Source organism: Apium graveolens, chromosome 6, assembly GCF_009905375.1.
Source record: "Apium graveolens cultivar Ventura chromosome 6, ASM990537v1, whole genome shotgun sequence".
NCBI classification, from domain to species: domain Eukaryota; kingdom Viridiplantae; phylum Streptophyta; class Magnoliopsida; order Apiales; family Apiaceae; genus Apium; species Apium graveolens.
This window is the reverse complement of record NC_133652.1, coordinates 4535217-4679395: the sequence shown is the minus strand read 5'-3', so window position 1 is coordinate 4679395 and position 144179 is coordinate 4535217. Positions and strand designations below refer to the sequence as shown.

Below are 144179 nucleotides of genomic sequence, written 5' to 3'. Positions count from 1 at the left end.
CGCAGTTCATACCTACACCGAATAAATTAACATAATTAAAACAAAAAACAAACAACATTCAACATTCTCTAATATGGCTGTAAGTCATCTTTAAATACTCGATCACCTTCAATTGCTCTTCAAATTCCTCCATCGTGATCCCACACTTGTCCATCTCATAAATTAGTTGATTTTCGATCTTCTTCTCCTACATCTTTTGTTCAAGCTTCGATAAGTTTTCCTTCGCTTCGGTGAGTTACCAGACGACTTCCCTGTAGAAACGATCTTTCGCATCCATGCCTACATTTATAAAAAATACAAACAAAATATGTTAGATCATATATATACTCCATATTCATACATAAAGACATGCGCGCATAAACACACACACTTATAACCATCATCAATATATATGTGTGTGTATGTAATATACCTCAAGATTAACTTATAAATTTTGAAAAAAAAATCAAAAGATGATATAAACTATAAGTAAATAGATCATATGCATGTATATATAACCATAATCGGTCAAAAAACATAAATATTTCATTTTCTCATAACTGCAGAGAAAATTAGAGATCATCTTTTTCACCGGAGAAAAACCGACCAACACCCGATTGGTATACTGGTCGAAGTTAGCTGATGTGTAGATCAATTTAACGGTTATTCAACAAGGTTTGACTTTTACATTTATCGACCGAACAACATTCAATTTACTTGATCAGAATTTTGTTTGATCTAGACACCACACGAGCAAGAGTAAAAATATTTGACAATCTTTGACCGTGGTCAGAATAAGCGGTCGGTAATACACATATACTGATCGCCGATATTTCTGCACGGTCATTTCTTGTCATTATTTTGAGTTGGTCGAAATAAGCTGGTCAAAAAAAGCCATATTTCTTGTATTGTGTGTTTCTTGTAGTGTGATATCTTCCCTAACTAGTACATATCACTTACTTTTTACTTTTTGATAGCTTCATTTCTCTCTCTCCCAATTCATAAGTAAATTTGATTATTAAAAAATAAGTTAGGACGTAGGAAACGAGATATTGCTTGGAATGAGACAAGTTTTGTATCTTAGAGGACTATATATATATATATTTATATAAAGTTTTAGAAATTTGTTGAAGTTGCTCTTTATTATAATAAAATTTGATTAGTAATTTTCTTGGAAGTTATAGGCAGGTGCTACACCAATGGACTATGAAAACTACATGAACACTTACCATTGTTAGACTGTAATATAAATTCATTTTTATTAGGCCTTCTAATTTTAACACTTTATAGTTTTAAAATGAGTTCTTTACTTAATATGGTATCAAACTTATAAAGGAGCTCACAAAGTTTGATTCAGTGTCAAATTTATCACTTATTTAATACAATATGAAACATGTTAAGTACTTTTGTGAGTAAACTTGCCCCTGTGCATAAAACTGATCTTCAAAAATTTGTGATTTTATGTGTCAAATGAACAAGAATATATATATAAATATATAAACTTGCAAGAGGAAGGAACATAATTCTATGTTTGGAGAAAAAAATTTATAGAAGTTGATTAGAATGTGAGATTTAGGGGTTAGAGAATAAAATTAGAATTTTTCTAAAAAATAATTTCTTGTTGTTTCTTCATGGTTGTGAAAAAGGAAACTGTGGATTAGCTCCCGGATGTAGGTTACATGTGTGTAATGCTGGAGAGGTTGTGGCACTTTCTTAATGCTTTATATGTGACTTATACAATACCGTGGTTTCAAAATATATGTAATCTCTTAATTTAGTTGTTACAAATTTATTCTATTCATTGCGGAAACTAAAATTTGTAGCTATTATAAGTCATTAATCTGAAACTACATATCAACAACTACATGTATTATAAGTCATTTAGCCTTACTAAAATATAACAAATAACAAATATGAAGAATGAGTACATTGGTAAAAAAATGTTCATTCCTAGGATGCCTCCTAAATAAAATGTTGTGTATCATATCCATTATCTTGTCCATTATAATCGAAACAAAGTCGTTCTCCCTTTTTTATATTACGAAGAGCGACAAGATAAACATGACATTTACCACGAACATTGTACCTCACAGATTTGAGGTTTTTCTTCTTTCTTCCCTCCTGTATTTTTACAGCACTAGTCAATATTTTGGTATGGGTATCCATATTTTTTAGACAACGAAAAATATAGAATTAAAGGGTATGAACCACATAAATACTTACGCAGAATGGTTGTAATGCCACTGATGAAGCGAGCTATATTTCCCCGCTTGTCCGGGCAAATAAAGAGACCATCTTCTTCTTCTGAGTCTCTGTAAGTAAGGAGGGTCATAAAGCTATCAAAATTCTCATCATCTCTCCGATTCCTGACAAAATCTACATCTCCTGTATACTCAGCAAGAAAAGTCATGGCTTTGATTGGACCATCTGCTTCAACTTTGTACCTGGAAATGCAAAAATGCATAATTAATATACATTCTATCTGTATAATTAATAACAAAACCCAATTAATCTATCAAATATGTTTTATACCCTTCCACTTCATCAAAAACAACTTTAAGAGGAGGACATTTTCCTCCTTTCATCATTGCTTTACATTTCTTTATTGTTATGTAATCTTCGGTAGATAGTTCCTAACCAAATAAGAAATATAACATTAAATACAATGTGCATTCAATTAAGATAAATTCGAAAAGAAAAGAACATTACTTAACAAAGGAAACGAGTTGTGCTCCTATAATTAAAATTTAAAATGTATATACCTGGATGTCATCTGCCTCATACTTGGATTGATTAGCAGATTTAGGAGCCATGTCATGTGAGTATGTCAGTTTATCACTAAATGCTACGTTCTTACTCTGCAGAGCAAAACGTAGAGAATCCATTTGTCTGTTCCTACTCTCAACATCATTTGCTGGAACGTACGGAAGAAATTTTGTAGATTTTTTTGGCAAACGTTTACGCCTTTTTTGAGGAACTAAAATATCAACAATATATAAGATAGCTATCAAAATATGAGGTCATGACAATAATTCATAATACAACTAAGTAATTTATAATACAACTATAAGTAGAAAAAATATTATGAATCATGTTTATATTTTTAAATAAAGCTCAAGTAAGATAAATGTCAATTATTTACATTTGTAAAAAAACAATTTTTTTTAATGTATATGTGAAAAATTAGCACATCTTTAGTTGTACCTAGTTAGTTTAAATGATGTACACAACTTTGAGAAATAGGCCCCTACCTGCTACAAAGAAGTTAGGGGGATTTATGGTCTGTTTTTGCTTTTGACAATATTAGTACTAATAAAACAATATGCTATTGATAAAATGCAAAATTATGTCACATAATATGGAAATTAGCAAAATTAAAATTAAAATTAAAACACTTCATGTACTAAATAACAATAAAAATAGATTAACAACATATATATATATATATGTACACAATTCCAAAAATGATCAATAACTTGATTTAAAAATAATAAAATCTTACCTTCGGGTGAAATGTATTTAGCTATAATCCCAAAATACCTCTTCCTTGATTTACTAGATCCATCTCTGGTTGATTCTGCAATATAATCAAATCAAATTTAAAAAGAAATCCAAATTGTAAAATTAAATAAAAAAAATTTCAGGACCACATTTTTCCTATTTACCTTACTTTGATTTTTAAAGTTACACAAGTTCTACAACCAGTGGATTATTAACAATTGTAACATTGTAATCTCAAATCAACACTTAGGTCACAACAATTATTACTAACTTGTATTTCAGATCCGTGCCACTAAAACTTAGATATTAATTTTATTAGGACGCGCACAAACATACAATGTAAAGTAGAGTGACATACCTGTACTGAACTAATAGATACAGACGATGTAGAGTGACAGATACCTTCTGGGTGCTTACTGCGGCAACCATCACAATACCAGTTTTCAGGGGGAATTTCAAGAACAGCCGGTCTCAGACACTTCATATGAAACCCATTATCACAATCATCACATATCAATATTTGGTCCTCTTTGTCCCCAAATCCACATATCTTACATGTGAGCTCATTATAATAAATATGTGGAGCCACAACAACTATGGTTGCCTTCAGGAGATCTTCTATATATTTCTCTTTTGGGTGGACTGGGGGGCCGGAGATGTTGGGAAGATGGGGCCGAGAATCGACTGGTAATTAACTTGTTTTGTGGCCTGATATAAATCGGCCAGTGACCTAAACTTGTGCACACGCGGGACCTTCTTAGGTGGAAACTGTGGGAGGTGGTTGGGTTGAGAATGTGGGGGGTAGTTGGGTTGGGAAGCTATAGGTGTGTTGAATGAAGACATCTTCAGATCTGTTGTAAAATGTCTGAGCTTGTGTTTTGTAATTGGGGATTTTTGTAATTGAAGATGTTGATCGGAGAGGGCTTGTGAAAAGGGATTTATAGATACAATACAGGGCAGAGTTTTCTAGGGGCTCTAGGGGCTGAGTTTTCTAGGAGCGGAGTTTTCTAGGGTTTAGCGGTTATCAATATAGCCGTTACCAATATAGCCGTTATCAATATATATTTCAGTAATATATACATTATTTTTTTTTCAACATATCATTGTAGTTTTAATAATAATTCTACAATATTTTGTAATACTTGATAATATTAAATATATTTTGTCAATTATTATTTAATTGAATTGTTATTCCAAAAAATGATATGTGTGAAGCAAATTTATCATTTATTCTATCATTTTTATTTCTTCCTTAAAGATCAAATTTAGCAATCTCAATACACAATATGCACACCCTCTATATATCATCATAAATTTACGTGTTTCAAAAAATTAACTATTTTCAAGTAAATAATATTTAATTTAGTAGGTTAAGGTACGAGTTTTTTTCTCAAAAAGTCTTTTTTTTCAAGAGAGAAATGATGTAAAATTTAAACTCCAATTCACATTTAAATTACAAGATTACCAATAATAAAACAAAGTCAACAATTTCATTATTGAAAAATCAAAGGTAAATATTTAATTAAGTTATCAAAAGAATAAAATTATGAAAGTGAGCTTATTTACCAACTTCAATCCCCCAAATAAAAAGTGGTCACTGTATTTTTTGAATTTTTTTGGATTGTTTTAAGATATGTAAGTTCTTTATTCAAAAGTCTTAGAATTCTTAATTCCTTCATTTCATTGACAACTTGCATGCAATTTTTTTAGAAATACTTCATTGATCCATTGAGAAAACATTAAACTAAAATCAAATTCCGCTAAAAAAAAGTAAAATCGAGCTAGTAAGTGAGTTAAAGAAAAGCAAAAAAATTGGCCTATAAAAGTAGCATGAAAGAAATGTTGTTTGATCATAATATTGCAAGTAGCAATTAAACATGAATTTCTCCGTGGCACATTGTCCACTATTCCAGTGTACCTGTTACATTTCCTACACCACTTACCCCCATCATAGGAATGTGCTTTATAAGATGTATCTTTAATGATAATCTCATCCCATCATCTCCCCTTTATGATATTGTACAAGATCCATAAAAATTGCTATGAATCAATATACTACAAGAAAAATGTCCATAGACATCGATTTTCGGCGATATCTATGTTGTTTTGCAACAGATATTGATGTCGGTGATGTCTATTGTAGACATCGGCCATACACCGATGTCTTTCAGCCCATTAGACATATATTTCCTTCAAAACAGTGATGTCTATCAATTTTTAGACTTCGATTTCAACACAGAGAAACTAATGTATATTGTACTTTTTGACATCATTTTTAACACAACAAAAGTGATGTATATTTTATTCTTTTATATAAGCTTTTTCACAGTAAAAATGATGTATATTGAATTATTAGACATCCATTTTGTTATAAGAAAATTGATGCATTAACAAAATTAAAAACCTTGGAGTCATAAAATATATGTCCATTGCACAATTTAGAAATACATTCAACTAATTATCATTCAACCAATACATCTATCATCATCAGTACACTCTAGCGTAGGACATATGATACAAGTTGTAAGAAAACTAAGAATCCAAATTTTTAAGCTGGTACGTCGTTTGGGACGAAACATGTGTAGCAGCTATGCAATGTCCTCTGCCTTGTGTAGGAAGGATCCCAGTTCTGATAATAATTCAAAAAATCAACCAGCATCTCTATATTTGGTATCCCAACTTAAACCGTGGCCAGCGTCTATAAATGAAAACCACAAAACTTGGTACTATGTAACACCACATCAAAGGCATTTAAGATGTACATATTTTACACAATAGAATGACACAATATCCAAGTTTTAAAGAATATCTAAAAGCTTGTACCTGATATACTACAACAAATCTGGCCATTTACGACGGTTTTTTTGAACTGAAATCGTCATAATTGAGCCATTTATAAAGGAAAAAATCGTCGTTTTTGGTCGAGTAGTAAGTTCGTTTTTTCGTCACAAGATAAAATCGCGTCGCAAGTTAGGAAGTAGGGGCCCACATAATCAATACGACGAAAAATAATGTCGTAAGTTATGTACTTACGACGGAAAAAATGTCGGATATTACTTTATGGAACCCACTTTTAATAAGATAAAACATAATTTTATGACAGAAAAATGCGTCATAAGTTAGAAATTTCTGACAGAAAAAACGTCATATTTTAGGAATTAGGGCCTATTTACGACGAAATATGTGATGAACAACCGTCGTAAGTTTGTTTTCCAGGTTTAAAAAAATCTAGCCGGATTTCGGGCACTTTCCGGCAACCCCAATTCAACAATTTGATAGATTTCTTCAACATCTAATTTTATTAATAGATAGATTTCTTCAAAAGGTGGACTAACGACTAGAGACTATGTTTACTTTCCATTATTTCCTTCAATAGTAGTAGGTAAAAATCAACTAGTATAAATGACATGAAAAGTAACAAGCCAGATTATATAGATACGACCATGATATTAATATATATCTCTGGTGGAAAAGTTCAATCCACCATAAAGTTTTGAAAGACTTGTATTTAATTACTTTGTGTTTTGATTTCATCCATACTTTCATTCCGCACCATAGCCAAATCAAACACATTTATATATTCACAGTAAAACTGTTCTTAAAATTGAAAAAGTAGCCAGAATTACATTCAACCCCCCTTTCTCTAATTCTTTGCTAGATTGTTAGGGAATAACAATTGGTATCAAAGTAAGCTCTTGAAGAACAAAGAGTTTAAAGATCACAACAACTAACAAGATGAGCAGAAAGGATGTTGGAGTAAAAATTCTATTTCTGGATAAAGACACCTATCACCATTAGAAGGTGAAGATGCATCTGCATCTACTCTCTCAAGATTAAGAATATGTGGACTGCATTGAGAAAGGCCCACATGTCCCTATGATAGCTACTATAGTAAGCCATCCATCCCAAAGCCTAGAGCAGAATGGTCTCATCCAGATATTAAACAAGTTCATAAGGATAAGAAAGTCATGAATATTTTGTTTAATGGTGTTGATGGTGACATGTTTGACAACATCATAAACTACAAAACTGCTACAGAGGTCTCGGATACTATTCAGGTCATATGTGATAGAACTGAGCAAGTAAGGAAAAATAAAATGCAACTGTTAATTTAGCAATATGAGCATTTTCATAGTGAAGAAAGTGAGTCACTCACTAACATTTTCAGTAGATTTCAAAAACTGCTGAATGCTCTAAAGTTGCATGGAAGAGTCCATTAAACAAAGGACTCAAACTCAAATTCCTCAGATCTGTACCAAAGAAATGGAAATGTATGTCAATCTTACTAAGAACTCTCAAGATTACAAGGAATTCACCTTGGATAGACTGTATGGGATTCTAAAAAGTTTAACAAATAAAATTTGGAAAAAAAATAATTTTAAATTTAATTTTACTTTAAAATAATTTTTGATAAGTGTGATTTTATTATGATTCCTACTGTAAAATTACTCTAAACTCTTTAATTAAAGTTCAATGATTTTTTAAATTAAAAAATTGTGCAACTTTGATTTAATTTTGGTAATTAAAATTTGTAATTAAATATAATAAAAATAAAATAAATCTATTTCTGGTTGATATTTGATTGGAAATTAAAAAATTAATCTTTGATAATTTTAAAACTACTCCTCCCAGTGATCAAAATTTAATCGATTTAACTACACAATCTTGTATGAATTTTATAAATTAATCAACGAGATTGGGAATATTTAAAATATTTTTTAAAAAAAAAAGAAAAGAGAGCTTCTTTATGATTTTTTTTATTTAATAAAATAAATTAAATATAATTACTTGAATTTCGTTAATATAATGGATTCATAATTATATTTCATCTATGTCTACAATATATATGATATTTAAAATAAAAATAATAAATAATAATCATTTTAACAAACAAGAATTGTACTAGTTATAGGGTAGTAAAGTATAACGAGTGCATCTATCTTTTAATATGTGATTAAAAATGCTTTAAAATATAAAAACAGTTGACTAGTGACGGAATATTGTTAAATTATGAGTCACTTATAGAGTAAAGTTGCATGGAGTTCACCTTATAAAGTCCATCTATGTTCTGCAAATAAAATATTATCTAAAATCTGTTATCTTGCAAAACATGTTTCACAAATATCATTACTTCAATAAAATCATTCAAATCTCATATATTTACAAGTACAATATGTATATTGTGGAACATGAACATTTATTTTGTGCAAAGTAAACATGTTTTGTAGAATAATATTTTGCTACGTTAGACTTGTAAAATATGTGCAATCTGCAAGATTTTCAATAAAATTGTGATATTTGTAGAATATCATTGGAAAAATGATATGTTTTGCAACAATTTAAGCTACATTTTAGTTGCACAAGGACTCCACGAACTCCAATGAAACACTGGACTCCATAGAACCTAATATATTATTTATTTTAATCAAGGCCGACTTAAGAAAAAATTAACATCTGTTATCCCGAATCAAGGCACATAATATTTAAATGTACTTGTGATTCTAATTGCACACAATGCAATTGCAACATTAAGTACGAAAAAGAAGATGAAGCCAACATGAAGGAAAAAGACAACGAAGAAGAAGCCAAAGACAACACTTGTACTTGCAATTGCCACTAGTCTTGCCATTTTCACTGTATTAGAAAGAATTATAATCCGTGGATAGTGTACATTTATGCTGTTGGTGCAATGGTAGCAATGGTTGTTGATGCCTGGGACGATGATGCGCCACCTGTCCACACTATAGGAACTTTGTTCTGTTGTTTCCAGGTCAAATGCAAATCTAGTTTGAACATTTTTTTTAGTAAGCACGTGGGTGTCCCAGGGACACTAGTTCTAGTTTACGGGCATCTTGACTAATCTTGGAGAGAGATAGTTTGTAAAATATTTAATAATTATGTATGCTTGCTTTTCTATGTGCTTTGCTGATAAAATAATAATTATGATTGCTTTTAATCCTGGAGAGGGATAGCTTATAAATATTTGATAATGATATGTATGCTTGTTTTTCTATGTGCTTTGCTGATCAGGTTGGAGTTTCAGACAAAGAACGAGTATTGCAAAGGAAGCTTAACCATATAGCTGAAGTTGCAGATACAACCTCCTTAAACGGTCTTAACTACGTATTACAAGGTGCACATGCTCTTTGTAGCGTTGATGAAAGTTAAGAGGTCTGTGAATCGGCTGTATAAAATTATGCTGGAAGAGTCACCAGGTGCCTGCTTATTTACACAGAATACAAAGATGGAAGAAGAGTCATGGCTATGGCACTGTCGCCTAGGCCACGTCAATTTTAATGCAATGTCCATCATGAAGGAAAATGATATGGTTGTAGGTTTACCCAGATTGCTTCAACCTACTGAAGTATGCAAGGGATGTCTCATGGCGAAGCAAACACGGACTCCGTTTCCCTCTCAGTCAAGCTATGCATCTAGCAAAGGGTTAGAGCTGGTCCACGGTGACTTATGCGGACCAATCTCTCCACCGACCCCATCTAGAAAGAGGTACTTCTTACTTTTAGTTGATGATTTCAGTCGTATGATGTGGGTTTTCTTTTTGTCAACAAAAGATGAAGCTTTTTCCCAGATCCTTCATGTGAAATGACTTTGACAACAGAGCTTTGAGAGAGTTGATTTCCTCATTGGAATTTCCAGAAATGAGTAGATTGTCTACATATACTAGCACAAGGGTGATTTTTAATTCCTTCCTGTTTGTGAAGAGACTGTAATCAGTCTTTGATTGCAAGTAACCTAGCGTGATCAGATTTTGTGAGAGTTCATTGAACCAGAGTAGGGGACTTTGCTTCAAACCGTACAAAGATTTTACAAGCTTGAACACCAGTTTTTATGGTGTAGAAGCTTGATGTATAGGACATTTCATATACACATTCTCAAGAAGGTCACCGTGTAGAAAAGCATTTGTGACGTCCATCTGAATAGCAATCCAGTCGTTCATTGCAGCCATATCTAGTAATGTTCTAACTGTAGTAAGCTTAATTGAATGTTCATCGAGCTCTATGCCTCTCAACTGTCCCGTCTGGATTAAATTTAGTTTTGAACAACCATTTGCACCCAATGGCTTTCTTGTTTGGTGGTAGTGTAGTGACTTCCCACGTTCCATTGTCCTCCTGAGCTGACAACTCTCTGTTCATAGCGTCTACCTAATGTGCTTCTTGCACTGCTTAATTGAATGTTACAGGATCATTGTTGTTGGATAGAGATGCCAAGAAATAATTGAATTGAGGATTGACAACTTGATCAGCAACATACGATATGTTGGCATTTGGTAGTGATGTATGAACAAAGTTTTCCAACCAAGCAGGTGTTTTTGTGACTCTCGTAGATCTTCTTAACACTGGGGAGTCCTGAGATGTTTCCTCATTGTCAGACATATCTGGTGCTTCATCTGTCTCAGTGACAAATATGTCATCATTACTAGTATCTTTCAATTTAGGCAGTTGTGGCATTATACAAGGAACAGGGTGAACATATGTTTGGGGTGAGGTAGGATTTAAGGGAAACACAGTCTCGTGAAATATGGCATCTCGAGTAACAAACATTGCATATTTGTCAAGTTCAGTAATTTGTAGCCTTTCGGGTTAGGAGGGTATCCAATTATCACACAAGGTACTGATCTCGGTTCAAATTTATCATGAGTTTGGCTTGGGTTAGACGCAAGTATCAAACAACCAAAGGCTCTCAAATTATTAAATGACGTAGGCTCTTGTGAAGTATTTCATATGGGATTTTGTTATTTAAGGCTTGTGTGGGTAGTCTGTTTATTAGGTAAGTGGCAGTCATCACAAACTCTCCCCAGTAGGACAAAGAAAGTCCACATTGAAATTTCAAACATCTTGCACTCTAGAATTTGCATGTGCTTTCTCTCAACCTTGGCATTTTGCTAGGGTCGATTTACACAAGATTTTTGATGAATAATTCCATAAGTTTTGTAAAATTGAGTGCAAGTAACATCTGCAAATTCAGGTGCATTATCTGAACGAATAGAGTTAATAGCAGCAGCAAATTGAGTACGAACATACTTGTAAAAGCTATTATAATAATGAAACTATTCAATAATAGTATTAGTATATATGTTAATATGTATGTATTAATGTATGTACACATTCATATATACACAATCACTATATGATAATGATAATGAGCTATAGATAAGCATGTTAAATACATACCAAATAATAAATTCTTATAAATGAGTTATAAGATGAAATAAATATGACATAGATAATAATGTAAGTATTAATAAATATTAATGAAATTAACAATGATTTAATTATATTATATAATAATATGTTATAAATTAGTGATCAGATGAAATAAATATGACATAGATAATAATGTAAGTATTAATAAATATTAATAAAATTATAAATGAGTAAATTATGTTATATAATAATGAGGTAGATATAAATATAATTATTAAATGAAGTAATAAATGATTATTAATAATTGAAATAAATATTTTATAAATATATATTAGAGTATTCATAATTAAATTTGTTCGTTGAACTCCAATATTATTATTTAATATAAATAATAGATGAACACAAATTGATCTTTAAATAGAAGCTGGTGTGTAGAATTCTTAATACTTTATCACTTTAGTGTCAATCCCTACCCTCTTTTACAATAACACCACCAGTCTTCTATAGTTTTTTTAAAAATTTAAATTTGATTATAAGCTCATTTTGTAAATATAAATTGTGTTATTAATGAATTTTAAATTATATTTTCTTTTATGCTATAATATTTTCAAGCTAATAACTATTAAATTTGTAAACATATTAAAATTAGGTAGAAATTTTTTTAAAAAAAACATGAACCAAAACGGTTAACCGAACCAAAAACATTATTTCGGAAAAATGAGCACAAACCGACATGCACACTCGTACTTTTCACTTTTTATTATCCTAACATGTTTTAACCCGGAAATCCAGCATATCTAAACGAGGCATAAACGCAAACGCGTCGTCAGATTTTTCAACTTAATCTAGTAATCTACTTGGCCTATAAATATTTTAGGGGAGTAACCACAATAACAATATTTTAAAATTTAATTAGAAAATGGAGTCATTTTTAAACATTTTCCAAAAATACCTTATTTTAAGTATAATTATTTTTAAAATATAATTTTCAGCCTTTAACATCCAGTTTTATCGACATTTTATTTTATATTTTTTTGTTAAATAAATTTGATTTATGTTGTATAGGTTGATTTTATATTTGAAATCCAATTCAAATCTAAATTAACTTTGAAGAAAATAAAATTGAAGTTGCAAATTTACATTGCAAAACTTATAAATCATTTTTTGAAAATGAAATTTTTAAAAATTATGTTTTTGAAAATTATTTTATTCATATTTTTGGAAAAACTATTGTCTAAAAGTTGTATTTTTTAGAAAACCTTTCGGTTTTTTCTTTCAATTATATTCGAACAACTTTGAATGACATTGTAACTTTTAAGAATTATAATCAAAATTTACACGATCAATTAAAAAAAGTTAATATATAATACCGAATTTTGTATACAGAATTGAGAATTCAACCGTAAATATCGTGATACTAGAGATCACTCTCAAATCGGGTTAATAATCTAGTGAGTCACTAAGTAGGGCTAGTATATCATTTATCATGTTGGTCACCGAACTCCAAGCGGTTTCAAACTGATCACTTAATTTATGACCAGAAAAATGAAATTTTAAAATTTTCGCATGCGCTATCTATCTCAAAAGGTAAAGACTAACTCAACGATGTAACAGTTTTTCTCTGAAATAATATGTATAAACTCTTATTGCGTAATTAATATCACATTAATTGTATTAACATTGGCTTGACATTAGCACATTAGAGGAGGCCCAAGACCCTTGATAGGGGCCAAAAATAGCCTAGGAATATAATTGGTGTTAAAATTAATTAGACCAGATACGGTCCAATAACGAAGCCCAATTAGAAAGGGCCCAAAACCCTGAATATTAATTAATTATAAAATTAATTAATAAGGGATAAATCAGTGTCAAGATGAGTCCCAATGAGGATATAAATCCTTGAAAATTAGCCCCCAAGGGACCTGATAGGATATGGAATCAGTTTCCTACTTTCTAAAACTCCAAAGTCCATTCTAATTCTGAGACTTGCCCACCAAGTCTCCTAACCCAAGTCTAATTCAAGGACTCCCAACATCTATATAAGGGGCCTCACCCCAAAAATCAGAACTACGTTTTTTTGATTTGATCTTTGGCAATCAGTAAGGTACTAAGGCAGATTGAGTCACGAAACACAAGAGCAGTCAAATCGAGCCTCGAAGCTCACGTTTCTTAGTAATAAATACAGCAATTATTATACTTTAGTTTTTGATCCATAATATTTGGCGCCGTCTGTGGGACAGCACAACAACAACCATTGCGAGAACACGGATAACAAGCAGCGTCCTTGAAGGAGGAACACCCACGGGGACAACCCAAACGATTTCGTCAACCGTGGAGGTACCTCCGCATTCAAGCTCCGCATTCAAATAAGAGATTGAACGTGCTCTGGTTGAGTTTGAACTAGGAAGTTAAATGTATATAATGATATCTCATAGATTCAATTGACTTGACAAATATGAGTTGCCTTGTAAATCAATTGTGAAAATAATTTTTATTAAGCTGAGTGTGAGCCTGTAAAGAAGATCATTTTATTAAACCTATTTTTCTTCTTTTGAATTTTGTAACAATCTTCGCCACAAATATCACAAACGAGTGTTGATACATTATTCCCGTAGTATAACATAAAATCATTTTTAAATGTATCAATTTTTTCATACCCCAAACTTAGCTTCTTCATCAATGTCCTTGTACTATAGTATGTAAGAGGCAATGTATTATGCTTAGAAAGAACATCGAAAAGCAATGCAATAATTCACAGCATTTTGCCATATTCACAGCATTTTGCCATATTTTTGAAATGTAATAATTTACTAATAAGTGTCATCTTCACATACTTTTTTATTACCGGGATAAATAGGAGCTCCAACATCAATAAAATCCTTGTAGACTTGAGAAGAACTTGAGTTTAGCGTTTCTTCATCAACATACTACTACCTTTTATTTTTCCATCCTTATTATTTGGCCCACTAATATCTCATAATAATGTATGTATATCAAAAGTTTTTTCAGTTTTCATAGTCCAATGACGCTTCCTCCTTTGACTTCCTAATTTTTTTCATCATGTACCTCCCACACTTTATAAGTTTCCAAAAAACCATCCATAAGGAAATGATTTCTCACTCCATCAAACTTGAAAAAATTACCATTTTCACATGTATTACATGGGCGCCTTATTTTTTCTCCCTTAATTCAATGTACACTAGCAAATTCAATAAATGCATCGACACATTTCCTATATTCATCATTTGATGATATAAATCGATTTTCTGAACATCGAGAAATCCAATCCCAATTAAGCATGGACGACATCTACATATACATATTTTTTGGTCTAATCAATTCACAAACATAAGATTATTACTCGTACAAAATTTTAGTACACGTAAAAAATTTATTATACATACAAATATACTCATCGTCAACCAATTTCACAGACACATTCATTACACACACAATTATAATACACACAAATACAAATATACTCATCAACTAATTACACGTAAACATTTATTACACAAACATACATAAGTTTATTACACACACAAATTTATTACACCTACACATAAATATATTACACATAAATACAAAGAAATTTACAATTACATGGACAAAATAAACTTACAATTCCAAATCTTCAGGTTCGTCAACAAATTTGATAATTCATAAAATACAAGATCTACATACACACAAATATATATATATAAAAAATATATATGTCTGTGTGTGTGTAAATAGCTTAAAATTATACAAAAAATGACGTCAAGAAGTACTATGAGCAAAAATAACTGAAAAACCTCCAAAGCAACCCCATTGGTCACTTTCCGAACTTTCATGTGATTAAAATATTATATCTCACACCAATCAATCAAATAGGTTGGTTGAAAAATTTAATATGTCTAATTGCAATCATGTTTGGTCCTAAAGTTGGTCGCAATAGATAAATACCGACTGTTGCCTCAGTCGGTAAATTTGTCTGTGTAATTACCGACGAATGTGGTTGGTATAGAGTCAGATGATAAGTTAGATTAAAAAATAGAAATGACTGGCTGATATCGGCGTATTGTATGAGTTCGATCGATATATGATGAATATGGTCATTGTTCGCATAAATCCCAAGAAAAGCCACAATCGGTCATGATTAAGTAGATCAGTCGTAATAGTTGGTCGGTATTGGTTATATCATGTCTTAAAAATTTGCCCGATAGTTTTAAAGCTATCAGAAATTTTTTTAATTTCAAATAAAAAATCAATAATTAAATCCACTGTTCATCATTTACAATCCAAAAAAATTTAAATCGCAGTTCATACCTACACCGAATAAATTAACATAATTAAAACAAAAACAAACAACATTCAACATTCTCTAATATGGCTGTAAGTCATCTTTAAATACTCGATCACCTTCAATTGCTCTTCAAATTCCTCCATCGTGATCCCACACTTGTCCATCTCATAAATTAGTTGATTTTCGATCTTCTTCTCCTACATCTTTTGTTCAAGCTTCGATAAGTTTTCCTTCGCTTCGGTGAGTTACCGACGACTTCCCTGTAGAAACGATCTTTCGCATCCATGCCTACATTTATAAAAAATACAAACAAAATATGTTAGATCATATATACTCCATATTCATACATAAAGACATGCGCGCATAAACACACACACTTATAACCATCATCAATATATATATATGTGTGTGTATGTAATATACCTCAAGATTAACTTATAAATTTTGAAAAAAAAATCAAAAGATGATATAAACTATAAGTAAATAGATCATATGCATGTATATATAACCATAATCGGTCAAAAAACATAAATATTTCATTTTCTCATAACTGCAGAGAAAATTAGAGATCATCTTTTTCACCGAGAAAAACCGACCAACACCCGATTGGTATACTGGTCGAAGTTAGCTGATGTGTAGATCAATTTAACGGTTATTCAACAAGGTTTGACTTTTACATTTATCGACCGAACAACATTCAATTTACTTGATCAGAATTTTGTTTGATCTAGACACCACACGAGCAAGAGTAAAAATATTTGACAATCTTTGACCGTGGTCAGAATAAGCGGTCGGTAATACACATATACTGATCGCCGATATTTCTGCACGGTCATTTCTTGTCATTATTTTGAGTTGGTCGAAATAAGCTGGTCAAAAAAAGCCATATTTCTTGTATTGTGTGTTTCTTGTAGTGTGATATCTTCCCTAACTAGTACATATCACTTACTTTTTACTTTTTGATAGCTTCATTTCTCTCTCTCCCAATTCATAAGTAAATTTGATTATTAAAAAATAAGTTAGGACGTAGGAAACGAGATATTGCTTGGAATGAGACAAGTTTTGTATCTTAGAGGACTATATATATATATTTTTTTATAAAGTTTTAGAAATTTGTTGAAGTTGCTCTTTATTATAATAAAATTTGATTAGTAATTTTCTTGGAAGTTATAGGCAGGTGCTACACCAATGGACTATGAAAACTACATGAACACTTACCATTGTTAGACTGTAATATAAATTCATTTTTATTAGGCCTTCTAATTTTAACACTTTATAGTTTTAAAATGAGTTCTTTACTTAATATGGTATCAAACTTATAAAGGAGCTCACAAAGTTTGAGTGTCAAATTTATCACTTATTTAATACAATATGAAATGTTAAGTACTTTTGTGAGTAAACTTGCCCCTGTGCATAAAACTGATCTTCAAAAATTTGTGATTTTTGTGTCAAATGAACAAGATATATATATAAATATATAAACTTGCAAGAGGAAGGAACATAATTCTATGTTTGGAGAAAACAAATTTATAGAAGTTGATTAGAATGTGAGATTTAGGGGTTAGAGAATAAAATTAGAATTTTTCTAAAAAATAATTTCTTGTTGTTTCTTCATGGTTGTGAAAAAGGAAACTGTGGATTAGCTCCCGGATGTAGGTTACATGTGTGTAATGCTGGAGAGGTTGTGGCACTTTCTTAATGCTTTATATGTGACTTATACAATACCGTGGTTTCAAAATATATTATGTAATCTCTTAATTTAGTTGTTACAAATTTATTCTATTCATTGCGGAAACTAAAATTTGTAGCTATTATAAGTCATTAATCTGAAACTACATATCAACAACTACATGTATTATAAGTCATTTAGCCTTACTAAAATATATAACAAAATAACAAATATGAAGAATGAGTACATTGGTAAAAAAATGTTCATTCCTAGGATGCCTCCTAAATAAAATGTTGTGTATCATATCCATTATCTTGTCCATTATAATCGAAACAAAGTCGTTCTCCCTTTTTTATATTACGAAGAGCGACAAGATAAACATGACATTTACCACGAACATTGTACCTCACAGATTTGAGGTTTTTCTTCTTTCTTCCCTCCCTGTATTTTTACAGCACTAGTCAATATTTTGGTATGGGTATCCATATTTTTTAGACAACGAAAAATATAGAATTAAAGGGTATGAACCACATAAATACTTACGCAGAATGGTTGTTAATGCCACTGATGAAGCGAGCTATATTTCCCCGCTTGTCCGGGCAAATAAAGAGACCATCTTCTTCTTCTGAGTCTCTGTAAGTAAGGAGGGTCATAAAGCTATCAAAATTCTCATCTCATCTCTCCGATTCTGACAAAATCTACATCTCCTGTATACTCAGCAAGAAAAGTCATGGCTTTGATTGGACCATCTGCTTCAACTTTGTACCTGGAAATGCAAAAATGCATAATTAATATACATTCTATCTGTATAATTAATAACAAAACCCAATTAATCTATCAAATATGTTTTATACCCTTCCACTTCATCAAAAACAACTTTAAGAGGAGGACATTTTCCTCCTTTCATCATTGCTTTACATTTCTTTATTGTTATGTAATCTTCGGTAGATAGTTCCTAACCAAATAAGAATATAACATTAAATACAATGTGCATTCAATTAAGATAAATTCGAAAAGAAAAGAACATTACTTAACAAAGGAAACGAGTTGTGCTCCTATAATTAAAATTTAAAATGTATATACCTGGATGTCATCTGCCTCATACTGGATTGATTAGCAGATTTAGGAGCCATGTCATGTGAGTATGTCAGTTTATCACTAAATGCTACGTTCTTACTCTGCAGAGCAAAACCTAGAGAATCCATTTGTCTGTTCCTACTCTCACATCATTTGCTGGAACGTACGGAAGAAATTTTGTAGATTTTTTTTGGCAAACGTTTACGCCTGTTTTGAGGAACTAAAATATCAACATATATAAGATAGCTATCAAAATATGAGGTCATGACAATAATTCATAATACAACTAAGTAATTTATAATACAACTATAAGTAGAAAAAATATTATGAATCATGTTTATATTTTTAAATACATTTTAAATAAAGCTCAAGTAAGATAAATGTCAATTATTTACATTTATAAAAAAAACAATTTTTTTTAATGTATATGTGAAAAATTAGCACATCTTTAGTTGTACCTAGTTAGTTTAAATGATGTACACAACTTTGAGAAATAGGCCCCTACCTGCTACAAAGAAGTTAGGGGGATTTATGGTCTGTTTTTTGCTTTTGACAATATTAGTACTAATAAAACAATATGCTATTGATAAAATGCAAAATTATGTCACATAATATGGAAATTAGCAAAATTAAAATTAAAATTAAAACACTTCATGTACTAAATAATAATAAAAATAGATTAACAACATATATATATGTACACAATTCCAAAAATGATCAATAACTTGATTTAAAAATAATAAAATCTTACCTTCGGGTGAAATGTATTTAGCTATAATCCCAAAATACCTCTTCCTTGATTCTGCAATATAATCAAATCAAATTTAAAAAGAAATCCAAATTGTAAAATTAATTAAAAAAAATTTCAGGACCACATTTTTCCTATTTACCTTACTTTGATTTTTAAAGTTACACAAGTTCTACAACCAGTGGATTATTAACAATTGTAACAATTGTAATCTCAAATCAACACTTAGGTCACAACAATTATTACTAACCTGTATTTCAGATCGGTGCCACTAAAACTTAGATATTAATTTTATTAGGACGCGCACAAACATACAATGTAATGAAGTAGAGTGACAGATACCTTCTGGGGTGCTTACTACCAGTTTTCAGGGGGAATTTCAAGAACAGCCGGTCTCAGACACTTCATATGAAACCCATTATCACAATCATCACATATCAATATTTGGTCCTCTTTGTCCCCAAATCCACATATCTTACATGTGAGCTCATTATAATAAATATGTGGAGCCACAACAACTATGGTTGCCTTCAGGAGATCTTCTATATATTTCTCTTTTGGGTGGACTGGGGGGGCCGGAGATGTGGGAAGATGGGGCCGAGAATCGACTGGTATATTAACTTGTTTTGTGGCCTGATATAAATCGGCCAGTGACCTAAACTTGTGCACACGCGGGACCTTCTTAGGTGGAAACTGTGGGAGGTGGTTGGGTTGAGAATGTGGGGGGTAGTTGGGTTGGGAAGCTATAGGTGTGTTTGAATGAAGACATCTTCAGATCTGTTGTAAATGTCTGAGCTTGTGTTTGTAATTGGGGATTTTTGTAATTGAAGATGTTGATCGGGAGAGGGCTTGTGAAAAGGGATTTATAGATACAATACAAGGGCTGAGTTTTTCTAGGGGCTCTAGGGGCTGAGTTTTCTAGGAGCGGAGGTTTCTAGGATTTAGCGGTTATCAATATAGCCGTTACCAATATAGCCGTTATCAATATATATTTCAGTAATATATACATTATTTTTTGTTTCACATATATCATTGTAGTTTTAATAATAATTCTACAATATTTTGTAATACTTGATAATATAATATATTTTGGTCAATTATTATTTTAATTGAATGTTATTCCAAAAAATGATATGTGTGAAGCAAAATTTATCATTTATTCTATCATTTTTATTTCTTCTTAAAGATCAAATTTAGCAATCTCATACACAATATGCACACCCTCTATATATCATCATAAATTTACGTGTTTCAAAAATTAACTATTTTCAAGTAAATAATATTTAATTTAGCAGGTGAAGGTACGAGTTTTTTTTTCTCAAAAGTCTTTTTTCCAAGAGAGAAATGATGTAAAATTTAAACTCCAATTCACATTTAAATTACAAGATTACCAATAATAAACAAAGTCAACAATTTCATTATTGAAAATCAAAGGTAAATATTTAATTAAGTTATCAAAAGAATAAAATTATGAAAGTGAGCTTATTTACCACCTTCAATCCCCCAAAATAAAAGTGGTCACTGTGTTTTTTAAATTTTTTTGGATTGTTTTAAGATATGTAAGTTCTTTATTTCAAAAGTCTTAGAATTCTTAATTCCTTCATTTCATTGACAACTTGCATGCAATTTTTTTAGAAATACTTCATTGATCCATTGAGAAAACATTAAACTAAAATCAAATTCCCTAAAAAAAATAAAATCGAGCTAGTAGGTGAGTTAAAGAAAAGCAAAAAAATTGGCCTATAAAAGTAGCATGAAAGAAATGTTGTTTGATCATAATATTGCAAGTAGCAATTAAACATGAATTTCTCCGTGGCACATTGTCCACTATTCCAGTGTACCTGTTACATTTCCTACACCACTTACCCCCATCATAGGAATGTGCTTTATAAGATGTATCTTTAATGATAATCTCATCCCATCATCTCCCCTTTATGATATAATGTACAAGATCCATAAAAATTGCTATGAATCAATATACTACAAGAAAAATGTCCATAGACATCGATTTTCAGCGATGCTATGTTGTTTTACAACAGATATTGATGTGGGTGATGTCTATTGTAGACATCGGCCATACCACCGATGTCTTTCAGCCCATTTAGACATATATTTCCTTCAAAACAGTGATGTCTATCAATTTTTAGACTTCGATTTCAACACAGAGAAACTAATGTATATTGTACTTTTTGACATCATTTTTAACACAACAAAAGTGATGTATATTTTATTCTTTTATATAAGCTTTTTCACAGTAAAAATGATGTATATTGAATTATTAGACATCCATTTTGTTACAAGAAAATTGATGCATTAACAAAATTAAAAACCTTGGAGTCATAAAATATGTCCATTGCACAATTTAGAAAATACATTCAACTAATTATCATTCAACCAATACATCTATCATCAGTACACTCTAGCGTAGGACATATAATACAAGTTGTAAGAAAACTAAGAATCCAAATTTTTAAGCTGGTACGTCGTTTGGGACGAAACATGTGTAGCAGCTATGCAATATCCTCTGCCTTGTGTAGGAAGGATCCCAGTTCTGATAATAATTCAAAAAATCAACCAGCATCTCTATATTTGGTGTATCCCAACTTAAACCGTGGCCAGCGTCTATAAATGAAAACCACAAAACTTGGTACTATGTAACACCACATCAAAGGCATTTAAGATGTACATATTTTACACAATAGAATGACACAATATCCAAGTTTTAAAGAATATCTAAAAGCTTGTACCTGATACACTACAAAAATCTGGCCATTTACGACGGTTTTTTTGAACTGAAATCGTCATAATTGAGCCATTTATAAAGGAAAAAATCGTCATTTTGGTCGAGTAGTAAGTTCGTTTTTTCGTCACAAGATAAAATCGCGTCGCAAGTTAGGAAGTAGGGGCCCACATAATCAATACGACGAAAAATAACGTCGTAAGTTATGTACTTACGACGGAAAAATCGGATATTACTTTATGGAACCCACTTTTAATAAGATAAAACATAATTTTATGACAGAAAAATGCGTCGTAAGTTAGAAATTTCTGAAGAAAAAACGTCATATTTTAGGAATTAGGGCCTATTTACGACGAAATATGTGATGAACAACCGTCGTAAGTTTGTATTTCCAGGTTTAAAAAAATCTAGCCGGATTCCGGGCACTTTCCGGCAACCCCAATTCAACAATTTGATAGATTTCTTCAACATCTAATTTTATTAATAGATAGATTTCTTCAAAAGGTGGACTAACGACTAGAGACTATGTTTAGTTTCCATTATTTCCTTCAATAGTAGTAGGTAAAATCAACTAGTATAAATGACATGAAAAGTAACAAGCCAGATTATATAGATACGACCATGATATTAAAAATAAAAATAACCAATTAACCAATATAAGAATGAATATGCATATTGAATATATACCACAAAGCGTACTGGAATATTCTTTTATCTTGAATTACGGACTGTAATAAAATAATTGCTTCATCTAGCATCGTACATCACCATAATGCAACTTTGTTAATAGACTTGTGTGTTTCCTTTCTCCTCAGATTTCCTTATAATTGGGACAGCCTGCCTCTTCCTGATTTAAACATTCCAATCTATGTCAAACCAAGAAAGACAAAGAAAAGAGCAGTCAAGATGGTCAAGTCTGTCAAACTTCAATTCAAGTCAGTGACCAAACCCAAACCCATTGTCAACAAGGGAGATCAACTCTTCATTTGTGACATTAAAGAATTCTCAGACATAAATTTTTATCTGGATGAGCTAGAAAAAGTTAGAGTTATTGATGCTTACAAACATCTTCCAGAAAGATTAGTCTTTAGGTACAAGGGTGGAAGAGTGATGACTTGGCCACTTCACAGAATTCTCAATGAAGGTTATTCTGTTTTGGTGAAGATTTTCTCCTCAGTAAAGAAGAATTTTAGATTTAACATTGTTGCCAAGAAAATGGTATTGAACAAAATTGAGGAGATAATGAACAACAGAAGAAATCCAAATGCACTACAAAGAGTATTAACCATTCCTTTTACCGGAGATAGGGTGCATTTGAGGCCATATTGGATAATGGAGTTCAAGGATGAAAAATACATCAGAAGATTCTTCAAATTTAAAGATCAACTAAAACATTCTAGCAATGAAACTCTCAAGGAGATACAAGAAAAGTTGGATCAGTCAAATGAGGATGAATTTGAATTCTACAGGCAACTCCAACACCAGATTGAAGAAAATAATGTGAAATTGAGAAAGAAGTTCAGACAATCAAGGAAATAAGCTAAATTTGCTAAATCTAGAGGAGCACCTTGAAAATGACCTGTGAGATTTTCTACAAACCTTCCTCTCCGTGTTTATCAAAAAATTGCAGCACTTGTTAATTTTATCTACTAGAAATATGTCTGTATTCATAGGGTGTTTTGTTATTATCAAGTTTCTCTTAATTTATGGCTATAATTCCAGTAGACATAAATTGGGGGAGATTGTTAGAAATATGTAGTGCACTTGATGATATGTTGAACAAAACACTTAGTAGATTTAATTCAGTGAATTTGTAGCCTTCATCGGATGATCACTTTAACATCCGTTGAAAGGGTAACTTATGTTACAATCAGATTAGTAGCACATTTATGCAGCCTATTTACAGGATTTAGAGAATAAAGAAGCATTTCCATTTTCATGCTAAACTGATGTTATTCAAAGATGTTGGATGGAGAAATAAAGTAGCATGAAATTAGACTAGGGACATTTTGTCTTATTTTTTTATCTTTTTGTCATATATCTTAGTGATATATAAACCAAGTGTAGCAAGTTGAATTGTATCCAAGTTATTAAGCAATTACCAGAGAAATAGATAAAGCTACATCTGTAAAGAATTTCTCTGTTCTTTGTAAGTTCAACTTGTAAGCAGCTGTGTGTAAACATTGCATCACAGAGTTCTCATATTAATATATATCTCTGGTGGAAAAGTTCAATCCACCAGAAAGTTTTGAAAGACTTGTATTTAATTACTTTGTGTTTTGATTTCATCCATACTTTCATTCCGCACCATAGCCAAATCAAACACATTTATATATTCACAGTAAAATTGTTCTTAAAATTGAAAAAGTAACCAGAATTACATTCAACCCCCCATTCTCTAATTCTTTGCTAGATTGTTAGGGAATAACAATTAGTATCAGAGTAAGCTCTTGAAGAACAAAGAGTTTAAAGATCACAACAACTAACAAGATGAGCAGAAAGGATGTTGGAGTAAAAATTCCATTTCTGGATAAAGACACCTATCACCATTAGAAGGTGAAGATGCATCTGCATCTACTCTCTCAAGATTAAGAATATGTGGACTGCATTGAGAAAGGCCCACATGTCCCTATGATAGCTACTATAGTAAATAAGCCATCCATCCCAAAGCCTAGAGCAGAATGGTCTGATCCAGATATTAAACAAGTTCATAAGGATAAGAAGGTCATGAATATTTTGTTTAATGGTGTTGATGGTGACATGTTTGACAACATCATAAACTGCAAAACTGCTACAGAGGTCTCGGATACTATTCAGGTCATATGTGATAGAATAAGGAAAAATAAAATGTAACTGTTAATTCAGCAATATGAGCATTTTCATAGTGAAGACAGTGAGTCACTCACTAACATTTTCAGTAGATTTCAAAAACTGCTGAATGCTCTAAAGTTGCATGGAAGAGTCCATTAAACAAAGGACTCAAACTCAAATTCCTCAGATCTGTACCAAAGAAATGGAAATGTATGTCAATCTTACTAAGAAACTCTCAAGATTACAAGGAATTCACCTTGGATAGACTGTATGGGATTCTAAAAAGTTTAACAATTAAAATTTGGAAAAAAAAAATTAAAATTTAATTTTACTTTAAAATAATTTTTGATAAGTGTGATTTTATTATGATTCCTACTGTAAAATTACTCTAAACTCTTTAATTAAAGTTCAATGATTTTTTAAATTAAAAAATTGTGCAACTTTGATTTAATTTTGGTAATTAAAATTTGTAATTATATATAATAAAAATAAAATAAATCTATTTCTGGTTGATTTTTGATTGGAAATTAAAAAATTAATCTTTGATAATTTTAAAACTACTATCCTCCCAGAGATCAAAATTTAATCGATTTAACTACACAATCTTGTATGAATTTTATAAATTAATCAACGAGATTGGGAATATTTAAAATATTTATTTTAAAAAAAGAAGAAGAAAAGAGAGCTTCTTTATGATTTTTTTTTATTTAATAAAATAAATTAAATATAATTACTTGAATTTCGTTAATATAATGGATTCATATAATTATATTTCATCTATGTCTAGAATATATATGATATTTAAAATAAAAATAATAAAATAATAATCATTTTAACAAACAAGAATTGTACTAGTTATAGGGTAGTAAAGTATAACGAGTGCATCTATCTTTTAATATGTGATTAAAAATGCTTTAAAATATAAAAACAGTTGACTAGTGACCGAATATTGTTAAATTATGAGTCACTTATAGAGTAAAGTTGCATGGAGTTCACCTTATAAAGTCCATGTATGTTCTGCAAATAAAATATTATCTAAAACCTGTTATCTTGCAAAACATGTTTCACAAATATCATTACTTCAATAAAATCATGCAAATCTCATATATTTACAAGTACAATATGTATGCTTGTTTTTCTATGTGCTTTGCTGATCAGGTTGGAGTTTCAGACAAAGAACGAGTATTGCAAAGGAAGCTTAACCATATAGCTGAAGTTGCAGATACATCCTCCTTAAACGGTCTTAACTACGTATTACAAGGTGCACATGCTCTTTGTAACTTTTAATTTTTTGATCCTCGGGTTACATGCGTATTGTCAATGAGGATGCATATAACATATTCATGGAAAATTGATACTATTAGAAAAAAATAGAATATATGAATAGAAAATGTTTCTAATGACTTATGGTTAGTTGCATCTATCTATATATTAGAAAGAACTTGTGTTACTATCTAAGGCGCTTGCAATTTAATCTGTTATGACTAATAGAAAATATTTTCTTGCCCCCCCTGCTTAGGGTATTGATAAGATTTTAAATTGACATATCTCAAGCAGACTGTTAAAGGAACAGGTACATACCAATTTTGATGCAGAACTCTGTATCTAGTATTTCTATACCAAACTAATGTCTGCAAATCAGTTCTTGCAAGGCTAACCTCATCTGTTTTTATCACAATAGCAGCAAAACAAGATCCCTTGCTGAATATTAGAAGCAGAATACTGGCTAGAGATTGTAAAATTCTAGATAATAAAACTACTACTTGTTATTCAGAAAACCATTGCCGAGATCTTACTTATATTCTTATAAGGTTTCTGTAGTTTGGGTAAAAGATCAGCGTAATTATTCATTAAAGGGTTTAAGGTGACCTAGAGGAAAAAACATGTAAACCTCATCAAGTAAATCACCATCAAGAAATGCATTTGTTGAACACACTTTAGGTGTAGCTATAGAAGATCTTTCCTTAATCATGATGAACACCTATCCTTATTAGGTAGTGCATTTGATAATGTTCTTATATATCCATTTTTGCCATTAACTGCCTTATTGTGTGGAAGCTCCATTAGATTTTAAAGCATCTTGTTGCCTATCCATGACCTCTACCCCCTTACTGCGTATAATTTTCCCTAATAATCTAAGCTTCGAGTCAGTTGGAAACCTAGCATAAAAAGAAGTCTAGAGATAGCAGATATCTGAGGAAGTGACACGCACAATATTTTTTATTAAAGATGAATCAGCTGAAGAAGAACTATGAATCAGAGTTTAAATCAGAAGCTTGAAAATCAGCATCGGCAATATAGGTGATCATGAGAATGTTTGTAAAAACAACACAAATACAGCAGGAAATTATTAAGAAGAAACAATAGTTGAGCTTGCTGTTATAGTGCTGGTAAATATTATTAAAGAATTATGATCTTCAAGTTCATGTACTTAAGATTCACATTAATAATTAAACAAAATGTACTATACTGAGAAGTAAGAGGATTATTAGTAGTTAGTAGTAGAAAATCAAGAACATAATAGTCTTGTCAACCAAATTTATTAGTTGACTAACTCTGCGTACAAATGCCTAAAACTAAGTCTAATGTTTCATTATTTGAATGTTATTCTCTAGAAAGGTTCATCTCCAGGAGACTGCGATCAGGCTTACCTCTTTCGAAACCTACAGTTCTACCTTTCTGATCATTCTTTTAATTTTTCTTTGAAACTTACTTTTTCGTTTTTGTATATCATATTCATATATGTATTGGATCATCCTCACATACTCAACTTGTCCTGCCAATTTAATTTGTGATTTTTCAATTTATCGCAGAGGTGATTAAAGCTCTTATTCAGCAGAATGCATCCTCTTTCCAATTTTCCAGTCTATCTGTAAGTCAATTTGTATCTTCTTATCAATATATATAGTTTGTCAGTCGTTACACCTGGTATGCCGGCATAAACAAAATAATAACAATAAAACTTTGTATTAAACATAACAATAACTATTTGTTGGTTTTAATTTAAATTTGGTTTTCGTATTTTGAAGTTTGTATTTAAATAAATCAGCTGTTAAGTCACGACTGCAGCTAAGGCTTAGTTAGGTGTTTGTTTCGTGTTTTATAGGATCGTGGAGTAGTAGATGAGGAGTAGGAATGTAGTCGCTATTTTCTAGGAACCAGCAACTCTTGTTTCTATTTAAGTACTTCTTGTAATCTCTTTGGCTGAATAAGAAGCTAAGTATCGTATTAAGCTCTTCAGATTTATCTACTTGTGTTAAAGAGTTCAAATATATAGTTCTGTTTTTACATTTGGTATCAGAGCTCATATATTCAGAGTACTCTCGAGACAGCACTGTAAGATGGATAACGGGAAAAACAAAGGTGGATCTTTGGGCTAACTTATCCAATGTTGGCCAAGGGAAATTACACGGTGTGGGAATTAAAAATGAGAGTGTTTATGCGGGCCCAGGGAGTATGGAATGCAATAGAAGCGCCTGACCCCAAAGATGAGAAGAGTGACAAGATTGCCTTGGCCATGATTTATCAGGGCATACCTGAAGACATGTTATTATCCATCGCTGAAAAGAAAACAGCCAAAGAGGGGTGGGAAGCCATTAAAGTCATGTGCCAGGGAGCTGATCGTGTAAAGAAGGCCAGAGTGCAGACACTTAAGGCGGAGTTCGAGACTTTACGGATGAATGATGGTGAGCAACTTGATGACTTTTATATGAAGCTCAATGGTCTGGTGTCTACCATTCGAGCTTTAGGAGAGGAAATGCACGAATCATATGTTGTTAAGAAATTGCTTCGAGCGGTTCCGTCCAGATTTCTCCAAATAGCTTCAACAATCGAGCAGTTTGGAGATTTAGAGAAAATGACAGTTGAAGAGACCGTTGGTTCGCTTCAAGCTCATGAGGAAAGATTGAAAGGGCAGAATGAGACAGCAGGGAGTAAGTTGTTGTTGACAGAGGAGGAGTGGTCCAGGCGTGAGAAAAATGACACTAAACTTTTACTCACACGGGAGGACTGGCTAAAACGTACAAGCAACACTGATGGGACTAACAATTGGCGAGGTGGTCGTGGTTTCAAAGGCATGAGTCGAGACAAAAGCACTGTGACGTGTTTCAATTGTAATATGCTGGGGCATTATGCTGCAGATTGCAGGAGGCCTCGTCGAGAAAGAAATCAAAAGTCTGAAGCAAATCTGGTGGAAATCAAAGATGACGAGCCTGCATTATTGCTGTCTGAGCTAGATGAAAGTAAGACACAAATGGTGTTGCTGAACGAGGAGAAAATAATCCCGAGATTGGAGACAAACCCAATAGCGAAGAGAACGTCACAAGTATGGTACTTGGACAATGGAGCTAGTAATCATATGACCGGAGATAAAACAAAATTCTCGACGTTGGATGAAGGAATAACAGGTGAGGTAAAGTTTTGAGACGGGTCAACCGTGAATATAAAAGGGAAAGGGTCAATCATTTTAAGTGTAAAAATGGAGAAGAAATAATATTTGCTAATGTATTCTATATTCCATGCCTGTGCAACAATATTATAAGTCTTGGACAGATGTCGGAAGAAGGTAACAAGGTGGTAATGCATGGTGATCTATTGTGGGTTTATGAGAAAGATGGGAGGGCGTTGATGAAAGTTAAGAGGTCTGTGAATCGGCTGTATAAAATTATGCTGGAAGAGTCACCAGGTGCCTGCTTATTTACACAGAATATAAAGATGGAAGAAGAGTCATGGCTATGGCACTGTCGCCTAGGCCACGTCAATTTTAACGCAATGTCCAGCATGAAGGAAAATGATATGGTTGTAGGTTTACCCAGATTGCTTCAACCTACTGAAGTATGCAAGGGATGTCTCATGGCGAAGCAAACACGGACTTTGTTTCCCTCTCAGTCAAGCTATGCATCTAGCAAAGGGTTAGAGCTGGTCCACGGTGACTTATGCGGACCAATCTCTCCACCGACCCCATGTGGAAAGAGGTACTTCTTACTTTTAGTCGATGATTTTAGTCGTATGATGTGGCTTTTCTTTTTGTCAACAAAAGATGAAGCTTTTTCCCAGATCCTTCATGTGAAATGACTTTGACAACAGAGTTTTGAGAGAGTTGATTTCCTCATTGGAATTTCCAGAAATGAGTAGATTGTCTACATATACTAGCACAACGGTGATTTTTAATTCCTTCCTGTTTGTGAAGAGACTGTAATCAGTCTTTGATTGTAAGTAACCTAGCGTGATCAGATTTTGTGAGAATTTATTGAACCAGAGTAGGGGACTTTGCTTCAAACCGTACAAAGATTTTACAAGCTTGCACACCAGTTTTTATGGTGTAGAAGCTTGATGTATAGGACATTTCATATACACAGTCTCAAGAAGGTCACCGTGTAGAAAAACATTTGTGACGTCCATCTGAATAGCAATCCAGTCATTCATTGCAGCCATATCTAGTAATGTTCTAACTGTAGTAAGCTTAATTGAATGTTCATCGAGCTCTATGCCTCTCAACTGTCCCGTCTGGATTAAATTTAGTTTTGAACAACCATTTGCACCCAATGGCTTTCTTGTTTGGTGGTAGTGTAGTGACTTCCCACGTTCCATTGTCCTCCTGAGCTGACAACTCTCTGTTCATAGCGTCTACCTAATGTGCTTCTTGCACTGCTTAATTGAATGTTACAGGATCATTGTTGTTGGATAGAGATGCCAAGAAATAATTGAATTGAGGATTGACAACTTGATCAGCAACATACGATATGTTGGCATTTGGTAGTGTTGTATGAACAAAGTTTTCCAACCAAGCAGGTGTTTTTGTGACTCTCGTAGATCTTCTTAATACTGGGGAGTCCTGAGATGTTTCCTCATTGTCAGTCATATCTGGTGCTTCATCTGTCTCAGTGATAAATATGTCATCATCACTAGTATCTTTCAATTTAGGCAGTTGTGGCATTATACAAGGAACAGGGTGAACATATGTTTGGGGTGAGGTAGGATTTAAGGGAAACACAGTCTCGTGAAATATGGCATCTCGAGTAACAAACATCTGCATATTTGTCAAGTTCAGTAATTTGTAGCCTTTCGGGTTAGGATGGTATCCAATTATCACACAAGGTACTGATCTCGGTTCAAATTTATCATGAGTTTGGCTTGGGTTAGACGCAAGTATCAAACAACCAAAGGCTCTCAAATTGTTACATGACGTAGGCTCTTTGTGAAGTATTTCATATGGGATTTTGTTATTTAAGGCTTGTGTGGGTAGTCTGTTTATTAGTAAGTGGCAGTCATCACAAACTCTCCCCAGTAGGACAAAGAAAGTCCACATTGAAATTTCAAACATCTTGCAATCTCTAGAATTTGCATGTGCTTTCTCTCAACCTTGGCATTTTGCTAGGGTCGATTTACACAAGATTTTTGATGAATAATTCCATAAGTTTTGTAAAATTGAGTGCAAGTAACATCTGCAAATTCAGGTGCATTATCTGAACGAATAGAGTTAATAGCAGCAGCAAATTGAGTACGAACATACTTGTAAAAGCTATTATAATAATGAAACTATTCAATAAAATAGTATTAGTATATATGTTAATATGTATGTATTAATGTATGTACACATGCATATATACACAATCACTATATGATAATGATAATGAGCTATAGATAAATATGCATGTTAAATACATACCAAATAATAAATTCTTATAAATGAGTTATAAGATGAAATAAATATGACATAGATAATAATGTAAGTATTAATAAATATTAATGAAATTAACAATGATTTAATTATATTATATAATAATATGTTATAAATTAGTGATCAGATGAAATAAATATGACATAGATAATAATGTAAGTATTAATAAATATTAATAAAATTATAAATGAGTAAATTATGTTATATAATGATGAGGTAGATATAAATATAATTATTAATTATGAAGTAATAAATGATTATTAATAATTGAAATAAATATTTTATAAATATATATTAGAGTATTCATAATTAAATTTGTTCGTTGAACTGCAATATTATTATTTAATATAAATAATAGATGAACACAAATTGATTTTTAAATAGAAGCTCGTGTGTAGAATTCTTAATACTTTATCACTTTAGTGTCAATCCCTACCCTCTTTTACAGTAACACCACCAGTCTTCTATAGTTTTTTTAAAAATTTAAATTTGATTATAAGCTCATTTTGTAAATATAAATTGTGTTATTATAATGAATTTTAAATTATATTTTCTTTTATGCTATAATATTTTCAAGCTAATAACTATTAAATTTGTAAACATATTAAAATTAGGTAGAAAATTTTTTTAAAAAAAATATGAACCAACAAACGGTTAACCGAACCAAAAACATTATTTCGGAAAAATGAGCACAAACCGACATGCACACTCGTACTTTTCACTTTTTATTATCCTAACATGTTTTTAACCCGGAAATCCAGCATATCTAAACGAGGCATAAACGCAAACGCGTGGTCAGATTTTTCAACTTAATTTAGTAATCTACTTGGCCTATAAATATTTTAGGGGAGTAACCACAATAACAATATTTTAAAATTTAATTAGAAAATGGAGTCATTTTTAAACATTTTCCAAAAATACCTTATTTTAAGTATAATTATTTTTAAAATATAATTTTCAGCCTTTAACATCCAGTTTTATCGACATTTTATTTTATATTTTTTTGTTAAATAAATTTGATTTATGTTGTATAGGTTGATTTTATATTTGAAATCCAATTCAAATCTAAAATTAACTTTGAAGAAAATAAAATTGAAGTTGCAAATTTACATTGCAAAACTTATAAATCATATTTTTAAAAATGAAATTTTTAAAAATTATGTTTTTGAAAATTATTTTATTCATATTTTTGGAAAAACTATTGTCTAAAAGTTGTATTTTTTAGAAATCCTTTCGGTTTTTTCTTTCAATTATATTCGAACAACTTTGAATGACATTGTAACTTTTAAGAATTATAATCAAAATTTACACGAACATCAATTAAAAAAAGTTAATATATAATACCGAATTTTGTATACAGAATTGAGAATTCAACCGTAAATATCGTGATACTAGAGATCACTCTCAAATCGGGTTAATAATCTAGTGAGTCACTAAGTAGGGCTAGTATATCATTTATCATGTTGGTCACCGAACTCCAAGCGGTTTCAAACTGATCACTTAATTTTATGACCAGAAAAATGAAATTTTAAAATTTATCGCATGCGCTATCTATCTCAAAAGGTAAAGACTAACTCAACGATGTAACAGTTTTGTCTCTGAAATAATATGTATATTGATAGGGAATAAAATAAACTCTTATTACGTAATTAATATCACATTAATTGTATTAACATTGGCTTGACAGTTAAGCACATTAGAGGAGGCCCAAGACCCTTGATAGGGGCCAAAAATAGCCTAGGAATATAATTGGTGTTAAAATTAATTAGACCAGATACGGTCCAATAACGAAGCCCAATTAGAAAGGGTCCAAAACCCTGAATATTAATTAATTATAAAATTAATTAATAAGGGATAAATCACCTGTCAAGATGAGTCCCAATGAGGATATAAATCCTTGAAAATTAGCCCCCAAGGGACCTGATAGGATATGGAATCAGTTTCCTACTTTCTAAAACTCCAAAGTCCATTCTAATTCTGAGACTTGCCCACCAAGTCTCCTAACCCAAGTCTAATTCAAGGACTCCCAACATCTATATAAGGGGCCTCACCCCAAAAATCAGAACTACGTTTTTTTGATTTGATTTGGCAATCAGTAAGGTACTAAGGCAGATTGAGTCATGAAACACAAGAGCAGTCAAATCGAGCCTCGAAGCTCACGTTCCTTAGTAATAAATACAGCAATTATTATACTTTAGTTTTTGATCCATAATATTTGGCGCCGTCTGTGGGACAGCACAACAACAACCATTGCGAGAACACGGATAACAAGCAGCGTCCTTGAAGGAGGAACACCCACGGGGACAACCCAAACGATTTCGTCAACCGTGGAGGTACCTCCGCATTCAAGCTCCGCATTCAAATAAGAGATTGAACGTGCTCTACTGGTTGAGTTTGAACTAGGAAGTTAAATGTATATAATGATATCTCATAGATTCAATTGACATAACAAATATGAGTTGCCTTGTAAATTAATTGTGAAAATAATTTTTATTAAGCTGAGTGTGAGCCTGTAAAGAAGATCATTTTATTAAACCTATTTTTCTTCTTTTGAATTTTGTAACAATCTTCGCCACAAATATCACAAACGAGTGTTGATACATTATTCCCGTAGTATAACATAAAATCATTTTTAAATGTATCAATTTTTTCATACCCCAAACTTAGCTTCTTCATCAATGTCCTTGTACTATAGTATGTAAGAGGCAATGTATTATGCTTAGAAAGAACATCGAAAAGCAATGCAATAATTCACAGCATTTTGCCATATTCACAGCATTTTGCCATATTTTTGAAATATAATAATTTACTAATAAGTGTCATCTTCACATACTTTTTTATATTACCGGGATAAATAGGAGCTCCAACATCAATAAAATTCTTGTAGACTTGAGAAGAACTTGAGTTTAGCGTTTCTTCATCAACATACTACTACCTTTTATTTTTCCATCCTTATTATTTGGCCCACTAATATCTCATAATAATGTATGTATATCAAAAGTTTTTTCAGTTTTCATAGTCCAATGACGCTTCCTCCTTTGACTTCCTAATTTTTTTCATCATGTACCTCCCACACTTTATAAGTTTCCAAAAAACCATCCATAAGGAAATGATTTCTCACTCCATCAAACTTGAAAAAATTACCATTTTCACATGTATTACATGGGCGCCTTATTTTTTCTCCCTTAATTCAATGTACACTAGCAAATTCAATAAATGCATCGACACATTTCCTATATTCATCATTTGATGATATAAATCAATTTTCTGAACATCGAGAAATCCAATCCCAATTAAGCATGGATGACATCTACATATACATATTTTTTGGTCTAATCAATTCACAAACATAAGATTATTACTCGTACAAAATTTTAGTACACGTAAAAAATTTATTATACATACAAATATACTCATCGTCAACCAATTTCACAGACACATTCATTACACACACAATTATAATACACACAAATACAAATATACTCATCAACTAATTACACGTAAACATTTATTACACAAACATACATAAGTTTATTACACACACAAATTTATTACACATACACATAAATATATTACACATAAATACAAAGAAATTTACAATTACATGGACAAAATAAACTTACAATTCCAAATCTTCAGGTTCGTCAACAAATTTGATAATTCATAAAATACAAGATCTACATACACACAAATATATATATATAACAAATATATATATGTTTGTGTGTGTGTAAATAGCTTAAAATTATACAAAAAATGACGTCAAGAAGTACTATGAGCAAAAATAACTGAAAAACCTCCAAAGCAACCCCATTGGTCACTTTCCGAACTTTCATGTGATTAAAATATTATATCTCACACCAATCAATCAAATAGGTTGGTTGAAAACTTTAATATGTCTAATTGCAATCATGTTTGGTCCTAAAGTTGGTCGCAATAGATAAATATTACCGACTGTTGCCTCAGTCGGTAAATTTGTCTGTGTAATTACCGACGAATGTGGTTGGTATAGAGTCAGATGATAAGTTAGATTAAAAAATAGAAATGACTGGCTGATATCGGGCGTATTGTATGAGTTCGATCGATATATGATGAATATGGTCATTGTTCGCATAAATCCCAAGAAAAGCCATAATCGGTCATGATTAAGTAGATCAGTCGTAATAGTTGGTCGGTATTGGTTATATCATGTCTTAAAAATTTGCCCGATAGTTTTAAAGCTATCATGAAATTTTTTTAATTTCAAATAAAAAATCAATAATTAAATCCACTGTTCATCATTTACAATCCAAAAAAATTTAAATCGCAGTTCATACCTACACCGAATAAATTAACATAATTAAAACAAAAAACAAACAACATTCAACATTCTCTAATATGGCTGTAAGTCATCTTTAAATACTCGATCACCTTCAATTGCTCTTCAAATTCCTCCATCGTGATCCCACACTTGTGCATCTCATAAATTGGTTGATTTTCGATCTTCTTCTCCTACATCTTTTGTTCAAGCTTCGATAAGTTTTCCTTCGCTTCGGTGAGTTACCAAACGACTTTCCTGTAGAAACGATCTTTCGCATCCATGCCTACATTTATAAAAAATACAAACAAAATATGTTAGATCATATATATACTCCATATTCATACATAAAGACATGCGCGCATAAACACACACACTTATAACCATCATCAATATATATATGTGTGTGTATGTAATATACCTCAAGATTAACTTATAAATTTTGAAAAAAAAATCAAAAGATGATATAAACTATAAGTAAATAGATCATATGCATGTATATATAACCATAATCGGTCAAAAAACATAAATATTTCATTTTCTCATAACTGCAGAGAAAATTAGAGATCATCTTTTTCACCGGAGAAAAACCGACCAACACCCGATTGGTATACTGGTCGAAGTTAGCTGATGTGTAGATCAATTTAACGGTTATTCAACAAGGTTTGACTTTTACATTTATCGACCGAACAACATTCAATTTACTTGATCAGAATTTTGTTTGATCTAGACACCACACGAGCAAGAGTAAAAAATATTTGACAATCTTTGACCGTGGTCAGAATAAGCGGTCGGTAATACACATATACTGATCGCCGATATTTCTGCACGGTCATTTCTTGTCATTATTTTGAGTTGGTCGAAATAAGCTGGTCAAAAAAAGCCATATTTCTTGTATTGTGTGTTTATTGTAGTGTGATATCTTCCCTAACTAGTACATATCACTTACTTTTTACTTTTTGATAGCTTCATTTCTCTCTCTCCCAATTCATAAGTAAATTTGATTATTAAAAAATAAGTTAGGACGTAGGAAACGAGATATTGCTTGGAATGAGACAAGTTTTGTATCTTAGAGGACTATATATATATATATATTTTATATAAAGTTTTAGAAATTTGTTGAAGTTGCTCTTTATTATAATAAAATTTGATTAGTAATTTTCTTGGAAGTTATAGGCAGGTGCTACACCAATGGACTATGAAAACTACATGAACACTTACCATTGTTAGACTGTAATATAAATTCATTTTTATTAGGCCTTCTAATTTTAACACTTTATAGTTTTAAAATGAGTTCTTTACTTAATATGGTATCAAACTTATAAAGGAGCTCACAAAGTTTGATTCAGTGTCAAATTTATCACTTATTTAATACAATATGAAACATGTTAAGTACTTTTGTGAGTAAACTTGCCCCTGTGCATAAAACTGATCTTCAAAAATTTGTGATTTTATGTGTCAAATGAACAAGAATATATATATAAATATATAAACTTGCAAGAGGAAGGAACATAATTCTATGTTTGGAGAAAACAAATTTATAGAAGTTGATTAGAATGTGAGATTTAGGGGTTAGAGAATAAAATTAGAATTTTTCTAAAAAATAATTTCTTGTTGTTTCTTCATGGTTGTGAAAAAGGAAACTGTGGATTAGCTCCCGGATGTAGGTTACATGTGTGTAATGCTGGAGAGGTTGTGGCACTTTCTTAATGCTTTATATGTGACTTATACAATACCGTGGTTTCAAAATATATTATGTAATCTCTTAATTTAGTTGTTACAAATTTATTCTATTCATTGCGGAAACTAAAATTTGTAGCTATTATAAGTCATTAATCTGAAACTACATATCAACAACTACATGTATTATAAGTCATTTAGCCTTACTAAAATATATAACAAAATAACAAATATGAAGAATGAGTACATTGGTAAAAAAATGTTCATTCCTAGGATGCCTCCTAAATAAAATGTTGTGTATCATATCCACTATCTTGTCTATTATAATCGAAACAAAGTCGTTCTCCCTTTTTTATATTACGAAGAGCGACAAGATAAACATGACATTTACCACGAACATTGTACCTCACAGATTTGAGGTTTTTCTTCTTTCTTCCCTCCCTGTATTTTTACAGCACTAGTCAATATTTTGGTATGGGTATCCATATTTTTTAGACAACGAAAAATATAGAATTAAAGGGTATGAACCACATAAATACTTACGCAGAATGGTTGTTAATGCCACTGATGAAGCGAGCTATATTTCCCCGCTTGTCCGGGCAAATAAAGAGACCATCTTCTTCTTCTGAGTCTCTGTAAGTAAGGAGGGTCATAAAGCTATCAAAATTCTCATCATCTCTCCGATTCCTGACAAAATCTACATCTCCTGTATACTCAGCAAGAAAAGTCATGGCTTTGATTGGACCATCTGCTTCAACTTTGTACCTGGAAATGCAAAAATGCATAATTAATATACATTGTATCTGTATAATTAATAACAAAACCCAATTAATCTATCAAATATGTTTTATACCCTTCCACTTCATCAAAAACAACTTTAAGAGGAGGACATTTTCCTCCTTTCATCATTGCTTTACATTTCTTTATTGTTATGTAATCTTCGGTAGATAGTTCCTAACCAAATAAGAAATATAACATTAAATACAATGTGCATTCAATTAAGATAAATTCGAAAAGAAAAGAACATTACTTAACAAAGGAAACGAGTTGTGCTCCTATAATTAAAATTTAAAATATATATACCTGGATGTCATCTGCCTCATACTTGGATTGATTAGCAGATTTAGGAGCCATGTCATGTGAGTATGTCAGTTTATCACTAAATGCTACGTTCTTACTCTGCAGAGCAAAACGTAGAGAATCCATTTGTCTGTTCCTACTCTCAACATCATTTGCTGGAACGTACGGAAGAAATTTTGTAGATTTTTTTGGCAAACGTTTACGCCTTTTTTGAGGAACTAAAATATCAACAATATATAAGATAGCTATCAAAATATGAGGTCATGACAATAATTCATAATACAACTAAGTAATTTATAATACAACTATAAGTAGAAAAAATATTATGAATCATGTTTATATTTTTAAATACATTTTAAATAAAGCTCAAGTAAGATAAATGTCAATTATTTACATTTGTAAAAAAACAATTTTTTTTAATGTATATGTGAAAAATTAGCACATCTTTAGTTGTACCTACTTAGTTTAAATAATGTACACAACTTTGAGAAATAGGCCCCTACCTGCTACAAAGAAGTTAGGGGGATTTATGGTCTGTTTTTGCTTTTGACAATATTAGTACTAATAAAACAATATGCTATTGATAAAATGCAAAATTATGTCACATAATATGGAAATTAGCAAAATTAAAATTAAAATTAAAACACTTCATGTACTAAATAACAATAAAAATAGATTAACAACATATATACATATATGTACACAATTCCAAAAATGATCAATAACTTGATTTAAAAATAATAAAATCTTACCTTCGGGTGAAATGTAGTTAGCTATAATCCCAAAATACATCTTCCTTGATTTACTAGATCCATCTCTGGTTGATTCTCCAATATAATCAAATCAAATTTAAAAAGAAATCCAAATTGTAAAATTAAATAAAAAAAATTTCAGGACCACATTTTTCCTATTTACCTTACTTTGATTTTTAAAGTTACACAAGTTCTACAACCAGTGGATTATTAACAATTGTAACAATTGTAATCTCAAATCAACACTTAGGTCACAACAATTATTACTAACTTGTATTTCAGATCCGTGCCACTAAAACTTAGATATTAATTTTATTAGGACGCCCACAAACATACAATGTAATGAAGTAGAGTGACAGATACCTTCTGGGTGCTTACTGCGGCAACCATCACAATACCAGTTTTCAGGGGGAATTTCAAGAACAGCCGGTCTCAGACACTTCATATGAAACCCATTATCACAATCATCACATATCAATATTTGGTCCTCTTTGTCCCCAAATCCACATATCTTACATGTGAGCTCATTATAATAAATATGTGGAGCCACAACAACTATGGTTGCCCTTCAGGAGATCTTCTATATATTTCTCTTTTGGGTGGACTGGGGGGCCGGAGATGTTGGGAAGATGGGGCCGAGAATCGACTGGTATATTAACTTGTTTTGTGGCCTGATATAAATGGGCCAGTGACCTAAACTTGTGCACACGCGGGACCTTCTTAGGTGGAAACTGTGGGAGGTGGTTGGGTTGAGAATGTGGGGGGTAGTTGGGTTGGGAAGCTATAGGTGTGTTGAATGAAGACATCTTCAGATCTGTTGTAAAATGTGTGAGCTTGTGTTTTGTAATTGGGGATTTTTGTAATGGAAGATGTTGATCGGGAGAGGGCTTGTGAAAAGGGATTTATAGATACAATACAGGGCAGAGTTTTCTAGGGGCTCTAGGGGCTGAGTTTTCTAGGAGCTAGGGTTTAGCGGTTATCAATATAGCCGTTACCAATATAGCCGTTATCAATATATATTTCAGTAATATATACATTATTTTTTTTTTCAACATATATCATTGTAGTTTTAATAATAATTCTACAATATTTTGTAATACTTGATAATATTAAATATATTTTGTCAATTATTATTTTAATTGAATTGTTATTCCAAAAAATGATATGTGTGAAGCAAATTTATCATTTATTCTATCATTTTTATTTCTTCCTTAAAGATCAAATTTAGCAATCTCAATACACAATATGCACACCCTCTATATATCATCATAAATTTACGTGTTTCAAAAAATTAACTATTTTCAAGTAAATAATATTTAATTTAGTAGGTGAAGGTACGAGTTTTTTTTCTCAAAAAGTCTTTTTTTTCAAAATGATGTAAAATTTAAACTCCAATTCACATTTAAATTACAAGATTACCAATAATAAAACAAAGTCAACAATTTCATTATTGAAAAATCAAAGGTAAGTATTTAATTAAGTTATCAAAAGAATAAAATTATGAAAGTGAGCTTATTTACCAACTTCAATCCCCCAAATAAAAAGTGGTCACTGTATTTTTTGAATTTTTTTGGATTGTTTTAAGATATGTAAGTTCTTTATTCAAAAGTCTTAGAATTCTTAATTCCTTCATTTCATTGACAACTTGCATGCAATTTTTTTAGAAATACTTCATTGATCCATTGAGAAAACATTAAACTAAAATCAAATTCCGCTAAAAAAAGTAAAATCGAGCTAGTAAGTGAGTTAAAGAAAAGCAAAAAAATTGGCCTATAAAAGTAGCATGAAAGAAATGTTGTTTGATCATAATATTGCAAGTAGCAATTAAACATGAATTTCTCCGTGGCACATTGTCCACTATTCCAGTGTACCTGTTACATTTCCTACACCACTTACCCCCATCATAGGAATGTGCTTTATAAGATGTATCTTTAATGATAATCTCATCCCATCATCTCCCCTATATAAATTAAATGAACAAGATCCATAAAAATTGCTATGAATCAATATACTACAAGAAAAATGTCCATAGACATCGATTTTCGGCGATGTCTATGTTGTTTTGCAACAGATATTGATGTCGGTGATGTCTATTGTAGACATCGGCCATACATCGATGTCTTTCAGCCCATTAGACATATATTTCCTTCAAAACAGTGATGTCTATCAATTTTTAGACTTCGATTTCAACACAGAGAAACTAATGTATATTGTACTTTTTGACATCATTTTTAACACAACAAAAGTGATGTATATTTTATTCTTTTATATAAGCTTTTTCACAGTAAAAATGATGTATATTGAATTATTAGACATCCATTTTGTTATAAGAAAATTGATGCATTAACAAAATTAAAAACCTTGGAGTCATAAAATATATGTCCATTGCACAATTTAGAAAATACATTCAACTAATTATCATTCAACCGATACATCTATCATCATCAGTACACTCTAGCGTAGGACATATGATACAAGTTGTAAGAAAACTAAGAATCCAAATTTTTAAGCTGGTACGTCGTTTGGGACGAAACATGTGTAGCAGCTATGCAATGTCCTCTGCCTTGTGTAGGAAGGATCCCAGTTTTGATAATAATTCAAAAAATCAACCAGCATCTCTATATTTGGTGTATCCCAACTTAAACCGTGGCCGGCGTCTATAAATGAAAACCACAAAACTTGGTACTATGTAACACCACATCAAAGGCATTTAAGATGTACATATTTTACACAATAGAATGACACAATATCCAAGTTTTAAAGAATATCTAAAAGCTTGTACCTGATATACTACAACAAATCTGGCCATTTACTACAGTTTTTTTGAACTGAAATCGTCATAATTGAGCCATTTATAAAGGAAAAAATCATCGTTTTTGGTCGAGTAGTAAGTTCGTTTTTTCGTCACAAGATAAAATCGCGTCGCAAGTTAGGAAGTAGGGGCCCACATAATCAATACGACGAAAAATAACGTCGTAAGTTATGTACTTACGACGGAAAAAATGTCGGATATTACTTTATGGAACTCACTTTTAATAAGATAAAACATAATTTTATGACAGAAAAATGCGTCATAAGTTAGAAATTTCTGACAGAAAAAATGTCATATTTTAGGAATTAGGGCCTATTTACGACGAAATATGTGATGAACAACCGTCGTAAGTTTGTATTTCCAGGTTTAAAAAAATCTAGCCGGATTTCGGGCACTTTCCGGCAACCCCAATTCAACAATTTGATAGATTTCTTCAACATCTAATTTTATTAATAGATAGATTTCTTCAAAAGGTGGACTAACGACTAGAGACTATGTTTAGTTTCCATTATTTCCTTCAATAGTTGTAGGTAAAAATCAACTAGTATAAATGACATGAAAAGTAACAAGCCAGATTATATAGATACGACCATGATATTAATATATATCTCTGATGGAAAAGTTCAATCCACCAGAAAGTTTTGAAAGACTTGTATTTAATTACTTTGTGTTTTGATTTCATCCATACTTTCATTCCGCACCATAGCCAAATCAAACACATTTATATATTCACAGTAAAACTGTTCTTAAAATTGAAAAAGTAGCCAGAATTACATTCAACCCCCCTTTCTCTAATTCTTTGCTAGATTGTTAGGGAATAACAATTGGTATCAGAGTAAGCTCTTGAAGAACAAAGAGTTTAAAGATCACAATAACTAACAAGAGGATGTAGGAGTAAAAATTCCATTTCTGGATAAAGACACCTATCACCATTAGAAGGTGAAGATGCATCTGCATCTACTCTCTCAAGATTAAGAATATGTGGACTGCATTGAGAAAGGCCCACATGTCCCTATGATAGCTACTATAGTAAATAAGCCATCCATCCCAAAGCCTAGAGCAGAATGGTCTGATCCAGATATTAAACAAGTTCATAAGGATAAGAAGGTCATGAATATTTTGTTTAATGGTGTTGATGGTGACATGTTTGACAACATCATAAACTATAAAACTGCTACAGTGGTCTCGGATACTATTCAGGTCATATGTGATAGAACTGAGCAAGTAAGGAAAAATAAAATGCAACTGTTAATTCAGCAATATGAGCATTTTCATAGTGAAGAAAGTGAGTCACTCACTAACATTTTCAGTAGATTTCAAAAACTGCTGAATACTCTAAAGTTGCATGGAAGAGTCCATTAAACAAAGGACTCAAACTCAAATTCCTCAGATCTGTACCAAAGAAATGGAAATATATGTCAATCTTACTAAGAAACTCTCAAGATTACAAGGAATGCACCTTGGATAGACTGTATGGGATTCTAAAAAGTTTAACAATTAAAATTTGGAAAAAAAATAATTTTAAATTTAATTTTACTTTAAAATAATTTTTGATAAGTGTGATTTTATTATGATTCCTACTGTAAAATTACTCTAAACTCTTTAATTAAAGTTCAATGATTTTTTAAATTAAAAAATTGTGCAACTTTGATTTAATTTTGGTAATTAAAATTTGTAATTATATATAATAAAAATAAAATAAATCTATTTCTGGTTGATTTTTGATTGGAAATTAAAAAATTAATCTTTGATAATTTTAAAACTACTATCGTCCCAGTGATCAAAATTTAATCGATTTAACTACACAATCTTGTATGAATTTTATAAATTAATCAATGAGATTGGGAATATTTAAAATATTTTTTTTAAAAAAAAAAGAAGAAAAGAGAGCTTCATTATGATTTTTTTTTATTTAATAAAATAAATTATATATAATTACTTGAATTTCATTAATATAATGGATTCATATAATTATATTTCATCTATGTCTACAATATATATGATATTTAAAATAAAAATAATAAAATAATAATCATTTTAACAAACAAGAATTGTACTAGTTATAGGGTAGTAAAGTATAACGAGTGCATCTATCTTTTAATATGTGATTAAAAATGCTTTAAAATATAAAAACAGTTGACTAGTGACGGAATATTGTTAAATTATGAGTCACTTATAGAGTAAAGTTGCATGGAGTTCACCTTATAAAGTCCATCTATGTTCTGCAAATAAAATATTATCTAAAACCTGTTATCTTGCAAAACATGTTTCACAAATATCATTACTTTTTATTTTGTGCAAAGTAAACATGTTTTGTAGAATAATATATTTTGCTACGTTAGACTTGTAAAATATGTGCAATCTGCAAGATTTTCAATAAAATTGTGATATTTGTAGAATATCATTGGAAAAATGATATGTTTTGCAATAATTTAAGCTACATTTTAGTTGCACAAGGACTCCACGGACTCCAATGAAACACTGGACTCCATAGAACCTAATATATTATTTATTTTAATCAAGGCCGACTTAAGAAAAAATTAACATCTGTTATCCCGAATCAAGGCACATAATATTTAAATGTACTTGTGATTCTAATTGCACACAATGCAATTGCAACATTAAGTACGAAAAAGAAGATGAAGCCAACATGAAGGAAAAAGACAACGAAGAAGAAGCCAAAGACAACACTTGTACTTGCAATTGCCACTAGTCTTGCCATTTTCACTGTATTAGAAAGAATTATAATCCGTGGATAGTGTACATTTATGCTGTTGGTGCAATGGTAGCAATGGTTGTTGATGCCTGGGACGATGATGCGCCACCTGTCCACACTATAGGAACTTTGTTCTGTTGTTTCCAGGTCAAATGCAAATCTAGTTTGAACATTTTTTTTAGTAAGCAGGTGGGTGTCCCAGGGACACTAGTTCTAGTTTACGCGCACCTTGACTAATCTTGGAGAGAGATAGTTTGTAAAATATTTAATAATTATGTATGCTTGCTTTTCTATGTGCTTTGCTGATAAAATAATAATTATGATTGCTTTTAATCCTGGAGAGGGATAGCTTGTAAAATATTTGATAATGATATGTATGCTTGTTTTTCTAACTGCTTTGCTGATCAGGTTGGAGTTTCAGACAAAGAACGAGTATTGCAAAGGAAGCTTAACCATATAGCTGAAGTTGCAGATACATCCTCCTTAAACGGTCTTAACTACGTATTACAAGGTGCACATGCTCTTTGTAACTTTTAATTTTTTGATCCTCGGGTTACTTGCGTATTGTCAATGAGGATGCATATAACATATTCATGGAAAATTGATACTATTAGAAAAAAATAGAATATATGAATAGAAAATGTTTCTAATGACTTATGGTTAGTCGCATCTATCTATATATTCGAAAGAACTTGTGTTACTATCTAAGGCGCTTGCAATTTAATCTGCTACGACTAATAGAAAATATTTTCTTGCCCCCCCTGCTTAGGGTATTGATAAGATTTTAAATTGACATATCTCAAGCAGACTGTTAAAGGAACAGGTACATACCAATTTTGATGCAGAACTCTGTATCTAGTATTTCTATACCAAACTAATGTCTGCAAATCAGTTCTTGCAAGGATAACCTCATCTGTTTTTATCACAATAGCAGCAAAACAAGATCCCTTGCTGAATATTAGAAGCAGAATACTGGCTAGAGATTGTAAAATTCTAGATAATAAAACTACTACTTGTTATTCAGAAAACCATTGCCGAGCTCTTACTTATATTCTTATAAGGTTTCTGTAGTTTGGGTAAAAGATCAGCGTAATTATTCATTAAAGGGTTTAACGTGACCTAGAGGAAAAAACTGTTGGGGATATTATCTAAACATGTTTCATCTGTTTATCTGTTTTTATTATGTTTGAATAAATCAACTAAGCGTTGTAGTAGGAGTAGTAGATTAAGGTTGTTGCGTTTCAGTAGGCTTCGTGGAAAGAGTTTGCGTTTCAGCTGGTCTCTTTAAATAAGCTGTGTACTCTTCTTCATTATTAATCCCAATTGTAGTATTTTATTCAGAGTATCATTTACTTGTTATCTCAGATTATTATTTAGTACTTACATCTGGTATCAGAGCTATTTTATCCCAATTAGTACCCTGTGTCAAACGGAATGGCAGAGTCAAGTAAGAGTAAAGAAGGGCAGGGGCAGCTAGGTCTGAGTTATCCTATGTTAACAAAGACTAACTATACTGCGTGGGCGATGAAAATGAGAGTTTTCATGCAAGCACATAACGTGTGGGAAGCAATTGACCCTAAAGACCCAAAGGCCAATGTGGACGACAAGGTAGACAAACGAGCTTTGGCCATGATTTATCAAGGTATTTCAGAAGATTTGCTGTTGACACTCGCAGAACGGAAAACCGCAAAAGAAGCATGGGAGGCGATTAAGACGGTTTCGTTGGGTGCTGAGAAGGTTAAGAAAGCTAAAGCTCAAACTCTTAAATCTGAGTTTGAGTCTTTAAATATGAAAGATTCTGAGAATTTAGATGATTTCTGCATGAAATTAAATGGTCTGGTAGCGAATATCAGGGCACTTGGAGAGACAATTGGAGAAGAGTATGTTGTAAAGAAATTGCTAAGGGCAGTGCCATCGAAATTTCTGCAAATTGCTTCAGCTATCGAACAATTTGGAGATCTCGAGAAAATGTCAGTTGAAGAGGTAATCGGTTCTCTAAAAGCACATGAGGAACGAATATCTGGTCAAGTGGATAGCAAGGAGGGACAACAACTCTTATTGACTGAGGAGGAATGGTCGAAACGTGAGAGTGACAGTGGAGGAAAGCTCTTGCTCACACATGAAGAATGGTTGAAAAAATCCAGTCGAAGCGGTCAGCAGTTTGGAAATGATCATAGAGAAAGGGACAATCAAGGTGGTCGTGGCAGGTTTGACAGGAGTAAAGTAAAGTACTTTAATTGTGGTGGCTATGGACATTTCGCAGCTGAATGTAGAAAATCAAGGAGAAACAGATTGCAACGGGGTGAAGCAAATTTAACCCAGACACATGACGATGAACCTGCACTCTTGATGGTTAAATATGAGGAGAGTGTAGATGGAGTGATACTTCTATCTGAAGGTGCTGACTCAACCAGAACTGTGACAGGGGATACTTGGTATTTAGATAACGGAGCAAGCAATCACATGACCGGGAGACGTGAAAAATTTGAGAGTTTGGACAAGACAATGAAAGGCAGGGTGAAGTTTGGAGATGGATCTTTTGTTAATATTGAAGGAAAAGGCACAATCAGGATTGCCTGCAAGAATGGTGAAACTAGAGTCTTACATGGAGTATATTATATACCAACGTTGCAAAGTAATATTATAAGTCTGGGTCAACTCTCTGAAGAAGGAAACAGGGTGGTACTGAACGGGGACAGTTTGTATGTCTATGATAGCTGTGGAAGACTTCTTATGCACGTGAGACGTTCTGCAAATCGTCTCTACAAGATCCATATTGAAGATATTAAAGAAACGTGTTTGCTGACAAAAGGAGAAGAAAATACGTGGCTGTGGCATTCACGTCTCGGACATGTTAACTTCAAGGCGATGCAACTAATGTCAAACAATCATATGGTGTGTGGGCTGCCTTCACTCAATCAACCAAAAGAACTTTGCAGCGGGTGCCTCATGTCTAAACAATCACGTAAGCCATTCCCTGTTCATTCAAATTTTATTGCTAAAGGTGCATTAGAATTGATACATGGAGACCTTTGCGGACCTATCTCACCCCCTACCCCTGCTGGTAATCGTTTTTTCTTGTTATTAGTCGACGATTACTCTCGTATGATGTGGACATATATGCTTAAGTCTAAAACTGACGCACTGGCTTGTTTCAAGAAATTTAAAAATCTTGTTGAAAATGCAACAAAGGAGAAGATACAGGTGTTCCGTACTGATCGTGGAGGGGAATTTTGCTCTAAAGATTTTACGTCCTTTTGTGAAGAAGCGGGTATTTTGAGACACTATACCGCGCCCTACACACCACAACAAAATGGTGTTGTAGAGCGCCGTAATCGTACCGTTGTTGCCATGGCTCGAAGCTTGTTAAAAGAAAGAAAAGTGCCTGCAAAATTCTGGGGTGAAGCTGTCACACATGCAGTCTATATTTTGAATAAACTCCCCACACGAGCACTTTCAAATATTACTCCATATCAGGCCTGGTATGGGGAAAAACCATCTGTTGATTCTCTGAGGGTGTTTGGATGTCTCTCATACATGAAAGTGCCAGCTGTGTTTACAAAGAAACTTGATGATCGAAGTAAACTTTTGGTTCATTTTGGTCGTGAGCCAGGAACCAAGGCTTATCGGTTGTACAACCCAGATTCAGGGCGTATACACGTAAGCAGAGATGTTACATTCAACGAGGCAAAAGGATGGTTCTGGAATGAGTCAGAGGAATGTAACACTCAGACAGCAGGAGGGCAATTTACATTCGATGTTTTTACATCAGAGGCACAGGCCACACCAGACTCACCAGAAAATTCTGGGATTGAAAGTCCAGCATCTCCCATGACACCAGCTACTCAAAGTGTTTCTGCATCTTCATCATCAAATGTAGACACCACAGAAAGTACTATGTCTGGTATGTCAAGTGACACTGACAGCGAACCACGACGTTTTAGACGCCTTTCTGACATTTACAACACCACTGACATAGTGGAGTTAGAAGATGAGCTACTATTATCTGGTATTGATGAACCAGTGAACTTCGAACAAGCTGTTCAAGAGGAGGACTGGAAAGTGGCAATGGATACAGAAATTGCTACAATAGAGAAGAATCAGACATGGAAACTCACTGATCTTCCAAAGGGTCACAAGGCGATAGGCTTAAAATGGGTGTTTAAGCTGAAAAAAGACACAAATGGAAACGTAATCAAGCATAAAGCACGCTTGGTGGCTAAGGGTTATGTACAGAGACTTGGCATCGATTACGAGGAAGTTTTTGCCCCGGTAACAAGGCTGGAAATAGTTCGATTGCTCCTGGCTTTGGCAGCTAAGAATGCATGGGAGGTGCATCATCTCGATGTTAAGTCTGCATTCTTGAATGGAGTCCTACTTGAAGAAGTCTATGTGTCACAACCAAAAGGGTACGTGAAAAAAGGGCAAGAAGACAAGGTTTACAAACTGTTGAAAGCATTATATGGCTTACGCCAGGCACCTCGAGCGTGGTACTCTCAACTTAACAAGTGTTTAATGAATTTGGGCTTTGAAAAATGTCCTTATGAGCATGCTGTGTATACTCGAAAGGATGGCACTGATTCTTTGATTGTCGGAGTCTATGTTGATGATTTAATTATTACAGGTACTAGTACTTCACTCATTGTCAAATTCAAGGGGGAAATGAGTAGAGAATTTGACATGACTGATCTTGGACGGTTGTCATACTATTTGGGTTTGGAGGTTGATCAAGGACAGGGGTTTATTGAGATAAAGCAAACATCATATGCTAAAAAGGTGCTTCAAAGGGCAGGCCTGAGCGAATGTAAATCTGTCACTTATCCCATGGATTTCAAGCTGCAGATTGATGCCGACCAAACTGGTGAAGCAGTGAACTCAACTGATTATAAGAGTCTTGTAGGAGGCTTGCGCTATTTGGTCTATACTCGACCTGACATAGCTTATGCTGTTGGGATTGTTAGTCGCTATATGGAGAGGCCTACTGTGCTGCATTTGAACGCTATCAAGAGGATATGTCGATATATCAAAGGAACTCTGCACTATGGTTTGGTGTACACAAAGGGACGAGGTAACTATATTTTATCTGGTTTTTCTGACAGTGACTTGGCTGGAAGTATGGAGGACAGAAGAAGTACAAGCGGCATGGCATTTTATCTTGATGAGAGCCTAATTTCTTGGGTTTCGCAGAAGCAGCGCTGCGTTGCCCTTTCTTCGTGCGAGGCTGAATTTATGGCAGCTACAACCGCTGCTTGTCAAGGAATATGGTTACAAAGAGTTCTCAGTCAGATTACAGGCATTAAATCAGGTCCCGTTGTCTTATACATTGGCAATAAATCTGCCATTGATCTAGCAAGAAATCCGGTTTTCCATGGAAGAAGTAAGCACATTGATGTGCGTTATCACTTCATAAGAGATTATGTAGAGCAGGGGCTGATCGTGATCAAGCATGTTAAAACGGATGAACAACGCGCTGATATATTAACTAAAGCACTGTCTGCAGCCAAGTTCGAGAAAATGAGGAATTTGCTTGGAGTCAAAAATCTGAAACATGTTTAGACTAAGGGGGAGCATGTTGGGGATATTATCTAAACAGGTTTCATCTGTTTATCTGTTTTTATTATGTTTGAATAAATCAACTAAGCGTTGTAGTAGGAGTAGTAGATTAAGGTTGTTGCGTTTCAGTAGGCTTCGTGGAAAGAGTTTGCGTTTCAGCTGGTCTCTTTAAATAAGCTGTGTACTCTTCTTCATTATTAATCCCAATTGTAGTGTTTTATTCAGAGTATCATTTACTTGTTATCTCAGATTATTATTTAGTACTTTACAATACTAAGGAGTTCTCTAGTAGTGATGATAATAACTATTGATTTTTCAGTATGAAGTTCAACCGCGACAAGAATCACCAGAAGATGGAGGAAACGTAACCTCGACAACAGAAACCAGTGAGAATTCAGATGTGGAGACTGAACTGTTTATCGGACCTCCAGAAAAGAGATTCAAGCGCATCATGGAGAAATGAAACAATGCATGCTTGTTGGTTGTTGCATTTGATTTTCCTTGTCAAGTTCTTTATATAGTTTATCCGAGAAAAGTACTTCAAGTTCATCAAGCAATGTCTAGTTTGGTGAATTATGTTTGCTCCTTTGACACCAATGTTTGCATCCAGTGTATTATCATAAAAGCTGCAGCCACTAAATTATTTATATCTATAATTATACATCCCAGAGAAGTGAAGTACAATTAAAATTTACAACTTATAAACTTATAAACATATAAGTTGAATGTTAGCAACGACTTACTTTTCTCAACTTATTTTGTTTTATATTAATTTTTGTTTTAAAATTTATGTTTTTACATGTTTTTCTAATTAAAAATTTACGAATTAAGATAATTGTATTTAAAATTTAATTATTTTAGCTCAGTTAAGTAAAAAAAAATTCTGACATTTAACCAAACACTTATTTAACTTATAAATATCTATCTACTTATCACTTATAAATCCCTTATTTATTTTAAATCATAATTTACTTATTTTAAAATTTCGGCACAATATAACTATGATGCATGTGATTCTTAATAATAGATACTAGCAGCTGAAAAGCGGATCTAATTGTATTAGTGTAGTAGTGGCAGAGAATCGAGTTCACTGGTAACCAAACGTGTTCCACCAAAAAACTGTTTTTCTTATTAATAAAGACTAACCCGTGTCTTGATTAATATTTATATATATTTTTTTCTATTTTATATAATTTTATTAAAATTCTATATAAATAATAAAATACTAAATAATGATTATGTATAGTTTCAACCTAAATTCAAATAGTATAAATAGTATATATTTGATGAGATCTTTTTCACAAATAATAATGTAAATGTTTGTTGTCGATGAGATTCGAACATGAAAACTTATATATATCTTTATAAATAATAATGTAATATTTGTTATTAACGGAATTCAAACCTGATAACTTATATGTATATTTATAAATAATAATATAAATATATGTCATTGACGGTATTTAAACCGAGAACTTGTGGAGTGTATTTTTTTATTATTTGGATCCAACATTCTCCTATTTTAGGAGAGGCTAAACTAAGAAGGGACAATGTCCCGTGAACAAGTAGCTCTGCAAAACTATGGAAATTCCATGTTAAGACCATAAAAGAAGCTAACTAAGATTGATGCAAATTCTTCAACTGAAAATTTCAGGAAATGGAAATCAAACATACTTTACGAATAAACAAGCAACATTCAGCAACACCTAACAAAAGGTTTGATGTTTCAATTATTCAAGCTTATTAAGGTACAGGTGTTTCTGGTCACCATAACCAACAAAATAAAAGCATCAACACACAAGAAGTCTTTTGATGAAAGTTCATAAAGAAACATTGTCATGCTTCTTTGCTGCAGATCCCATGATCCATTTATTCAAACTCACGTCCTCGACATGACCTTAGTAAACTTAATAATATATTATCTTGCATCCAGCAGATATTAATATTAGCAAGCACGTAATGCATAACATTTATCATCCAACTGATGCTAACAGCGACCAGATACTATGCTTGTGTTCACTGATAGGGGTAAACAGAACTAAGTAGAACCGTCATTAGACTTTACTAATTTCATCCTTCCTTCTTAAAGACAATGACCAAAGATTAACGGTGTAATGACATGTTCCATCCCCGGATTGACCAGACAGTAGATTTAATGATGGGCAACGAGCCACCTGAAACCTCCACAATTCTTCCTCCATGCCAAGGAGCATATTGCAATCTACACATGGTACATGAATTAAAACAAAAGTCGCTAAACCAGAATATCATGTATAATATTTCCGCGAAGAAGTTTGGTCAACTCCCATCTTTTCTGATCGAAACACGAGCACTATGAAATAGGAAGAGAGATGAGAGCTTACCGTCAACGGCCTGCAAGATGCCAACAACAATGTGCTCCAACATACATGTATGAGAACAGGAAGGATTTCAAGTTGGATCCAGACTTCGTTAGCAAAAGTTCATCCCAGAGAACCAGAATCATTCACAAGGATCTAAGATCATCAAATCAAGAAAACGATCTCAGATTTAATATAAACAGTAGAAAGTCTAATACATTTCAATTCAATCAAGAAGAAAAAACCACATACACATTACACAGACAAAGCCAAAACTCACCATTTGATGTCTAAATATGTATCACACGATATGATGATTCATCAGGAAAGATTTGCCTTGGTATTGCTGCGGCGGTGGAAGACTCTGGTGCTGCTGCTTTTGTTCGTTGGGCAAGTTTATACTCTCTGCGACCTGTCCATTTCTATCTTCAGCTTCAAATTGTGCGGTAGAAACTTGTTTTCCTGGAAAAGGGAAGCAAGCTGCATCTAGAGGGGCATTGCTCCCATCACTGTACAGAAACCCTGGAGGTGATGGATGACCAGTATACTGTTTAAGACTCGAATGACCCATTGATGATGGATGCGTATATCCATCCAACCAGCTATAATTATCCATTGACTGATTCTCTCCACTCATTACTGGTACAGAGGGTTCATAAACTTGCTTCGGACGAACAGAGTTAAACCCAGGTGGAGGGCCTAAATGCCTTACAGGACGATTAGCCGGCCCTTTTATAGATGCAGCTGGTAAGGCCGGAGACACTGTAGGTGCAAAGATGCCTCCATTAAATCCAGAGGATGCAACAAACTCAAAATTATTTGGCGCATGGGGTGCCCAAGAAGACGCGCCTGTGTTGATCTGTTTTTGCATCATGGTTCCCGGGGCCATTGCATGAGAATATATACCGGTATAACTGGGAATGGGATTAACAAATTGCTGCATGGGAAGCGATAGAGAAGCAACATTAGACACTTTCACATCATTCTGCATCCTGAGATCAATTGCACGACCACTTTCCACCAAGCTCCAACCTTCCAAGTCTTTAGCAAGAAAATCATGTTGGTTTCTGGAGCTAGAATTTATCTGACTAGGTCGCATTTGTTGAGAGACGAAACTGGGAACAGGCAAAGGTGACTGTCGACCAGATGAAAAAGCGGTAACGTGCATGGGTGTCTGTGAACCAGAAGAAAAATTAGATTTCTGGTGCAGGCCGACTTCAAAAGCTGAAATAGGAGCACCATAAAGCTGACTGTCATCTGCAAAAGCATTTTGACCATTCCCAGTTTCCCTAGGTGGGACAGATTCAGAAATTGCATCTTGTCGCTTCTCACTTAATGTTGGCTTAAATAAAATCACTTCGTCATCCTCGTCCCCATCGTATAATTGAAATTCTGACTGGCTAATTGTCAAATCTGTCATGGAATCTTTCGAACTCTCTTTGATGCTAACACCTGGTTTCGAACCGGCTGAATAGAGGGCAGAACTGGTGTCTTCTAAATTTGGAGGTGCAACACCTATAACAAACCTCTGAAGTTTCACATTAAAACTTAGAGGTTTTTGGTCAACTTTCACAAGATTTGTTAGGGCCTTCCCTGCAGCTAAAATCCTTTTCAAACGAGAATCTTTTTCCTTCTTACTATCACGTCCAATGGACTGCTTCCTTGAAAAATCCAAGATGAGATGAGCAGATTGTAGGGGTAAGAACCCTCGTAGCTCAAAGTCCTCCCATAAAGCAAGCCGATTATCACTTTCCCCTTCCTCGTACTTGCTCATGTTAAAAAAGCAGTTTTCATCATCTCCGTCACTTGTAAGCATTAATCCATTGGTGGAGAGCTTGTTTAAAAAAGAAACACAATAATCCCAAAATTGCGACCTAACAGATGCTTGCTTGTCATCTATGTCACTGCCAGCTGCAACATCAGCAAAGCTGGCCAGCCATTCCAGAAAAATCAAGAGTCCGGGTAAAAGGTGACTTGTAGAAGGATCAGATAACTCTGAACATCTCTTAAAAATGTGTCCCATTAGCTCAAAAGTTGCAACAACTGCATTTTGAAGAAGTCCCTTGCGCTGTAGGATATCTGCATACGACTGACCTTCAGCCTCCCTTTTTACATTATGAACTGTAAATATGAGAATAGAGACCATCCTAACAATAAGAAGTCCATTATCCACAGCATCTAAACCAAAGTTCAACTCCTCTTCAGGACCAGACGAAAGCAGTTCGCGCAGAAGACTGCTAACAAGTGACAGCACTTCACCAAATGTGTCCAAGCTGGAGTAAGACAATATATATCATACAATTGTTTTTGTAATAAGTTAACCAAAAAAAAGAGGAAAAGAGAGTCCAAAATTTTCTACCTTGTGCGTGTGAAAAGGATTCCATTTAAGCGAACAAATCGAATACAAAAAGTTTTATAAATATCATGCTTATTGGGTGCTCTTTCACCGGAGCCATCAACATTGAACTCCTTCGCTTGAAGACTTGTTTCATTTGTTCCTATAGCTCTGTTATTTGTCTGGTCAGCTGACTCCTTTATCATATCTTTGTGCAACTGAGAGTAGGATTTTCGGTTCTGCAAAAATACACGCAAATACAATATATAACGAAATATAAAAAGGCAAATACATTGATCTATCAACACATACTTGAACACCATCCGGAACAGTCCAACCAGCCAATGTATAGAATCATTATGTATAAATCAGTTGATCAAAATTCTTTAATACTATTACTAATGTGGAAAGTGCTCTGGCTATGTATCAGATAGACAAAGTAATCTTAATTATTAAGCTAAATTATATTTGTAAAGTAGATACTAAAAGGATGAGACTAGTTACTGATTTATTATCGTAAACAACATGCTTAACCTGGTCCAATCTAATCTAGAATATATATCATATAATGAAAACCTATAACGCCCAACAAGTCCATTGTTTCAGCAAAGCAATTTCCCATTGAGCCTGGCCTAAAGCAAATTAAAAGGTTCTCATAAAGCTGGGACTGGGAACCCATTGCCCGAAGATCTCTGTGAAGATAGACACTGTTCATTGTGTGTCACGTGCGATATTTGCATCCAGAAATTAGAAAAGCGTATAGATCTATTTTCTATATTATATTTAATTGCATAACTAATTAAGCATCACGATCCTTGAAACTATAAACTGATGCAAACTTCCATCCATATTCTAGTATCTAAAAACTAACATTTGAGCCACCAAACCTTTTCAATTTTTTTGCATTGTATCAACTAAAGTTTTTAATAGATAAAAAACACAATTTGGAAAAGATTCTATACCCTTTTATATGCTGACAACACTTATAGCTGGTGAGAATTTGGGAGCCTATAATTAAAAGCAGTGTTCTCAGAAGTTGAAGGTAACTGGATTATATATATGCTTTACATGTCTCAATAGCAGAATGGATTTAATATTATATGACCAAGTGACTTAAAAAGTTTCAACTTAAAATTACGGAAAAATATATAGTGGTAGCCAAATTGGAAACAGAAACATGTATTACAACTAGTACACAACACCTTTTCGAAAGCAACAATTAAGTTCTCCCTTGCAGTTGAAAAGGGGTTGTCCACAGCCAAACTACGAAAATAACGGTAAACAGCCACCACTTCATCCCCTGAATAGGCAGCCACTATGGCGAGCTGCGAAACAAAAAAAATAACTTAAACTTACTACGTAAATTTAACAATGCTGTAAAGAAAAAGAAGCTTGATGGAAAATGATAAAACAGGACTGTAAGGAACAATACATATGAACAGTATTGTAATTAACGAAAAGAGCTGGACAGCAAAAGGAGGTGAGCGGGTACCTGGTGATGAGGATTTCCACTAGATGGCAAAAGAGATGCAGCCTGCAAATAGTAACTGGAAGCAGCTGCATAATCTCGATTTTTGGAGTCACCCTCCCCATATAGACCTTTATATCGTGCAAGGTCACCCAGGTAAATTAAACAACGGTGACAAGATATCAGACCCTTCTTCATCTCAATAGATTTTTTCTCATCTTTCTCAAATGCAACACGATTTTCAAAATCATCAGAAAAATGCCCTAGGGAGAGCCCATGTTTTGCTTTGATCTTCAATATAAGGTCATGGTAAAATCCCGTCGCTTCTGAAAGAAAAGTCTTGAACTGGAGACGTATTTTAGTGACTCGATCAGGCCTAGGACCTTTTGCAGACCGAGGTGGGACTGATCCAGCAGAAGCTGCAGCGGAATTAAAGTGTGCTCTAAACTCCTCAATTCTTCTGTAATGTAACTGCCACAAAGCATATTCAACATTGTGCTGTTCCGAAAAAGTATGGTCCTCAAGAATTATGGCTTCATAATTTTCCCGCATGAGTTGCCATGTATTTGGATCGGAGGGTACTTTTGCTTGTATTGAGCGTCGACGCTTATTCTCCAACTCCGTATTCTGTAAGATGCAATATGAGTAAAAGTAATTAATTTCCATGGCTGAGATATCTGGATATATGAGCTCATAATTGAAGCATGAACAAGTTAAATGGTGTTAATTATACTTAAATTACCAGGGAAATAAGTACTGAAGGAACATGTATGTTAATCTATAGCAAATGATAATACAACCATTGTGTACTTGTACAAATTTAGAGTGAATATATGAAACACTACTGGAACCAAAACTTTTGTAACTTGCTTACATCCATTTAACCTAGTAGAAAGAATGAATCCATCGTGAATCATAAGCATATGTTTTTTCTCAACTCAGTAGTACGGAATAGCTCATTTACCTAGATTGTCCAGATTTGTGAAATAATCTTAATTACAAGAGTTCGATATACAAAGAAAATGAAACTGAAATAGGAAAGTGAAGAATCATTAATGTACCAAGTAAATTAGGCAAGAAAAAAGAAATAGTTAAAAAACAGCTTTTGAAGACATGAATACGTTACAATTATCTGCTAGCCAAAAAAATTGTACATGTATCAACAAAAAGTAAGGAATATTTCAAAGCTTTACTGGTGGTAACCAGTATTTTTGGGGGTTTCCATACAATATTTTTTAACAAGCGGCAGTGGTGATGACAAAACAGAGCGTAATTAATCTAGACTAGCGAGTAATGACACAACATATTAGATGGGGAATATGCATGAACTCCCTATATAACAAACTAGTCTAAAGAACAAGAATATCAAATTAAGATTACTAAATTTGGAATACGATAGAAGAAACACGGAAACTTTAACAGAGAGGATCGTCAGAGAAATATTGTCCCTTGCAAACATACAAAATGCAGTACACGATAATACACGTTACTGTATAAACAAAAAGAAAACACAAACCTTGTCATAAAGACGTTGAGCAAGCTCCCACGACGAAGGAGCAGACATTTTACTTGTCGTATCTACAATTGTCATTCATCTACCATATCTGACAAACCCAAACCAAAGTATACCTGCAATAGATTCAATTGTATAAGCAATAGCAAATTCAATGTGGACAAAACTAAATATGTATATAAACGATGCAGCAAAATGACAGTGTGCAATTAATATATTCTTGCAAACAGACCCACAAACTTTAACTTAGCAAATCTCTTACAACACCTGATCAACCGTCCGTACACCAGTCAAACCTACTTTATATGCTAAACCTATACTTCATATGCCAAAACCAATACAAAATTCTAAGCTTGGTCAGGCTTATAAGCGCAGAAAAATAACCCTTCCAGTTTAAACTTTAGTAGTTATTCCCAAACATAGACCTGATTTTTTTAGCTCGGGAATCCTGTAAAACGTTCATTCTATTAAATTCATAAACTAAGATTCTTGATTCAAGGTCCTAAATATAAATCTCCTCCAAAAACTCATCAATACTCTCCTTCCCCCTCCCCTCGTGATTCCAAACCTCCCCAACCCCGAAAAATCCCAAATTCACTAACAAAACCAATTCCTGAAAACCAACCAATCACAAGAACCCCTAATTAAGTCCATGGCGACACATCAACACACCATAAAGTTCGAGTTTTTCTAACCCCAAATTGCAAGCAATTGGCAACAAACAAACAACTCAAGTCTACAATCTAACTCCTCAAACACTACACAACCACCACTAAATTTCAAGAAAACAGCATAATTACTAAAACAAAGCATAAAAACACATACCCAGATAACAAATAAGCAAAAAAATCCAATCTTTAACACAAATAAAGATAGAAACACAAAAATAAAATCTGGGAATTTAAGTAAAGTTAATAAAGAGAAAAAAGAAGAGACTTACAGGGCAAAAACAGATCTGGGGGAGCTGTAAAATTAATGAAATTAAGGATATATCAAGACTTTTATGGGGTATATGATATATAAAAGAAGCTGCTGACGGACATATAGACGAGAATTTAGGGGCAGCCGTAAGAAAAAAAAAGAAGTAACCAAAATCTCTCTCCTCTCTCTCTCTCTCAATCTCTCTCTCTGGAAGTCTTTATTTTCTATTCAAACTCTTCTTGACCCCCTCTCTTTGGTTTCACAGCGACAACAAGAGAAATGTAATATTTTTATATAAATAAATTCTGCTCCTATATTTAAATATTTAATATATAAGTTTATTACTGTCCCGTTGATTTCGATATGTTTACTATTTACACGTATTTAGATACTTCTATAAAAAAATAGATATGTTTACTATTTACACGTATTTAGATACTTCTATAAAAAAATATAGCTTCGTAATTTTTTTTTTATTTTTTTTTGGAATAAAAGTTTAAATATAAAATTTTTATACATAATTTTTTTTAAAAAAAAATATTATGGAGTTATACTTTAAAATAACATTGAAAAACGTGTCAAAAGTGATATAGAGAATTTAATGGGAAAGAAAGAGTGCTTTTTATTGTTAATCCGATATTCAGGTCAGTTTTCACAAAGCTCGACCAATAATCCGGTATCCCATCAATTTTCGCACACTTCGACTATTTTAATACTCTTTTTTGCACAAAATAAAAAAAAAGAAAAAAGAATCATGAATCGGTGACGGTGGCGTGAGTCTATCTCATACTATTTTATTTATGTAATCTGTTTTTAAAAAATAAGTAAACAATTGTATTATTAGTATTTTGTTACTGCTACATTTTTTATCAATAATAAACTGAAATTTATAAATTTATTAATAAACTACGTTTTTTGACATTTAACTGCATTTATTTTTAATTTTTTTTGAAATAAATGCATCTATAATTTTTAGTTCATGTAAATGTTAAGTGTTCAACTTGATTATTTATTTTAATATCTTATAAGCGACGTGTATATATTTTTGTTAAAGATATTTAATTCACATTCCTTGTGGATTGGGCTTGGGCCCAAAACATTAATACTTTATAACACTCGAAATCTTACTTTGTTCTTGTTGAAGCCCATTTCAAAAGGACTTTAAGTTAAGCCCAATCGGTCAACAACTGGTCAGGTGGCCTTTTTGAAGGTAAATTTGGGCTTCGGCAGTCCGTTTGATATCTTAATGCGGGCACGTAGAGTTACTGTCCCGTATCAAAATAAATGTCCACTTTTAAAAAAAATTATATATAATAGGAAATTCTGACATCGGTAATAAAATTATATTAATAGTAATATTTATTACATTTACTATATTAAATATATCATTGTTTTTGGTATATAGTTAAATTTGGAAATAAAAATCAGTGATATAATAATTATATGTGGTGTAAAATTTATCTTGAAAATATAAACTAAATTTTATAATTCGAATAATGACATCAAAAATGTAAGTGCACAATTATTATTAATTTTTTTTTTCAAAGGTCGACAGTTATTTTAAAACGGAGAAAGTATTACGTAGAAGAAACATTTCAAAATAATATAATTTGCAAGGGAGCCCAAAAGAACTTTCCGTTGATTAATCAACGAGAAAACCCTGACAAATAAAAAGAGAAATATATATATATATATATATATATATATATATCTTCAAACTTTCCAAGAGTACATGAAGGTCAGATGATGCAGCTAGCTAGTGTGCAAGCAAAATTCTACTATATATAATACCAAATTACCAACCTTTAAGCAACAATAGTACTGCACCCCTTTAAGCTTGTAAAATTTACAAAAAGCATCTCATCAAGATCTTATATATCACCCAATATTTATCAAATCCATCTCTCTATATATATGAGTTTGAGTAGGTAAAAAGATGGCTAGCTAGGTATATATGTCAAAGAACCCAACCATAACTGATGTTATTTTCAGCAGCAGTGCTATTGTTGTTTGCTAGAATGCTAGATGATCCTTCACCAGGGACATACTCATGTTGCTGATACCTGCTTCATAAAAAAAACCGAAAAACATAATTTTAAAGTTTTGCATTTTTCTGCATTGAAACATTAATTTGGTTAATTATCCTTCATCCGATTCTCGTTTTAAGATTAGTTCTCGTGTGAGTCGGGCCATATACGGAGAAGAAAGATAGAGAAGGGACTAGAGGAGTACCCTATTTGCAAGAAAGGAGGTTCTTGATCAGTAAGCATGGGATTTGAGTGAGAAGATTGTGCATGGTGCGGATGCATGAGTACATTACCACCCCATGGGCAAGGAACACCCCTATACTCTTGTCCTCCTGACTCTTGCTGCATTTTTTCAAAACAATTAAAAAGTTACTTTCTTGTCAGTAAAAATTGCAAATGCACTACACAGAGGTCTACACATATGTTAAATTCATAGGGATAATGAGTACCAAAGACAATTCAAAAGAAACCTTGATTTTCAGCTGTTTGTTGACATCTCCAAGATGACGTTCCTGTCAATACAAAACAGTAAAACAGAATTTGGCTCTTTATTTATTACAATATGAATGATTGAAATGATAGAAGCTTAGAACTGATCATACAATTAATAATGCCTATAGCTCCCAGTACTTTCACACTTATCACTGAAGAGAAATAAAGTCTCTGCAAGCTAAACCTAACTAATCAGACAAGCACTTGAAGGGTCTTTGAATACATTTGATGTTTGGTCAGGTTTTTCACCTTTTGTATACATCTACTAAAACTAATCTCAATAGTGTTATTCTTTTAGTACATTTGAAGATTTGAAGAGTTGTAAGATGGAGTACATATTGGATGTTTGGTCAGGTTTTTGTTTACATTCATTAACTCTTGATAGGACTTTTTATACTACACTACTCTATAGGCACCTATACTTCATATAAAGCAGAAATATATAGGGAGGTTCATGTTAATATCTAACAGTTAATTCAGATACCTTCCTGCGGAGCTCCTCCATTTGTTCAGCCATAGCCTGTGACTGCAGTGCATACATATAAGTGTATAATCATTTTATAACTTATTAGCTGGGAGCAGAAAGAAAAGAAAGATTTCTAACTAAACTAAATTATTGTTAGATTTTACAAGTGAGGTTAAAAAGGTTAAAGTAATCAGTTCTTTAGAAAATAGATAATTTTGTAAGTGCACTGTTTTCTAATTAACTTCTTTGACATTGTTACCTTTCTTTGCCTTGTTTGTGCAAGAGCCCCTTCGAGTTGTTTCTCAAGATTTTGCAGTTCTTTCAAGCTCAATGGTCCGAGATCCTCTCCAAGCAAATGCCTTCCTCATTTTTAATGCAGATCAAATTTTTAACAGTAGTATAAAATACATGTTAACAACAACTTTACAACATTTTACAAATCAAAACACTTGTCTATGTATAGAATCTTTCATATATAATTAAAAATGAGATTTATATGTTTATAATCACTATGTCTGAAAACTTAGGTTATGTATATGACTAGTAATGAGCTTAAATGTCTTGGGACGAATATCAGAACTGTCGCCTAACCTTTGAGAGCGTTGCAGGGATTCATACTTTGCCTTCAACTGTGAGACCTCCTGGTACCAGTTCTAATTGAGAAAAGAAGTGGGGAAAAAATTGACATAAGTGTAAGAAATTAGAAAACGGAAAAAACTGTAGAGGTTACTGTAAAATGTAAACACAGAGCTAGCTGAAATTTAAGTAACGGAACCTCAGTTTCAAGATACAATGCCAACCTGTGTTTCAGTTTCAACGCTATTGTTCAATTGATTTAAACTGCTACGCTGGTACTTCTCAAGGGTTGTAGTCAGACTGCATCAAAAAGATTAACCTACTTAAAGTTCTGCTACAATCAATATACACATGCATGTTTACAAAATACACTATATTATCTTGCTCCATATGATATTATAGTACTTATAAAACATATTGAAGGGCATGTAGAAAGACTGAAGAAGTAAAAATCTACTAAACCATGAATGTGTATAGAACAGTGTAATGTTCTGATTGTGCATAGTGTATATGCAGAGGTTATCAGTCACATACACATACAATATGTTACCAGTTCGAAGCAGTAAAATACTGTGTAATCTTGTAGTTAATATTCATGAAGAATTAATAATGGTGCTGCAAACAATTTCCACAACATGGGAGATTACACGTATACATACAATATATTTATACTTAGTCCATGTTGGTGAGCATTTACCAACATTAAATATAGTGTTTTCCAACTCTTTTCTTTCTGATCACATTCAACATTGCCAAGGAGAATATCATTTAAAGGATAGTGTTGGGGTTTTGGGGGGGGGGGGGGTTGTACCATAGAGAGGATATTTATATTATGAACCCCAGGCTGACAATTTGCACAGAGAGAATGGGATAATCATACATTTTTCTAGTACCAAAGAGAAATCACACCTGCATCCCTTCAATCAGAAAGACCAATGCCCAAGAATTATGCAGTACTTTGAGTCCTTACACATTGCAAATCTAACAGTAGTTATCCTTAACCATACTACCAACTTGAAACAACATAAGTACATATGTACTTAATTATGATATAACTATACCAAAGAAATCCTTATATCTAACAAGACTATATGGCATATCAAGTACTCCAACTTCTCCTACAATACATGACTTTGTAAACAAAAAAAAAACCCAAATGCATAATAAACTCCATTAGAAATGAGAAATGTAACACACCAATACACCTTATACCTTGGTTCTAAATTAAATGAATTTTGTGAAGTATCTGGTCAACATATGAGTGTAATTTTTTCTCTCAATCTCTTCATGGCAGAAATCTCACACACACACACACACTGGCCCTAAGCCCATTCCTTCCCTTTTATTTGTGTTTACCAAGCATAATTTCTTATCTTCCCTTCTATTGAGTTCACCAAGCATGATTCTCAGACAATACAGATTTGAATTAATATCAAGCTTACCAAGAGAATGAATAAACATATACACAATGGAAACAATAATGAGAATGATAATACAGAATGCAAGAAGCAAAAAGTTAATGGAGTAAAAGACTCACAGATATGTACAGCTTATCCAACCTGAGCTCAAGAAAAAACCTCATACTATTCAGATAGAACAAGTCAAAACACACACACATACACACAGAAACACATACAAAGAAAAGAATAAGCAAATCAAAAAGTTGAAATCAGATCTCTATTTCCAAGACCTAGATAAAAGAGAATCATCTGTTTCATGAAAACCTTAGATCTAGCACTAACATCCATTAATTTAATATAAATTGATAAAACGTGTCGATTTGTCATTAATCAACACAGTTATAATAATACTTCTTTAATCTTATACATTAAAATATACATTCACACAGATTCCTTATAAGAATAAAGCAAAGTACTCAGAATAAACAATAATATAAGTAGCTAGACATAGCTGTAAAAGAATAATAATAATTGTTACAATACAAACAAAACAACTGGTAGAGAACTCTGAGAAATACACACATACACGCACTTTATCTAAATCTGAAAACCTAAACAAAAAATAAACCTAAACAACACATGACCTTTTGTCGTATCCATATCAACAAATTAATAAAAATTACAAAATACGTGTGTGCGGTGACGGAACCAGAATTTCGAAACATTTACTAAACATTTGTGTGCCTATAGTGTACCTGCCGGTACTGGAGAACTCGTAAAGCTTTCCGCGGCTGGAGAAAACAATGACAGCAACTTCAGCATCACAGAGAACGGAAAGCTCATAAGCTTTCTTCATCAAACCGCCTCGTCTTTTCGAGAAAGTCACTTGTCGATTAATCTTGTTCTCGATCCTCTTCAACTCAACTCTTCCTCTCCCCATTTTGTTGCCCTAATTATTTTTCTTCTGCACAAAATGGTGAGGCCTTTATCTGTCTTAAATTTAAATAGATACTGACACAGTGTAACTAGGACTTTGGTCAAACGGCGTGATGTTACGGCAAAATATGATCTTATTGCTTGTGGATTAAGTTCTAATTACGTTTAGTGTCTCCTTTAAGTGTGAGTGATTAACAAATTAGGTTGGGCTCAGATGATTAACAGAACTAGTTAATTACTGCACTTTCATTTAATCAGCTGAACTTCCTTTTTTTGGACGGGCGTTTTTAATAATCTAATTTTAGGATTTGATCTGATTTGACAGGTTTATTGAAACACCTACCTTAATTTATTTATTGTTTATTGAACTTTAATTTAATAATAATAAATAAAAAAGATTAATTTATGATGGACATAAATTACTACAGAATACTTTGCGATTGGAACATTTTATTCATTAATACAATTATTTATCCAGGTGAAAAAGTCTACTATTATGTTTAGATCATAAAATAATATTCATGCGTCAATATTATTCGTTTATCCACTATTAATTTATCCATGTTTTAATGCACAACTTGAAAAATAAAATAATTGTAAAATGATTAACTTAGTGATCATTAAGTTAAAAGTGATCATGATCACTTTTCAATAATTGTAAAATAATTGTAAAAGTGACGATGATCACTTTTCGAAAAAATGCGTTCATAATATTTTATTAAAATACAGTTAATTTAAAAAATAAGATACGACGGTAAGAAAATAAAAGTCGGCTCTATCATTTCATATTGGCAAATAATTTTGTAAAATAAAATTAAATTAAAAAAAAAGTGTACGGTCAAAATAACTATAATTGCATAAAATACTTTTGGACGAGAAAGTTAAAATGTAGGGTAAACGTGTCAACCTACCGTCACATATACATACAATTGAAATTTGTCCTAGCTTGTCAACTTCAACATAGTACAATGTGACATTGTCGTATGAAATGATGTTATAACACTGTTTAATCATGCTTCGTTTGGTCAAGAATAACAAGGAGAACAAGGTTAACTCTAGTTAGAAAACAAACTATTAACTGCCATAGTTTTTGAATATGCCTATGAACCCATTCATTTACGTCTCCCTCTCTTCTTTTTAGTCTCGATAAATAAATAAAATTTCCGTTATCAGGATTAGGGAAGGCCGCCTGATAACAAATATTCCGAAAATTGTTAGATTTTTTGGAAAGTTACCAATTTACTCCCTCCGTCCCTTAAAATGTTTTCTCTTTGTGTTAGACACGTTTACCAATACACAATTTTGATTGTTAAATTCTTTAATTTCGTATTAGTATTAAATATAAAATTTTTATTTTATTAAAGTACTCATAAATACGAATCCAACAAAATCATTCATGACTATCTTTGATCTTATGGATTATACGTAAATTAGTAGTCAATAGTTTAGCATGAACATGGACAGTACAAAAAGTCAAAATAGGAAACACATTATGGGACAGAGTGAGTATTTTATAAAAATATTTGACCGATTTGATTTGTAAAATCTGATTAATTGTTACTAATTATTTTTTGAATGGAATATTCATTATAGATAAGACTAATGTATTCAATGTTATTAAAAGTATTTAAATTTATCATCCGATAAATTTCCGACTTTCGATAAATAACAAATGAGTACCTGAGTTTCGATTTCCGAATTCTGTAAACGTGGCCGTAACAATGTAATAATGTTGAGGAGGGAAAAGGTGGGATTTGGTGGTTGGGTTTTCTATTTGGAGGAAAGGCAATTCAAGGGAGGGGAAGGAGAGGGGAATAAATGCAGGGCTAGTATATGCATGTTAGGTTGGTTAGAGAGTTTACTTGTTAAGGAAAGGTTGTGACAGTAGAGCAAAGATAATACCAATACTTCATTCCCAGTTTTAGCAAACTATATCTGTCAACTTCAGCTAGCTGCCCACACTTGAATTATGTTCTAGTTTGAACTTAAGAGGCCATACAACATCTATTCAATATATATCACATCTTTTTATTTTAGAGTTTTTATTAGCTAGCTAATTTTTTCAATTATTGTTTTGGAGCCACATGCACTGTGAAATAGATGTAAAAATTTTAAAAAATGGTATTTGGCAATATATATGATGATCATTCAAAAAATTGTTTAATTAACTTTTTCATGAGTTAAATATTTAAAATGTAGGAAAAAATAAGTAAAAGATACTTTTACCAGTACACTAGTTTATAGCCCGTGTTTTGCATACGGAGATTTCAAAAATTATTTAATAAAATAAATAAATAAATTTATAATTTAAATTGAATAATATGATTATGAAAGATTAAATTATCTATATAATAAGTGTATTACATCTACATATTATGATAAATTTATTTAAGAACTACTTTCGTCACATATGTTATTTTTATGTTATATATTTTATGAGATTATTTCTATAAATAGATCTGTTAAAATTTAAACTTTAATTCAAATTTGTATTAAAAACTTACCATAAGTGATTTTCAAAAAAACTTACCATAAATAACACAATTCATATTTAAAATTGTATTATAAAGTTTCTATAAATAAAATGGGTCATAATAAGTACATGGATCTTTTATAAACCTAATATGGATATCAAACCAAAAAATGAATAGTCCACTGAGTCAAATTAAAGTTAAAAATCATATCCGAACCAAAATATGGATACCAAGTCTTAGGAAAGGGTTATCCAGCAATTTATAATATATAGATTCCGAAGAGAGTTAATAAAAAATGATCATGTACACACATAAAAATATATCAACATCTCGTAAAAAGAACCGGAGGTATATATACATCGTTACCGATATTATGGGACACTTAGAGAGGTGTTAAATTCGTAGCGAGGACGGCTAAAAGTTAGTAGCTACATAGGGCTGAATCAGGCAGATAACACATTATAACTATGGGTTTGCTCGTATCCGTTCCATAAATTTTAAAATAAGTAATATATGATTTAAAATGAATAAAGAATTTATAAGTGATAAATAAATAAATAATTATAAGTTAAATAAGTGTTTGGTTAAATGTCAGAATATTTTTTACTTAACTGAGCTAAAATAAATAAATTCAAATATAATTATCTTAATTCGTAAATTTTAAATTAGAAAGACATGTAAAAACATGAATTTTAAAACAAAAATTAATAAAAAAGTGAAAAATCAAAAATAAGTTGAGAAAAAGTATATCGTTGCTAACATTTAACTTATCAGCTTATAAGTTCTAAATTCAATTTATAAGCTGGATCGACAAACACTCATCCATAAGTACTCATTCACTTATACTTAAATGGGAGGGCCAAACAGGCCCTTTATGGCATCTCAATCTAATCGCTAAGCTCGCAAGTTTTGTTGTCTCTTAATTATTTAATTTAAAAAAAAGAACCAGTTCTTCTAAAATATCACGACCATAGTGAAAATACATTTACCATACTAATTTTACATGTTTATTTACAGGTGGCAAAGGAGATTAATGATACCCATCTTTCGAATAATATATTTGCCTTTCATATCTAAGAAGTCGAGCGTTAGTTTTGATTATGAGCCAATATAAATTTAGATTTAATTATAAATTTAAATATCATTTTTACAAGTAAAGAAATAAAAAACGTTATAATAAAGAAAACATTACAAGTCAGACGTTAGTCAATTTTCGGCTCTGAGCCAATATTATAAATTTAGATTAACATTATGAATTTCAATATCATCTTATAAGTAAAGAAACAAAAAACATTATAATAAAGAAAACGTTATAGATAATTTGTTTCATTTGAGATAGAAAGATAACGGAGTTGAAAATGTTTGGATAATTAGAAGTTCCATCGATACAATGGATGATAAAGAAAAAAATACTCATGGCTCACAACGAGAAGCTAGTATTAGTTGGTGATTTATACTGTGGGTGTTTATCTCCTTACGGGAAGTAAAGATTCGATTCAATATACGTACATATGTAATTAATTAGCAAAAAAAACCGTAGCAAAATAAAAGGTGCACAAACTTTGAATTAGCAACTAGTTTAAGAACAATGGATCAAAATGTCATTTTTGAGTGTTAAATGGTTAAAAATGTCACTTTTGAAAAATAATGATCCAAAATGTCATTTTATAATGGCACTTCGCCTTATGTTTTGTATTTTTAATGCAAAACGGTACATAGTGTGCCGTTTTGGTACTTTGTTTTTTTAATTTTTTTAAAATGTGCAAAACGGTGGTTGAAGTAGCGTTTTGGCTCAAAACGATACATCATATAGCGTTTTGTAACAAAACGTTACTTTATCTACCGTTTTGCGTATAAAAAAAATTCACAATGTTAAAACGTTACACGAAATTCCGTTTTAGGTATTTTGCGTAAACGGTACACGATGTATCATTTTAAAGTTACATTTATGGTCATTTTTAACCCACAAGTGACATTTAAGGTCAGCATCCCTGGTTTAAATGGATTCAACAAAGAGAAGAAAATATGAATTTAACACCCTCATGTTAAATGGGCTTAACAACACCAAGGCCCAAATCAAAACCCACAACAAAAATAATTAAATTTTGTAATCCAGTTTAAAACCCGTCACCGAGCCTGAAACAAAAGGCAAACTTAAAAACATGGAATTAGAGCAAAGAAGAGGCGGAAGAGCATTCAATCCGGGTCGGGTACAACCCGGACCTCCCTATCACTCTCGTCCTGCTAAACCCTTTCACCATCAACCCATTGATCGCGAAAAGGTCTCTCTCTCTCTCTCTCTCTCTCTCTCTCTCCCTCCCTCCCTCCCTCCCTCTCTATCTCTCTCCCTCTCTCCCTCTCTATCTCTCTCTCTCTCTCTCCCTCTCTATCTCTCTCTATGTGTAAAATTTACTGTGTTACTGATTTGATTTTAGTTGGTAATTTGTAGCTGTTGTTTTTGCATTGTGATATGTGTGTCTGTAGCTAGCTGCATTGTATTTTATTTTTGATGTTTTTCGGGTTATTTACGATGAATTTGTGAAATTAGGGATTTGTAGGGCAGTTGAATAGACAGTGAAGTTTTTTTTGTAATCTTGAGTTGTTTTTAGAACATTGTGGACTAGAGTATTCTTTTTTACGGAGAGAGGCTGAGTGCCGCAGGACTAGGAAATTGGGAGAATTTTAGATAATTAAGTTTTGACTTGTGGACGGAGAATTAGGAATGTATGTATATGAAGTGGTTGCATTGTTGTTTGTGGATTGTATATAGTCATATAAGGCACGTAGGCGTAATAAGCTAGGCAGTGGAGTCAGCTGGAAGTGTGTAATATGGGAACGCGTCTTAATGTTGTACTCAAATGAAATTTTAGTAATTTTTTTTTGATTAAAAGTGAAATGTCAAGTGTCCGCTGTCCATACTGTCCAACATTGGTACTCAAATTGAAAGTAGAAGTAAGGATAACGTAGGGAATAAGTGTATAGGAGTAATGTGGGATGGGAAAACAGGTAATGAATTAAGTGGCCGAATTACCGACCCGTATTGAATTGGTATTAAGTGTTATTAAAGAGGCTTACACAAAGATACATGAAGAAGATATATGCTAAGAAATCAAGATCATTTATTTATAATTTTAAACGAGGTCCAAGCACGGAAAAGTTAGTTTAGACATTCCTCTTGGAACCACAAATCTCACATATATATGCAAACAGCTTGTTTGGAGCAGATTTTTAAAAAAAACTGTCCTTAGCAAATGTTCAGAATTCATCTTATTTTTGGTTCTTTAGTATTGCATTTGTTTTGTTTAGTACTTTTTCTGGTTAGGATGCTATTGATCCAGAGTACCTCGTTTTTTATTCTTTTGTTTAGTACTGTAATATTACTTGGGATCTAAGATTACAAAGTAGCTTTTAACATACTAACTAGTGATAATGTCTTGGTGATATGCAGACATGTCCGCTCTTACTTCGAGTTTTCACAAAGGTGAGTACATTCCTCATAAAGTGGCATATCTCCACTTCATAATGTTGATGGCCAATAATCATTAGACACTATATAGTAAAAAGTTTCCTGAAAAGGTATAATATCCCGATGTCTGTTAAAATTTTGGTCGTGTATCTATATACATTGAGCATCTGTGCGTGCAGCATTTGAAACACCAAGAACATGGCTGTATTCTTAGACTTGAATGGTTAACTGTCTAAAATAGCAATAATTCGCTCCTTGTGAAGTATGGTCATCGAATTCTCGAAAGGTTTGGTTCTCGTTAGTTAATTTGGTTATGGAAGTTTAGCATTAAGTTTAAGAGAACATTAATGCCCCCTTGGCCCCTTGAGACCCTGAAAAATGTACAAATTCCTTTTATTTGGAGTTTCAATTTGGTTATTTAAACTGAGGAGCCTGGGAAAGATAATGTTAAAACTTAAGACCTAACTGGCGGGAATGTTGTGCCATTTTGTGGACAATGGCGAAAGATTAATTCAAATTTTTATTGTAACTTTTGTAGGTTGGTGCTCACCATACTGAAGATGAGTTTTCAGTGAGAGGGAAAGAACCCAAAGATGAGGTCCAGATTTATACATGGAAGGATGCTACACTCCGTGAGATGACTGATCTTGTACATATCTCCTCTGCCCTTATAAAAATATGCAAATCGTAATGAATATTTTCTTGGAATAATCCTCTAAGTTTTATTAGTTACACACGCTTTGTAGTATTTCCTGTACATATTGATAAATTGACGTTGTAGTTGTAGGAAGATAAACCATAAAAGTGAAGTAAATTTTTCATGTTGCAATCATGAAGAGCAGTTAAACTTTAAAGTACAAAGCTTTAGATTATCAGGTAACTGAACTTGGGCATTTGCTTTAAGACAAGTAAAGCTGGTTAGTTAGTGTTAATGGTGTGATTGTACTTTAACGAGCTTGTATTTGTGCTGCAACGGGAATCATGAAGCGCGGAAGTTATATCAGTTTGCTTTAGCCACTTCTTTTGGGCATCTGCTGATAACTAATTTGTTTATTAAAATAAGTATTTGTAATCATTTTTTCATATAGTGAGTATAGGAGTCTAAAGTAGGTTGCAGCTTCAGCAAATTTTGTATTTGGATACGGTTGTTGAATTTGTGCCGCATATGTGTGGCCATCATTTATATGCATTTGTGACCCACTTATATGGTTTTTGTGTCCATCTGGAGGTTTTACTGGATTTTTTTTGTTGCTATTAAGGCTACATTAAGTATGTGAAGGTTAAAAAGTTGAATACGCTAAATTGTGTTGATCTGCTAAACATGCAAGTAGATATGAATAGAATTAATAAGAACCCATTCCAGGAATTGTGTGATCACCAGTTGTGTAGGTCTGCTTGCATGCTATCTTTGTGCTTGGAATGATTTGTTTACAGACCCTTGGTTAGTCTATCAGTTACTTGGGTGCTTATGGTATTTCTTGCGGCTCCTTGTAGGTCAAAGAGGTTGCTCCAGAGGCCAATAAAAAAGACGCAACACTGTCCTTTGCGTTTGTGTATCCTTGTAAAACTGGGAGGCTTTTAGTCAGAAAGGTAAGTTAGTCATCTTTGGGATGATATTATGTCATATGTGGGCTGTAAATGCGGACATCTGGAATTAGCTTAGATTATTCCTCACAAAGTTAGATTTTGATCTCTAGTGATTACTAAGATATGTGGTAATGATAGAGCCATTAACGTGTTAGAGTTACTTACCGTGTCCTATCTGGTCCCCATTTTCAAGAGACAGTAGCCAATTTAATGATGTGATAGTTGTATAGTACTTGTAACTTGCTATTCCCTCTACTTTACCAAATGTGCATGTACTTTTTAATTGACATTTTTCTGTCTGTTTATCACAGGAAGCCTTAAACTAATGATACCTTTTCTTATTGTCATTAAAGAAGTGGACTGAATTTATTTGGCAAGTACGTATCAGATTCCAACTGGACCTTATTTGCTTAAGTGATGGATTATGTTATACATGTGCGCTGTACTGATCCATACGCCTAGCTCATAATTAATGGAACATTAAGTGCTCTATATGCTTATCATATGTATTTGCAAGTCGGCACTTAACTCTGATTACTGGTCTGAGGGGTTGTCTAAAAGTTTACTGTTATAGCTCATAATTTTGTGATTTTGTTTAAAGGTTGGAAGAACCTTCTCTCATCCAGATCCAAGAAGACCAGACAGTGGTAATATGTCACTGAGAGACTTTGACTTTGAGGTAATAAAACATCCCCTTCTGGCTTCCTAGTTAACATGTATTATGAAAACCATAAAGTTGTTCCCAACCATTTGGAAAATGCAGATTGGAGATTACCTGGATGTTGCAATCCTGTAGGTCGGAACTTCTTGTGCTTAGGCTTAGCATCCCCCTGCCTCTTGTCCCCTGTTAGGTAGATCACTGAAGTTTTACGTCACAGTGCTAGATTTCCTTCAAACAATTCCCTCCTTATTGTTAGTCACATTGTTTAATTGTCGATGATGCACCTAATGATGACAGTGTTGAATCCAAAATAACCTTCTAGATTGTGTATCTGATGCTTAATTTTCTTATTTATTTGCTTTTTTTTTTGTTGCTAAATTCATATGTTTGCACGGCTTGCGGTTTCTTTGCCTGGGAAGTGAGCTATAGCCTATAGCCTATAAATGTGAATGATAGTAAAGGGATGATAGACTGAGTAACTTTTGTGCTAATACGTGCCACTGTTGTATGAAAATAACAACTCCAGGGATGTGCTTCTACTTCCTAAAAATGTCTTGAAATAAATTTATTAGTGCATATTTATTTAAAGGATTTCTTTAATATTTATGATTCATTCTACTGGGGCATCTTCCCTTTCGGTAGCTCTTAATTATTTAAGTAATAATTACTGCTATCTAAATATTATGTATACGGAATCTTGAAGCTCTAGTCAAAGAGGCAGATACTTTCCCACTCCTACACTTTACTCAGAATGTCCTTTAGGTTGTATTAACTTCGAATTAGAATCAAGCTTTTGATACACACCCACACCCACACACGCGTGCACGCATTGATGTTGTAAATATTGGTTGCTTTTAATTTTAGGACGGTCAATGGACTTCGGGCTCTTCTAAGTAGAATCCTACTCAAGGTTATAATCTTGTCTTGAATGATTGTAATTAGTACCAATGGAAGTTGTACATAGATTGTTTCCTTCAAATCTGGGAAACCACTCCCCTCCTACAGGTTTAATTTTTTTCCACATTCTTCAACGTGCTTTCAAGATATTGTCCTTGGGTTTTCTCACATTTTCAAGGATTCACACTCATTGCACGTATAGAGGTCACACATCAATTCTAACTATACCCTATCGCGTTTCTTCATTTGATCTCATGGTGCAACATCCACCAGCTATTTGGAGAAAACAGGCTCCATATTTTCAACTTTTTCTATAACTACACTTACCATCTTAAAGCTTCTGCTAACTTTCTATCCTTGGATCTGATAGTGATTTGGATTCAAATGGTTCCTTTTCTCTTGTCGACCAATGGGTTTTTGTTTTTTCCGTTGTCCTTTTCTTTGTTGTCATTTAGGCTATATCACATGACTGAAGCACTTGAATGTTTCTTATCTGTCTATTTTCAACCTTTCTTACCACAGTAATCCTTCCAGTACATATTAGATTGCTTAAAACAATGTTGACAATCCCAAAATCGATTCGAAAAGTATTCTCGAGTTACACGTGTCATGTTTTTATTTGTGGCACGAGGGTTCATTATCTTTATGAAAAATTAACATTTGTTACATAAAAATATCGAAATATGAATATGATGGGTGGATCCTAGACCCGGCAATTTTGAACATGACTTGCACGAAACGACACGAGAACGAGAATTTAGTGTTTGTGTTTGCATTTTTAGTACACGACACGAAAGTACACGGCCGAAGTGTTTGCATTTTTAGGACACGACACGAAAGTACACGGTTGAAATTTAGTGTCGGTTTTATGTTTAACCTTCGAGTACACGGCACGACACGAAGTATACAGACATAAATAAATATTATAATTAAAATTTAATATTTTTTATAAATATATGTAGAATTATAATAAATGCATGCATATTTATTTTAAAATATTATTTGATTTCATGATATTATATAGAATTGAGATCTAGATATATATTTTTTATATATTTTTTAATTTTTTTACCTAAAAATCTTGTATTTTAATTATATTAATATTAAATTTAATATATATTAATAATCAATAAACACAATATACACGACACGAAACGAAAGTATACGAACACGAATATACACGGACGCTAAACATGTCGGCTTTGTGTTTGACATTTAAGTACACGAAACACGAAAATACACGACACGAAATTATACGACACGAACAAATTGGCAGGTCCAGTGGATCCCCTTGCTCGTGGGAAAGAAGAAGCTTCAGAAATCTTCTACACACTAATGGAAGTAGCATATAATTAAACCAACTTTAAGGGTTTGATGTAATGCGAATATGTGATTAAGTGAGTAATGCCCAATCACAATTATCCTAAAATTTCTTGTCATTGGACAATGATCTCTTTTATTCCACTACCACTTATTAGCTTTATCTCCCATCTAGTTCCAAAATTCCTGTCCCCAGTATCCCCAGGACTAAAGTATAGACCACAATGGCCTAAAGATTGCTTTGCTAGATCTCTTCTTAGCCGAAGGATGATGACATTTCATAGCAAATTGGTGACCATAAACATGTTAGTGATCAATCCTAGTCCGGGGCGGTGGCGGATCCAGGAATTTTAGTTTAGGGGGACACCGTGACAAATTTTGAGAATATCCCTTTATATTTTCGAATTTTGAGTGGACACTTTCATATATTTTTAAAGAAATTAATAGTGAAAAACGTAAAATTTAATTTAATAAGGGACACGTGTCCCCCGATGCCCCTGATCATAATGACATCTGGTTTGTAGTACGATATCTTTATCTGCATCTGCACCAAGCCACCAAGCAATAGACTTGTCGGGTGGTCTATTTGTACGATCCAACTGTTTTATCAGTGATGCAGCCATCAAATTTTGGTAAACCATCAATTCGTAAAAGTTTTCGTTGTGTTAATAATTATTTAGGCCACTCCTTTTCTTTGCACGATCGGCAAATAACAATGTTGTTGCAGGGACAATTCCGCAACTACGGATACTTCTTGGCAAGGCTATGATTAGTCGTGAGAAATAGTTCAACTTATTTTCCGAAGTTGAAAGAAAGGGAAAAAATGATAAAAATAGCCAATTTTTAAATTTTTTTAATCAAAATAGACATTATGAAAAATTGATACTCCACTGATAGTTGGGTATCTCATATAAAATGAATACTCCTATCCTCATCGGCTAAAGTTGGTCAACTTTTCAGAAATTGGTCATTTTTATTAATTCTGTATAAAAATAGGCTAAATTTGTCCTTCACTTAAAGAAAGACGGGTGCACACTTAAGAAGTCTGAACTCTTAAGAGCCATGATACAAAAATATCGTAAATTTAAAAAGTTTGACCAGAAATTAAATAATATAGAAAGATGGCCCGAAATTTCACATAAAATATGTATTTCAAGTAAGCGTATAATGTGTCCAAGACACTTTAAAGACACGAAATATTACATACATATATCACCTATGTCTATCACGCGTCTACGACACATTCAAATGTATGGTACTTTGTTCATTATGACGCAAAATATTACATAAAGTACACATATCATCGATGCCTGTCACGCGTCTACAATACTTAAAATACATGGTACTTGCTCAATATGGTTTGTAACTCTGTATGCTTCACAATAATGCGTAACAGCAATGCACATCTTCCACAAGAAATTCACAAATGCTGAAAGCTTATGCTATTAGCTATATATCACACAGTTGCAAACTCAGTCAAATCAACCATGTCAGCGTATGTGATAACCTTTAGCATACTGTATCCTATAAGAATGTTACTGTCATATCAAACATATAAAACTGAAAATCATCACTCCTATCTTGTCTTAGTTTGTAACATCTAATGCAAGTAAGTTTAAGCAATAATCCAGTGCAAGCAATCAAAATATACAGTTAGGCATACAGTTACAATCAAGTTTTTAAATTACGTATCATTCGATACAGTTAAACCTCGATGAAATAATAATCAATAAAGTAATAACCTCGCTAAAATAATATTTTTCTCCGGTCTCAGCATAATGGACACAATGTATTTTTACTCCCGGTAAAGTAATAAACTCGCTAAAGTAATATTTTTTCTTGGTCCCGACCCTATTACTTTAAAGAGGTTTAACTGTATAAGGCTTTCCTGGATTAAATGAAGTTATTGAACATATGGAAAGATGAAGAACAGACCTTTGTCACTATATAGAAGTTACATCAATCTAGAGATAATGCTGGTCACTGCTTGATGTGAATCACTTCCATTTGTCTTGCTTGAACTAGTATTAAGCATATGATATTTCCTACTACCCTATACTTATTCTAACAATAACAAGCAACTGTCTGTGTTTTCTTTCTTTAACTGTATAGGGTGTTACAGACTCTCTTTGTGAGCAAACTTATTCAGGGTTGAACCTTGCAGAAGTTTGTATCTTTGCCACATTCGGTCTAGCTTCCCGATGCTGGATATCACAATTAATTTAATTTACGATGGTCACCATGATCCAGGAAATCAATAGCACAGAAAACTTAAAACGAACCCTTGACTTTGGCCTAATGGACATCCTTCTCTTCTTGATAATTAGTTGTTGATGGAGACATAAAACCTCTACAGAAACTTCTCCAGCCTTTGGAAAATAAAGACATTATTATCCTTGTCATTTCTCGAGGATAAATTTTTGCAGTCTAGTGACTACCGAATAGACTATCAACAACCACTATACTCTAAACTTTTATACTTTTATTACCCAAGTGAAATATAAATTTTCCCTCTGAGAACAAAGAATAAGTTACTCAGATCACTACCAATCACTTTCTAAAGATAAAATACATATAGGATAAAAGTTAATAGGGGAAATATCTTATTAAACCTCAAAAAGCATATTTTTTTATCCTTAACAAGACAATGGTCCTAAACTGTCTAAAAACTGAGAAGTATAATGTAATTTTGAACTTGTTGTGTTAGGACAGTGATTTTCAATGTGCCTATAGCAATTTAGCTTCTAATTCTTGGCAACAGGTGGAAACATAGTTGGAACTATCTTTCATGCATTCACATGAATGCATAAACTTCTTTTCTTTTTCTCAGAGTAACAACAGAGGTCCCAAATTTTTTACAAAATAATAGATTGAATAGTTATGCGGATACTTTATTAAATTTACATGGCTGAATGCCACAATATTATCGAGTACACCATTTGATACATTCTTTAAAACTTCTAGCTTTACTCTTTTTTCTCTCTCAAAAGTTATGCCAAAAGTAGCACAACATTATTTATATGCTATATACATCGACTTCAATCTTTTACAGTGCATCCTAGATTCTTACAAGAAGTGGCTATATGTTTACTATCAAAAGGACCTGTGAACAGTTTCAGTTCTCAACCTCACATAAGCTGGATTATGCTGCTAGACAAAGGTACTGATTTTGTTTATCTATAAAAAATATGCTTGCCATCATAGAAGCTTTAGTGATTGGCGCTGATATATTAACTATCCTGGCCCAGGACAAAAACATGTCTTGCCAATACATAATCCTGCTGGAGGTATCTCATGGAAGAGAACTTCCTCTCACTCTACCTTCTATATAATATGTGCATTATCATGCCTACATATATGTGTCTTATGTGTTATGTCACATTGCATTATATATTACCATCTTTGCATTACCCTCTAGATAGAAAAACAAAAAACACACAGGACGTAGTGTCATGCACACTAAACTGAGAGGGAGAGAGTAGAAAAACACAAGAGTGAATTCTATATAATATTCCAGCTTTTGTTACTTACTTCTCCAAGAAACGGCTTTGGCTTTTCTCTTCGCTTCAATTGCCTTCTTTTTATGATACTCTCTTCTTTGATTCCTACCAACCATCCTTCTATTCAGTGCTATACCATACAGACATATATATAAATAAGACCCTTGTCCATCTTTTAAGTACCTGTTCAAGCATAAGCATGCCAATGCCATCTGCTATTTTACACAAATCTAGGTCTTCACCCACAAATGAAACAAAAAAGGAACAAAAAAAATTAGTATTCGATGCATCCCTTTATCAACATGAAGTAAACATACCTGCACAGTTCATATGGCCTGACCACGAAAAGCCATGTGCTGATCAGCCGCCTCCACTTGTTGTACCTCCCATTGACTTAAAAGGCTACCTTGCTGGTGATCCCTCTGCCATCTCGAATGCCACAATGCTCATAGACGAAGCCTGTCAAAAGCATGGTTTTTTCCAAGTTGTTAATCATGGAATTGATATGGAACTGATAAATGAAGCTCACAAGAATATCAGCAGCTTCTTTGGAATGCCATTCTTGGAAAAGCAAAGAGCAGAGAAAAAGGCTGGTGATATTTCTGGATATGCTAGTAGCTTTACCAACAGGTTTTCCTCAAAGCTTCCATGGAAAGAAACACTTTCTTTTCGATATTCTGCTGATCAACAATCTGCCTACAAAGTTGAAGATTATTTCTCGAGTGTAATTGGTGAAGATTTCAGACAATTTGGGTAAGAAGCTTACTAATAAAATACATATCAGTTGTGCTCTTTACTTCCTGAACTCTACTCATAAAAGTTCTGTTTTTTGTTAATTTTTGTTTATTTGATTTCCTTAGGAGGATTTGTCAAGAATATTGTGAAGCTATGAGCAACCTGTCTCTTGTTATCATGGAGCTTCTTGGAATGAGCCTTGGTATTGGTCCTTCGTATCTTAGGGAATTTTTTGAAGGAAACGACTCCATAATGAGATTGAACTACTATCCTCCTTGCCAGAAACCAGATCAAACTCTAGGAACTGGACCTCACTGTGATCCTACATCCTTAACCATTCTTCATCAAGATGATGTTGGTGGTCTTGAGGTGTTTTTTGACGACAAATGGCACTCTATCCTTCCCGACAAGGATGCTTTTGTCGTAAATATTGGTGACACATTTATGGTAAGTTCACTATTATTAGTGTATTTCTATTATGCACAGCTAAAAGATGTTGGAAGTCAAATATGTATTTACAAAGCTAGCTCTAACACTTAATAAGGAAATATAGTAATGTAGTTCTATGATTCTTTTTTAGGCCCTATCCAATGGAATATACAAGAGTTGTTTGCACAGAGCTGTGGTAAACAATACTACACCAAGGAAATCTCTTGCATTTTTTCTATCCCCTAAGATGGATAAAGTGGTAAGGCCTCCAGAAGCGCTGATTAAGAAGGACAGTGCTAGAAAATTTCCTGATTTCACATGGTCAACTTTCCTAGAATTTACACAGAAGCATTACAGATCAGACATGAAAACTCTCGACGCTTTTGCACAATGGCTACAAGTTGGGAAAACGTAAGAGGGTACACAAAAATATTATGTGAATTAAAGTTTGTGAACTGGAATGGAGAGGACAGAAGAGACGAAGAAAAAGGGGAGTAACTAAAGGATTGTGTGCTGTTACCGTCCTATATTCTCCTAGTTTAGAAAGCATTAATATTTTAAAATTGCAAGAAAGTGGAAAGATTTTAAGTGAAAAGAGTTATGAAGCGAGTATTTAATTTTCTGAAAGAAGTTATGAAGCAAGTCTTGATTCTGTATTTTGTTTAACTAGGAAGATACAGCTTAGCTTACTCTTGCTTGGAGACCATCTGCAAGTTTCTGGTTAATTTGACAGTTCCATGTAAATACTTTGCTTGAAGACCATGTGCAAGTTTCTGGTCGCAATTTGATAGTTCATGTAAATTCCAACATCTAACCTTTGATGGAAAATACGAATACATCACTGCAATCAACAACTGGCAAATATGTGTGAAGCCTCAGATGATTATTGAATGTTCATTTTTGTTAGTAACTACATAAAATTATGAAACTTCATACTTGTTCTTCAGGGTAACATTTTGATCCATGTTGCGCCTTATTACATCTATGTCACATTAAAGGAAATACAACAAGCTATAATTTAGGAATATAACACACATTACACAACACAGATATACACATGTTTTGAAGAATTTTTAAAGAGCAGCTATAAGCATTGCACTGGAGCATCTCCAGGGCAACTAGTGTTGATATGACGATACAACACAATATATCAGCAACTAGTTCATTAGAAAAGATAGCATAACGGAAAGACATGCTGATGGATCTGGAATCATTATCTTTACAAATGGTTTGAAAGTTCAAGATTCTGGCAAAGTCTACAGTGTTGGACTGCGAAGTTTTTTGTCTCTGGTAATATTGTAAAAACATTAAAAAGACTTGATTCTCAATGACATCCCTATTAGACAGACTCACAAAATAACAAAGACACCTAGTACAAAAACTAGACACTAGTGGAAAAACATTGAGAAGGTACAGGATTTATTGTTAGAAATAGCCAAGTTGGTATAGTAGAACTGCCTATTGGAGTATCTTAACTTGTTTACAGAGAATCATTTCATAAATATTCACTCTGAATGTTCTTGTCTCTTCGTTAATGGCTCATCATGTCTTTAATATTAGTGAAACTGAAGATTGTAATTTTGTTCAGGAATATCTAATTCAAATCAAAGAACACTGATCCCACATTTGGAAACCAGTATATGACTATGAGTAGCATTATTAAGTTTTTGGAGGTATTTAACTAGGGAAATTAGTTAAAAAAGAAAAATATCAATACCACATATTTCTCCAATACATTCCAAAGCAAAATTTCTGTTATTCTTATATACATCTGTCATTCTACATGCAGGAGTTTAAACACGACAGGGGAAAGACATCGGAGTGAGAAAGGGAGGGTCGGAGGGATGATGATAATACATAAGAACAGCTTCAGGACAATTTATAATACAACAAATCGTACAATTTTATCTGAGAAGTTTTAATATGAAGCATATTTATTGACCATAACATGAATTCTATACGAGATGGGGAAATTGTTAGTAACAAAGAGAACATTAGCATTAAATACTCCAGCAAATGCCAATATGCATAACATTGGAAGGCAATTAGTATTATAATTTAGAAGTGAAATTCTGTTAGGGAGAAAAGAGGCAGCTGCATTTTTAAATAATCTAATATATCTGAAATTGATATGGCTCCCACAAACCCGATTATTTGACAGGATTAACTTCTGTAAAACAAGAGCTAATGAACTGTTTGACATAGTAATCATATATATTCTTATCAGGCAGAAAGTTATTACTTATTCGTGTGAAAATCACAAGACTTTAAATTGTAAATTTATTTTAACATATTTTAGCAGCAAAACTGGACATTCGTGTTAGTTTTGATAGAATTTGTTGTGCGTTAGTCATTTATGTTTAAAGCAGAACTAAGATCTCATCAGAGCACTTCCGAGATAATAATTAGCAGTACTCTATTACGCAAAATAGGAAGACCAGGAAACAGCTAGGGAGGGCCGAAGGGGATGTCACACTAAAAAACATATTTACTTCTTAGAGTAGAATTAAGGTCTGCGTACATCTAACCTTCCTAAGGCCCTACTTTCAAGTGTGACATAATGGTTATTTTGCCATAAAAAGGAATATAAGGAAAGACTGAATCAGAAACTGCAACATAAAGGATAGGTTCAAAGCTTTTAATAGTAGCTATCCTAAAACATGACTTATGAGCTATTGGAGAAGTCTTCATCAAGGGAGCTGCTTAACCATTATTCTTCCAATGACATGTTGCAAATTATAAGAATTTATTCAGTCAGCACTCAACAGACTTCACCATCATAAATTTATCCGATTGGAGATAAGATTCAAGATGATAAATGTATGACTCAAACTTAACTACATTACAAGAGTAGCATATGGTATAATTCTTGCAATGTTTTGAGTGGGACTGATGACATGGAATCTTTTCTTCTAGTAAGTTCCAAATTGCTTATTGCCTGAAAATTTCAAAACTTGATGTCTCAAAAAAGTTGAATTTAATAATGTGCTTTGGATGCTAAGAGCTTCATTTAAAACTTGGATTGTTTATAGTAATGGTGACAAATTGTAAACAATTTATTCCCTAAAAAATATGTAGTCTGATCCAGCAGAATGTTGTAATAAGCTCAACACAAACCCTAGGCAGGCAGGCAAGGAAGACGACAAACAAACATACACATACATTTTGTACAAAAAACTTGAATAAATCCGATCTAACCTGAATTGATTTGAAATAAATATAACAACTCACCTAACTAGATATTCACGTTACAGCAGGCTCTGAGGAGGGTATGATTAATTGATTGATGTATCATGTAAGCATCTTACCCATATGATCGAAATCACCACCCTACAAAGGGGTCAACTCAACTTCTTAGGGGTGTATTCATTTCAGATTTTAATGAATTGATAATATCCATGAATTTTGAAAGATTTTCGTTGATTTTAATTGTTCGTGGATTTTGACGGAATTGATGGAATTTTTTTGCAGAATTTTCACAAATCCTTCAAAATCTCATGCATTTTAAAGAGATTTCAAAAGATTAAAAATGAAATAGCAAATCCATTAAAATCCACAACTTTTTTATATAAAAAAAAACCACTGATTTTTTAATACCATCATATTTTGATGGATTTTTAAAAATCCTAATTAAATACCGTCAGATTTCAGTAGACTTTTTAAAATCTGAATTGAATACACTCATATTTTAAAATACTTTTTCTAATCTAAACTCCCTCCGTCCCGTTCGATTCTGTACATTTACTATTTGCATGTATTTCGAGGCTTCTATAAAGTATAGTTTGATAATGTTTTTTTCAAATTTTTTTTTGAATAAAAGTTTAAACATGAAACTTTTATTCAGAAAAAAAAATTAAAAAAAAATATTGTGGAGTTATGTTTTAAACGAGTATTGAAAAGCGTGCTGAAAAGTAACGTATAAAATTAAATGAGACAGAGGGAGTATTGAATATCATCAGATTTCAAATAATTTTTTAAAATCTAAATTGAATACCTCTTGATTTCAAGAATCCAAAAAAATCCTTTAAAATCTTAATATACCCTGTAACGTAAATAACGAATAACAGGCCATTAGCCACATGATCATTTGAATTGTAATCTTAATTTTTAAACTCTAGCAAGAATGCAAGATCAACAACCCATAACAAAATAAACCTATAGTATGAAATTAAACAAGACAAAGTAAACAACAAAAGAAAGAACTAAATAACAAAATCAAAACATATGGTCCCTTTGGTTTTTTTAACTAATATACAATACATTACATTAGTGACCTTTGAGTGACCCTAATCACTGTTTACTGAAACTTTATTTTCTACCTTGCAGAATTCCTTCATTTGAGAAATTTATTATGCTGCTCCATCATTCTCTACTCATTTCTTTACGTACTTTTTTCGCACGCATTTTAAATCTATTATAAAACATAGTTTTACGATTTATTTTTAATTTTTTTTCTGCATAAAAATTTGAATATTATATTTTTATTTAAAAGAAAAAATATTTAAAATTATTAAGGAAACTATACTTTACGGCAGCCTTAAAATACGTGTCAATCCATCGCCCCATTATGTAAAGAACCTGGAGTAACGGAGTTGAGGGGTTCGTTGTGATCACTTACGAGGAACAGGACAAGTAAAATCAAGCTGTACATGCAAAGCACATGAAAGAACTGTACAAGTGTATATGTATATGATGATGATGAGATTTAAGCAGCAAAATGTTTATTTATAGGTAAAGTGACACTAAGTACCGGTTCAAGAGACAATGTAAATGTGATGCAGCAACTCAACAGAAATTAACTACAGTTAAAATGGTCCCGGAATATATTATACTGAAATTAAACTAACTACACTTAAAATGATCTCAGAATATATCAAGTTTATTTATTTCTATCAGAGTAAACACTATAAAAAAAACAAGGATAAATTTGACTAGCTAAATATGACCGCGGCTAAATTTGACCAACGGCGGTCATATTTACGGTCAACTTTTATTTATAACTGGTCAGACTTATATGTGACCGAAAGCAGACAAATTTGAGGTCAAATATTTATTTACTAATGGTCAATATTTAATTTTGACTAGCGGTATTCAAATTTATTTTCTGGTCAAATTTGTTCGGTCATTTTAATTTTTTGAGTCCTGAAAAAAGAAATGGAAACTTCCCGCCAAGTGAACAAAATTTGTTAGCTGTAAATTTGACCGCAAACAGACATATTTAGGGGCGGTCAAATTTATATTTTGGCGCTAAATTTTCCGCCCAAAATAAACGAATATTATTAAAATCAAATTTGACTGACGGCAGACATGTTTATAAATGTGACTGCGAGTAGTCAATTTTAGTAATATAATAAAAATTTTAGAAAAAAAATAATATATTTGGTTTGATATTTTAACAGTCAACTAGTTGTTTGACGAGTATTTCTTACTAGTGTTTTGTCACATATTAATGTTTCGATTTTTCTAAAAATATTTATGAATGATTCAACCTTACAGATGTCAATATCGATATATTTTAGTGATATGATAAAAAGTTTAGAAAAAAATAAATGTATTTGGTTTGCTATTTTAGCAGTCAACCATTTGACGAGTATTTCTTACTAGTGTTTAGTCCCATATTAATGTTTCGATTTTTCTAAAAATATTTATGAATGATCCAATCGTACGGATGTCAAGATCTATATATTTTGTAATATGATAACAATTTTAGAAAAAATATACATACTTGGTTTGCTATTTAAACAGTCAACCAATAGTTTAACAAGTCTTCTTACTAGTGTTTAGTCCCATATTGATGTTTTATTTTTTTTAAAAACTATTTACGAATGATATAATCGTACGTATGTCAACATCTATATATTTTAGTGATATGATAAATGTTTTAGAAAACGTAAATGTATTTGGTTTGCTATTTTAACAGTGAGCCAGTAGTTTGACGAGTACTTCTTACTAGTGTTTAGTCCCATATTAATGTATCGATTTTTTTGAAAATATTTCTAAATGATCCAACCGTACGGATGTCAAGATCTATATATTTTAGTAATATGATAACAATTTTAGAAAAAAATATACATATTTGGTTTGCTATTTAAACAGTCCACCAATAGTTTGACCAATACTTCTTACTAGTGTTTAGTCCCGTATTGATGTTTCAATTTTTTAAAACTTTTTTATGAATGATCCAACCGTACGAATGTCAACATTTATATATTTTAGTTATATGACAAAAAATTTAGAAAAGGTTGGTGAAAGTGTAAACTAGTGACCTTGGAAGCCGGGATGGCAATTTAATCCGATCTGACGGATACCCGATCCGAAATACGAGATTTTGGATATACTGTACCCGAAGTTTTGGATTTAGATTTGGATTTCAACGATACCGAACTGATACCCGATCCAAAATCCGAAATCCAATCCAAACCCGATCTAAACCCGAAATCCGATAAAAACCCGAACATAAAATATTATACATTGATATGTAATTTTTTATTTTTTTTTAAGTACTTTATGATCAGTTTGCTAATTTGATTATATTAAATTTTTTATTTTTTTATTTCCCAATAATTTTAGTACGGATTGCGATGCCTCTTCCTAATAATTTTGGTTTTGAGCTTAGTACCCCACCTAAAAAGTAACAGACGTATATGAACTGATTTTATGCGTCTATTTACAATGTATATACATCTATTCTGACCAGATGTATACCTAATCTGAACCCGACCCGTTACCATCCCTACTTGGAAGATAGGCGGGCCATACCAACTTCTTGCTTGAACAAATCCTAGTAAAATAAAATAATTAAAAATTAAAATTAAAATGCTTAATCATTTTATAAATTTTTAAATTTATTTTAGGCACATATCATATCAAATTGAGAAATCACTAAAAAACATTGATGTTAGATTTATTTAAGAATTTTGAATTTTAGAAAAAATAAATGTATTTAAAGATGTAGTGTAACAACATATTGTATAAACTAAAAAAATTTTAAAAGACGATAACAGTGATCGAGTGAAGAAAATCAAGCATAATTCAAATTATTCCTTGATATAAATATAATTTGAAGTTTAAATTTACGGATTGCACATACAATGGTTAGTAGTTTTGTGTTATCTAAATTAGAATTTGAACAATCCAACCGTATGAATTTTAACTTTCTTAGACTTTAAGAGTTTATGTAAAAAATAAAATGATTATATGAATTGCAAATTTATTATTTATATATATTTATGAAATTGTTAAATAACCTCCACTTTTTACTATATAAACTCCTTTTTTAAATTTTAGACTTTTTATTACACATTTTCCATGATTTTTAAAAGTAAAATTCTTGGAATTTGTTTATATTATGGGTAGTTATGTCATTTGCAATACACTTGGAGTTTAAATAATATTTTTTTTAAGTTTATTTATCAATTCCATATATATATATATTAAAATTTATCATATTTATCACATCTATAAAATTGACTGCTTTCAGTCACATTTAAAAATATCACCGTTGTTAGTCAAATTTAAGTACATATTTGACCGCAAATCCTAGTTTGTCAAATTTACTAAATTGACCGGCATCGGTCATATTTATAAATATAACTGAAATCGGTCATACTTAATAATTTGACTGGAGGGAGTCATATTTATAAATTTGACCGAACGCGGTCAAATTTAATGCCATGTCAGCGATCCATGTGAAACACATCCAACAGTCCAAATTTAACCAACCAAAATTACAATCCAATGATCCAGATTCTTCACAGCAACTCTCTTTTACATATAAATACATTATATACATACATATACATTCTAATTCCTCCATTATCTCTTTCATTTTTTCTCTCCACCTCTCTTGATACCCTCTCCCACACATCCACCTCTCTCTACCTTCTCCCACAAATCATAAACACAAATATACACAAATATATATATATATACATACATGTACAAACACTTAGATATTCATACATGCTATTAATCTCTTACAAACTTTGTTTCATATAACATTAACATTAACAAATTCTAACTTGTGAAAATTTGGAGAAAAAAGCGTTTTCAACAATCGAAGTTATTCCGGTGACGGGAGCATATTCATCAACCAAGCAATGTCCGATGACCATTTCCGTCAAACTAAATAAAGAAAAAGTAGTGTTTTAGATTTCGGTTTGAAAGTTTTAGTTAAGTTCTATAAGTAAGTTTGTAATGAAAATAATATTAATAATTATGAAATATGATATATAATTATTTTGTTGTGTTAATTATTTATATAACATAAATTGTATATTGATTAGTGACAAAAAATCATGATAATAAAAATTATGTGTTGTAGCAGATTTTTGGCAGAAACTTAGCAGAATGTACCGGGAAGTTACTGCATTTGACAAATATGGGTTACAGTTGAATTTTACTTCATTCGGTCAATTTATATTTTTGACTGTGTTCGGTCAAATTTATAAATTTGACGGAATTCGGTCAAATTTGCTTTGCGTTAGGCGGCAAATTAACAATTTTTCAAATTTTAAAATATTTAGCGGCAAAATTCAAAAAAATTCAAATTTTTAGGCGCCAATTTTTTTTAAAAAAATCAAATTTCAAAATTTTCAAAAATTTGGTCAAATTTAATTGGTCAATTTTAGGCAGTCAAATTTGATCGGTCAAATTTATGTTAAATTTGACCGATTTTGCTAAATTTGACCAGTCTAAAAAAGACCGACACAATTCGGTCAAATTTAACTAAATATGACTGCCGATGGTCAAATTTAGCTAAATATGACCGAAAATTTCGGTCAAATTTAGTCGTTTTTCTTGTAGTGAAAAATCAAGTTTATTTATTTATATCCGAAGTAAAAACGCGTTGTCTCCGTTATGTTGGGACGGAAAAAATTATTTTAATGAAATTATTATTTTATCTAGATCTAATTATAGGTATTATAATTTTGTTCAAAAAGGAATAATTTGATATAAGCTAATGATTTTTTTTCCGTATTTCATAATACAGTTAACCAACATGAGACCACCAATTCCCAGCATAACCTTATGACTGAGACAATTCTATTTTCTTTAAAATGTATACTAAAATTACAAGTTTATTAATTAACTAACAAAACAAAAACACATATATTCAATTAATTCACATATTATAAAATTTTCTAAAAATAAAATTGAAATGGAGACCACTAGCAGATACTTTGGTGTGGTAGGCTGGTAGCCTTTATGCGGGAAGAGTGTATGGTTGGTCGAGTTGAAAGTGCTTTTACAATCCAACCGAAGTTTGAAATTTTTTAACCAGCTCGTAAAATATAAATTCGTAATCTAACCCTACCTATCATACATTGGTTTGGGTCAGATGGGGTTCGCTTTAAATGAGTTGAATTATTTTATAAAAAAACTTTCAATATTATAAATCGTCGTTAATTTTGAAATTTAAATAAACTAAAATGTGTATAGCTTTTAATTATAGTGCTTATGTTTAAATTTAATTAACATTGTAATTTTAATAATGTATATCATATCGTAAATTATAATATATCGGAGATGAGAAAAAAAAGATAATACATAACTCATTATAGTCAAAGAAAAACATTTAAAGAAGATGTATGGATACGTATCAAACTTAAAAAATTAAATGAAATTAAGAGTAACATTGATGTATCGTGTTGGGTTGGGTTGGGTTAGGATAAAAGTATTTGTAACCCATACCCAACCAATTTACGTTAGGGTTGAGTACGTAAAAAATCATTTATTATTCGGTTTACATTGGGTCGGGGTTTTCGGGTTAAAAAAGGGTTGGGTTGGGTCGATTTGATCGGTTTACTTAACCCACATGTAGCCCTATATGATACACTGTGGCCCAACTGAAATCTCATGTTTAATGCTATCGGGCATTTACCCGTCAAAATTCAAAAGAGACAACTTACTTATGATTTGACATTTAAAAGCCCAAACTATTATCGACTTACGTAAAAACCTCTTTCAAGTGCAAGACCTGCTCTCTCCAAACTTATATGAGAGATTTGTTATTCTCTCCTAATTACATCTTGTTTGTGAGAGTGTCAACATGATAACCGTTAATAATATTGAAATGCAACTGGTTGAGATATATATCGAGAATGAAAAGAACGAGGAGCTTATATTTGACGAGAGCATTGAGGAAGAGGTGAATAGGTTTGAGTTATGTTTAGTAGGACAACTCTTGACGGAGAAAAGCATCATTGACAGGGTTACGAAGACAAAAATGACAAATATATGGAGACCTGTTATGAATATAACTGTTAACGATATCAAACCTGATTTGTTCTTATTCCAGTTCTACCATGTAGACGACTTACATGGGTGAAAAAGGGTGGACCATGGTCATTTGATAATACTTTACTCGTCATGAGTTCTATTAAACCATGGAAGGATCCAACGAAGATCCTATTAGTGGAGGTGGATTTTTGAATTCAAATACATTATCTTCCGGTAGGGTTTATGTTTGAAATAGTGGGGAGGCAACTGGGCAATTTTTTTAGGACTTTTATTGAGTGGGATTGTAATAATAATTCCATCATCTGGAGGGAGTTCATGAGGTTGAAAGTTCGTATTAATGTCAGGAAACCCTTTTAAGTGGAAGAAAAAGATATGCAAGAAAGATATTACATAGGTGGTTGTGCATTGCAAATACGAGAAACTTGGCGATTTTTGCTTTATTTATGGTTTACTTTCACATACGGAAAGATTATGTAAAACGAAATTGGAATAAAAGATGGCTATCACACGAGAATGGGGGAGTTGGCTCCGTGCTCCGCCAAGGAGAGGTGTTGACGGTAAGAGGAGTAAGTGGTTGCGTGGAGAAAAGGTGATTAGCAAAATAGAGTTGGTGAGGATAATTATCAATAGCAGGATTCTGGGGAGATTGTTTTGGAAAATAGAAGGTCAAATAATTCAATTTTATTCTGGAGAGAAAATAGGTAATTATGCAGGAGTCTCAGGAGGTAAAGAAGGGAGTAACAAATTTTCAAATGATAAGGAGGGAACATCTTTTACACATTCGGGTCTGGCGGTTCCACACTGATAAGAAAGGTAAGGTTCAATGATTTTCAAATTTACACTGATTTTCAAATTTCAATGATCTCTTATATATTACTGATAAGAAAGGTAAGGTTCCACACTCCCACAGTTTGTTTAATGGTTTTAGGAATGCCATTGAAGACTTTCAGTTATATGTACTAGATCTTGGTGGTGGTAAGTTCACGTGGGAGAAAAATAGAGGCTTAGATGTGTGGGTTCGTAAGAAATTAGACAGAGCTTTTGCTTCTCTGAATTGGTGGTCCAAGTTCCCATTTTGTTGTCTCAAAGTTATTCACACCTCATGCTCAGACCATGATCCGATTGTATTGGAGTTACTTTACTAGGAGTTATCAAGGAAAAAGTTTAAGTTTCGATTTGAGAATATCAGGTTTTTCAAGGTTTCATTGCTGAAGTAACTGAGGTTTAGAATAACTGTAACAGCCCGCACTTCCGGACCATTAACTCTAAAATCGAAACTAAAAGCAAATACAATTTCTTGATTAAAAAGTCTATTACAGAGGTCACTATTACAAAAGCGCAGCTAAAAGCGGAAACGGTCCAAAAGTCAATCTACTCCGAAACTAAGGTCCTCGAACTCCAATGCTATACAACTCGAATCTCGGACGAAACCTGAAATTGTAAGTAATGAGCTATACAGCCCAGCAAGAGACCAATCGATCCAACTAGTAGGCCAAGTAACACATACACATATTAAAAAAAAATACGATAATCTATACGATACGATATACGAAACAAACACTTTTGATACACTTTCTTATTCTTATTCTTATTCGATACACACAATACACATGGCACATAGACAACAATAATTCCAAAATCAATAACTCATGCCAAGACCACTACAACCCGGTGATAACGGTCCTAAATTTTCTGAAAACTGTCACTACAATCCGGTGACTGCGGTCCTAAGTTCTTATTCGATATTTTCACAAACCATGGCACAAATCAAAGATCTCAAATTATCGTCTAGACATCACATATATACATCGATACATATTCTATATCACATAATAATATCAAATATATGATCACTTAGCCCAAGTTTTGATAATCAAATATAAACGCACAACACACAATTTTAAAAACACTAGCAAGATCGATCGAAAACTTACCTCAAAATCTGACCAGATCTGAATTTAGCCTTTTTTGACCCTCTAAACGACGTTATCTTGAAAAACACAAAACACAAAAGTTGTGGAGAACGAAAAGATCTCTCCGAAAAGTCTAGAATCACTGAATTCTGACTTACGATGAATTTTCTACGAATTTTACAAGATTGCTGATTTTTGCTGAGAAGAGCCCTACGAATTCTTATATAAAAAAACGAGAAAGACGAATATGGTGTATTTATAACGATACAAAACCCCATATCTTAACCTACAAGTTATCCATATTAGAATTGGATCCAAATTTTAGGCCCTTTAGTCTAATTCAATTTTAAATCCTAATCTTAATCAACTTTTAATACTTTTTATTCTATTATTCTTTTATTAATCGAATTCTAAAAATTACGGGATATTACATACTACCCTCCTTAAAAAGAATTTGGTCCCCAAATTCACAACAATCCTAAAGTTCGAGACACATCTACCCCCTGATCTACCAAAGGTCAAACTATGGTCCACAAGATCGAATCCTAGGGAATGTACTAGTCCCATACCTAATACACTCCGAAAGACAACCTGGCTCTGATACCAACTGTAACAGCCCGCACTTCCGGACCATTAACTCTAAAATCGAAACTAAAAGCAAATACAATTTCTTGATTAAAAAGTCTATTACAGAGGTCACTATTACAAAAGCGCAGCTAAAAGCGGAAACGGTCCAAAAGTCAATCTACTCCGAAACTAAGGTCCTCGAACTCCAATGCTATACAACTCGAATCTCGGACGAAACCTGAAATTGTAAGTAATGAGCTATACAGCCCAGCAAGAGACCAATCGATCCAACTAGTAGGCCAAGTAACACATACACATATTAAAAAAAAATACGATAATCTATACGATACGATATACGAAACAAACACTTTTGATACACTTTCTTATTCTTATTCTTATTCGATACACACAATACACATGGCACATAGACAACAATAATTCCAAAATCAATAACTCATGCCAAGACCACTACAACCCGGTGATAACGGTCCTAAATTTTCTGAAAACTGTCACTACAATCCGGTGACTGCGGTCCTAAGTTCTTATTCGATATTTTCACAAACCATGGCACAAATCAAAGATCTCAAATTATCGTCTAGACATCACATATATACATCGATACATATTCTATATCACATAATAATATCAAATATATGATCACTTAGCCCAAGTTTTGATAATCAAATATAAACGCACAACACACAATTTTAAAAACACTAGCAAGATCGATCGAAAACTTACCTCAAAATCTGACCAGATCTGAATTTAGCCTTTTTTGACCCTCTAAACGACGTTATCTTGAAAAACACAAAACACAAAAGTTGTGGAGAACGAAAAGATCTCTCCGAAAAGTCTAGAATCACTGAATTCTGACTTACGATGAATTTTCTACGAATTTTACAAGATTGCTGATTTTTGCTGAGAAGAGCCCTACGAATTCTTATATAAAAAAACGAGAAAGACGAATATGGTGTATTTATAACGATACAAAACCCCATATCTTAACCTACAAGTTATCCATATTAGAATTGGATCCAAATTTTAGGCCCTTTAGTCTAATTCAATTTTAAATCCTAATCTTAATCAACTTTTAATACTTTTTATTCTATTATTCTTTTATTAATCGAATTCTAAAAATTACGGGATATTACATACTACCCTCCTTAAAAAGAATTTGGTCCCCAAATTCACAACAATCCTAAAGTTCGAGACACATCTACCCCCTGATCTACCAAAGGTCAAACTATGGTCCACAAGATCGAATCCTAGGGAATGTACTAGTCCCATACCTAATACACTCCGAAAGACAACCTGGCTCTGATACCAACTGTAACAGCCCGCACTTCCGGACCATTAACTCTAAAATCGAAACTAAAAGCAAATACAATTTCTTGATTAAAAAGTCTATTACAGAGGTCACTATTACAAAAGCGCAGCTAAAAGCGGAAACGGTCCAAAAGTCAATCTACTCCGAAACTAAGGTCCTCGAACTCCAATGCTATACAACTCGAATCTCGGACGAAACCTGAAATTGTAAGTAATGAGCTATACAGCCCAGCAAGAGACCAATCGATCCAACTAGTAGGCCAAGTAACACATACACATATTAAAAAAAAATACGATAATCTATACGATACGATATACGAAACAAACACTTTTGATACACTTTCTTATTCTTATTCTTATTCGATACACACAATACACATGGCACATAGACAACAATAATTCCAAAATCAATAACTCATGCCAAGACCACTACAACCCGGTGATAACGGTCCTAAATTTTCTGAAAACTGTCACTACAATCCGGTGACTGCGGTCCTAAGTTCTTATTCGATATTTTCACAAACCATGGCACAAATCAAAGATCTCAAATTATCGTCTAGACATCACATATATACATCGATACATATTCTATATCACATAATAATATCAAATATATGATCACTTAGCCCAAGTTTTGATAATCAAATATAAACGCACAACACACAATTTTAAAAACACTAGCAAGATCGATCGAAAACTTACCTCAAAATCTGACCAGATCTGAATTTAGCCTTTTTTGACCCTCTAAACGACGTTATCTTGAAAAACACAAAACACAAAAGTTGTGGAGAACGAAAAGATCTCTCCGAAAAGTCTAGAATCACTGAATTCTGACTTACGATGAATTTTCTACGAATTTTACAAGATTGCTGATTTTTGCTGAGAAGAGCCCTACGAATTCTTATATAAAAAAACGAGAAAGACGAATATGGTGTATTTATAACGATACAAAACCCCATATCTTAACCTACAAGTTATCCATATTAGAATTGGATCCAAATTTTAGGCCCTTTAGTCTAATTCAATTTTAAATCCTAATCTTAATCAACTTTTAATACTTTTTATTCTATTATTCTTTTATTAATCGAATTCTAAAAATTACGGGATATTACAATAACATTCCATCTTCTTATCTCCTTCCCAAATTTATTGAGTTCTCCTTGTTTATGACTAGATGGGGGAAATCTTTCTTCCACAAATTCAGGGAGAAAGTAAAAGAATAGAAGCACATCCTAGAGATGTTTGCAGATATGACTAACGAGATAAGTATTCAGGAGTTTCTTGCTGCAAAAGGTAACTTGGATAATTTTGTTGGCTCGAGAAGAATATTACTGGAAGCAGAGGGAAAAGTTATTCTGGCTGACTGATAGCGACGAGAATACCAAGTTCTTTCATTTTAGTGCATCTTCTAGAAGAAAGTCGAATCACATTGCTTATCTGATGGATGATAACAACGTGTGTGTTGACGATCAAACATGTTCATGTGATATCATTTTTGGATACTTTACTGAGTTGTTTGCAGGAGACGTTGTTGAGGGGAATATTGAACAGATGGATTGTCCATGGAAAATTACTAACGAGCAGATTTTATACTTGATTAAGGAGTTGACTTTTGAAGAACTCTCTTTGGCTGTTAAGCAAATGCATCCTGACAAAGCGCTGGGGCCGGATGACTTAAATTGAGCTTTTTCCAAACTTTCTTGTCGATAACATGGAAAGAGGTGTTTAGATATTGTTTAAATTGGTTGAAGTCGGGTACATTTTCTTATGACCTCAATAGTACGAAAGTGGTATTGATCCCCAAGAAAGATAGTACAACGAGAATGAGAGACCTTAGACCTATAGCACTGTGTAATGTTTTATATAAAATACTATCCAAGGTGCTAACCAACAGGTTCAAAAGCATTCTTCCTGGAGTTATATCAAAAATCAGTCAGCATTCGTGCAAGAGAGGAGTATTACTGACAATGTTCTCATTGCTTTCGAGTTGATCCATCATTTAATATTGAAGAACATGGTTAATGAGGGTGAAATATCTCTCAAGTCAGACATCAATAAAGTTTACGATATTGTGAGTTGGAAATTCCTACTCCACATGTTGAAGGCTATGAATTTCTCTAACCAAAGGATTAGGTAGATACTACTATATGTCAAGACGATCTCATATTAAGGCAAGGGGCTCCACTATCCTCTTGTCTTTTCTTATTTTGTATAAAAGGGATTGTTAAATATATGATCCTATTGGGGCCTTCCTCTAACACTTTAATGTTGAGTAACCAGCTTATCTAAGTATTAGAGGAAGGCCCCCAATAGGATCATATATTTAACACTCCCCCTCACTTGAAAGCCCATTTATGGGTCGAAGAGTGGAACACCGGCGCCCATCTTTGGAGCATTAATTGCCTTTAGTGTCCATAATAAATTGTGAGAATGTTGGGGTGGCTGGGAATCGAATCTTAGTCTTCCCGCCAACCTAAGCTCTTATACCATGTTGAGTAACCAGCTCATCTAAAACCTTAAGATTTTAGAGGAAGCCCCCAATAGGATCATATATTTAACAGGGATGTTTAACGCTTTAGCCCAAGCTGGGTAACATGGGACTATTAATGGTTGCAGAATTTCTCCGCCATCTCCTACTATTTCACATTCGTTGTTTGCCAATGATAGCTTCCTATTCTTTAGAGGCATCGGGTAAAAATCCCATGTTGTAAAAACTATCTTACTGTCTTATGAAAGGAGCCCGAGACAGTCTATTAATATCAAAAGTCTGACATCCACTTTAGTGCAAATATCAGGCATGAAAAATAAATATAATTCTCTGATATCCTTGGGGTGCACAACGAAATTACCAACAAAAATTACCTTGGTTTACCTTTTTTGGTAGGAAGGTCGAAGAAATAAGTGTTTGGTTATATAATGAAACAAACGATCAAGCATATTCAAGGCTGGTCTAAAAAACCAATTTCGAGAGCTGTAAAAACTGTGCTTATTAAAAATATGGCCCGGGAAATCCCAATGCACAGTATGTTAAGAGTTAGAGGTTATGTTCAACAAGTAATGGTGGCGCTCTAATTCTAATCAAGGGAGATGTTTAAATTGGCTATCATGGAACAGTACGTGTATGTCGAAGATGAAAGGTATATTAGGATTCATGGATTATACGGTTTTAACGTTGCGCTCCTTGGAAAACATTGGTGGAATTTCTTAAACAACCCCCAAGCCTTGGTTTCTAGATTGTTTAAGGCTAGATATTTCCTAGACACTCACATTGTTGGGGCAAAGAAGGGTCGTAATCCAAGTTTTATTTGGCAAGGCATACGAACAGCACTGAGAACTCTTAATAAAGGGTATAGATGGGTAGTTGGTGACAGTCAGGATATTTATGCAATAAAGGATCAATGGCTTCGAATGAAAGAGAGTTTCTGTGTTGAAAATAGTCATTTATATGAAGGCAGAAATGATAGAGTCTCTAGCTATATTGAACCTAATTTTAAGAGGTGGAACTGGTCATGTTGAATTTTATTCCTGAAGATGTATTTATTCCTGATATGGAAATGATAGAGCAATTTTATCGATCCCAATTCCATAACATGATTTCAAAGAAAGGTTGGTTAGAAAATACTCAAGCACATGTATTTATTATGTCAAAGAGGGATATAGATTTTGGCAAAATCAAAATGAGAACAATACCCACATTATCAGTGTCAAGGTTGGAACAAAAGAAAAGAAAATAGACCATTCCTTTCGAGATATGAAAGCTACTCATATTGATTTAGATACAAGTCAATATAAAGAAATTGTTGAAAAGTCAATAGTGGTTAGCGGATACTGATTTCTGACATAGACAATTTCCAACAAATCATTTTTGGGCTTTGTCACGAATAGAAAACCCGAACAACATGACTTTTCAGTTGGTCTGCAGTGACACCCCGATGTTTGATAGTAGAGCAGAGTTGTTGAAACCTTTGCGAAGAAGTGTAGGGTCTTCATATGGAAGACCAGCAAACTGATTCTGCTGGATCATAGTGAGCAACGCTGGTTTGATCTCAAAATTTACTGCTTCAATAGTTGGCATTGCGAGGCCAGTAGGCACACCACTCGGAGAGGGTTTTGAATAGTTCTTCAAAAATTTAATAGGAAGTTCTGCCATTATGATCTTTGAATCACTGATATTTTGTTGCCTTTCTTTTTTTTACTCAATCCATGCATTACTGACAAGTAATCCTGGAATTCAGACTAAGAGGGGTTACTTCTGCTTCTTCTGTGGACCTGGGCATCAACAACCAAAACAAGGAAAAGCAGTGAAATATGCCTCAATTGGAAGTAAACCTCCAATGAGACAAAGAAAATAATCTAAAATAATCAAACTAAAATATATATAAACTAAGCGTCTCCCCGGTAGCGGCGCCAAAAATTTGATGTGTAAAATTATATCTAACCGCAAGCGCACGGTGTTTATTGCTAGTACAAAATGGCAAGTGCAGTTCGTATCCACAAGGAGAGTAAGTTTTAAGAATTCCAATTCAACTGTTATGAATTATTTCCGAGAGTAAAACGAACATTGAAGGTTTTTAACTAACTACTGATGCAAATTAAATATGTCTTTAAATCAATTAACTAAAGATCTAGGGCGATGCAGGTTCACCATGTTTACACCAAGTTAATCATAAAAGTATAAAAATTTAGTGGATCAAGTAATTATAGTAAATGTTAATCTTTCCCAAGCATTAACACTTTCAGAAATCCAATGATGCTCCCGCTCTCACTTTCAATTCTGCTATCTTATGTGTGCCTCTAGTGAGTTAAATCTCCCGATATATTTTCCCTATTGCATACAGATAATCTATGATATTGGCCAATCACACAGATTATGTATTAAAATATATTGACTAGAATTACTTTTTACCCATTAAACTACCAATCAAGTTAAAGCATATTCATGGCTTCCTTTTGCGCCCTAGAATTAAACTACTCACTCATACTAGATATAAAAACAATAAAAATAATGATGAACGCCATGTAAAATATATACTAATGAAAACAAGAGAATAAGGAATACCTTGAACTTTATACTAATGGAGAATAATGAATCCAAGCTAAAATAAATGTATGCAATGAAAAATATGAATAAAAACCTTAGTTCTCTATGTATATATATACGTATGTATCTCTCTTCCTGGATAATAATAAAACCTGATGTCCAGTCTAATAATAAAATTATTTTATTATTATAATCAAATTACAAGTGAGAATTCTAGACCGATTAACATTCTGTATTAAATAATCATAGTTGTCTGTTCTCTCCAGTTTTTGGGCTGATCCAGTTGGATTCTCCTTACTATACCATTTCTGAATTAAAGAGAATTACGTGGGCTTCGCGTGGACTGTAAGATCGTCAGAAACGGACTTCTGGAACTCAAGATACGACCCAAATAGCTTTTACAGCCCGTGTAGTCCAATATTACGAATTTTCTTCTATTTTCACTCCAAAATAGGACTTTTTGCTCCAAACCCTTCGGAGTCTAAAATTTCCATGTAACCTTCAATAAAACATCAAAACCTATTAAATAAATATCCAAATCAGTGCAAAATAGAATAAATCAGGACAAAATCATCTAATATATATATAAAAATATACTCTATCAACACTCCGGGACGGAACTCTGCTAAACCACTTCTGAGCTCCCCCCTTTAGTGTTGATGCAAAGAAGTGGCACCTTGTGAGGTCACTGTAGTCATAGATTTTTGAAATTTGCTCGAAGTAATTAAGGTGCTCTTCGGGGTCGGCCAGCCCGTCAAAAGAATCAAGAGTCCAGATTCTCGGGGAGTGGATTCTAGCTTTTTGGTGAAAGGGTTGGTTGCTGCACCTACTTTCATGTCGCCTTCAACTTTTCTCTTTAAGTCATGAAGGGACCGGGCCATCTGTTCTTGTTTTAATTCTCTTTCGGGTTTGGAATCGGAATATACATGAATTCTGTGGGTTTTTCTTTTCAGTTTCGCCTCTTCTTCTTGGATTCTTTTCTCAATTGTTGTCTTGGACTTAGCCTCTTCTTCTCTCCGGATTCGGTCCTAGAGTGACGTTCTTCAAATTTTGTCCCGAGCATCATATGTCGGCCTTTTCATGTTCATGGCAAATCGATCAAAAACTGAGCCACAGGTTTCTCCGGAGTGTTCTTCCTGATCCCCTGGGCGGGTTTCAAGTTCATGCTGGTTTTTCTCTTTACACAGGCTCATTGTTGCTTGAATATGCTCTCGGGTCATGTTTCCCCATGGATTTTCAGAGGTTTCGGCGTATTTGTGAGCCGTCATCTCAATAGTTATCCTTTTGTCTCCTGGTTGGAGTGCCTGAGATGAAGTACGGGTTATGGGGAGCCCCTCTTCCATTTCTTCTATTTCTTGTAGTCATTATTCTCAAGACGAAATAATCAAAATACCACAAACACAATACTATGGATGCTTTTAAAGTAAGACTGGAAAGAAAAATAGATATGAGAGAATATAAGCGTTAACCTTACTGGGGTGTGAAGTTCCGGTCTCCTGGGCGGAGTAACACGGTTGAAATTGATGACACCTTTGAACGGAGGTTCGACACCTCCTTCTAGCGCCAATGATAACTCCCCTTCTTCCCCGATTCCTTCTCCCTTTTCAGTCCAAACTCGACCTTCGTTTGTGTGGCGCCCTCCAAACCCGGGTCAGAAGTTTGGGGTCCACACACACACACACCTTATTTATAACCTGCTTATAATAATAATAAAGATAACAATAATATGTAGTGACCCTATTTACCAACTACCACAGATCGCAACAGGTTAAAGTATGCACACAAGCCACACATCTACTTATATTACATATCGTTCAAATCCCAACCATTTAAACTCAAACTGAGTATTAAACTTTATTACAAACTTTTACAAACTTAAATTATTCCAAAAGAAGCCTACTAGCTCAGCTCTCTCAACCTGAACCCCTAGCTCTCGCGCTGGACTGGGGATCCTCGTTACCAACTGGTTCCTTTTTAGCTGGAAAGAACATAAACAACATCGCACAAATGAGCTAACTAGCTCAGCAAGTCATAATGATAAAACTGAGAATAATGATCATCAGGTGAACATGATTATGATATCAATTGAATAATGGCTTATGATTTAGAATTGGATATTATACTTTTTAATTTAAAAACCAAGGTTAGGTTGCTGATCAGTCACGCACTAACCCCGAACAAGGCACACAACATTGCTCTAACTACTGGATCCAAGGCACACATTGGCCTAACTTGACCATTATATGGCCTGACCACGAATTTGGTCCACAATTTTATAAAAACAATCCAATTCTAACATAATAACAGAATAAGCAATAATAACCAATAATCAGAATCATTAACAACAATGAGTGTTTAACAATGAAAGAGTTTCAATCCTTGTAAGGATCAATAAGATAATTTAAAAGCTTGGATACTGGTATTGAAAGAATTGTATAACAAAGGAATCAATATTCCAGGGTTTCAAAGATTTGGGCTTTCAAAGCATAAGATACAATGTTTGAGTATATAATTAATTCAGTTTAGTGTTTGGAATTTTGTTTGCATGTATTTGTGGAGTAGTATCGTAAACTTGAGGTTCGTGTTTGGGTATACAATAATCAATGGTCTAGAAAGAATAAGGTTCATGGCTCAAGATCAATAACTGGAATCAGGGTTTAGGTTAGCACTTGCAATATCACAGGATTATCAAGTACTACAATATCTCGAGAAAGTTCAAAATACTTGCCTCGTATTAGCTTACTACACTGTACTCGCTTCCAATCACAACTGTTTTACTCCTCAACTACTTGTTTCCCTTTCCTACGCCTTGCATCTTCTGCTCACATATCATAAGCATCTATCAATAATCGACTCATAGAGTTCTATTCAACACATACTTCTATCTACCCTTCGTTTTACCCAAATCCGATTAACGGATTGAAAGTTATGTAATAACCAAGTGAACACCGAATATATAGACCGATAGTCAATCAACAAGTCACGTATAACACATAATACATCACGTAATCAATGACATATCATTTATAAAGAAGTCTCGGGTCATAAATATGCTTTCGGGTATTTAAAATGATTTTTAAAATATTTTTCAGAATTAATACGGGTCGTTGGATCAATTTCGGGTTAATAAATAGGGTTCGGTTGGCCAATTCTGGCTCCGAAATAATTTTGTAATAATTATCGAGCCTTGGAAATAATTTAGAATAATATGTTAAAACTCGAAACTATTTTTCGGAATTTTTAAATCATTTTTAAGTAATTAAATCTAATTAAATAATTAATTAAAATCAATTAATAATTAATTAAATCAATTAATCAATTAATTTCCAATTTAATTGACCAATTAATCAATTAAAAATTAACTGAAATTAATTAACTAATTAATTCGGATTTATTTCTGAATTAAAAATAATTTTCAGAATTAAAATAATAATTTTCAGAATTTTCAGAAATTAAAAAATGGATTTTTATAATAAAAATAAATAGGAAATATGATTTTTAAATATTTTATAAACATGAATCCTATTTTTGCAAAGTCTGGAAACCTGGGGGACCAAACTTCATCGTTTTCAAAAGTACAGGGACCAAACTGCAATTTTGCAGTTCTAGTCGCTGGAAAATCGGGGGTGGTCGGAGAACTCACCTCCGGCATCCTCCCACCACCATCACCTCCAGAATTAAACTACAGATTACCAGGAACATATCCATGCAAACAAATCATTCTAATAATCCCTGTTCTGGCCGGAAATTGGCCAAGAACATCGCCGGTTTCCGGCGAACATCGGGAATTTTAAAATCACAATTCCCTACGATTCAAGCATCCTCTATTAACGAGTTATATATCAATCGATTGCAAATTTCATAGAGACCACAACCCACTATAAATCAACAGCTAATAACCCCTGGATCAAAAACCCCCAAATTTCAATTGAAAACATTCATACGGGTTATAAACCCTAATTTTGAAATTCGAAAATTAAACCTACTTTTGAGCATGTTATTGAACTCCAAATCAGACGTATAATATACCAAAATCATCAGGAAAACAAGATCTACCACATGCAATCATCAAATCATAAAAACAATCATCCGAACAAAAATTCATATTTTTCATAAAAATAATTCGAAAATAATTAAATTTATATAAAATCAACCTTTGATTCTGCAGTAAAACAGGTCCTGGAATCTGATAGTACTCCTTGAGACCTTCAAATTGGTTACTCCAACTTTCCAAACGGATTTCACTAACACCTTGAATTTGTGGTTTGATTCTCAGAAAGGTTTATGAATATATGATTTTTCTCTGTAAAATTATATAATTATCTGTCTGCAAATGATTTTGATATGAAATAAAATACGGTAAAAGACTATTTATATTTACGGGAAATTAGTATCTCGTTGGATCATTCCGGATATAAAACGGTACGTTTATTTATAAAAACTGATCCAAACGGTATCGGTTTTTGGGATAATTATCCAAATCAATACAATTTGTATTGCGGTCTTGGTCTCAGCGCCTGGTTACACGTACTACGAAGTGATAATTAGGATAGTTTAATAAAAAGCTCCCGTTTATCGAAAATACGGGTTTTATTGATTTACCGAAACGAATATTGTATCGAAAATATTGCGCCGGGACCCGCGCAGAATAAACCATACGCCGGATCGAAAAAGTCGAAACATGGAATATGCTCGGAATATTACAATTAGGTTAGGAAGGAGTTCTCGGAAGAGTTTCGGGTTCCAAAAATGTAACAACGGTTGACGTCGGTTGGTTCCCGTTTTTATAAAATAGATTTTAAATACTCGGAAAAAGATTTTATAAATTTCGTATGATTCTTATAAATCCATAAATCAACATCAAAATCATTAGGAAGATATGACAATTATCTATATTTTATTTTGGACATATAAAAATTAAAATACTCAATTAATATTATTTTTGAATATCCAAGTACAGATAACACTTAACAATTATCTCACAGAATAGATACTGAACACACATAATAATTATTTAATAGCAAAAATAATTACACAATATATCCCGGATATTACAGTTTATGCAGAAATGAAGGCGTGGGGTTTACCGTTGGCTGGGTTCCTGCAAAACAGAACCAGAGGGGGGTGGCGTCCCCGCGACATCTCCAGCGTGAGGATGAGAAAAGGGCTTCTTGAAGAAGAATGATAGAACATGAGTTATTTGAATATATCTGTGGTGTGTGTATATGTGTAGAGATTGAAGAAGTAACCCCTAAAACTCCTTTTTTGGGGCCTTTTATAGGCTCCCAATTTAGGGTTTTAGGGGTTTGTACCTTTTTATCTTGGTTGTTGGTAAATCTTGGTTGGTGGATAATTGAACGGATTAGAAGGGAAATCGGGCACATCTGTCCCCTTGTTGTTGGGATAGCCTGAGGTCTTGACACATGGACGCTTGAGATGCCGCCTTGCTATTTTGGGTAATATGGGACCGTTGTTATCCTGAGTGGGTGTCACGTCTGGGGACCACCTCCAATTGGGCCTGGGGTTCCTTTTTATTGGGGTTTAGTGGTATTTTTGGGCCTAATTAAATTATTGCCTATCACATGTAAATATCAAAATTGTAAAAATTAAAAATTGATTTGACTCAATATATATATATATATATATATTGGTTAATTAATACTCATTTCGTCCCATTTATTGTGATCACATTTCCTATTCTGTTTGTCCCAAAACTATTGTTCATTTTGAGTTGATATGGTAATTTAAGTATTAATTATGTTAATGTTTCTAAAAAGTAATACATTTTTTTTGGTAACTATCGGTTTGTTTAATATGATTAAATAAAAGGTGGATATGTGATTTATGACAGAATAAGTGGGACGGAGGGAGTATATAATTATACAAAGTATTAATAAAAAATAAAATCATATAATTATTCTATTAATTTAATATGAAATTAGAAATAATAGAGTTTAGGTAGAGATTGCTTGTTTGATAATTTTTGATAAAATAATCAAATATAAATTTTAGTAGGATTCCGCATATCATTTTAATAAATGTCAATACTTTACAAAAAACAATAATATGTAATTTCACGTTTAATCTTTTTCGGTCATGTTTAAAAAAAATCGAGAAACTCAAATTCGGATTTGACCTCTGGTACGCGGAATCAAAATCGAGTTTTGATCCATTCTTAATAAAATCGGGTTGAACCGATTACTCGAAAATCGAATCAATTAAGAGGTTAAAAATGAGTATTTAAACCGTAGTACTCGGCCGACTCGACAATTTTTACAAGGATGATAAATACACATATACTATTATATTTCTCAGGCTCTATTTACTAGAAAACAATGAGATTTGATATGTCAATGACCAAAGCTCAAATATCTACTTATACCCTTTGACACCCCTTTTCTAAATATTTAAATTTGCAATCAATGTTTCTACAGGTATTCCTAGATTTAATAAGAATGCATGTTGATTGACCGATGCTATTAAGAAAAATATACATTCACAAGCTTTAACTACATAAGTCACGTTTTGCAAGAGTAATTGGTGTAGAACAGGTGGTATCCTAGGGTTTAGTCACAATTATCAGAAATATACATTGAAAGCGCTTTGTCATAAAAGACATTGCTGATGTATATTCTTTCACTGCAGGCAGACTATAACTCATATAACAAAATTATCTACATATATTGATATTATCCTGGGAGACCCTCAAGAGTTCTGAGATGAATATGATCGCTCAGAATTGTCCGAATTCCTACACGGACTGTAGAGGATATAAAGAACATGTACATGAAAAAACGTGAAATTGAGACAGTGACGATTAGTGGAGATGCTAAAAATATGAGACTAGTAATAGAGTAAATACATATTCTAGTGATGCAACAATTCAGACAAGGGTGAACAGAAAAAGAAAAGAACGTAAAGAGATTACGAGGGAACCACTCAACGACGGTGAAGATGAATCTAATGTTCCAAAGAAAAAAAATTATTTGGACAAGTCAAACGAATCGAGAATTTATGAATGCTATCGCACAACTAGGGGAAGACAATAACTTTACTTATTAATATTATTGTTTAGTTCTTTCATGTCATCTACTGTACTGTCTCGCACACACGTCACTGTCTAAGGCTGTGTAACTGATTTGTAACCATACTGTCTTTTATACTTGTGCATGAGTTTTTTCGAAAAAAATAGTAGAAGTCATGGATGAATCAGGACTTACAAGGGAAAATGTTGCCATTTGCTGGTCTTTTGTTGCATTTTCATCAAATATATATAAATATGTTAAAAAATCTATTACGATTTCATTAAAAATCTAATTAATTATTACACATGAGTGAAGATCTCTTTGATTAATATCTAATCTCACATTAACAATTCAAGATCATTCATGTTTTACATGTGCAATAAAACTCGTATTGAAATCAATTACTCCGAATCCTGCTCTTCATACTCCTTGTTATTCTATATATTTCATGCATTTCTGCTATCTCTTCAATATGTTCTTCTTTTATTACTTCATCAATCTCTCTAGTTGCTTCAATAAAATGTCAAGGTCTGTTAATATAGTAATTCTATATATGCAGAAATATATGCATATTAGTATTTCAAGGTCTATATATGCAGAAATGTAATTCTACTGTATAATATAGTGCAAAGTTAGTTAGAGAAAGTTAGTTAGAGATTAGATGACAGAACATCTTGTATATAAACATTTTGTACAGATTGTTTACTCATTGAATGAATTCTTGATCATTTACAAAATTCTATATGGTATCAGAGCTGAAATGACTCTGGTTCCGTATTGCTTCCGCCATTAGAGCTTCATATCGAAGCTTCATTTGTTCGTCTTTTCATCTTCATTTTTTTTCATTTCATCTTTGATTTCTGTTTGATCTATTTGTGTTGAGATCATTTTTGTGTTCTTGATCTGTCTTGATTTTCTGTTTGATCTATTTGTGTTGAGATCATTTCTGTGTTCTTGATCTTTCTTGATCATTGTTACTCGATTGCTTATACATCCGCGTTTTGATGAAACTGGTTACTCTTGATGAAACTGGTTCCGTAAGCGATGATGTTCATACATCTGCGTCTGATCTTGAGAGTGATTATCACTCTATTGTCCTGGATGCTAGTCATCCTCTCTACTTGCATATATCTGATCATCCTGGTCAGATTTTAGTTACTTCTGCGTTGAACGGTGACAATATCAATGAGTGGAAACGTTCGATGTCTCTCGCACTCTCTGGAAAAATAAACTAGGTTTTGTGACTGGAAAATTCAAGATACCGGTTGAGACATCGAAGTATTCTGCACACTCGCTGCGTTGTAATGATATGATTATCACTTGGTTGCTAAACTCTATTGTGCCTGGCATTCGATCCAGTTTAGTGTATATCTCTCTTGCCAGTGACGTTTGGGAAGACATTCACATGAGGTTTTCTCAGAGCAATGGCCCTCGCAGATATGAATTGAAGAAGGCTTTAAGTTCACTAACTCAAGACACACTCTCTATCTCTGGTTACTATACCAAATTTATGATGCTATAGGATGATCTTCTGCAAGCCTCTATTGTGCCTAGGTGCACTTGTATTTGCACCTGTAAGGCTAAGCATCATCAAGAACAGGCTGATGAAAATATGAAGGTTACTCAGTTCTTGCATGAAAGAACAAAGGATATTGAGTTGGATCTTCATTTCATTCGAGATAAAGTGAAAGAAGGTCTAGTACAGCCAACATATCTATCTACTACTCAACAACCTGCAGATCTCCTAACTAAACCTCTGACTGCTGCTAGATTGTCTCATTTACTTAGCAAATTGGGAGTCAGAAACATGTTCAGACCCACCAATTTGAAGGAGGGTATTAGCTAGTGACAGCTGTAAATTAAATTATTTAGTAGTTAGTTGGAAGGGCGGAAATGTAATTCTACCATATAATATAGTGCAAAGTTAGTTAGAGATTGGATGACAGAACATCTTGTATATAAACATTTTGTACAGATTTTTTACTCATTGAATGAATTTTTGATCATTTACAAAATTCTATACATATAGTAGCAATTATGATAATTATGGAACAAGCTCAAGCACTAGTAATAGTGCATTTATGGGACTTCGAATTGCTAATGATGGAAAATCACTTCTCTTTGGCGGTTCAGACAAACCTGAAATCGTTTCTACAGTAAGTAATTCGACAAAGACAAACAACTTGCATCATCAAGAATCTGCAGTGCCGACAATACCAACTTTTAATATCGAAAGTTATGCACAAGATTCTCCATTGCCACCATTTTCAGAATCTGAAGATCATATGGAAGAACCCTCATTGCCTCATTTACCAGGATTCTATGTCGCAAATTCTTTTCCAGAACTAGAGACTGAAGATTATAATTTCATCAACAACATCCCTCAACCAGAAACTTCTTATGAGACGAGCCGGATTGTGATAATTAATTCTCACTCTTCAAGGCACATTGGCACTTCCTTTGATCAACAAAGTTCTCTGGAATCATTGCAATCATTGGCCTCGGAGATACTTGACAATATTAAGATTGAGCAGATTTTCACTAACAATCATATAGTGACTTCTCTGCCTCCATCAACTTCCCAATGGAACACGAACGCGAATGTGGCCACCTATCCCCTTATCAACCAAGAAGATTCTCTTCCACCATTACCCTCTGAGGTACCATACACAAACTTGTGTTCGGAATCCACCACTTCAAATTTAATTCCAAAGTATATGGACCAATAAAATAGTCCATTACCACCACCATCAACATAGTCAGAGTGGAATGTGAATTCAGATGCTTCTACTATACCTATAGGTAACAATATTCTGGACCAAGAAAATCTTCTTCCATGTTCAGCACCGGATAATCCTTGGAGTCTAGACTTGAATCCGGTCCCTGAAAATTATACTGGCGATTTCTTTAATCTGAACAAATTATCTGATTAGATACTCAAGGCCGATTTCCAGAACCCTTCTTCATTACATGTCAACAAGTAGTGAATGGACATACTATGCATCCAGTAAGAACATTCCTATATGGACTTGCTCTTCAAGTGGAAAGAAAAAGAATATACAAACAGGAGAAACACAGTACTCCAAATTTTTCTTTTTTCTTTTTGTTTTTTTGTAGTATGAAAGAAGCTAATGCCTTAAACTGTTAATTTAATTTACATTGTTGAAGAGAAATATGTATTCAAATTTTAAGGTCTCAAACATTCCTAAGAAATCAACGTTTAATTTAAAGACGAATGGATGCCTGAATTTTATTGACAAAAATCTATTAAGTTTATTACTCATTCAACAAATTTAATGTGAAAATCTGTCAACTTGAATAGTGATAATATTCCAAATTCAATAGCCGATATTAATCTTTAACAATAATCCGTCTATTAAGATTTATTACTTCTCACAAACTCGTCAGATTTGGGATGAACTCCAATCACCTAACTTGTGTCTGGTAGAATATTAATTCTTTACTTTAATTCTTAAAAAAATAGACAAAGATACCATAGCATATCTAATTTAACTTTGTAAAAATGTATTGTCTTGCGCTTCAGACATATATGAAATTGTCACATTATATTGTTCCTGGAGAATGATGGAGTTGTTTCGCCATCTAATGACTACAGACTGCTCTTAATTCCTTTTATTTTCTTATGACATCATTACCCTAAGAAGGCAGTAAGAGTTTTTGATGAACCAAAGTAAAGACAAGCCTCTGCTATTGTACACGCAAACAAGAAAGAAGCATAAGGATAAAATGGTTACATCCACAACAAATAAGAGAGTCATAAGGCAACAGTAAGGTCAAGGGGTAAAAAGAAGAATACAATAAAAGGATAAGGACAGAATGGTCATTAGGTGGAGAGACAAAAGGGGGATAAAAGTAGGGTTTGTTTCATCAATTGCTTTGTTATGTTTTAGTCAGTAGGAGAGAATTGGGCTCTCGAACACCCAACAATCTATCTTCAATTGTAAAACCTAAAATTATTGTCGCGGCTATTAAGTTGTATTTCAATCATTTCTGGACATTACAAAGTGGTATCAGAGCAATTCGTTTCCTATGGGATCACCCACGACGGAGCAGCGTTTGGACTCGATTGAGGAGCGATTACTAACACTGAATAAATCGCTTAAAGAGATGTTGTCCAAAATTGTAGACAAGGCGATTGAAGCTATGAGACACTCGCTAACAGAGGTGTTAATGGAAGGATAAGGAGCGACGAACAAGCAGTTGGGGGCGGAGTTTGAAGCGATGTCGAGCCGCCTGAAAGGGCGAATCAGCCGCAGCCGCGAGTACCACGAATCACTCATCAATACTGAAAGGCATATGTCATAGCCTATTTGTTTATTCGAGGATTTAACTCAACTCAAATAAGAATGTAACAAGTAAATAGTGGATCTTCCGTAAAAGAGATCTCACAAAGCAACATCTGTCAAAGGATTCAGAAACAATGTTCATCTACAGACTTGAGGAATTACTTCACTGGAAGAAGTTCAAGAAATTGATCAAACCTCAGTGCTATAAATCAAGATTGTGGATTTAATCAAGTGACAGAGATCTTGTCAGGGTATCAAATAATTACAGGGATTTAATCTGAAGAAAATCAAGTTATCAAAGTCAAGACATGAAGAAACGTCACGGAAGTTAGTCACTCATGAACCAGACAGTACATCGAGTGTCAACATTGAAGTGGTGGAATTGATTCTTTATTTTCAGAAGAATGGTTGTTGTTCAAGAGTAGTATTAATTCTCTATTAATTAATTAAGTCATATAATTTAATTAAGAAAATAAATTATATGTGCAAAGATCAATTTATTGATTAATTGAATTAATTGATTAATTAATTCTGAATTAATATTATGAATTTTCAGAATTGATTTTGAATTTATATTCAATATTAATTCAGCATGACAATCAATTGAACTGGTATGACAATCAATTGTCATACCGAAAGTCATGCTAGTTCAATCAGATTGTCATGCCGATTGTCTTGCTAGTTCAACAGATTGCCATGTCGATTGTCTTGCTAGTTCAACAGATTGTCATGCCGATTGTCTTGTTAGTTCAACATATTGTCTCACCGATTGTCTTGTCAGTTCAACTGAATAGTGTTGATTTAATTATAAAAGACAGAAGCAGCAGATCATTCAGCACACAGAGAATACACTTCATCTACTCAAGAACAAAAACAACAGCAGCCGTAGAAGCATTTCATCTCTTACTGCTGATATTCAGATCATTGATTTCTAGCAATTAAAGTTAAATCTAAACCACTAGAAATCATTCTCTTGTTCTTGTGTAACTATCTAGCGGATCAAAATCTCTAGAACTTAATCTCAAATTACTTCTAGCATTTGATCTTTTTTATAGCAAAAATAGAAAAAGTTCATGTCGAATTTATTCTAAATTTGTGATAATCTATTTGAGATTAATCTCTTGTAAACGATATCGTTGTTGTAACACCTTTCAAGTTTAAAAATAGTTTTATTTAACTTGAATTTTGTTTCACTTTTTTATTCCGCATTAAATTCCATTAAACGGTATAATTTGTATTCAACCCCCCCTTCTACAAATATATTGGGACCTAACAATTGATATCAGAGCCTTCTGATTAACGAACAAATCAAGATCCTAAACTTTTGTGATTTTTCAACTCCTTGAATTTTTATTTCTTCAAAAATTCATAATGACTTCACAAAAAGTTGGAACCGTTAAAATTCCACTATTTGATAAAGAAAATTATATTATGTGGAAGAAGAAGATGTTCTTGTTTTTACAAGTTGCAAATCCCAAATATCTGGAAGTGTTAAAGAAGGGTCCAAAAATTTCGATGGTTATTGAACCAGAGGTTATAGAAGATGATGTTGTAATTACCAAAGCTAGAACCTATGCAAAAGAGCCTGAGGATTTTACTCCTGATGAAAAGGAAGAAGCCTCCTTGGATGTCAGCCTTCAATTAATTTTAGTTGATTCCCTTGATCCCTTGATGAACAGACATGTGATGAACTGTAAAAATTCCAAACATATCTAGGAAACTATTGAGGTGATTAATGAAGGCACAGAGGAAGTTAGGTAGAACAAGTTAGAGATCCTAGCCTCTGAGTATGAACATTTTAAATCCAATCCAGGAGAAGGAATTACTGAAGTGTTTGAGAAGTACAATGCATTGATCAACAACCTGAACATAAATGGAAAATATTATTCATTCAGGGAGGTCAAAAAAAAGTTCCTCTAACACTGCCAACTCATCTTGAACATAGAATCACTGCCATAAGAGAAGCGAGAGATCTGAGTGAGATTTCTTTGGAAAGGCTCTATGGTGTGTTAAAAACCTATGAGTTGGAGCAGATTCAGCAGAAGGAAGTCTACGGGAAAGGTAGAGTGGTCAGCACGTCTACTGCACTGGTAGCTGAAGGTCAACAGCAACAACAACAATCTCTACAGTCAGAGAGAATGGTACAGTCTTCCAAGGCTGAGGAAAATGTGATAGTAGCAGAATATGATCCTCCTACTACAAATCAATCCGGTGATGATTTTTACTCCTTGGAAGAGCTGGAGCAATTGGAAGATGAGTCAATGACCCAGATTGTCAAGAGATTCTCCAATGTCAGATTCAAGAGAAATCCCAAGTTCAAGTACAAGTCCAACTACAACAGATTCTAGAAAGATGTATCTTCATCCTCTAACACCAGCAGTGATGGATACAAAATAGGGATGGTTGATCGGAGCACCATTCGATGCTTTAACTGCAATGAGTTGGGACACTTTGCCACAGAATGCAGGAAGCCAAAGCAAATAAGGAAGCACTCTTATGATTCAAATCAGAAAAGTAAATCTGAAAGGGCTTACCTGGCGCAAAGGGAAGAAGCTGGGATGATACTGATAGTGAAGATGAAGAATATGGGAATCTTGCTCTTATGGCTATTGATGGAAATACTTCATCGTCAAGAAAAGAGGTAAAATTTACTGATGCTGAATTAATTTATCATCTAGGAGGTTCCTTAGATTGTGCTCGTCGTGATAACGAACTGTTAATTCAACAGAACAAAGACCTTAAGAAAGAGGTCAATGAATTAAAACTTGTGCACATTAATCAAGACAAGTTAAAAGAACAAGTATCTTTTCTAGAGAATAGAGTTAACTGTTATAGACAACTCGAAACTATTCTCAAAGACAAGATCACCGGTCTTGAGACTAAGGTTAAAGCTTACTTTAATTCTTGTTCAAGGCTAAAAAGTTCTACAATAAGCAAGCTATTAATCAAACATCTGGAATAGGTTTTGATTACAATGTTGCTATTGGAGAATTAGGCATAAACTCCCCTCCTCATGTCTGTGCTAAAGGTAGGGAAGTACCACATGTGCTTAAGGGTGTTGATAAACCCCTCTATAAAGAATCAATTGCTGAACCATTTGATGAGACCTCCTTTATTATTCAAGAAGAAATACGTGAAGAAATACAGACTTGAGGAATTACTTCACTGGAAGAAGTTCAAGAAATTGATCAAGCCTCAGTGATATAAATCAAGATTGTGGATTTAATCAAGTGACAGAGATCTTGTCAGGGTATCAAATAATTACATGGATTTAATCTGAAGAAAATCAAGTTATCAAAGTCAAGACATGAAGAAACGTCACAGAAGTTAGTCACTCATGAACCAGACAGTACATCGAGTGTCAACATTGAAGTGGTGGAATTGATTCTTTATTTTCAGAAGAATGGTTGATATTCAAGAGTAGTATTAATTCTCTATTAATTAATTAAGTCATATAATTTAATTAAGAAAATAAATTATATATGCAAAGATTAATTTATTGATTAATTGAATTAATTGATTAACTAATTCTGAATTAATATTATTAATTTTCAGAATTGATTTTGAATTTATATTCAATATTAATTCAGCATGACAATCAATTGAACTGGTATGACAATCAATTGTCATACCGAAAGTCATGCTAGTTCAATCAGATTGTCATGCCGATTGTCTTGCTAGTTCAACAGATTGTCATGCCGATTGTCTTGCTAGTTCAACAGATTGTCATGCCGATTGTCTTGCTAGTTCAACAGATTGTCTCCCTGATTGTCTTGCCAGTTCAACTGAATTGTGTTGATTCAATTATAAAAGACAGAAGCAGCAGATCATTCAACACACAGAGAATACACTTCATCTACTCAAGAACAAAAACAATAGCAGCCGCCGAAGCATTTCATCTCTCACTGCTGATATTCAGATCATTGATTTCTAGCAATTAAAGTTAAATCTAAACCACTAGAAATCATTCTCTTGTTCATGTGTAACTATCTAGCGGATCAAAATCCCTAGAACTTAATCTCAAATTACTTCTAGCATTTGATTTTTTTATTGCAAAAATAGAAAAAGTTCATGTCGAATTTATTCTAAATTTGTGATAATCTATTAGAGATTAATCCCTTGTAAACGATACCATTGTTGTAACACCTTTCAAGTTTAATAATAGTTTTATTTAACTTGAATTTTGTTTCACTTTTTTATTCCGCATTAAATTCCATTAAACGGTATAGTTTGTATTCAACCCCCCCTTCTACAAACATATTGGGACCTAACAAACACCATCCGCAGCGATCACATTAAGTTCCAATCTGAGGTACGTTCCACCTTGACTAATTTCCACTCCTTTCAAGTACCTAATCCTGGAAAAGTAGAAGCTAGTGTGATTAACTGTGGGTCAGCTGTTGAAAATCTGGGAGCAACTCCGTTGGGGAGGATGAAATTAAATGTGGGGTTTGGGGGTCGTAACTTACAAGGGGGCAGTGTGACTGGAGGGGGGTCTGGTGGAGGACCGGGTGGTGCGCAGGATACAAACAGTGGTAATAACAGTTTGGGTGGAGGTAATGGGAACTGGAGATACAGGAAATTGGATATGCATGTGTTTGATGGTGTTGATCCAGATGGATGGATATTGAGGGTGGAGAGGTACTTTGCATTTTATCGGCTATCGAAAACAGAGATGTTGGAAGCAATAATAGTGGCATTAGATGGTGATGCTCTGAGGTGGTACCAGTGGGAAAATAAGCGTCATCCAATACGTCGTTGGGCGGATTTAAAGGGATTCATACTCCGTCAATTTAGGTTAAATAGTGGGGGGTCATTATATGAGCAATGATTGGCCACTGCCCAAACTGCCCCAGTTAACGAATATCGACGGAAATTTATTGAAACGGCAGCCCCACTTGAGCAGGTATCGGAAGAAATGTTGTTGGGGCACTTCATAAATGGTCTTAAGGAGGACATAAAGGCAGAAGTGAGGATGTTGCAACCCTTATGCTTAGAAAAAGCTATGGAACAGGCCTTGAGGGTGGAGGAAAAATTGGAAGTGAATGGGTATAGAAAATCGGGGTTAAGTTTCATTAAAACTGGGGCTATGTCCATGTATAGCAGTGGGTCATCTGTGATTCCACCTTATTCAGGAATGCAATCAGCCAACCACCTAGCCCGACCATGTCCAGGGCATGGAGTTCACGATCTTCGAGCTCAGTCCAGTCGCCTGAAACAATAAGTACAGTGCCGGTAAATGGGGAAGTAAGGCGTTTAACTGAGAGAGAGCTCCAAGAGAAGAGAGCCAAAGGTCTCTGTTACAAGTGTGATGTGAAGTGGATGGTGGGATATAGGTGCGCGAGGAGGGAGCTGAGTATCATGTTGATTGAGGAAGAGGAAGGTGATGCGGAGGGTGAGAATCTGGACAGTCCTCAGTCTCCACACGAAGAACTAATGACTAAAGTCTCGTTGAATTCAGTGATAAGAATATCTAACCCCAAAACAATAAGGATGAAGGGGCTGCTCGGGGATCACGAAGTCATAGTGATGATCGACCCGGGAGCTACCCATAATTTCGTGTCGTTATCAACGGTGGCCAAGGCAGGAATCAAGGTTACAAATTCAGGAAGCTTTGATGTGTCCTTGGGTAATGGAGAACCGATTAAAGGGGAAGGGGTGTGTAGAGACATAGTACTACAAATGGATGGAGGGGTGGAAGTAAAGGAGGACTTTCTACCACTGAAGTTAGGAAGCACATATGTGATTTTAGGCATTCAATGGTTGGAAAAGTTGGGAATGGTGCTAACTAACTGAAAAACACAATTTATGAAATTTGAGGTCAATGGAGAACCTGTGACATTGGTGGGGGATCCGACTCTGGTCAGGGCACAAGTCTCCCTTAAGGCTATGCTGAGAGGTCTTAAAAAATGGAGGGGGTATTGGGTAGAATACAACCGTATGGAGGCCACGGTAGGGAAGAAGAACAATGACTTCACGGCACCAATTCCAGAATTTTTAGCAGGGGTGATTGATGAACATAACAGGGTGTTTGATAGTCTAGTGAGTCTACCCCCAGCCGGAACAGAAAACATGCTATAGTCCTGAAGGATGGGAGCAATCCCATTAGTGTCCGCCCATATAGATATCCCCAATCACAAAAAGATGAAATCGAAAAACTAGTCCAAGAAATGCTTGAGGCTGGAATTATCAAATTGTCAACTAGTCCATTTTCAAGTCCGGTGCTCTTAGTCAAGAAAAAAGATGGATCGTGGAGGTTTTATATTGATTACAAAGCCTTGAATAAAGAGACGGTACCGAACAAAAAACCTATTCCAATAATCGACGAGTTGCTGGATGAGTTGAACGGGGCTCTTGTGTTTTTGAAGCTTGATCTGCGTGTCGGGTACCACCAGATTCTGGTTAAGCCAGAAGACACTCACAAGACGGCGTTTAGGACTCATGATGGGAACTATGAGTTCTTGGTGTTACCATTTGGATTAATAAATGGGCCAACAATATTTCAGTCCTTGATGAATGATTTATTCCGTCCTTACCTACGTAAATTTTTACTAGTGTTCTTCGACGACATATTGGTGTATAGTCGTAGCAAGGAAGAACACCAACATCACTTGCACACAATTCTGGAAGTGTTGGGCAGTCATACATTGTTTGTAAACAAAAAGAAATGTGAGTTTGGGAAGCATACCATTGGGTATTTGACACACGTTATCTCTGCACAAGGAGTAGAGGTTGATCGTGAGAAAGTACAAGCTATTCTTGAGTGGCCAGCACCACAGAATCAATGAGAGTTGAGAGGGTTTCATGCAAAAGTAGGTGTTGGATTCAGATGGCGTTATTGAAAAAAACAATATTGTACAGTTCCAATGAAAAAAATTAATAGGCAGGAAAAAAAGATAAAAATGAAATCTCAAGCAGAATTTCAAAAGGGTCAGATTCTATACACTTAATAGGAGAGCAACATGATTTCTTTTGTAAAAGGTACTATGCTATATCACTATTCATAAATGTAAATCTAAAATAAAATTTGTTAAATAAATATTTTATAAAATATAAAATTAAGTTAACGTGGCTTGCGGGTTCTATCACACTATGCACACGAAATTGACCACGGATCGCGATAAGAAATATGTTTTGCTCAAAACGATGTTGTCTAGGTTATTTAAAACGTGAATGGTTTGCATTTTCTACTAATTTCATGAACGGTAGAAAAAGACCTTTTGACTTGAAAATCGGTAGAAAATAGAATGATAGGAAAAACACGTTTTTTCTTGAAGTGGTTATTTGTGCAACTCAGTAGTGTTTTAATAAAAGAATTCCAACTTTAGTAGGATCCTAGACAATCAGTAACTCACAGATGATAAAAAGCTGATAATAATAAACATATATGTCAATATTGTTTGCCCCGGACGATCTTTCCCTGCGGCCCTCACCACCCATCACAAAAACACGAGATGAAATTATTTGTGTGTGCTTCAATTTTCTAGGCACCATCAGCATTTTCATCCTTTTTTGGTCTGTTCATTTGTTCCTTATATGCCATGTATGGGGAAAGACCCCATACAGCGAGATTCCAACTATGAAAATTGACTCGATTAACATTTCCAGCTTCAATCTCTCAAATCCTATTTATGCTCAATGGAACATCAACATGAGCATGAGTAGTTTTAAGTCCTCTTTCGAGTTCTCTGATAGCGCGATATCAATTTTTCACAGGAGCAAAGGGGAAGCACTTTGGATGACTAGGATCCAAGGGTTCGATATAAGGCCAAAAAACACTAACATTCATTTTGCACTAGGCTTTGGGGGATCAGTAGATGTAAGCGATGTGACTGTAAGAGCCATTGGGGACATAATTACGAATAATCATGAAGCAGTTGAATTTATTGTTCAGTTTAAGGCCGATCATGCGAGAAGCAGGAGTATAAGTTGGCTAAACAAGTTTTATAATAATTATGCAACCAGGGCCAATATGTTAACTAGTATTTATGCCCGCGGTGCAGGGCACTTATAGTTATAAAACGAAAATAAATTACATATCATTCAATAATGCAGAATTAGTCATTAAATAACGGCCACAATTGAGTTTTAAACATTACGCGAATTACATAAATTTTTAACCGAAAATACATTCATATGGTGAAAATATATTTTAAAAATGTCTTAGAATTCCTTCAGTGCATGAGGTCATCTCCTTTAGATTGCTGTTGTCTGTGTTGACATCTTGTTGAGATGGCAAGATGAGGTTGTTGCCTGTATTAAACCTGTATTAGTACAAAGTTGAAGTCTCATCTTAATGTAAGTGTACTATAATGTATACATTACCTCTGTCGCATCATCTTCTGTGATTTCCATCTTTTCAACAGCTTCATCTTCTTCTTCTTCTTCTTCCACTTTGAAACCATAACAAATGTTAGTTGCGGAGTAAAGATCTATCTTGTTTTTGGTGTTGATATCCTTAATCAGCAGCATCACTATATAATTTTGCTTTGCAATCTTCTTGAGCCGGTGTGGGAATGTTATTTTTTCCTCATCCTGTAGTATATTAATCATAATTTCATAATTCACTATATTTAGCTAGATGTGAACGTCTTAAAGTAGTATTTGTACCTTGGTCAGTATGTTGTACACTCTTTTCCCGATGATTGTACGCACTTGCCTAGCGTGAAGGAGAATTTTCATGCAACCTGTATCATCAGATGCTTCAACCTCTACACTGAACCTGTTGTAAGATAAAAACACACTGTCTGTTTGGTATTATTTTTTGAGAATAAAACTATACTATTTGATAAGTATTAATCATACTTCTTGTCAGGATGCAGAACAATTCTGTTACAACTTGCACAAATGAAGAATTCATCAGTCCTTTCAATGACCTGGTTGCATGTATTGAGGAACCATTTGCTGGTTTCCTTCACGGAATTGATTTTGACATGTACAATCACTTTCATCTGTATAAGTAATATAACATTGAGAGATGTTAATGTTTTGGATTTTCATGCGATGAAATAGAATTTATTTAACCTCATTGGATTCCTCAGTTAGCTTCTTGATCTTCTCTATTGTGAGTAGTTCTGCTTTTGTCCTTTTTTTTTTAATTTCAAAAACCTGCTTTAGTAAATGAAGTGAAAAGCTAAAAAAGATGTATAACATACATTTTCCTCATCGTTAGCACAATAGGATGTTTGTAATTGAAGTAGTACTGTATGGCATGAGAGTTTCCCAGATCAATTGAATCTACAGAAAAGTGAACATGTTATACATGTGTACTGTTATTCTCTTGCAAATGTGCCGAGTAATTTGTAGTAAACATACCATTCCACATTCCAACTTTACAGCCTGTAATGATAATTATGCAACCAGGGCCAATATGTTAATGAGCTGTGACGTATTGTTACTTTTCGGATGTCCAAATAAGACGCGGGCATATATGTTGATGACTGAGAATCAAACATGCATGTTAGTTAAACATAAATATCTGTGATAGTTGGTTGGTCGATCCTTTATATGAAACTACATTTTAGTATTATGCTCTACTTCCAAATTCTTGTCCCCCCAGACCCTACTTTTGCGGGATATACTCTGGGTACGTTTGGGATGTAGTATACCATAAACTGGTTATTTCATATACAGTTAAGAAAAGATAGATTTAGTGTTATTGCAAATAAAACTATTTTCATCTCAAGAAGGAAATAGATGACTATATATTTGTATGATGTAGTATTATGTTGTTGTTTCTTATGGTAAATGTGAAACTTTCACTCAAATGTAATGGTCATTTTCTATTTATCAAGAAGCTAGCTTCTTCTCCCTTTTTCAGCCTTGATGCAAGAGACAATCTGTACAATGTTGTTGCCTGCAACTATCATCCATCTACGACGCTTCCCTTGCTGTACAGTGGAAATCACAATGAGGAGAATATTACGATTGTTAGATCCACTAGATAGCAATATGATTAAGGGTCGTTCGGGACGAAAATTTGAGAATCAGAGATCAAGAAAAGACAGAAGCTGCAATTACAGAACTTCTGATGGGCCTTAACTACATTAATTATAATGCTTTGCTGGTGATTATATTTCCTATTAATTAATGATATGTCGAAACCTACAACTCAAAAGAGCTCTCCCACAAGCCTATGTTCTTGAAAAATTTATGGTGGTAATATATTTGTTGTGCCACAAGTGTGTGTTAGAACCTTATTCACATTCCTCGGGTTGAAATCTCATAATTCAAATTGCACGTTAGTGCACAACAAAATCAAAAAACATTTTGATTTATTATGCAGCATAACTATGATTTCTTCATGCTTTATTATGCTGCAATTTCTTCATTCCCTTTCACAATAAACTCTTGCAGCTTCTTTTAAATTGCCTTGTACACATACACAATATTTTTATTTAGTTGTATACAAAGGGGCAATTTGAATTATGGAATTTCAACCCAGTTAACGGGAATGAGAATAAGGTTCTTACACATTTTTGTATTGCAATCTCGTTACCATTCCAGTAAACCGGGTAAGCCTCATCTTTTCCATCACTTTTGTTTTCGTTTTTTGTTCCTTTTAAATATATTTTTTCTGGAAAGAGCCGATACGACGAGATTCCAACTATGAAAATAGACTTAATTACTGTTTCCAACTTCAACCTCTCAAATCCTATTTATGCACATTGGAACATCAACATTTTATATACCTATCCCAACATCCCAAATTTGTGTTGCAAAAAGGTACAATATGGTGTAAAAATGGGTCACATAACAAGGCTTCATGTTCGGGGCCCACTTGCAATTTTTTAATATTACACAATTTGTATATATACTCATTTTAACAATCAGAAATGCGACATAATAGCTAAAATATATGTTTTTCATTGCACAAATGTAATCATAAATGTTATTACAAAATTCATGATCCTCAACTTTAAAATAAAAATAACATAAATGAAGATTTACAAGTTCTTACTCTGAGAAAAAATAAATACATAAAAATTGTCTAAATAAGGAGTCTATAAATCTATATCAAGTTCTTCCGCATCTTTGTAACCACTTTCTCTTCGACCTTCATTATCATCAACAACGATTTGCCTTGATTTTTTGGTTGTGCATTCATAACATGTAATTGGTTTTCCCGTTCATCTTTTTCTTCAAACCTCTATTTTTCCTCTCAGAGTTCATTCTTCTCATACTAGAAAAATTAAAAAGAACAATCTGTTAGTTCTTGTGAAACAAGTTGAATATTTGTAAATGTACATAACAGGAAAATATTTTACCATTGAAAACTTGTGCATACTGGCTGTCTCATGTTTTCCAGTGAGACAACGTTCATTTCATTCACCATAGGCAGCAATGTGTGTTCAACATGCTTGTTCTCAAGTTTCCCAATGGCTTTTTTATCAACTCAAACCCTCCTTCTTTCCTCATAGATTTGGTGCTGAAATAATATCTAACATGTCATGCAAAAGTCTTGACAAAAAAAATATATCATGCAAAAGTAGGTGTTGGATTCAGATGGTGTTATTGAAAAAACAATATTGTACAGTTCCAATGAAAAAAATTAATAGGTAGGAAAAAAAAGATAAAAATTAAATCTCAAGAAGAATTTCAAAAGGGTCAGGTTATATACACTTAATAGGAGAGTAAAGTTATTTCTTTTATAAAAGGTAGTATGCTATATCACTATTCATAAATGTAAAACTAAAATAAAAAAATTGTTAAATAAATATTTTATAAAAAAATAAAATTACGTTAACGTGGCATGCGGGTTCTACCACATTATTGCACACGAAATTGGCCACGGATCGCGGTAAGAAATGTTTTGCTCAAAATGATGTTGTTTAGGTTATTTAAAACGTGAATTCTTTGCATTTTCTACTGATTTCATGAATGGTAGAAAAAAACTTTTTGACTTGAAAATCGGTAGAAAAAGAACGGTAGGAAAAATTCGTTTTTCTTGAAGGGGTTATTTGTGCAACTCAGTAGTGTTTTAATAAAAGAATTGCAACTTTAGTAGGATCCTAGACAATCAGCAAGTCACAACTGATAAAAAACTGATACTGATAAACATATTCTTTGCTACAATTAACTTAGGACCATGCGGGTTGCCCCGAACGATCTTTCCCTGCGGCCCTCACCACCCATCACAAAAATACGAGATGAAATTATTTGTGTGTGCTTCAATTTTCTAGGCACCATCAGTATTTTCATCCTTTTTTGGTATGTTCTTTTGTTCCTTATACACCATGTATGGGGAAAGACCTCATACAGCGAGATTCCAACTATGAAAATGGACTCGATTAACGTTTCCAGCTTCAACCTCTCAAATCCTATTTATGCACATTGGAATATCAACATGAGCATGAGTAGTTTTAAGTCCTCTTTCGAGTTCTCTGACAGCGCGATATCAGTTTTTCACGAAAGCAAGGATGAAGCACTTTGGATGACTAGTACCCTCAAAAGGTTTAATATGAGGCCATAAAACACTACGGTTCTGTAACATCCCGACTTTCCGGACTATTAATTCTAAATACAAAACTTAAATAAAATAGACTCTTATTCGATAATTTAAATATATCACGAAGGTCAAAGCAACGGTCAAACTCAATAATCAAAATCATAAAAACGGAGATGCAGCTCCACAAATCCGATATTAATTGTCTAAACAGATAATCAAATTTATTATCTAAAAATAAAGTCTTTATTCTAATTCAAATAGCACGAAACTAAGCAGCACAGATCTCCACATAGTTCTCAATCCTTATTCTTAATATGCTCCAAATTCCAAACCTGAAATATTAAAAGAGCTGAGCTACAAAACTCAGCAAGTACAAATTGACTAACTCTTAAACAGAAAAACAATGAGTGTTTTAATAAAACAATTTTTCTGAAATCAATAATAATTTTGTAAAACATTTTCTAAAATAAATCTCACCCAAAGTTTTATATTTTAAAATTAAGAATTTAAAACAGAATATAGCAGATTTTATAACAGATCGGAACAGAGTAAAAACAGAACGAAACAGAGTAAAACAGAACGAAATGATAATTCTTATAAATACCACAGTCTTGATCTACGGCCACAATTTGCCAATAGCCGACATCTAATTCTTATTTTTATTCTTTATACCACACTTTACCAGTGGTCGGCATCTAAAATTCAATAATTACGCGCCCTTAATTGATATCTAAAGTTGCACACTTGTGCGCCTACTAAGGATATCTAAGGCTAATTCCGGAACTATAGCGTAAATTACGAAAGGGTTCGAAAACGTAGAGACTGTGTTCTAAATTTCACAAATACTTATATCTTATAATTTCGAAATCAAAGTTCTTATATCTTATACGAAATCAAAAATAAAATTGAAACATTTTTTTTTCGAAAAATTAAAAGTAAATCAAAAGTACTTACCTTGAAGTCGGCACTAAATACCAAAATAACTGCACGAACAAATCCTAAAATTTAATAAGCAAATCATAATTAATTGTTTAATCTATTAACAAATTATATTCATGCACCGCAAACAGATTACAAATTATGCACAAAAATAGAACAATGACGGGTTCGAAATTCAAGATCAACATACAGGCGGTCAGGGTCTTAAAAATTAAAAGGCATGCTTATTGTTTCTAACAAAAATAAACTGAGTATACTGTGTAAAACTATGCGGGCCAGATATTACAAACAAACAAATTTTCTAAAGTAAAGGAAAATGGGCCTAAAGCCCAATGATCACCAAGAATAACACAATTTGCATGATTTGACACTCATCTGATTTTCAAATAATAACATATAAATTGATGTACATAATTACATCCACATATCATACATGCATGCATACTAAATTAACATGCTGCAGACTACTCACTACGACCAGGTATAAATCGAGCCTCTCAGAGCAAGAAGATGAGCAGTTCGATTAGCTGATCGTTTAACAAAGACTGGAGACACACATTTCTCAACTCAGACATTAGAATGTAGTTCATCAACTTCTTCGTTACGATATTTTATTCAACCATGCTCCAAATATCTGGTGGTCTGACCATGCAAACTTCACTGTAAGAAGAGATTTGAAAATGGTTTAGTAAGAAGAGATTATCAATCAGCACTTGGAAAAACTAGTATGAAACTTTGGATACTACATAACATCATTTTAAGAAAATAAAATTACAAAAACGAGCTGCTGCTCTGCTACTTGTGATATTCGAATCAAATATTACAGCCCTGCAGATTCTAGAATAAACAGATTCCAGTAGATACTGTTTTGTAAAAATAATGCATTTTAAGAAAAACCTCCTTTTGTATTTGGAAACTTTTTAAAATTATACAACTTTTAGGTTATTTTGAAGAATCTGGTACAGTAGAGTAAACAAAATCCAAATGTAGACGCTTGCAGAGGTTATATATAGATTACACATGCTCCATTGTTTATCAAGTATTCAAGTCAAGTTCATCAGCTAGTCTAAAACAATTTCAACAAAGTATAAGCTTCTGCATTCATCTTGTCTTTTTAGAAATCAAGGTATTCTTTCTGTCACCTTTGGTATATATTATGGATTAAATAGAATTGCATTTTTCGAGAAAACCAGTAAATATTTTAAGATTTCGATTTGAATACTTGTTTCTGTGGTGATTATATTTTTTTTTCTCGTGCAAATTTATACGCATATGTTGTCCTTTCCGACCGCATATGAAATTGGTCGGTAACTTCCGACCGCTCTTAGTCGGTCGATTACAACATTTTTGGTCACGGTGTTATACATAAATGCGTTTTTATGTTTTTATGGCATTTTATGTTTTGGGAAGAATTTGAGTAGAGGTTATGGAAGAACGTGGAAATGAGGGAATGACAGTCGGTGAAACTGCTGGAAATAATGTGAGTGAGACAAGCAACAGAGCAAACACATCTTCAGGTGATGAAACAATTCAGACAAGGAACAACAGAAAAAGGAAAGAACCTGAAGGGAGTTGTAGTGAACCACTCGACGATGGTGAAGATGAATCTAATGTTCCGAAGAAAAAAAGATTTACTTGGACAACTAAAATGCATCAAAAATTCTTGGATGCCATTGCACAACTAGGGGAAGACAGTAAGCTCACTTGCTACTATTATTTTTTAGTTCTTACATGTCTTCACTGTACTCCCTCACACACAAACTCACTGTCTAAGGCTGTGCAATTGGTTTGTAACCATACAGTTTTTCATGCAACAAGTTCCAGCAGTACTAATTGTGCATTCATGGGACTACGAATTGCAGATGATGGAAAATCACTTTCGTTTGGCGGCTTGGACAGTGTTGTTTCGACAAGAAATTATTCAACAAAGGCACTTCCTTCGATTTTTGCCCAACCTTCTCCATTGCCGCCCATTCTAGATTCTGAAGATCACATCCGAGGTACCATGGGACTTGTATCCGGATACCACCACATCAAGCTCAGTTCCCCCGTTACCATCAGGGTCCGAGTGGAATGTGAATCCGGATGCATCCATTATGCCAGTCAGTAACAATAATATTCCGGACCCCGAAAATCTTCTTCCAAGTTTACCGTCCGAAATTTCTTGGAATCTAGACACGGATCCTGTTTCAACTTATACTGGCAATTTCTTCGATGAGCAGAACACATTATCTGATCAGATAATAGATGTTGCTTTTCAAAATCCGTCTTTGTTTCATGCTAACATGCAGTGAATGGACTTACTGTGCAGCCAGTAAGAACATTCCTTTATGACTTCATGAACAGGACAGGAAAAGAAAAAGAAGATACATGACTGCATTTTTTGACAAATATGGATTATAGCCTTACAAATGAGTATCTGTTCTAAAAATTTCTCGGGGTAAGAGAGGGTCGAACCCACCACCTGGTACGACATGACTGTATTTTTATTTGTTCGTTGATGTAACTTGTAAGTTGTCAAAAGTGTTTGTAACTGAATCGAACCTTGGAAAGAAACATGTGTATACAAGTTGATTCACATTGTTGAAGAGAAACATATAATCAAATTTTACGGTTTAATATATTTCTAAGAAGAGTAGTGCTAGGTGTCCCAAATTTATACCCCAAATTTTATAACAAATGATTTGGCATACATGTGGCAAATTTTGATTTGGGGGCGCATATTTATGTACGTGTGGTCCATATTATTATTAGGAAACTTACAAGCTACAAGCTTGACACATCAGCATTTGGGGAAAATTTGGAGAAAATATTTGGGATCTTTAGCATTTTCCTTCTAAGAAATGGTGTGTACTTATAGTTGAATGGATGTCTGATTTCGATTGACAAAAATCTATCAAATTTATGTAAAATTATAGCGAATATCCAAATTCAATTCTGATCTTTAAAATAAATATCTATCTAATTAATATGATTTATTTCTCATGAACTCGTCAGATTTGGCCTCAATTATTTTCTCATGAACTTGTGAGAGGAAGGTTTGCGAGTGTCGACAGACGACAATGCTAGAAGAGTGTGATATTGAAGATAGTGATGATGGAAGAGTCTTGATATATGATGGGTGCATTCAGCCGATAACCATTCATCATGCTTCTTATTACGTTTGTACTTTCTCCGCTCCTTCTGTGCGACAAAGCTGCCACCAGTGTTCCCTGCAGAAGCATTTCCATTTCACCCCATTATTCACTTCTACTTCGGAGGATGGAACCCTTCGTCTATAGTTTCACTAAGTGTGGAGCTTGTAGCTGCGACACAAATGGCTTCTACTATCAGTGTGAGACTTGTGACATGACAATTGATATCGATTGTGCATTCTTGCCCACACGGATAAAACATAAAGGGTCTGTATAGTGTGTGCCATGTGCACACATTAAGCACTAATTTTTATGATTTTGGAGTGTTTCTATTGGTGGAATTAGTGTAAATATAGGAGGTCAATCAACATTCATGATTTAAAAATCAACCAACAAATCACTTCCTATTGTGTGCCCATGGGCACACCACAAAAAATCCGAACATATATCTCCCACGCACCCCTCCCTTGTTCAACGTCCGCTATCCAGTATCTTTTCTAGTGTAAGTAAGCTTCGGGTTGTTGATCGAGTGGGATATGCATGCAAATCTTGCAACTTCTTCACAATTGATATACATTATGCATTCTATCCAAGTAGGACAAAGCACAAATACGACAAGTTCTCACGTTGTGTATTTAGCCTTATTTTCTTGTAGTGCACCCTCCATTCTTCTACGAGGGAGTATTCTACTGTGAAATTTGCAGAGCAAGTTAACAACCAATGGTGGCTCTATCATTGTGACGAATCGGATCACTCGTATCACCATAATTGCCTCCAGTGGCACACAACTGTCAAGTTAAAAAGGGCCGTTAAAACTTGCATAGATAATGAAAATCACACCCTTGCACTGGTTATGAAGAGGACTACAAGAAGGAATTCTCGCAGGTTTGTTTGTCGAGCATGTAACAAGGGCTACAGATATAGTTTCTTTTTAGAAAGTCAAGCTTGTGGATTTCTGCTCTGCCACAAGTGTGTCATGACCAGTAACAAGTTAAAGTATTACAGGTTTGAGAACTTCCATAAACTGTATTCTATTCCATCTTCAGAAATCAAACTATTATCATTTTATAACAATTTTTTGTAGTGTGTTTGGCATTACTCAGCCATAAAAATACTACCTTTTGGGCTTTTGCTTTTGCAGTTGCAAACTGATTTCTAAGTTAGTCCGGTGGGCTTTAGTTTGAAGTTGCTTTATTAGCGCTTCTACATATACTAATTTATATTATACAATTATATTAAAAACGAAATATTAAAAGTTTTGTTGTTGGTTATTGATCACTCAATCCAGAGCCGTCGCATCAAACTGATGAGAACCGTTTAATATAATCTTAAAAATTATTCCTACCAACAATATATTAAAATTATAATTTTAAATATATAATGATAAAAATAACCGTATTTCATTGTAAAATTATTATATTAGGGATATAAGGTTCGAATCCTAAAAAAATATATTAAAATTATATTTTATAATATATAATAATGAAAATAACTGTGTCATCGCACCACTTATATACTAATATAATTGTCCGTTTATAAAAGAAATAATAACTGTTTTACAAGACCTAATGGTTGCCGAGTGCAGTTCAGAATTGCAAAATGCAGTTTGGCATTGCCATTTTTTGTGCAAAATCGTGAACAGTGTTTTGTTTATTCTAGTTTGATGTGCAATACTTGAACTTAATCGATTAGTGATATTTTACATCGGTCCTTTCCTCGTGCAAGGAGTATCGGCATGATACTCCACGGGGAAAAGGAGTATCATCCTAATACTCGTATGGAGCATCAAGTTGTTATTTTGGTCAACTTAAAATTTTGATGGGTATTTTGGGTAATGGTTATTTAAATATAGTTATTTAGGGATTTCACCATATCACTAATTTATATTAATCTATACTAAAACAAACACTTTTTCTCTACCATAATTTATATGTAGAATAAAAAAAATAATGTATTTATATATGATTCAGATATTCTTTTAATTTAGTTAAATAAAATGATAATAAAAATTTATATGAGAAACTCTGAATCGTTGATAAAAATAGAATTAATAGTATTAGAATAAGGATTAATATAATAATTCTAATGCTATGGTATTTTACAAATAGATATAGAATGAAAAATATGATGTAATTGTATATAGTGATTTGTAGTTAATGTATATAAAAAACGTATATACATTTAAAGTCTAATAAGAAAAAAACTAACTCTCTCTTGCTTTTTAAGTAACTGAAAAGACTTAGTGATGTTAAAACAATCTGCATGCAGTACACTAGTATATATATGACTACTAAAGAGCCCCCTAAGTGCTGTCATAAAAGCCCCCAAAGACTTAATTCATCTCCCCAAACAAACGTTTAAACTCCCTAGAAGAATCTGATAACTTTTCCATTAGCAAAAGTTAACATAATGACCCTATAAAAACAGTAATTACTCCTAAAGCCCTGTAAAATTCTATATCTATAATCTTACTAAATAAGCTCACATCCCAATATAAATGCCACACTTCTAAATTTATTACCCTTTAAATTTGCATTCATGACAAAACAAATTAACTTCGGACTCCAGTTATCTCCAACCTTTTTAAAAAAGCACCCCTTCTTGCATTTGCATCTGCCACTCCATTCCATTCTCTGTTGATATGCTTCAACTGAACTGTTAAAATCTTACAATTCCATAACCTATCTAGAAGAGCAGCTATATCAGTCTGATTAACCAACAACTCATTGTCTATAAGAACTAGTATATGATTTTGCCTCCAACTACTATCCTTCAAAATCTTGAGCAAAGTTTCCAAAGCAAAATATTCCACTTCAAAAACATTAGTAGCTGCTGAGGGACCAACAAATTGCATCAATGCTTCCCCCATTACTGACTGAATAACTCCACCAATGCCTTCTACCATTCCACCCTTTGAATCTTTTCTTAAACAGCCATCAATGAAAGCAATAATATCAAAATTCTCACTATAAATTATATTCCACCAAAAGTCTTTCTCACTTGCAGTGACAACACCAACTGGATTGCTAGTCCACCATTGAGTTCTCTGCTTACTTAGAATCCCATTTGCTAAATTTCATTCCAGAGCTCTGCTTTGGACCAGGAAGCACACTTGATTTAAGTTCAGGAAGCTGTTATAGAAAAGACACTTATTTCTATGCAGCCAAATAGTCCAAATTGTCGACACAAGAACAGTGGTCCAAACTTGCTCAATATTAGCTTGAGGGAACAAAGTTCTGGATCTCCACATAGATTCCAAATCCTCTATATATACTTTTGAAGTTATACCCCACCAACTAAGAACAAAGACCCATACTTTTCTTGAAAGAGTGCATTTCCAGAACAGATGATCAAAAGATTCATCTTCCAAAGCACAAAACAAACAAAGCTTGGAGCCTTCAAAATTACTGATTCAATCAGCCAACCATACCTTAGTTGGAACTATGTGGGAATGAACTTTCCATAAAAACAACTTAACTGATTCAGGTACCTTACATTTCCAAATAACTTCACATAATTTATTAGTAGAGATCACTCCTTCATTAATCATATCATACGCTGCTTTACAATTAAACTTGTTACCCAAAGGAACCCAGATTAACACATATTTTTTACTAATCAACTGAATAGAATCCATAATCTTACCTAACTCCAACAACTCATCCAATTCCCAATTTCTTAATTTCCTAATCTAGAAGACTTCACCCTCCCTGTTATAGAAATCCCATATAACCTTGAAAACTCTAATTTCCTTGTGTTTTAACTCAGAAATACTATAGAGTCTATTAAATTTCTCCAACAATGTCTTATCTTGATACCATAAATCTTCCCAGAACAATGCAGATTCACCATCAAACACCTCTTATTTAGGCTACCTGGACCCAATAAACCTAAATTAGATAACTTGGCAACTGCTTTTAGTACATCTTGCACTATGATTGAATAAGACTTTGAACTGTTCAGTTTATCCAAATCTTTCCATTTAACACAATCATACTTTTCCCTTAGTCAAACATTCCAGCTAGCATTCCTATCAGTCTGCCACCTAAACCACCACTTACACAGAAGTACTAAATTTCTCTACTGAAGCATACTAAGGCCTAAACAACCTAACTTCTTGGGCTTACATAACAAACTCCAGGGTTTGAGGTGACATAAATCCCTCCCTCCTCAGAAACATTACCCCAAAAAAAGTCTCTTCTGATCTTTTCTAGCTGCTTGCAAACTCCAACATGAACCTTGTGCAGAGAAAACCAATAAATTGGAAGACTATCCAAAGTAGACTTAATCAAAGACAACCTTCCAGCTTATTTCAGACTATCCCTTTTCCAGCTAGCCAACTTATACTGAAATTTATTAATCAAAGGTTTCCAAAATATGAACTTCCTAGGGCTTAACCAATTTGGCTGCCCCAGGTATGTTAGAGGTCAGCGCCCAACCTTGCATCCAAGCTTATCAGCAAATAAATCCAACTCCTCTCCTGATAAATGACAAGAATATAGTTTGCTTTTCTGAAAATTTATCTTTAAACTAGAGAGCAGCTGAAAGCACTGCAACACTCTTTTAACACCAGAGACCGATTTCAAACTACCATTTAATAACACAATTGTGTCATCAATAAACTGTAAATGAGAAACAATCCTACCTTCTTTCCCAAATAGCAGTACCTCAAACGATCCCAACTTATTTGCTTTAATTAACATTTTACTAAGTACTTCCCCAGCCATATTGAATAGCATTGGAGACAAAGGATCTCCCTACCTAAGCCCATTTGAAATACTGAATTCCTTAGAAGGACTCTCATTTACTAACACTGAAATCTTAATTGACTTAAATAAGTCTTTCATCCATTTAATCCACTTGCAACCCAAACCTAAGCATTCCATAGTTCTGAAGAGAAATTTCCAATTTACAGTGTCAAAAACTTTCTCAAAATCCAGCTTCAAGATTAGACCTCTATTTCCTGAAGATTTTATAGTATGGTAAACTTCATTTAATGTTCAGTTTAAGGCCGATCATGCGAGAAGCAGGAGTATAAGTTGGCTAAATAAGTTTTATATTAATTATGCAACCAGGGCCAATATGTTAATGAGCTGTGACGTATTGTTGCTTTTCGGATGTCCAGATAAGACGCGAGCTTATATGTTGATGACTGATAATCAAGCATGCAGGTTAGTTAAGCATAAATATCTGCGATAGTTGGTTGGTCGATCCTTTATATGAAATTACGTTTTAGTATTATGCTGTACTGACCTGCTTTTGAAGGATATACTGGGTACGTTTGGTATGTAATATACCATAAACTGGTTATTTCATATACAATTAAGAAGAGATAGATTTAGTGTTATTGCACATTAAACTACATCTCAAGAAGGAAACAGATGACTATTTATTGTATGATTTAGTATTATGCTGTTGCTCTTTCTTATGGTAAATGTGAAACTTTCACTCAAATGTAATGGTCATTTTCTATTTATCAAGAAGCTAGCTTCTTCTCCCTTTATCAGCCTTGATGCAACAGACAATCTATACAATGTTGTTGCCTGCAACTATCATCCTTTTACGACGCTTCCCTTGCTGCACAGTGGAAATCACAATGAGGAGAATATTACGATTGTTAGATCCACTAGCTAGAAATATGATTAAGGGTCGTTCGAGACGAAAATTTGAGAATCAGAGATCAAGAAAATACAGAAGCTATAATTACAGAAGCAACAATTATAATGCTTTTCTGGTGATTATATATCCTATTAATGATATGTCGAAACCTACAACTTAAAAGACCTCTCCCACAAGCCGCAAGTGTGTGTTAGAACCTTATTCACATTCCCGTTAACCGGGTTGAAATCTCATAATTCAAACTGCCCGTTAGTGCATAACAAAATCAAAAACATTTAAATTATGCAGCATAACTATGTCCTTCTTCATGCTTTATTATGCTGCAATTCCTTCATTCCCTTTCATAGTAAACTCTTGCAGCTTCTTTTAAATTGCCTTGTACACGTGCACAATATTTTTATTTTGTTGTATACAAAGGGGCAATTTGAATTATGGGATTTCAACCCCAATTAACAGGAATAAGAATATTGTAACACATTTTTGTATTGAAATCTCGTTACCATTCCAGTAAACCGGGTTGGAATCCCATGAACCAAACACCACCTAAGTTTCTGGCAACATGTAACCAGTTGCAAATGGTTTGCTTAATTGAGCATCAAAGTTCCGTGCTCAGTCCTACAAGACAACCTTATGTGCCAAAGTGAGATCGGGTTTGTATTCTCCAGAAGCTTTTATTTATAACCATATTCATTCTCACCAAGTCGACCAACCTTCTCCATTGCCACCATTTCCAGATTCTGAAGATCACATGGTAGAGCCTTCTTTGCCTCCTTTCCCAGAATCCAATGTCTAAAATTCTATGTCAGGATTGGAGACCGAAAAGAATGAATCCATCGATCCCATTCCCCAACAGGAAACTTATTATGGGACAAGCGGGAATGTAGATATAAATTCTCTCTTTTCAGAGGACATAGGCACTTCCTCCGATTATCAAAATTTTCTGCGGTCATTGGCCTTGGAGATACTCGAGAACATTGAGGAGTAGAACTCGCATATTTTTTTCCAATCATACAGTGACTTCTCTGCCTCTAACAAATTCCTCCTGGAACCAGAACATGAACATGGCCTCCAATCTCCTCATCAAGGAGGAAGTTTCTCTGCCACCGTTACCATCTGAGGTACCATGGGACTTATATCCGGATACCACATCAAGCTCAGTTGCCCCGTTACCATCAGGGTCAGAGTGGAATGTGAATCCGGATGCATCCATTATGCCAGTCAGTAATAATAATATTTCGGACCCCGAAAATCTTCTTCCAAGTTTACCATCCGAAATTTCTTGGAATCTAGACACGGATCCGGTTTTAACTTATACTGGCAATTTCTTCGATGAGCAGAACACATTATCTCATCAGATAATAGATGTTCCTTTTCAAAATACGTCTTTGTTTAATGATAACATACAGTGAATGGACTTACTGTGCAGCCAGTAAGAACATTCCTTTATGAGTTCATCAACAGGACAGGAAAAGAAAAAGAAGATACCTGACAGCATTTTTTTGACTAATATGAATTATAACCTTACAAATGAGTATCCGTTCTAAGAATTTTTCGGGGTGAGAGAGGGTCGAACCGAGGACCTGGTAAGACATGACAATATTTTTATTTGTTCGTTGATGTAACTCGTAAGTTGTCAAAGGTGTTTGTAACTGAATCGAACTTTGGAAAGAAATATGTGTACACAAGATTACAAGTTGATGATTCACATTGTTGAAGAGAAATTACAATCAAATCTTAAGGTTTAATATATTTCTGAGAAATGGCGTGTACTTATAGTTGAATGGATGTCTGAATTCAATTGACAAAAATCCATCAAATTTATGTAAAATTATAGTGAATATCCAAATTCAATTCTGATCTTTAAAATAGATATCTATCTAATTAATATGATTTATTTCTCATGAACTCGTTAGATTTGGCCTCAAATATTTTCTCATGAACTTGTGAGAGGAAGGTTTGCGAGTGTCGATATGTGATGGGTGCATTCAGCCGATAATCATTCATCATCCTTCTTATTACGTTTGTACTTTCTCCGCTCCTTCTGTGCGACAAAGCTGCCACCAGTGTTCCCTGCAGAAGCATTTCCATTTCACCCCTATAATTCACTTCTACTTCGGATGGACCCCTTCGTCTATAGTTTCATTAAGTGACATGACAATTGATATCGATTGTGCATTCTTGCCCACACGGATAAAACATAAAGGGTTTGTATAGTGTGTACCATGGGCATACATTAAGCACTAATTTTTATGATTTTGGAGTGTTTCTATTGGTGGAATTGGTGTAAATGCGGGGGTCAATCAACATTTATGATTTAAAAACCAACCAAAATTTGACACATCACTTCCTATTGTGTGCCCATGGGCACACCACAGAAAATCCGAACATAAATCTCACAGGAACCGCTCCCTTGTTCAACGTCCGCTATGCAATATCTTTTCTAGTATAAGTAAACTTCGGGTTGTTGATCGAGTAGGATATGCATGCGAATCTTACAACTTCTTCACAATTGATATACGTTCTGCATTCTATCCAAGTAGGACAAAGCACAAATACGACGAGTCCTCACGTTGTGTATTTAGCCTTATTTTCTTGTAGTGCACCCTCCATTCTTCTACGAGTGAGTATTCTATTGTGAAATTTGCGAAGAGCAAGTTAACAACCATTGGAGGCTCTATCATTGTAACGAATCGGATCACTCGTATCACCATAATTGCCTTCGGTGGCGCACAAATGTCAAGTTAAAAAGGGCCGTTAAAACTTGCATAGCTAATGAAAAGCTAATGAAAATCACAATCTTGCATCGGTTATGAAGAGGACTACAAGAAGGAATTCTCGCAGGTTTGTTTGTCGACTCAGTGTTATATTTTATATTCGCAACTAAGCATTCCATAGTTCTGAAGAGAAATTTCCAATTTACAGTGTCAAAAACTTTCTCAAAATCCAGCTTCAAGATTAGACCTCTATTTCCTGAAGATTTTATAGTATGGTAAACTTCATTTAATGTTCAGTTTAAGGTTGATCATGCGAGAAGCAGGAGTATAAGTTGGCTAAACAAGTTTTATAATAATTATGCAACCAGGGCCAAGATGTTAATGAGCTGTGACGTATTGTTGCTTTCGGATGTCCAGATAAGACGCGGGCATATATGTTGGTGACTGAAAATCAAGCATGCATGTTAGCACTACAAGAAAACAGGAAAAAATCGACCGTAAAAAACGGTCGGTTAAGAGGCAAAACGGTCGGTTAAAATAGTCATAACCAACCACAAGGTATGGTCGGTTTTAGCCTGGTCGGTTATGACTTTTGGTCGGGTTTAACCCTCATAACCGACCAACATAGTGGTCGATTAAGTGCCTGGACATTTTATTCAGATGTGGGGTCACTGTGTACACGTGGTAACACGTGTGCACACTTGTTGCCACTTCACTGAGTCATAACCAACCGAAGGTGGTCGGTTATGTCTATTTTTAAAAAGTTGACTGGAACTCATAACCGACCGTGGTCAAAGTGTGCACATCGGTCGGTTTTATTTCAGAAGCTAACTCAAATGTCATAACCGACCGTCCTAAAACCGACCACCCTCTAAAGGAGACGGTCGCGACCACCCTTTAAAGGAGACAGTCGGTTTTATGAAGAAGGTGGTCGGTTATGTCCCTTGACGGTCGGTTTTCTGGGATCTGTAATGGGCAAAAGTGGTCATAACCGACCGTATGTGGTCGGTTATGTCTATTTTAAAAGGTTGACTGGAACTCATAACCGACCGTGGTCAAAGTGTGCACATCGGTCGATTTTATTTCAGAACCTAACTTAAATGTCATAACCGACCGTCCTAAAATCGACCACTTTTTAAAGGAGACGGTCGGTTTTATGAAGAAGGTGTTGGGTTATGTCCCTTGACGGTCGGTTTTCTAGGTTTTGTAATGGTCAAAAGTGGTCGGTTATGCCTGTTTTCGGTCGGTTTTAAGGTCTGATTTTAAAAAAAATTACAGGTTTTTCTGCAGTCCCTGTATACCAAACCAAATCAATACACAAACCAATCACAAATCCAATCCAATCACAACCAAACAACAATGACAATCATTAAACTATACTACTCAAAATCATTCGCAAAAACTAGTAAATTTCACAATTAAACCATAATAATTAAATCCAACGCAAACATTCACAAACTCCGATAACCGGAGTATTAAACCGTATCATTACATGATTATAATCAATCCTAAATAACCGACAAAGTATCAAACCATCACAACGTATTATATTACATCCGACAAATTAAGTCTTAAAAACCATCCCATAACCATCAAATTAAGTCTTAAAACCGATCAATGTAAACTAATCTGACAAATCAACATCGGACGATCCACCGCCATCACCGCCGCCATCACCGTCGCCATCACCGTCGCCTTCATCAAAGTCCTCGTCATTGGAGGTCTCATCCTCGGACGTGTAATCCTTATCGACTTCCATAGCACGCCGATTATTTTCCTAGATACACAAGTTTAATTAAACTAGTTAAAAAGAAGAAACAAAATTTACATGTGAATGAAACAAATAAATAAACAAGAAGGTCAAAAATTATACCTCCGCAACACGAGCTTCCGTCTTTTGAACGATATCTTCAATCAAGGAGCCCACGATATGCACGATCTCGCCACCGATAAGGTTATTTCATTGCAACCTTTGGCTAGGATCGGAGGATGGATCCGAGGCCTCGAAAGCGGTACGTGCGAATGTAGCTATCTCCGCTTCGGAAAGTTGGCGAGCAAACCGATTTGGATTAGCACGGATCTTCGTAAGCACATTCCTCACGATGGCAAGATATACATTATCGGTGATGGCTTCATGTTGTCTCGGAGCGGATGAGGATGAGTCGGCTTCATTCCGTGTGGAATCTCGGTACCGCGTAGCAAGTGTAGGCAAGAGATCGGTGACCCGAGCATTAGGGAACCCCACCACATAATTCTTTTTCGGCCTTGTACCTTGGGGGACCTCCAAGGCTTCCATCCACCAATCCCACGGCTCATCCCGATCACCCGTTTGTGTAACCTCCACGGGCATGCGCTCGAGAATGGCATCATATCGTTCCTACAAATTCATTTAAAACAATTAACGATGCATTTAAAATCAAATAAAAATGCATATAAAATCACATATAAAAATGCATTTAAAATCACATAAATACATATAAAATCACATATTAACGATACATTAAAATCACATAAAAATACATATAAAATCACATAAAAATGCATTTAAAATCACATGAAAATACATATAAAATCACATATTAACGATGCATTTAAAATCACATAAAAATGCATATAAAATCACATATAAAAATGCATTTAAAATCACATAAATACATATAAAATCACATATTAACGATGCATTTAAAATCACATAAAAATGCATATAAAATCACATGAAAATACATATAAATTCACTTATTAAAGATGCATTTAAAACCACGTAAATATGCATTTAAAATCGCATATAAAAATACATTTAAAATCACATAAATACATATAAAATCACATATTAAAGATGCATTTAAAATCACATAAAAATGCATATAAAATCACATAAAAATGCATTTAAAATAACATGAAAATACATATAAATTCACTTATTAAAGATGCATTTAAAATCACATAAAATGGTCATAAAATTATATAAAAATTACCGCAATACGCATGGCGGCCGGTGTAGTGTAGACGGGATTTTCCGGATCGGATCTAACTTTCCTATGACATTTATCCCACACCTCGAGTCTCGTCGGCTTTTTCTTATTTTGTTCGTCAAAACCTTTCAAAATACTAAACAACTTATATTAGCACGTCCTAATAATTAGCTGATTATATTAAATATGGTGAACGTGTATGTATGTGTGTGTGATGGAATATAATAATATTACCTCTCGAACTTTATTGAATGACCTTGCACCGGCACTATGCAATCTTTCAACTTGTTGTCGGTTGGCGGATCCAACCGATGACCGGTGCAAGTGTCCTTCGTTCTTCTCCCAATACTCCAAAAGGTCCTTCCAAAAAGGAACGGACCAATAAGGCGGCTTCAAAAACAACTTGCTCACGCCCTCCTCCCTTGCTTTTCGGTCCACCCTCTTCTTAAGCTCGTTCAAAGTCCTTTTTATCGTCACTTTAATGTGATCTTCCACAATTTTTCAAGCCTTTGAACGGTTTTGCCCCTTAAGATGCCTATAATATTTCTAAAATTGCAAAAATAAATAAATAAATAAATGCATCATAAAATCAAGAAATAAATGACAATTACAAAAAAAAATTGAATTTTAACTTACTTGAAACTCCTCAACTCTTGCATTCAACCAACCCGGGTGACGTTCTTCGATATCGGTATAAGTGTAACGCCCAAGAGGCCACTTCTCCCGAATCATAGCCAAAAGCATTTTCTTAGCCGTATCATCTTCAATACTATATTTAAACAAAAGAAAACAATAAACATTAACAATTCACATAACAATATTGAACAATGAACCAAAGATATAAACATATAGGAACAATGCAATTTAAAAACTTTTTAACTTACTGTCCATCGGAGATATTAATGCGATATGGATTCAATGACGGTTTCTCTCCATATATATCACTCGAATGTGATCGAGGTCGCCTTCCTCGCCATTCTCGCTCCTCTGCATTTGTCATGTGCCGAGTCAGATCATTTGGGTCCAAATCTGAATCCGTTGGTTCATCCCGCAAATGCAAATTCCCTCCTTTTTCCTTTGCACCCTTCTTACTCGCGACTTTGGCCTTTCCCTTGGCCTTTGCCTTCCCCTTATCTTTTTCCGGCTCCTTGTCTTTCCCCTTCCCTGTTTTGGCCATCGCCAACACCACAAGATTTATTATAACCAATGTCAACATCCAAGTAAAAAGATCCTAAAATATGCAATAAAAATATATTAGTCAATATGAAAACAAACAAATCGATGAAACGACTTGCATTAGTAAATCACATTACATAAAAATGCATTTAAATTCACTTAGAAATACATATAAATTTACATATTAACGATACATTTAAAATCACATAAAAAATGCATATAAAATCACATAAAATGCATATTAAATCACATTACATATAAAACATATGCTAGTAAATTACATTACATGAAAATGATTTTAAAATCACATAAAAAAGCATTTAAAATCACATAAAATGCATATAAAATGCATATAAACGTATCCATTTCACAAATTAACGATAAAAATAAACACAACTAATTAGAGCATTGTTTAATTACGCAAATTAAATCATTAAATCAACTTAATCTATATATACAACAAATTAAAGTTCCAAACTCACATATAAAGTGCAATATTTATCCATTTTTGAGTACGGATCATGTTTACAAGAGCAAACCCCTACAAATTAACCCTAAAAATACATTTATTCTTCTAGTTAAACGTAAACAAACCAACAAAAAACCTAAAATTTATACTTATACATATATTCAACAAATTGACAAAACCGACGAATCTTTTACATGCAAAATTTTACATGAAAACTGAAAAATCAAATGAACCTCAATTGGAAGTGAAAAAATTCAATTTAAGTGAGAATCATACATTAACAAACACAAAAAAACAAATTACTAACTTCGAATCATATATACACACACATAAAATATATACACATACCACTTATATAATCGAGTAAAAAAAAGTACATAATCGAGTGAAAACCTTACATCGAGAGTGAAACCGGAAGCAAAGAGAGATGATTTGCGGGTATTTCGTGGATTAAACGCCATTGATTTGTTTTAGTGTATATTTGAGAGAGAGAGAATAAAGAGAATAGAGAGATAGAGAAAGAAGAAAGAATGAACGGGTTTTTTTATTTATAACAGACTTAAAACGGTGTCGTTTTTTAAAAATTACACATCAGCAAAATAGTGTCGTTTTTTTCAGTAAAACCGACCACTGATGGATGGTCGGTTTTATGTGTGCCACGTCATCGATACGGTGTCGTTTAGTTGGCATATAACCGACCACTGACGTCGGTCGGTTTTAAGGTGACCAAATCGACGTTGGTCGGTTATGTTCGGTCGGTTTTACCCTGTTTTCTTGTAGTGTAGTTAAGCATAAATATCTGCAATAGTTGATTGGTCGATCCTTTATATGAAACTACGTTTTAGTATATGCTGTACTTCTAAATTCTTTTTCCCCAGACCCTGCTTTTGCGGGATATACTGGGTACGTTTGGGATGTAGTATAACATAAACTGGTTATTTCATATACAATTAGGAAAAGATAGATTTAGTGTTATTGCAAATAAAACTATTTTCATCTCAAGAAGGAAACAAATGACTATATATTTATATGATGTAGTATTATGTTGTTGTTGTTTCTTATGGTAAATATGAAACTTTCACTCAAATGTAATGGTCATTTTCTATTTATCAAGAAGCTAGCTTCTTCGCCCTTTCTCAGCCTTGATGCAAGAGACAATCTATACAATGTTGTTGCCTGCAACTATCATCCATCTACGACGCTTCCCTTGCTGCACAGTGGAAATCACAATGAGGAGGACATTAAGATTGTTAGATCCACTAGCTAGCAATATGATTAAGGGTCGTTCAGGACGAAAATTTGAGAATCAGAGATCAAGAAAATACAGAAGCTGCAATTACAGAACTTCTGATGGGCCTTAACTACATTTCATGGTTTGGTAAGATTTTCTGGTAAAGCTAGGCAATAATTATTATAAGATGTAATTGTATTTGTTGTTAATGCATATAAAAGAAATGTATGCATAGTTGTTTCCTGCAACTATCATCCATCTACGATGCTACCCTTGCTGCACAGTGGAGAATATTACGATTGTTAGATCCACTAGCTAGCAATATGATTAAGGGTCATTAGGGACGAAAATTTGAGAATCAGAGATAAGAAGAGACAGAAGCTGCAATTACAGAACTTCTAATGGGCCTTAACTAGGCAACAATTATAATGCTTTGCTGGTGATTATATTTCCTACTAATGCTAGGCAACTCAAAAGACCTCTCCCACAAGCCTATGTTCTTGAATAATTTATGATGGTAAAATATCTTAAGTGTGCATAAGGGTGTCGTTACAAGGTGGAGCCGAGGACCAGTGACATGTTATTACAATTTACAATCACACCATTGTCTTTCTAAATTAAAATTGAAAAAGATACCAAATACTTAGGTGAATCTGTCGCCCTTTGATTTGAATACCATATGGGTTGTGACCCAACTGAAATCTATACTTAAACCTAAAGATTGGGCCTTTTTACGATTGAAATTTGATCTTTTTCATACATTTTTTACAATTCAAGAACTGGGCTTGCAAAAGCCCAGATTATTGGTGTATGTGTTTGTAAAAAATCTCAGGTATTTCAAGTACATGGCCTTTTATTTTAGGCCCATCACAAATTACACAGGCTTTATCATGCTGTAAAATTTTAGGCTCATCAACTTCTTTTCTTCCAATTAGCAAAAAAAAAAAATAACTTCTTCTCTTCCTCGTGATAGAGTAGTACTACATGTATAAAATTTTGTTTACAAAAATTTATAAAATAATATGGTACATAATGTGTGATGTTTAAATTGATTGTTGATTTAAATGCAGGGGCCCATTTCAATCAATGTCTACCACTATTCATTTTGTAAAAAAATTTGTATACAATTTTGTTAATATAGCATTATTCATTTTATTACGATATACTCCTTCATCCCATTTTAGTTGTCACATTTGGATTTGTGCCTGTCAAATTGACTTAAGTTTGACCGAAGTTTATTAACAATTTATAATTGATCAAAATAAAAAAATTATATCATCGGAAAATAGATTTAATCTACTTTAATATATAATTTTCAGTTTTTTGAAACAATATAAGAGTAATGTTTAATTTTTGGTAAAAAAAAGGTCAATTTGACTTCTATAAAAGGAAATGTGACGACTAAAATGGGACGGAGGGACTAGATGCATCTTGGATTATGAGATTTCAAACCGGGAATAACTCAGTTAACGAGAATGAAAATAAGATTCTAATACATTTTTGTATTGATATCTCATTTCAATGTAAACAGGGTTTGAATCCCGTAGACCAAACCCACCCACTGTTCTAACTTTCTGGCAACATGTAACCAGTAGCAAATGGTTTGCTTAATTGAGTTTCGCAGTTCCGTGCTCAGTCCTACAAGACAACCTTATGAGCTGAAGTGAGATCGCGTTTGTATTCTCCAGAAGTTTAACGTTCTCAACAAGTTGACTTGCTTAACTAGGACATAAAACATGTGTAAAAACCGTCTGATATTCTTTAGGGGCAAGTCTTTAGGATTTATATCATGCGAGAAGCAGGAGTGTAATTTGGCTAAACAAGTTTGTTCATAATTATGCAACCACTGTTAATATGCTTATCAGCTGCGACGTATTGTTGCTTTTCGGATCCCCAGATAAGACGCGGGCATACATGTTGAAGACTCAAAATCAAGCATGCAATTTAGTTAACCATAGATATTTGTGATATTTTGGTTGGTCGATCCTATATATGTCACTACTATGTTTTAGTATTATGCTGTCTTTCAATTTTTTTATCTGACACAGTATTAGTTTCATACTCGTACATTCAGCAAAGCAGCAGGAGCATTAAGCTTCCGGAACATACAACCAGGTAGAAATCGAGCCTCTCAGAGCAAGAAGATGAGCAGTTCGATTAGCTGATCGTTTAACAAAGACTGGAGACACATTTCTCAACTCAGACATCAGAATGTAGTTCATCAACTTCTTCGTTACAAATGACTAACCATGCAATCAGCACTTGGAAAAACTAGTAAGAAAATTTGGATACTACATAACATCATTTTAAGAAAATAAAATTACAGAAACGAGCTGCTGCTCTGCTACTTATGATATTCGAATCAAATATTACAGCCCCTGCAGATTTTAGCATAAACAGATTCCAGTAGATACTGTTTTGTCAAAACAATGCATTTTAAGAAAAACCTCCTTTTGTTTTTGGAATTTTTTTAAAATTATACAACTTTCAGATTATTTTGAAGAATCTGGTACAGTAGAGTAAACAAAATCCAAATGTAGACGCTTGCAGAGGTTATATATAGATTACACATGCTCCATTGTTTATCAAGTATTCAAGTCAAGTTCATCAGCTAGTCTAAAACAATTTCAACAAAGTATAAGCTTCTGCATTCATCTTGTCTTTTTAGAAATCAAGGTATTCTTTCTGTCACCTTTGGTATATATTATGGATTAAATAGAATTGCATTTTTCGAGAAAACCAGTAAATATTTTAAGATTTCGATTTGAATACTTGTTTCTGTGGTGATTATATTTTTTTTTCTCGTGCAAATTTATACGCATATGTTGTCCTTTCCGACCGCATATGAAATTGGTCGGTAACTTCCGACCGCTCTTAGTCGGTCGATTACAACATTTTTGGTCACGGTGTTATACATAAATGCGTTTTTATGTTTTTATGGCATTTTATGTTTTGGGAAGAATTTGAGTAGAG

The 144179-nt window shown here is 33.4% G+C and overlaps 6 protein-coding genes, 2 long non-coding RNA genes and 1 pseudogene across 14 annotated transcripts; 2 read left to right on the top strand and 7 right to left on the bottom strand.

Annotated features, from left to right (window-relative positions):
* Window positions 1-1941: 1941 nt before the first annotated feature.
* On the bottom strand, window positions 1942-3964 carry LOC141664452 (putative Histone-lysine N-methyltransferase ATXR5). The gene is made up of 6 exons (XM_074470407.1): window positions 3883-3964; window positions 3482-3556; window positions 2742-2956; window positions 2512-2612; window positions 2199-2423; window positions 1942-2092 (listed from the first exon to the last, which is right to left on the bottom strand). The coding sequence occupies exons 1-6, from the start codon at window positions 3962-3964 to the stop codon at window positions 1942-1944; spliced, it is 849 nt and encodes a 282-aa protein (XP_074326508.1).
* A 13913-nt stretch (window positions 3965-17877) lies between these two features.
* Window positions 17878-18801, bottom strand: LOC141668917 (putative Histone-lysine N-methyltransferase ATXR5; annotated as a pseudogene).
* Window positions 18802-37909: 19108 nt separating this feature from the next.
* LOC141664451 (putative Histone-lysine N-methyltransferase ATXR5) lies at window positions 37910-44994 on the bottom strand. The gene is made up of 5 exons (XM_074470406.1): window positions 44859-44994; window positions 38712-38926; window positions 38482-38582; window positions 38172-38393; window positions 37910-38069 (listed from the first exon to the last, which is right to left on the bottom strand). The coding sequence occupies exons 1-5, from the start codon at window positions 44992-44994 to the stop codon at window positions 37910-37912; spliced, it is 834 nt and encodes a 277-aa protein (XP_074326507.1).
* A 7203-nt stretch (window positions 44995-52197) lies between these two features.
* LOC141666751 (nonsense-mediated mRNA decay factor SMG7-like) lies at window positions 52198-59374 on the bottom strand. The gene is made up of 8 exons (XM_074472925.1): window positions 59137-59374; window positions 58200-58312; window positions 56708-57310; window positions 56418-56540; window positions 55240-55454; window positions 53161-55153; window positions 52905-53036; window positions 52198-52762 (listed from the first exon to the last, which is right to left on the bottom strand). Exons 2-6 carry the CDS (start codon window positions 58272-58274, stop codon window positions 53182-53184), a joined length of 2988 nt encoding a protein of 995 aa, XP_074329026.1. The 5' UTR covers window positions 58275-58312; window positions 59137-59374; the 3' UTR covers window positions 52198-52762; window positions 52905-53036; window positions 53161-53181.
* Window positions 59375-60785: 1411 nt separating this feature from the next.
* On the bottom strand, window positions 60786-65158 carry LOC141666753 (protein AGAMOUS-LIKE 6). 4 transcript variants are annotated; one of them, XM_074472926.1, is made up of 8 exons: window positions 64834-65158; window positions 62903-62978; window positions 62694-62755; window positions 62362-62461; window positions 62121-62162; window positions 61594-61656; window positions 61350-61486; window positions 60786-61183 (listed from the first exon to the last, which is right to left on the bottom strand). In XM_074472926.1, exons 1-8 carry the CDS (start codon window positions 65016-65018, stop codon window positions 61075-61077), a joined length of 774 nt encoding a protein of 257 aa, XP_074329027.1. In that variant the 5' UTR covers window positions 65019-65158; the 3' UTR covers window positions 60786-61074. The 4 variants fall into 4 exon arrangements, with proteins under 4 accessions (XP_074329027.1, XP_074329029.1, XP_074329028.1 ...); XM_074472928.1 differs by having other exon boundaries at window positions 61615-61656; window positions 64834-65157; XM_074472927.1 differs by having other exon boundaries at window positions 60786-61180; window positions 64834-65127.
* A 4467-nt stretch (window positions 65159-69625) lies between these two features.
* On the top strand, window positions 69626-73564 carry LOC141663891 (histone deacetylase complex subunit SAP18-like). Of its 2 annotated transcripts, XR_012551712.1 has the most exons (7): window positions 69626-69770; window positions 70937-70969; window positions 71493-71603; window positions 72449-72544; window positions 72853-72918; window positions 73143-73220; window positions 73305-73564. XR_012551712.1 is itself a non-coding variant. In XM_074469740.1 (6 exons), exons 1-6 carry the CDS (start codon window positions 69651-69653, stop codon window positions 73335-73337), a joined length of 471 nt encoding a protein of 156 aa, XP_074325841.1. In that variant the 5' UTR covers window positions 69626-69650; the 3' UTR covers window positions 73338-73564. The 2 variants fall into 2 exon arrangements, 1 of the variants encoding a protein (XP_074325841.1); XM_074469740.1 differs by lacking the exon at window positions 72853-72918.
* A 3748-nt stretch (window positions 73565-77312) lies between these two features.
* Window positions 77313-79161, bottom strand: LOC141663653 (uncharacterized). 2 transcript variants are annotated; one of them, XR_012551591.1, is made up of 4 exons: window positions 79103-79161; window positions 78951-79024; window positions 77702-77788; window positions 77313-77623 (listed from the first exon to the last, which is right to left on the bottom strand). It is a non-coding gene; the product is annotated as an uncharacterized LOC141663653 (long non-coding RNA). The 2 variants fall into 2 exon arrangements; XR_012551590.1 differs by having other exon boundaries at window positions 77313-77788.
* Window positions 78379-80993, top strand: LOC141663651 (gibberellin 20 oxidase 1-D-like). Its single transcript, XM_074469443.1, has 4 exons — window positions 78379-78579; window positions 78668-79672; window positions 79780-80101; window positions 80235-80993. Exons 2-4 carry the CDS (start codon window positions 79119-79121, stop codon window positions 80496-80498), a joined length of 1140 nt encoding a protein of 379 aa, XP_074325544.1. The 5' UTR covers window positions 78379-78579; window positions 78668-79118; the 3' UTR covers window positions 80499-80993.
* A 37553-nt stretch (window positions 80994-118546) lies between these two features.
* LOC141663804 (uncharacterized) lies at window positions 118547-119218 on the bottom strand. 2 transcript variants are annotated; one of them, XR_012551667.1, is made up of 3 exons: window positions 119115-119218; window positions 118830-118897; window positions 118547-118757 (listed from the first exon to the last, which is right to left on the bottom strand). It is a non-coding gene; the product is annotated as an uncharacterized LOC141663804 (long non-coding RNA). The 2 variants fall into 2 exon arrangements; XR_012551666.1 differs by lacking the exon at window positions 119115-119218 and having other exon boundaries at window positions 118830-119020.
* Between the last annotated feature and the right edge of the window lie 24961 nt (window positions 119219-144179).

What these genes read in the sequence shown, in the direction of transcription:
- LOC141664452 (XM_074470407.1), bottom strand. Translation starts at nt 3,964, where the DNA reads ATGAAGTGTCTGAGACCGGCTGTTCTTGAAATTCCCCCTGAAAACTGG. An exon ending in CCGCAGTAAGCACCCAGAAG is followed by an intron (nt 3,557 to 3,882) that starts GTATCTGTCACT and finishes ATTATATTGCAG; the next exon opens with AATCAACCAGAGATGGATCT. An exon ending in ATGAGGCAGATGACATCCAG is followed by an intron (nt 2,613 to 2,741) that starts GTATATACATTT and finishes TTATTTGGTTAG; the next exon opens with GAACTATCTACCGAAGATTA.
- LOC141664451 (XM_074470406.1), bottom strand. Translation starts at nt 44,994, where the DNA reads ATGGCAAGACTAGTGGCAATTGCAAGTACAAGTGTTGTCTTTGGCTTC. An exon ending in GTGTGCAATTAGAATCACAA is followed by an intron (nt 38,927 to 44,858) that starts GTACATTTAAAT and finishes TTGATATTTTAG; the next exon opens with TTCCTCAAAAAAGGCGTAAA. An exon ending in GTTTTTGATGAAGTGGAAGG is followed by an intron (nt 38,394 to 38,481) that starts GTATAAAACATA and finishes TTGCATTTCCAG; the next exon opens with GTACAAAGTTGAAGCAGATG.
- LOC141666751 (XM_074472925.1), bottom strand. Translation starts at nt 58,274, where the DNA reads ATGACAATTGTAGATACGACAAGTAAAATGTCTGCTCCTTCGTCGTGG. An exon ending in CTCAACGTCTTTATGACAAG is followed by an intron (nt 57,311 to 58,199) that starts GTTTGTGTTTTC and finishes TGCATCTTACAG; the next exon opens with AATACGGAGTTGGAGAATAA. An exon ending in GTGGAAATCCTCATCACCAG is followed by an intron (nt 56,541 to 56,707) that starts GTACCCGCTCAC and finishes TTTGTTTCGCAG; the next exon opens with CTCGCCATAGTGGCTGCCTA.
- LOC141666753 (XM_074472926.1), bottom strand. Translation starts at nt 65,018, where the DNA reads ATGGGGAGAGGAAGAGTTGAGTTGAAGAGGATCGAGAACAAGATTAAT. An exon ending in CACAAACAAGGCAAAGAAAG is followed by an intron (nt 62,163 to 62,361) that starts GTAACAATGTCA and finishes TATGCACTGCAG; the next exon opens with TCACAGGCTATGGCTGAACA. An exon ending in CCTCCTTTCTTGCAAATAGG is followed by an intron (nt 61,184 to 61,349) that starts GTACTCCTCTAG and finishes TTTTTTATGAAG; the next exon opens with CAGGTATCAGCAACATGAGT.
- LOC141663891 (XM_074469740.1), top strand. Translation starts at nt 69,651, where the DNA reads ATGGAATTAGAGCAAAGAAGAGGCGGAAGAGCATTCAATCCGGGTCGG. An exon ending in TACTTCGAGTTTTCACAAAG is followed by an intron (nt 70,970 to 71,492) that starts GTGAGTACATTC and finishes TAACTTTTGTAG; the next exon opens with GTTGGTGCTCACCATACTGA. An exon ending in TGAGAGACTTTGACTTTGAG is followed by an intron (nt 73,221 to 73,304) that starts GTAATAAAACAT and finishes TGGAAAATGCAG; the next exon opens with ATTGGAGATTACCTGGATGT.
- LOC141663651 (XM_074469443.1), top strand. Translation starts at nt 79,119, where the DNA reads ATGCCAATGCCATCTGCTATTTTACACAAATCTAGGTCTTCACCCACA. An exon ending in GAAGATTTCAGACAATTTGG is followed by an intron (nt 79,673 to 79,779) that starts GTAAGAAGCTTA and finishes TGATTTCCTTAG; the next exon opens with GAGGATTTGTCAAGAATATT. An exon ending in ATATTGGTGACACATTTATG is followed by an intron (nt 80,102 to 80,234) that starts GTAAGTTCACTA and finishes ATTCTTTTTTAG; the next exon opens with GCCCTATCCAATGGAATATA.